The 121,896-nt window shown below is 40.6% G+C and overlaps 15 protein-coding genes and 1 long non-coding RNA gene across 25 annotated transcripts; 8 read left to right on the forward strand and 8 right to left on the reverse strand.

Moving 5' to 3' along the window:
• The first annotated feature begins 16,349 nt into the window (after positions 1-16,349).
• Positions 16,350-24,943, forward strand: LOC6033976 (lethal(2) giant larvae protein). The gene is given in 7 exon segments (XM_038258346.1): positions 16,350-18,641; positions 18,712-18,857; positions 18,927-19,214; positions 19,271-19,755; positions 19,826-19,934; positions 24,221-24,308; positions 24,311-24,943. Coding segments are annotated over 7 exon segments (3,459 nt in total). The 5' UTR covers positions 16,350-16,412; the 3' UTR covers positions 24,425-24,943.
• A 12,031-nt stretch (positions 24,944-36,974) lies between these two features.
• On the reverse strand, positions 36,975-50,961 carry LOC6033975 (leucine-rich repeat protein soc-2 homolog). 3 transcript variants are annotated; one of them, XM_038256491.1, is made up of 4 exons: positions 50,779-50,961; positions 47,490-48,603; positions 45,551-47,042; positions 36,975-39,160 (listed from the first exon to the last, which is right to left on the reverse strand). In XM_038256491.1, the coding sequence occupies exons 2-3, from the start codon at positions 48,320-48,322 to the stop codon at positions 46,172-46,174; spliced, it is 1,704 nt and encodes a 567-aa protein (XP_038112419.1). In that variant the 5' UTR covers positions 48,323-48,603; positions 50,779-50,961; the 3' UTR covers positions 36,975-39,160; positions 45,551-46,171. The 3 variants fall into 3 exon arrangements, with proteins under 3 accessions (XP_038112419.1, XP_038112422.1, XP_038112416.1); XM_038256494.1 differs by lacking the exon at positions 50,779-50,961 and adding an exon at positions 49,441-49,521; XM_038256488.1 differs by lacking the exon at positions 50,779-50,961 and adding an exon at positions 49,303-49,481.
• A 6,558-nt stretch (positions 50,962-57,519) lies between these two features.
• Positions 57,520-66,157, reverse strand: LOC6033974 (adiponectin receptor protein). Of its 2 annotated transcripts, none has more exons than XM_001844310.2 (5): positions 65,949-66,157; positions 59,209-59,983; positions 58,949-59,136; positions 58,693-58,886; positions 57,520-58,631 (listed from the first exon to the last, which is right to left on the reverse strand). In XM_001844310.2, the coding sequence occupies exons 2-5, from the start codon at positions 59,979-59,981 to the stop codon at positions 58,494-58,496; spliced, it is 1,293 nt and encodes a 430-aa protein (XP_001844362.1). In that variant the 5' UTR covers positions 59,982-59,983; positions 65,949-66,157; the 3' UTR covers positions 57,520-58,493. The 2 variants fall into 2 exon arrangements, with proteins under 2 accessions (XP_001844362.1, XP_038114471.1); XM_038258543.1 differs by lacking the exon at positions 65,949-66,157 and adding an exon at positions 65,435-65,912.
• Positions 66,158-66,981: 824 nt separating this feature from the next.
• LOC119765125 lies at positions 66,982-69,032 on the reverse strand. Its single transcript, XR_005276513.1, has 3 exons — positions 68,854-69,032; positions 68,485-68,773; positions 66,982-67,022 (listed from the first exon to the last, which is right to left on the reverse strand). It is a non-coding gene; the product is annotated as an uncharacterized LOC119765125 (long non-coding RNA).
• Positions 69,033-74,106: 5,074 nt separating this feature from the next.
• Positions 74,107-76,303, forward strand: LOC6033972 (transmembrane protein 192). 4 transcript variants are annotated; one of them, XM_038248754.1, is made up of 6 exons: positions 74,108-74,324; positions 74,529-74,626; positions 74,777-74,916; positions 75,226-75,358; positions 75,419-75,952; positions 76,020-76,303. In XM_038248754.1, exons 2-5 carry the CDS (start codon positions 74,591-74,593, stop codon positions 75,923-75,925), a joined length of 816 nt encoding a protein of 271 aa, XP_038104682.1. In that variant the 5' UTR covers positions 74,108-74,324; positions 74,529-74,590; the 3' UTR covers positions 75,926-75,952; positions 76,020-76,303. The 4 variants fall into 4 exon arrangements, with proteins under 4 accessions (XP_038104683.1, XP_038104682.1, XP_038104680.1 ...); XM_038248752.1 differs by having other exon boundaries at positions 75,419-76,303; XM_038248755.1 differs by lacking the exon at positions 74,529-74,626 and having other exon boundaries at positions 74,107-74,324; positions 75,419-76,303.
• A 4,236-nt stretch (positions 76,304-80,539) lies between these two features.
• On the forward strand, positions 80,540-81,761 carry LOC6033971. The gene is made up of 2 exons (XM_001844307.2): positions 80,540-81,398; positions 81,466-81,761. The coding sequence occupies exons 1-2, from the start codon at positions 80,540-80,542 to the stop codon at positions 81,648-81,650; spliced, it is 1,044 nt and encodes a 347-aa protein (XP_001844359.2). The 3' UTR covers positions 81,651-81,761.
• An 802-nt stretch (positions 81,762-82,563) lies between these two features.
• Positions 82,564-83,823, forward strand: LOC6033969. The gene is made up of 4 exons (XM_001844305.2): positions 82,564-82,859; positions 82,933-83,068; positions 83,128-83,404; positions 83,470-83,823. The coding sequence occupies exons 1-4, from the start codon at positions 82,579-82,581 to the stop codon at positions 83,709-83,711; spliced, it is 936 nt and encodes a 311-aa protein (XP_001844357.2). The 5' UTR covers positions 82,564-82,578; the 3' UTR covers positions 83,712-83,823.
• On the reverse strand, positions 83,808-86,852 carry LOC6033968 (protein FAM161A). The gene is made up of 4 exons (XM_038248392.1): positions 86,620-86,852; positions 84,798-86,544; positions 84,498-84,739; positions 83,808-84,438 (listed from the first exon to the last, which is right to left on the reverse strand). The coding sequence occupies exons 2-4, from the start codon at positions 86,328-86,330 to the stop codon at positions 84,015-84,017; spliced, it is 2,199 nt and encodes a 732-aa protein (XP_038104320.1). The 5' UTR covers positions 86,331-86,544; positions 86,620-86,852; the 3' UTR covers positions 83,808-84,014.
• A 44-nt stretch (positions 86,853-86,896) lies between these two features.
• Positions 86,897-87,919, forward strand: LOC119765147. The gene is made up of 2 exons (XM_038248393.1): positions 86,897-87,616; positions 87,677-87,919. Exons 1-2 carry the CDS (start codon positions 87,120-87,122, stop codon positions 87,864-87,866), a joined length of 687 nt encoding a protein of 228 aa, XP_038104321.1. The 5' UTR covers positions 86,897-87,119; the 3' UTR covers positions 87,867-87,919.
• A 111-nt stretch (positions 87,920-88,030) lies between these two features.
• LOC6033967 lies at positions 88,031-96,979 on the forward strand. 2 transcript variants are annotated; one of them, XM_038248390.1, is made up of 6 exons: positions 88,031-88,480; positions 91,341-91,394; positions 92,135-93,772; positions 93,839-95,872; positions 95,933-96,105; positions 96,165-96,979. In XM_038248390.1, exons 1-6 carry the CDS (start codon positions 88,325-88,327, stop codon positions 96,610-96,612), a joined length of 4,503 nt encoding a protein of 1,500 aa, XP_038104318.1. In that variant the 5' UTR covers positions 88,031-88,324; the 3' UTR covers positions 96,613-96,979. The 2 variants fall into 2 exon arrangements, with proteins under 2 accessions (XP_038104318.1, XP_038104319.1); XM_038248391.1 differs by lacking the exon at positions 91,341-91,394.
• A 3,275-nt stretch (positions 96,980-100,254) lies between these two features.
• Positions 100,255-101,110, forward strand: LOC6033966 (cystatin-like protein). 3 transcript variants are annotated; one of them, XM_001844302.2, is made up of 3 exons: positions 100,255-100,353; positions 100,570-100,671; positions 100,741-101,110. In XM_001844302.2, exon 3 carries the CDS (start codon positions 100,757-100,759, stop codon positions 101,045-101,047), a length of 291 nt encoding a protein of 96 aa, XP_001844354.1. In that variant the 5' UTR covers positions 100,255-100,353; positions 100,570-100,671; positions 100,741-100,756; the 3' UTR covers positions 101,048-101,110. The 3 variants fall into 3 exon arrangements, with proteins under 3 accessions (XP_001844354.1, XP_038104323.1, XP_038104322.1); XM_038248395.1 differs by having other exon boundaries at positions 100,273-100,353; positions 100,541-100,671; XM_038248394.1 differs by having other exon boundaries at positions 100,342-100,468; positions 100,541-100,671.
• Positions 101,111-101,691: 581 nt separating this feature from the next.
• Positions 101,692-104,010, forward strand: LOC6033964 (tetratricopeptide repeat protein 30 homolog). The gene is made up of 2 exons (XM_001844300.2): positions 101,692-101,865; positions 101,922-104,010. Exons 1-2 carry the CDS (start codon positions 101,806-101,808, stop codon positions 103,818-103,820), a joined length of 1,959 nt encoding a protein of 652 aa, XP_001844352.1. The 5' UTR covers positions 101,692-101,805; the 3' UTR covers positions 103,821-104,010.
• Positions 104,011-104,064: 54 nt separating this feature from the next.
• On the reverse strand, positions 104,065-104,642 carry LOC6033963 (tRNA-specific adenosine deaminase 2). Its single transcript, XM_001844299.2, has one exon. The coding sequence runs from the start codon at positions 104,605-104,607 to the stop codon at positions 104,110-104,112; it is 498 nt and encodes a 165-aa protein (XP_001844351.1). The 5' UTR covers positions 104,608-104,642; the 3' UTR covers positions 104,065-104,109.
• Positions 104,643-104,660: 18 nt separating this feature from the next.
• On the reverse strand, positions 104,661-105,871 carry LOC6033962 (single-strand selective monofunctional uracil DNA glycosylase). Its single transcript, XM_001844298.2, has 3 exons — positions 105,346-105,871; positions 105,028-105,291; positions 104,661-104,958 (listed from the first exon to the last, which is right to left on the reverse strand). The coding sequence occupies exons 1-3, from the start codon at positions 105,787-105,789 to the stop codon at positions 104,689-104,691; spliced, it is 978 nt and encodes a 325-aa protein (XP_001844350.2). The 5' UTR covers positions 105,790-105,871; the 3' UTR covers positions 104,661-104,688.
• A 1,497-nt stretch (positions 105,872-107,368) lies between these two features.
• Positions 107,369-114,436, reverse strand: LOC6033961 (protein HEXIM2). Its single transcript, XM_001844297.2, has 3 exons — positions 113,317-114,436; positions 112,963-113,253; positions 107,369-109,233 (listed from the first exon to the last, which is right to left on the reverse strand). The coding sequence occupies exons 1-3, from the start codon at positions 113,807-113,809 to the stop codon at positions 108,788-108,790; spliced, it is 1,230 nt and encodes a 409-aa protein (XP_001844349.2). The 5' UTR covers positions 113,810-114,436; the 3' UTR covers positions 107,369-108,787.
• Positions 114,335-119,155, reverse strand: LOC119765296. The gene is made up of 3 exons (XM_038248883.1): positions 119,105-119,155; positions 115,441-115,467; positions 114,335-114,605 (listed from the first exon to the last, which is right to left on the reverse strand). The coding sequence occupies exons 1-3, from the start codon at positions 119,138-119,140 to the stop codon at positions 114,351-114,353; spliced, it is 318 nt and encodes a 105-aa protein (XP_038104811.1). The 5' UTR covers positions 119,141-119,155; the 3' UTR covers positions 114,335-114,350.
• Positions 119,156-121,896: the final 2,741 nt, after the last annotated feature.

The following is a 121,896-nucleotide window of genomic DNA, read 5'->3' on the forward strand; positions in this document are numbered from 1 at the left end:
AAAAATTACAGATTAATTAAGTGACACTTTGAAAAACTCTTTTTCAGAAAAAAAAAATAGTTTCGGATGAGCTATTCTTTCAAGAAGTATTTTTAAAATGTTAAAACAAAAATAAATCAACCCAAAAGTAACATTACATTTGATCAAATTTTAAAAATTCAATGCGTTTAAAACAAAATATTTGTTTGTCCGTTTATTCACAATTCCCAAAAAATGGTTTTTTATTCATTTCTCCGGAATCAGATTTTGCGCCATCTTGCAGTTATATGGACCTGTGATTCTTCACATATTTTTTGTTGACACTCATTTCTTGAAAATTATCGATGAAATCTAGATTGCAAATAGGACATTTAAAAAATAATAATCTAGAAATTATCCCAACATTTCACTCCTCGCTATAGAGCTGTTCAAACCGTTTCAATAAGATGTGAAACATTATGTAGCAAATTTCGGCCAAACTCTAAAAAAAAAATATCAATGACTAAATCATAATTTCAAGAATATCTCTGTTATTTACTCAAGAATGACCAAATTTGATTTGTTTCCCCATTATTTTAAGCTATTGCTCTTCTGCTGAAAATGCCAACAAAAACGTTGATTGAAGTCGCTCGCCAAGACTTAGGTATCTCATTTCTAGACTCAATTCTTGAGGGTACTCATTAGTGGCATCCCAACAGAGAGCTGACAAGTTGTGGGCCAGAGTCGGTGAGCGACTTAAATTAATGTCTGTCACGTGGTTTCAGGATCTCTAGGCTCTCTGATTGATGATCCTCACTGAGCCAGTGAGTAACTTCTCGCTGTTATCACCACCACCTGTTTGTCATTTGCGAGTGAGGATTTCATCAGTAGTTGCGAGATCTCATTTCCGCAGTGAGTATCTCAATGAGTTCCAGAACTCTTCGGCTGCACTAGTGATGGGAACCACAAAGCTGCATACTGCACGCAAAAACCAAAAACAAATATCAATCATTATTCATCCTAATGAATCATCGAGCCGGATTCGAGCAGCGATTCATTAGCGTCGCGTCGATATTTTTGATATATTGAACAGTCTGCCTCTCGAGCTGATAACACACGGGTGGGGCTCGCTGTGTGCAACATAGAAAAACTGAAAGTGACACGGTTTGAGTACAGTACCAGTGAGAGCTTCCCGCTTTATCTAAAGCTTTTTATCGATAACTCTGTTTGCTTACACGGACGGACCGTTATCAACTCATTACAATCACTTTTTTTTTCTCGAACTCGGGCTTTCTTGAAGAGGAGCGAGACCCATTTCCGATAACAGAAATGAAACAGTATTTTTTTTTCACCTGTGCTGTTGTTATCGGATCGAGAGTCGGTATGTCATAAAAAATTGTTGTAGTCAAACAAAGGATGGGTTAGGAGACTCTTTGTTCCCGCTGCCAGCGACATCTTTTGGAGAATAGCAAAAAAAAAACTTAAGCTTAACAGAACAAAGAATTTTAGTTCTGATCATTAACGGCGCCGGCCTTGTCAGTATGCAGACTTGGCAGAGTTCAAGTTGTAATGTCTCGTTTTTTTTTACTTATTTTCCTTCAAACGACTCAATACCCGTTCAAACATTGACCCGGTTTGTCTTGTCGCAGTTGTTGCCGGCTTAGTTGCTATCTTACATACACACAAGAACACAGACCGCTCCAAACGGGGAAAGGCAAGTATAATCATAATAATAGTATCAATTTCCTATTTATTTGTTCCTGGGACTCACCTTTCTCACCTTTCTTTGCTTTTGCTGGGGCTGCTATCTTGCCGAGGTGTGGCCCCCTCTGCTAATGCCATGCCATCCAAGACTACGGAGTCGCGTCGCGTCGGCGGCCTTTCGAAGTTTATCATTTTCTTTCGAACAATAAAAACAATATTATAGACTTGATGGCTTGAAGTAGAGTTTCGAGGTGTGGTGACCCGTTTTCATCAGCGAGTCCGAGCCATTCGTCGTGGACACACCCGCATAAACGTTTACACTTGATGCACTTTTGTCAACCGGGTTGAGATATTCATCAAACCCTTTCCAAAGTAGCAGCAGCAGGTTCGAGAGAGAGAGAGAGAGTGAGAGATGTACATCTTCTTGTTGAAAAGAGCGCGCGTTTATAACGGAAAAATTGAGGGTTTGCCTCACCTCACACGCCTTCCTGCCGGTGTGTTTTGGATTTGGCCACGATTTGCTTGTTTATTTCTTCGTGTCTTCATTACAACCTTCTGCATCGAGGAAAGGTAGCTTTTCCAGGCGCAGCAATAACTGAAGCACCTACACGTATGTACTCTTTGTTTCTTGGTGCCTTCTGAAGTTAAAGAATTATGTAGGAGGGAGAAGACAACAAAAAACGTACAAATCTACCAATTTTCATGAGTTAGTTTCGAGAATCGAAAAATACACTCAAAACAGCTGTTCAAAAAAAAATCCCAGGCATTTTTTATTTGAAATTTGTTAAAGACAAAAAAGTTTGAAAAGTACAAAAAGATTACACAGTGACAAAAAAAACCTAAATTTTAAGCAATTTGTAAAACTTGAAAATCTGGTAACCATGTCAAGCAACATGAATACTTATGCCATTGGTCGCAACGCTTGGTTAGAGCGTATCCTAGACCTAATACCGTCATGCTCCAAGTGAATCTTATTTGGGGACACCGTGGAGATTTTCCCTCACGCTCTTAAAAAAGTGAAGCTTCAACACTTCCCGCCTTTTAAATCCCTTTCCTTGTCCCTGGTGCACGGTGGAGACGGGAGCGACCGGCAATGGACGGTTGTCATGGTGGTCAGGATCCGATGCAGGTGGAGGCAACCTGTTTTGGAAAATCATCATATACAGTCGTGTCTCGGTTTAGCACCGCATATGGGGGTTGCAAAACCGAGGTGTGCATAACCGAAGCACAGAGCTTATGGGATTTTGGCTATATGGGAGACATTGGCTTTAATCGTACGAAAAATCATGCAAACATCAGAAAATTATAGTGTTTTGGAATCGGGATGATGTCAGCTATCCATTAAAATTAATATTTCATGAAAGTTTTCACAAAAATACGTATTTTTCCTGTATTTCGAAAATGCATATTTTTTCTCTAAAGAAACCAAAAAATTATTGTTATTTAATATGGTATCAACGATCGGGATTTTTTCACACATTCGAATGTAATAACAACATTTTAGTGAATTTTCACAAACCACACATTTTCGAAAATACATAAATTTAAATTTTACAACATGAGTATCAAACGATCGGAATTTTTTCATACATTTCAAATTTAATAACAACATTTTTAGAAAATACTCAAAATTTTCACAAAACTACATTGTAAAAACGGAAATTTTGAGTATTTTTTTCGAAAATGTGTAGTTTTGTGAAAATTTTGAGTATTTTCTAAAAATGTTGTTATTGCATTCGAAATGAATGAAAAAATCCCGATCGTTTGATACCCATATTTAAAAAAATGAAATTTTGAGTATTTTTTTCGAAATTATACGTAGTTTTGTGAAAATTTGTAGAATTTTCAAAAAATGTTGTTATTTCATTCGAAATGTATGAAAAAATCCCGATCGTTTGTTACCCACATTGTAAAAACGGAAATTTTTAGTGTTTTTTTTTCGAAAATACGTAGTTTTGTGAAAATTATGAGTATTTTCAAAAAAAATGTGTTATTACACTCGAAATGTATGCAAAAATCCCGATCATTTGATACCCACATTGTAAAAACGGAAATTTTGAGTACTTTTTTTCAAAAAATCGTAGTTTTGTGAAAATTTTGAGTATTTTCTAAAAAAAATTGTTATTGCATTCAAAATGTATGAAAAAATCCCGATCGTTTGATACCCATATTGTGAAAAAATAAATTTTGAGTATTTTTCGAAAATACGTAGTTTTGTGAAAATTTTGAGTATTTTCTAAAAATGTTGTTATTACATTTGAAATGTATGAAAAAATCCCGATCGTTTGATACCCATATTGTAAAAATTGAAATTTTGTGTATTTTTTTCGAAAATACGTAGTTTTGTGAAAATTTTGAGTAGAAATTCGAAATTTTTTTAATCTGAATTTTAAAAATTTTGATTAGGAATTTTAAAATAAAACTAAAAAATCAAAAATTCAAAATTTCAAGAAAAGATCAAATTTAAAAAATAAATTAATATAAAAAAAATTTTGAATTTAGAAATTCGCATTTTGAATGATGGAGTATTAATATTTGAATGTTCAGAGTTTTTTATTATTCGCCAAGAATGTTTAAATTTAGAACAATTTTTGCTACGGGTAAATCCCATCTTAAATTCATAGGCAAATTGAATATATCCACTATAAAATTTAAAATAAATAAGGTTGAAAAAATATTACTCAAACTCAAAAGAAATTACATATTCAGAGCCGGATATGTTAAGAAATGAGTTAAGTGTAGTAATAATTTTATTTAAGAAATTCTCAACCATACATTTAAAAAATAATCTCTACATAATCTTCATCTTAATTTTTCGACGGTTCGTATTAAGAACATTTTCAGAAAAAAAATCTATTAATAAGAAATTAAAATTGCACTCAATGAAAAAATAAAACAAATTCTCGTAATTCTTGATAATATTTTTCTTAATAACTTGAAAGTCATTCTATCTATTTATCTATTTATTTTTCAAAATTGCCATCCGCACGAAATCCACGCCTGAGCAAAATTAGTCAGCAAATCCGCGCCAAATCCGCGCTATCCGCGCCGTCCGCCGTCCCTGTATATACATGACGAAATCCAGTCTGCGATTCGCTAAAATAATCGTGTCCAAACGAAGTAAAGGATCGTTTTTTTTAAACGGAGTTATAGTTTTGTTTTTTTTGTTTTCTGAAAAGAACTTTCTGAAAATAAACTTTGAAAAATAAAAATGAATCTTAAAAATTTATTCTGAGACGTTTAAAAGGACTATTTTTCAAGATCCTCTATTTAAAAAAAAAATACCTAGTTTATTTCAAATTGAAACAGGTTTGAGTGTCCAAGTAGGGTGAATCTGCAATCCTGCAAAACGCGCAAGAAAATAGGCAAAGTAGATCGAAAGTCACGGTGCGAGAACGGCATCGTCGTGACAGTCAAAGACTTAATGCTGCTTCAGTTGGCTTTTAAGCTGTAATTGAACTAATGAATCTTTTCTTTTTTTTCTGCTGCGTCAGTTTCAACGGAATAATATTTTTTGAAGCAAATTTACAAACCAGTTCAAGTAAATGGTAAAATCTGTGCAAAATCCAGAAAAAAAATATCAAGGCTGACTTAGACTTAGACACCTTAGACACCTTAGAAAAAAAAAACATTTCATATAGACGCCCTTGTTTAGATCACTTTATAGTACATACAACCCCATTCTGTTCGCTAAAATAGAGAAGAAAAAGGTTTTTTAAGGTTATCTAAATAAAGGCGTACAAAACAGTAGAAGAAAATAAACTTACTCAGAATTTGATCGGTTTTAGCTGGAAATCGTTAAACCTTACTACGTTTCCCTCTTTTATTTCATGTGTTCTATCATCAAATCACCATCACACTCCCATCCCATAGTTTCCGTTTAATGGCTAGTTGACCTGTGCTCAGTTTACCAGTTCTTTTTTTTACTGCATTGTTAACGACGACGTCGTCAGGAAAAAAAGGCAAAGAATTTCTGGGGTTTGTTTTGTGATGACCACCGCTATGGGTGACGTAATCCTGCAAGATTTTGTTTTTTTCTTCCAATCGAAATTGGAACTGTTCTTCTTTTCCAGTTTGAGGCCAGCGAAAGACGCTCATAATAAAGTTGTTTGCACTTTTTCGAAATAAAGTGAGTAAACTTGTGTGAAAATTAGCACTTCTTCAAGTAATAAGGTGCTATGACACTGAAGGAACTTTGTTTGCAAACTTGTCAAGTTTGACAGTTTACAGCTCTTTCAAGTCACCACCCTTGAACAGTAATTACTTCGCCGTTTAGGTCTAAAAACAGTATATAGAAACATATAATAAAGACAATACTTTATTATGAATCAATTCCCATGAACTATTGTTTGCTGTCCACGTATGACTTGGTCGCATTAAACAAAAAAAAAGGTTGCGGCGATATGTGAGAATATTTCACACGTTGAAACGTTTTGATAGTGGAAACAATAAGCAGCAGATACAATCGCCGCCAACCCTCCTCGACCCCCCAAGGTATAGGTTTAGTGCGTGAAAAATTGCATTTTAATTTACAGCGCGTAGTAATTAACTTATTTATATTTGCACCAATTTCGATACAGTTCGCACGACAGCGGATATTCGAGTCGCTTCTGAAAAAGATGTATGATCACATCCAAAAACATTTCTGATCTTAGTCTAAATCCTTTTAGAACTTCAAAGACAGTATGAATTTCTTAACAAATTTTGTTTTAAGTCAAAAAGTATCATTATAAACAACTTTTTTTTTGTTAAAAAATCTCTCTTGTTTATGTTTTTATTAAGAAAGTGATCTAAACAAGGGCGTCTACTTGAAATGTAGACCGTCACTTCAACACCTGATTAGGACTTTGTCTCAGAATTTTTTGCTTTTTCTGACTCTTGTACTTACTCAAGTTTTGACTTTAGGAAAGACTTTTACTCTGAATTTACTTGAAATTTCTTTCTTTTTGACTTTAAGTAGTGCTTTGACTTAGAATTGTTGTCAAATTCAGCTTAGAAATAATTGCTTATTTGTTTTGATTTGAGTGTGAATTAAGTTAGGACTCGGGATTTTAATTTTAGTTTGAATAAAGCTCTGACTTGAACCAATACTTAGACTGGCTTCAATTAGGACTTTGACTGTTGTGAAATTTTGTACAGATTTGCAATTTTGCAGACTTGTAGCTAAGACTTTGAGTTAAACTTCAAGAAATTTAATTTGGATATTAACTCAAAATTTAATTGAATTTGGCTTCGATTTGAACTCTCTCCTAGGCTAACTGTAATTCAGGACTTAGACTCTGAACTAACTGTGTGTTTGACTTCAATTAGGACTTTGACTCTGAATTTTACCACTTTTCTGGTTGTCACTTTTTCAGTCTAAATTAAGTAAAATAACAATCCGGCTTAAAGATGGACTTTTATTTAAACTGATTTTGATAAGGATATTCTTCTCAAAATCGCACAATCAGTTCAAAGAAAGTTCAATTCTAAGCTAAATTCAATAATAACTCAGAGTGAAATTCCTAATTAGAGTCAAGTAGAGCAGTTCTCTACGAAATCGGTCTTTTTTTTTTGAATTTTAATTTTTGTATTTTTTAATCCGACTGAAACCTTTTTGGTGCCTTCGGTATGCCCAAAGAAGCCATTTTGCATCATTAGTTTGTCCATATAATTTTCCATACAAACTTGGCAGCTGTCGATACAAAAACAATGTATGAAAATTCAAATATCTGTATCTTTTGATGGATTTTTTTGATCAATTTGGTGTCTTCGGCAAAGTTGTAGGTATGGATACGGACTACCCCGAAAAAAAATGATACACGGTAAAAAAAATCATATTTCAAATCGGACCATTAGTTGCTTTGAGTGAGACTTAGAAAACAGAATTTTCTCAGCTTTTCAAAAATATTTGTTTCAAAAGTGGGCAAACGTGCACTAATTTTCAAAAATGAAAAAGTGCGACTATTTTCAAAAAAGTTACCAAAAACTGGCCTTAACTTGAAAACGGTGCACTTTATCAAAATTTTACTACAGTACTTTTTAATTGCATATTTGATTTTACATCGAAAAATGAAGTTGAAAATTTTTAGTTTTTTTTTTTGAAAAAATCAGTATTGATTCAAACATTCATAACTCGGTCAAAGATTTTTTGCACAACCTAGAAATTTCTGAAAAGTTGGCATTTAATGTCCTCTAAAACATATCAAAAAATGAAAAAAATTAAAAATAGTGTTTTTTTTTTTTGCAAATCAAGTTTTATTGACAAAAAATTAAATAAATAATCACCAATTTTTTTTACCGTGTATCATTTTTTTTTTCAGTGTAGTCTATATCCATATCTACAACTTGGCCTACAAAAAAATCTTTCAAGAGATACAGATTTTTGAATTTTCATACATCATTTTTGTATGGACAGCTGCCAACAACTAGCAAACTAATGATGCAAAATGGCTTCTTTGGGCATACCGAAGGCACCAAAACAGATTCAGTCGGATTAAAAAATACAAAAAAAAATCGAATGACCGAAATCTGAGTAAATTTCCAAGTCTGAATAACAATTTGACAAAAAGTCCGAGCCTAATTCCCAACGCAAAATTACAATCAGTTCCAGTAAATGATCAAATTTGCGCAAAATCTGGTAAAAATAACATTATTTCTGGAGTTTTTTGGGAAAAGTTCCAAAAAACCAAATTTTCAGTTTTTGCTTTTTGGGTGTTTTATTTTTTATACCCCTGACTCAAGGCGGTTTCAAAAACACCCTAAATGCAAAAACTGAAAATTTGGTTTATTGGACCTTTTCAAAAAAATTCCAGATTTGTGATTCAGACTCGACACCGAAAGCACAGAAATCTGGAGTTTTTTTTTTTTTTTTTGAAAATTCCGTTAAACCAAATTTAAAGTTTTTGCATTTAGGGTGTTATTGAAACCGCCTTGAGTCATGGGTATTAAAAACACTCAAAAAACTGAAAATTTGGTTTATTGGACCTTTTAAAAAAAAAACTCCAGAAATAACATTTCATGTAGACGCCCTTGTTTAGATCCCTTTCAATGAAGCTCCTTTCGATCGCCAAATAAAGAAGTAAAAGTTTTGTTTTAGCAAGCAAAACAAGGGCGTCTACGTAATAGATTTTTTATGCAGTACGTTTTTTGTTTGAGAGTTTTAAAAAAATAAGTTGTTTTTTAGTGACAGATTTGTAATGATTGTTTTTTTTTGTTATGATAAGAAATTCCTGCTGTCTTTCACGTTCTAAAGGGGTTCAGATTAATAACAGAAAAGAATTTTGATGAGATCATACGCCCTTTTCAAAAGCAACTCCGATATTTGCGACTTGAGTTGGTATCGTTTTGAAACAAGATGAAACTAACGAAACTATTGGCACTACGCCCCCCGGGGCATGGCCTTCCTCTTACGTGGGATTTCTGCTCCAGCGCCTCTGACGAGACAGGAGAAACCGGGACCGACGTTTTACTTCACCATCCGATAGAAGCTCAGTGGATAAGGCGGGAATCGAACCCGCGTCTCATAGCATCATCGGGATCGGCAGCCGAAGCCGCTACCCCTGCGCCACGAGACCCACAAACAAGAACAAGATGAAACAAGATAATCATCCCCAATTTGAATATCATTACGATGCGGTTTCGTATGACGCGCTAACAACAATGACTAAGAACATTATCTATTTTTAGTGGCCAGCAATCGCACACTTATTAACTCTTCAATACGTTACGCAAGATTCATCCTCCTGCCAGCCTCCCGCATCGACATGCCAAGAGAAGTGAATCGATTCAGCTGTTTGAATCTGAAACCGGCTGCTAAAGAGCACCGCGCACATAAAATGAAACTGGTTTCCAATCTTCCAGAACGAACGAACCCACTCACCAACATAAACACTAACTCGAGTGCATTAATCCGGCAACATTTTACTTCTCTCCTGTTTCCTAGACCAAAAAAAGAAAAAAAAAGAGACACGGGGAAGCCAAGTTCGACCAAACTTTCAATATCCACGACGGCTCTAGAGTCAGTCTAATGACGAGAAGTGGTTTGAACTTTCCAGCTCCAGCTCTCTAAGCTCGCCGCGATTCAATCCGTCATCCGGGCAGAAGGGGGGAAGGGGGAAAGCCGCGCCAAGTAACGGTACCCTTGCGAATCACGTCACGCGCCGGCCTAAGCTGTGTATTGGAGAACTCTGTATACACAGGTCAGGTCTCAGTTCTCATGATCTTTGGCGAGTGATCACTTTGGCAAGAGGGGATTGGTTGATCAGTAGGGCTTTACGGTTTATTTTTGCGCTGATTTTTTGTAAACTATGTACTGAAATGTCATCAATCATCAAGAACACACTTCACATAGACGCCATTGTTTAGTTATTTTTTTAACAGTCGCTTCCCGATTTCAGCAAAATAGACTACAAAGTTGTTTTAACTATTTTAATGTTTTTAACAGCATTGAAATCCAGGTTGACAAAACCAGAAAGAGGCTTTAACCTAAAAGTGATCTTAACAAGGGCGTCTATGTGAAATGTTTTTGATTTTTCTCTGGCATCCCTAAATTGCCCGCAAAAATGTCGAGCAAACGAAGGACCAATAATCTTCGGTTGATCAGCCTCCAGTGCCAGCCAAAGGTCTCGTCGCTGTGGCCCTGCGGTTCTAAAAATAGACCATCGGTGAAATAATAATTAATCACAAAACCAGAGACTCGTGGGTGATGTGGGTTCAGAACCATATGTGGTCAATAACTGTGGTAACTTTTTTACGATATCCGAGCTGTGCTAATGAGGTGCGTAAATGAGATGAGTGAAGGGGGATCCTGTTAGAATTGGGGTTTGGGGGATTTAATTAGTTTCTCTCGCCGCCGCAGTGATAATTAACGCATCCATTTAACGCTTTTTGCCTGATGTGGATGTGTGGACGCCGCGATCTGTGTTGGATCTGGACCGGTATTTGGGATGGGATCTTCAAAAGCAACGCAACAGGTGGTGCTGATGGCGGCTCGGGTTTTGTTGCTTTTGATAATTTGTTTGCTTTGTTTGTTATGGCCAAACAAATTCCACTTTGGTTGCCTCGTTGAATTTTATCCAGGCATGAACAGGAAAATTTGCGTTACACAGAAAAAAAAAATGGTAATATTACATTACTTTGTATGTCATAAAAAAGTTGTAATTTTATCTCTAAAATTGTGTAATTTCACCACTTTTCTGGTGTAATGTCACTATTTCAGTCTGGATGAGGAAAAATTACATCATAAAAGAGGTAATATTCAACCTTCCGAAATTACAGCATCAAAATTTACACAATTTTTTACTGTGTATATTGATCAAAAATTGATCCATTTAAACTTTTTGAACAATTTTATGCTATATAAATTTGTTTTGGCGGATGGCTTGAATTAAAAACTATTTAATTTGCCAACACAGTTACAAGTCAGTATAATTCAGGTTATATCAGGAGTCCAACTCACACAGTAAAAATTATGCAAATGGTAAAGGTCGAATTTTATGGTTTAAATTAACGTCTGAAAGAGTATACCACTCTAAATACCACACATAAAATAAGAAATAAATTTACAAAACAATTGAACCAGCCGCCAAGTGAAAAATTCTATAATGAAGAACAAAAACAAAGTAAATTAACACCAATTTTAGGTAAAACTAAAATTTTTCCAACACAAATGAAAAACTCATTGTGTTTTTTTTTTAATCTTTCTATAGGTTTTTTTTCTATTTTTTTTTTATTTTCTCAAAAACTGAGTAAAATTGTATCAGTGAACTGAAATTGGCATCTTTTTAGCTTAACTCCTATGTTGACGCATATAATAATGAAAAATTACATCCGTTAAATTTGAGAATATCCAGATTTTTTAATGATTTCAATAAAATAAAAAATCAATAAAAAAAATTTAAGAAATTCACACAAAAACTCTTACAAATATATTTGCATGTGAAACGTTTGGCAATAATAAAATGGCAAAATCGTTCATTGATTAATTTAAAAATATTGAGAATGAATCATTAAAGAGCAAGGTCTTCGATTTTCTTTAAATTTAGAACTTTTCATACAAATTTGAGAGGCAATCCATCAAAAAACAACAAAAAAAAAACGTCAAAGAATTTTCTAAAATAAAAAAAAACGCTTTTAAACCAGCAAAAGTGGAATTTTCTAGCACCGTATTTTTCATATTAGGTTCTAAACAAGTCATTGAAAGGCAACCTTTGAGGTAAGGAAAAGTATGGACGCAACTATCCCGAGATTGAACAACATTTTTTTTTGCGTAATTTGCGTATTTGACTGACTTTGTCCGTACTTTCTCTTGGACCGAACAGGGCCGTTTTGCATCATTAGTTTTTCAGCCGTACCAATCTACATAAAATGTTGGAAGCGCCCATTCCTTGTCGAATTGTAGGACTTGAAAGAAGGAAAAAATAAAAGAAATACATTTTTGGTTAAAAGTTGTCATAAAAAATTTCAATAATTTTGAAAAATGACATTCATAGATTTTTTTCAGATGAAAAATAAATGCTAACACAAAATACGTTAAATACGACAAGTACTGAAAAAACCCGATTTAATCCCACCAGGGGTGAGATAGAGCCTTTCTTACTAAAGAATATAACTTCTTTCAATTCATAACATCAACTTGATACAAAAAATCTTATGATGAAAGCAAGGTATTATTAATGATGTGTTTTCCAAAAGAAACTGAAAACGCAATTTTCACCAAAAGAATATTTTTAATCGTACAAATTCTTAATCAAACAAGCGTTACAGCTTTCAAAAGATCGCAAGAAAAGCTTTCAAATAAAGGTAAAAACGAATCATTTAGTTCAATTATCGATTTGCTATGATTTTTTGAACATTGGCCAATCTGGAAACCGTTCCGAATATGTGGGATGACTGTAGCTATTTTTACAACCGCACCACTACACACTCAATCGCGATACCTTAGGTAGAAAGTCATTGGCATCGCGAGCATTGAAAACTTTGAAAACGATATAAAGCATAGAAGCTTAGAAAGCTCCTATTGGAATCCAATGAACTCTGTTAAATAATATTACGAAATCACGACAAAATGAAGCCTCCTTAAAGGCGATTTTAGGAGCACACGGGAAACACATTGTTTGTTGCCGTATGAATGTCCTATGTCACAAAAGTTTTTGCATAAACATTGGACAGTTATGCAAAAACGGACAGGGCAAAAGAAACCGAAAAGCTACGATATCTCACATATTGTTGGAAACATCGGTAGACAAGCTACTACAAAATAAGAATAAGTCGAGCCACAAAATATATGCGCCAGCATTCTTGCGCCAGTATTCGAAGCTCAACTTGACAACTTGTCGACTTGGCGACGAAGCGTCGAAAATCGATGCAGTGTGATTTTTCCGATTAAAATTCATGCTGAATCGACATATTTACGAAGAGGGTTTGTTCATTTGATTTCGGACCCCCCCCCCCCCCTGTCACGCACTTTGCCTATACCTTTAACATGGGCGGTCACAAACCCCAGACCCCCACCCCCCTCTCCCCCTATTCATGGACGTAATTTTTGAACAAACCCAGATGAAAATGACGTCCTGCCATAAAGTAAAACCTATACCTTTCTTTAGTAAGAAAGGCTAAAAACATCCTTTGAATGGAATTTTGAGTCAAATTTTCATGTATTTAGTCAATTCACCGTCACCGATCCGATACACCGAAAAAAATGTAATTGTAAGAGACGAGATTTAAAATAGTAGTTTATGCAACAAGTTGCAAAAAAAGGATTTTTTCAGCACGAGTCGTACATTTATCCAACGAGGTTCACCGAGTTGGATAAAAACGAAGAGTGCTGAAAAAATCAAGTTTTGCAACGAGTTCCATACAACATTTTTTGCAATTCCAAAAAACACACACTGAGTGAAATTTTATGTCAAATTTTCATGTATTTTGTCAATAAATCGTTTAAATAAAAAAAAATGTTGAAAAGTGTGACGAAATAGCCTACTTTTCTGTACCAAAAATAACAGAATCGAATAGCAACACTTTTCAAAATAAATGCTGAAAAGTTCTACTTTTCAGCACTCAAATGGGTGCTGAAAAGTTGAACTTTTCAGTACTTGTTTCGAAAAGTACTGAAAAGTTCAACTTTTCAGCACCCATTTGAGTGCTGAAAAGTAGAACTTTTCAGCATTTATTTTGAAAAGTGTTGCTATTCGATTCTGTTATTTTTGGTACAGAAAAGTAGGCTATTTCGTCGTTCAAGAATGACAGGAAAAGTAAGTAGTTTCACGACGGAATTGCAAAAATATTATAAGTTTGAAAATCTTGAAAAAATCATAAATCTAGGGATTTGAAATTTTAAATGCAGTTCGTACTTGATGATTTTTGCCACTCAGAAAAATCGAAACACGAAATTTGTATTATGTTCTTCTCAAAATTTCTCGAACCGAAAATATGTCTCCGAAAATACGAATTTTAAAATTTAAGAATTTAAGAATTTCCTTGGGCATGAGTAAGGACCTCGACGCCGTTAGCAATGTTGGCTTTAAAATAAAATTTCGTGATAATATCACTTCCCCCCAGCCAACATTTTTGCCATGCGAAGCGGGCCTCGACGCTGTGTCTAGGTTTAATTCTAGCTAGGAGCCATCAGTGTCTTAAGAGGTGGTCCCAAGGCCGAGTAGGAGTTCATGAAGCAAATTAGTCGTCTCCCACCCCTTTTAAATTGAAAAATGAACTCTGAAACCAGCGCTTACTCACAACAGAAACAGAGGCCTCTTCTAGGCATTGTAGGATAGAATAGATTTTGAAATTTATTTTAAAAAAAATATTACGTAGCATTTTGATATGTCAAACTTTCCATAGAGTCTCGGTCAATCAATAGTGCGATGATATCGGACAAAATTCGTTAATCTGTTGAACTAACGGTTTTCGGATTATGGTTGTATCGACCATTGTTGCGAATCGAGGGTCTACTGGAGCCTAACATTTCAAAAGGGCGCATGGGTTTTGTGAACAGGAGTGTGTCTCCTTCACTCAAATGACAGTTTACATAAGGTATAATAGAGATGCACTCTTGTTTGCAAAGCTCTATGAATGAAATGAATGGCATGAAATAGTCGTCTTAATTACTAGTGTTCAACTTATGAACTGTTCATTTATGTTTATTGGTTTTTGGAAGCGGCAAGACTGGTTTAAAAACAAGATCCTTTACCTTATTTGGCGTTATAATAAAACATTCGGGGATTTGAGATTAAATTTACTTTCAGACAGTTTAGTTTAGGTTGTTGATTAAAGTTAGATAGTTTTCCGTAGATGAATAATTGGACTTAAATGATTAGGTGATTTGAACGAAGTGTAACATTTCATTGGCAGATCTGTTTCTAGTTGTAATGTACGACAAGACTATTGACGGACGTGACAGGTCGGCAGTTAGTTTTCATCTTTTTTTCTCTAGTATTTTTTATTTCCTTTAAATTTGGAATACATCATAGGTTTCTTTTGTATAGATCTCCGATTAGTTACATTTTCTTATTTAATTAACTAATAATTTAATTTATTCCGGGCCTTCTTACTTTGAATCACAATTTCAGATTTTCTTTATTCAGTGTTAAACTTAGATTACCGTAACTGCTCAAATCATCCAAGTTCTTACTACTCACATCAACACTAATTTTCTTTCACCTCCCCCCTCCCGATCCCCTATATCTTCCGGTGGTGTTCATTTGGTATGCAATACTAGTTCGGCCACTACCCTTTTTTTCCACAAGAAACCGGACTTGGACTGACTTGAGGCCGCGTCCCCCACCTTGCTCCGTAAAACGAAAACGAAAAAAAAGATGAATTTTTCCTCAGAAAATTTTCAAAAGTTTTACATGAGTGTTCATCAGGTTCACATTTTTACACATTTTTATGTAATATTACTCAAAAAAAGAGGTAATATTCAACCTACCAAATTTTCAACATTCCAAAATTTAACTTTTTTTTCTGTGTTGTTATTGCATCAATTTGTTTTCGATTCTTTTTTTTCAAATTCGGTTGTGTTACAATTTTTTTTTTTGCAGCGGCCTTATTAAGATAAAAAATTGATGTTAATCAAACTAACACTCCTTAACGGTAATAATTCTCACGCCGTCAAAGTGAGAGATTCTAGAGATTGGTGGGCACTTTTTTCTGTTCACGATACGATGCTGCTCAGCAATTTCTTGCCAAACAACAATCGGAATGACTCACGTGAATTTGTAATGAGTATTTTTTTATTGGAGATGCTTACACCTAAAACTGACCTGTGAATTTCTATATTCCGCCAATTTCCCCCCCTGACGACCACCATCGACAACAATGAGTCAACAACATTGCGGGAACAATTAGGAATGGTTGTTTTTTAAATCAGAATTACTTGATTTTTTTTATGTAATTCTTAGTTTGTTTAGTGAGTAATCATTATGTGTACGGTTTTAGCGACAATTTATCGATATTACGACAAATCTGTTACGTCACCATCACACCCAGAAGTGTACACATAAAAATCACTTGACTTAATTGCTTGCTCGCACTAATTGTCTAATTGTCACACCTTGCGCAAACTTCCCCCCGCCGCGGGACAACTTAATCCGACCAACCAACTCGACAACCTATTTGGAAAGTTGTTGCTCCCCAAATAGGGCGATTGCCTGCCGGCCGGCTTGACTAATGAAGTTTTTTTTTCTCTCTCTCTCTCCCATCAACAGACGGCCCAGCATGGCTTCCCGCACAAACCGTCGGCGCTGGCGTACGACCCGACGAGCCGGCTGATGGCCATCGGAACCAACAGTGGCATCATCAAGGTGTTTGGCCGGCCGGGGGTGGAGTTTTACGGCCAGCATCCGGCCAGTACGAACGCGGCGGATTTGATCGTCCAGCTGCTGGAGTGGATTCCCGGCAGCGGTCGGCTGCTGTCGTTGACGGCGTCGAACCAGCTGATTCTGTGGGAACCGGCGGGGACGATGCTGGTTCCGATCAAGACGCTTCCGTTCGACGGCAAGTTGAAGAAGATTTCGTCGCTGTGCTGTTCGTACATGAAGGACACGGTGTGGATCGGGACGGAGGGCGGCAACGTGTACCAGTTCGACATCCGGAGCTTTTCGGTGCGGGAACCGGTGATTTACCACGACGTCGTGCTCGAGCAGCTGCCCCAGTCGTACAAGCTGAACCCGGGGGCGATCGAGTCGGTGAAGCAGCTGCCGCACAACCACAACCAGCTGTTGATCGCGTACAACCGGGGGTTGGCGGTGCTGTGGGACTTGGAGGCATCGAACGTGAAGCGATCGTTCATTTCGCCGGGCCACGGACAGAGCGTTGGGCTGTTTATTTCACCCTGTGGGACGCAGTTTACGTGGTACCACGCGGACGGTTCGTTTGCCACGTGGGACCTGGACAGTACGATCCCGCCGGAGAACCAGAAGTACGTGCCGTACGGGCCCGATCCGTGCAAGGCGATCGATCGGTTGATCCGCGGCAAGCGTGGCCTGTGCGAGTTGGTGGTCTTTGCCGGAGGAATGCCACGGTCGGCGTACGGTGAACGTCAGTGCGTTTCGGTGCACTGCCGGGACGGGACCAAGGTCGCGTTCGATTTCACCTCTAAGGTGATTGACTTTTTTGTGACGTTCAACGAGGAACGCGAGGATCAGGCAGAGGTGCTGGTCGTGCTGCTCGAGGAGGAGCTGGTCGCGTACGACTTGACGGACGAAACGTTGCCCCAGATCAACGCTCCGTATCTGCACTCGTTGCACGCCTCGGCCGTGACCTGCAACCATCTGGTGTCGCAGGTTTCGGCGGAAGTTTACGCCAAGATCGCCCGCGCAGGTGAAGCGCAACTCGCCGAGTACAGCTCGAAGGCGTGGCCCATTAACGGGGGGTCGGTTAAGGAGGAATCGGCCGATGAGCATGGTGAAGAGGAGTACGATCTGATGATCACCGGGCATGAAGACGGGTCGGTCAAGTTTTGGAACTGCTCGGAGGTGTGTCTGACTCCGCTGCTGCACGTCAAGACTTCGCCGCTGTTTTTGAACGCCGACGCCGATTTTGAGGATCATGCGTTGAATACTTCGACGGAACAGCTGGAGGATGGGGAGCCACCGTTCCGTAAGGCAGGTCAGTTTGACCCGTACTCGGACGATCCGCGTCTCGCGGTGAAAAAGGTACAACTCTGTCCTAAGACTGGCACGCTGATAATCGCTGGAACCGCCGGTAATGTAGTGGTGGCCAACTTTGAGCCCGCTCCGGAGGAAGCAGGCCCGCTGAAGCTGACCACCATGAATCTGGTGAGCGATCGCGACGGCTTTGTCTGGAAGGGACACGATCAGCTGAAGGTCAAACGACAGCTGCTGGAGGAGAACACCCCGTTTTTGGAAGGCGTCAACTTCTTCAGTGTGCTGCAGGTGCTGCCACCGGCAGCCGTGACCTGCATCGCCGTCCAGAGCCAGTGGAGCTTGGTGGCCGCGGGAACCGCCCACGGTCTCGTCCTGTTCGATTACCACACCCAGAGTCCGGTGCTGAACAAGTGCACCCTCAATCCGAACGATTTGACCGGAGCCGGAGAGACGCTGTCGCGGCGCAAGTCGTTCAAGAAGACGCTCCGCGAATCGTTCCGACGGCTGCGTAAGGGAAGATCTACGCGGAACGCCGGCGGTCAAGCGGCGACCACTCCGGCCGAGACGCGCCCCGTCGAGCGGCAGATCGAGGCACGCGCCGTGGACGACGGCATGGGTTCGATGGTGCGCTGTTTGACCTTCGCCCAGACGTACCTCACCAGCCAGCAGCACACCATTCCGACGCTGTGGTCCGGCACGAACTCGAGCTGCGTTTCGGTGTTTGTGCTGCACGTTCCACCGAGGCAGCAGCAAGCTCCGGCGGTGCAGCCCGGCGAGGCCAACGTTGACGCAGGGGACGTCCCGCCGCCGAAGCCCGTCACCGGACAGCTGGCGAAGGAGATTCAGCTGAAGCACCGCGCGCCGGTCATCGCGATCGCCATTTATGATCAGGTATGCGACACACACTCCCTCTTGGCATTTTTTGAAGACTTGAGCTAATTTCATAACGATTATTTTTAAGCATGGCGTCCCGCTGGAGTTCCAACCCACGCCCGGTCCGGGCCCGCACAAGGTCCTCATCGCGAGCGAGGAGCAGTTCAAGGTGTTTTCGCTGCCCCAGCTGAAGCCCGTCAACAAGTACAAGCTGACGGCGCACGAAGGCGCCAGGTGAGACTCAATTTGAATTCCCCCCCTAAAAAAAGAATCCAATTTTGCTAACCAACTTTCTCCGATTAGAGTCCGTCGCATCGCGTTCGCCACCTTTTCGTGCACCGTTCCGGCGCACGCCCTGCAGCAGCACAGTCCTTCGAAGGCCACCGCTTCGGCGTCGCCCTCGGCGGAAGCGCTCAACACGAGTACGGCCGAATCTGGCGTTGGCACTGGCGCAACGTCGGACGCAACCACCCTAACGCACTCCGAAATAAGCCTGCTCTGTCTGACGAACCTCGGCGATTGTCTGGTGCTGTCGATTCCGGAGCTGAAGCGCCAGCTAAATGCGGCCGCCGTGCGGCGCGAGGATATCAAGTGAGTGGGCCGGACTTAAGCCGAAGGTTTTAGCTCTAACCAACGATTCTTTTCAGTGGAATTTCCTCGCTCTGCTTCACGAACCACGGCGAGGCGCTGTACATGATGTCCTCGTCGGAGGTGCAACGAGTGACGCTGTCCACCACCAAGATCGTCTCGCCGACCGGGTTCATCGAGGTCGAGGATTGGTCCCACGTTGAGGAGGCGGACGATGACGAGGGGGGAGCGCCTGCTGCAGCAGCAGCAGCTGTCGTCGAGGCGGCTGAAGAAGCGGTTGAGACCGGTGCCACCGAGAAGGCCATCGACGTGCGGACGCCGCTCGCGATCGCCGTCACGGCCATCAACGGAACGACCAACGGCGACGGACACTTGACCAACGGGGTGAACGGAACCGGCGGAAGTGGGGACGAGGGCGCGTCACCGAACAAGGCCAACGAAACGATCACCAGCTCGATCGGGGACATTACGATCGACTCGGTGCGGGACCACCTGAACTCGACCACGACGACGCTCTGCTCGACGACCACGGAGGAGATTGTGGGTGAGTTGGGTTGAAGGTTCCCCCCCAAGTAAAGGGTTGAAATTTAAATGTGTAACTATGTTTTTTGCAGGTCGCCTCTCGGTGCTGAGCACCCACTCCAACAACGTGTCCTCGTCGGCCAAGACGTCCGAAATTACCGCCCTCAACTCGTCCAACATCAAGGACCTGAAGCTGGTCGGGTAAGTGTGACTCTACGCTTCCTCCCTTCATGGTGTCGATCCAAATCCCAAAATAAAATTCCCTGACTTTTCCTGACCTCTCCAGACCACCATTTTTTTTCTATTTTTAATTAACATATTGTTTAGAGCGTTTTTATGGTTTCATGCATTTTCCTTTTTGAATATTGGAAATTTAAGATATTGAAAAACTTCAATGACTTTTTTATTTTATTTTTAACGATGGATTCTGCAAAAACTAAATCCTTTTTTTTTATTTTGTCAATCATTTTTTCTTATCGAACATCCAAAATGAGCAACCATACAAGTGTCATCTGTTTTTAAATCTTTTGATGTCATTTTAAATGTTGCCCTTTACCAAAAAATATAGAGTTTTTTTTATTTAAAAGGGCCTATAAACATATGAAACAAAACAGTTTATAGGATCTTTTCAAAAAAATAAACTCTAGAAATAATTAATAATTAAAATTGTTGCAAATTTCAAATTCCCAAATTTCAAATTGCAATTAGAGACCATCCATAAACCACGTGAACACTTTTTGGAAATCTCACCCCCTCCCCTTCGTGGACAATTGTCCATACAAAAAAATATTTTTTGCAATTACGTCGTGAAACTACTTACTTTTCCTGTCATTCTTAAACGACGAAATAGCCTACTTTTCTGTACCAAAAATAACAGAATCGAATAGCAACACTTTTCAAAATAAATGCTGAAAAGTTCTACTTTTCAGCACTGAAGTGGGTGCTGAAAAGTTGAACTTTTCAGCACTTGTTTCGAAAAGTAACACTTTTCAACATTTTTTTGATTTAAACGATTTATTGACAAAATACATGAAAATTCGACTTAAAATTTCACTCAATGGGTGTTTTTCGAAATTGCAAAAAATGTTGTATGGAACTCGTTGCAAAACTTGATTTTTTCAGCACTCGTCGTATTTATCCAACTTGGTGAACCTCGTTGGATAAATGTTCGACTATTTTGTACGGAGCGTGGACAATCGCTTATTCCCCCTCCCTTAAAGTGTTCACGTGGTTTATGGATGGTCCCTTAGTAAATTTCACTTCATTTCCTAAAAAAAATTTAAGGTTAAAAGTTTTCCAAAAAAAATCAATTGAAAATTTGATTTTATTTTAAAAAGTCAAGTTTAATTTTAAAATTGATGCCTTTTGCCGGATTTTTTGAACGAATTAGGCCGATGCAATTTTTAATTGTGTTTTTATAAAAAAATAAAGGTTTTGGAGACAAAAAACTAAGTAATTTTGGAGAACCTTAAAAAAGATTAAAAAAAAAACTGGAAACTAGGAAAAATATACAATTAAATGTGAATTTTTCAAGTACATGTTTACGGTTTTAAAATAGATCTACAAAAAAATATTTTTGCTATTCCTTGACCAGAGCCTACAGACGATCATTCACAAGATCAATACATTTTATAAAAATAAAAAAAAATACAGCCTGTTCGAGCTTTTCAAAAAGTCATTATTTCTCAAACTTAGATATTTGGGTGTTTTGGAATAGATTCCAAATTTAAGCTCGATCTGGCCACGGGAACTCCTCCTTGTAAGCCCTTGAATGTTGTTTGGGAAAAATATGTAAAATGTAGTTGTACAATCCCTATGAAATCTCGGATGCTAGATCTTAATAAAAGTTGAAACAAATTTTCCGAAGAGACCATATTTTATAAATTCTTGAATTCTCAAATTTCTTTATTCAGGGTTGTTACGGAGAAATAAAAAAAATCCGCGCCATCCCAAAACCCAATCAGCGCAAAATCCGCGTCATTTTAAGAAAAATAATTATGCGGAAAACATACAAAAGAGTATCATAATAAATTCAATTTTGTAATCTCAGAACGCAGAATCTTGCAACGCTGAAATAGTAGTTTATGCAACAAGTTGCAAAAAGAGGATTTTTTCAGCACGAGTCGTACATTTATCCAACGAGGTTCACCGAGTTGGATAAATACGACGAGTGTTGAAAAAATCAAGTTTTGCAACGAGTTCCATACAATTTTTTTGCAATTCCGAAAAACACCCATTGAGTGAAATTTTATGTAAAATTTTCATGTATTTTTTCCAATAAATCGTTTAAATAAAAAAATGTTGAAAAGTTTTACTTTTCGAAACGAGTGCTGAAAAGTTCAACTTTTCAGCACTCATTTCAGTGCTGAAAAGTAGAACTTTTCAGCATTTATTTTGAAAAGTGTTGCTATTCGATTCTGTTATTTTTGGTAGGAAAAAGTAGGCCGTTTCATTTCTTCAGAAGGACAGGAAAAGTTGACAGTTTCACAGCGGAATTGCAAAATATATTTTTGCTAGAATTAGGTAAACTAGAGATAAACTAGAGATAAAAGCAAAAACAAACATTTTGGCAAAAAAAAAAAATCAAAAATTTCAACATTTAGAAATTTAGATCTAAAAACTAAATCAAATCTAAATAAAGAAAAATAATAAAATTTAAAAATTGTAATAAATTCTCGATTTGAGATTTTAAATTTAAGATACAGTTCATACTCGATGATCTTACGAAAGCGTCACTTAGAAAAATCGAAGCAAATTTTCCTACATCTTCTTCTCAAAATTTCTCTAACCGAAAAAAAATTACTCCAAAAATACTTCAAATTTGATCAGGTTTTCTGTAATCTACGATGGTTACAAAAATGGCAGCATTCAAGAACCTAGGAATTTAGGAATTGAAGAATTTAAGAATTTAAGAATTTAAGAATTTAAGAATTTAAGAATTTAAGAATTTAAGAATTTAAGAATTTAAGAATTTAAGAATTTAAGAATTTAAGAATTTAAGAATTTAAGAATTTAAGAATTTAAGAATTTAAGAATTTAAGAATTTAAGAATTTAAGAATTTAAGAATTTAAGAATTTAAGAATTTGAGAATTTGAGAATTTGAGAATTTGAGAATTTGAGAATTTCAAATTTCAGAATTTCAGAATTTTAGAATTTTAGAATTTCAGAATTTCAGAATTTAAAAATTTCAGAATCTCAGAATTTAAAAATTTAAGAATTTAAGAATTTAAGAATTTAGGAATTTAGGAATTTATGAATTTAAGAATATATCTGTTTTTTTCTTTAGATTGTTTTTTTTTTATTTTTCTTTTCCCTTTTAATTTTTCTAATATGATTTTTTTTAAGTTTTTAAAAACTATTTTTCCTAATTTTATTTCTCAATTTCTGAATAATTCAATTTTGAAGCTGTATTTTTTTAATATTTTGAATTTTTATTTTTCTTCAAGAATGTTTAAATTTAAAAAAATATTTCTACTGGTTGAATCCCATCTAAAATTCAATGGCGGAGGTCAGCTTCTGTTACGTCCAATCAAGCTCATATTTGGGATATAAGCACAGGACATCCACTGAAACATGTCCCAATAATAATTTTTGTTACATCCTAACGTCTGTATCTTCAGGAAGAGTTTAAAATATGATTAAGATTCACAAGATTTAAATTGAATGTATCAGTATAAAAGAATAAGGGTAAAAAAACATTACTCAAAACTTAAAAGAAATTAAATATTCAGAGTCAGTGTGTTTAAAAATGAGTTGAGTGTAGTAATACATTTAATTAGGAACTCCTACATTATAATTTTTCTTGTATGTATGTATGTATGTGTTGGGACGCATTTGGCAACCCTGCAGCGATTGACAGCTAGAAGGAGAAATTTTGGTTCAGTGCATTTCCGCTTTCACACAACACACTCACACTAACACACAGCACGAACAACCAGGACAGTTTTAGAGACAGCGAGAGAATAAACCAGTCGCAAATTACAGTCCACGCGTTTTTAATTCGTCTCTACAGTATGTATGTATGTATGTATCTATTAGTATCTCCGTCTTGGCAGGACTTGGCCATGACCATAGTATATTTCAACTGAGACGGTTTGGTTAGTAACCGACTTATATCCTTCATTATCATTTTTCTTATTGAGAAAATACAAACAAAAATTTTCGGAAGAAAATTCAATCAATAAAAAATCGAAGTTTTTGCACTAAACGAAAAATAAAATTGTCCTGATTTTTGATAATATTTTTCTTTATAAGTTGAAAGTAATTTTATCTCTCTCAATATTTAATCAAGGGTAAATTTTCAAAAAGAAATTAAATTTTGTAGTGATATTTTTAGGATCATCGAAATTCCCTGATCCAGCCTAAAATTCCCTGACTTTTCCAGGTCAAATAAAATTCCCTGACAAGTCCAGGTTTTCCCTGACTTTTCCAGAAATCGACACCATGCTTTTGCGATCAAATCCTTAACAAATCCGTCCTTTTGCAGCGACTCGACGGAGACGGCCGCCAACTCGGTCATCATCAAGTCGGTCATCACGACGGTCAAGCACGGCATCGGGCACGTCAACGGGAGTCCGCGGCGACGACGACGACGACGACGACAACGGAAAGCAGCAAGACCATTACAGGTGGGGCGTCGTCACCGCCGCCGGTGGCGGTTCCGCTGCTCCGGAAGGAGAGCCAGTTTTAAGGAAGGTTTGACGGACGACGGTCGAGAGCAGAGTTAAGTTTGAGCTAGTTTATTAACGATAACGACGTATTTTTTTTTACTGCGATGGACGCTTTTCTAGTGTGGAAAAGAGTCGAGTATTTTTTTCTTTTCTATTTTAAATTAGTGTTTTAGTTAAGTTAGTGGGAGGGATGTGTTTATTGGACGAGAATTAAAAATTCAAATGTGCGAAATTCGTTGTTGAGTCTTTTTACTACGGACAGATGGACGCATTTATCGACGAACGTTGTGATAATCTTATGCCGCAGACAGAGAAATGCGGAATCACACACTTAATATATTACTTGTAACACAAACCAGCAAATGCCTTTCAAACCTTGATGTAATTAACAAATAAGCAGGTTAATATAAAAGTGACAATTCCCCATTTAAAGTTAAACGACATCGAAGAATTAGAAGAGAAAAATATAACGAAAAACTTTTACAACAACAAAAAACACGAAAGTATTGAAACTGCTGCTAGTTTATTCTTCTGCTAAAGAAAAAAACACAAACGACAAGCTTGTCCGATCAATCGTAAAATAAAGTTAAAGTAAATTAAACATAAAACATTTATTTATTAGTTTGTTAAGTGCCGCTTCGCCAGCAAGCAAAAGATTTCGAAATATTTTTTATCACCGTCACACGCCCATTTTTATTTTTTTGATCCCCGGTTTTTATTTGACCGCAAGTGCGCTCCCAAACTTGCTAGAATTTGAAACCCCTCTTCATCACCATCGAGCCGAGCGCGCGACGAAGGAAGATAAAATCAATTCGTTAGTTGATAGTGTAAAGAGTTGGTATTTATACAAACACTTAATTATATATTTGATTAAAAGAAAAGAAAAACAGAAATGAAAAAAAAACTATAATAAATATATAATATATTGACGTAATTATTGAACGCTGTTTAGTACTTTTTGGATGCAATTTTACATTTGTAACAGAGAAGAGAGCGCAAACAGCGGCAGCAGCAGTACTATTAAGATTAAAACAAAAGCAAACTTATTGAGAGAACGAACAGGTCGGTGCAACACAAAACTCCGCCTTCGCCAACAATGGAAACAATAGATGTTCAATAAAAAAAAACATTTTAGTTACGTAATTTAAAGGGTTGTCTTTAATTTTATTCTTCTGGAACTATTCGAAAAACGGCAAAAACGAGTTTTGATGAAAACAATCAATTCAAAGTTATTCTTTATACTGGCCAAAATTGAAGATTCGGCTGTTATGCCAAATTAAATATTCCGAGTAAAACGCGTTTTTGTACTCGTGATGATTATTACACTTGATCTTAATATTTCTATCGTAATTTGTCAATGATAAGTCGTAATTTATGTCGATAATAGATTGAGATTATTCGATCGTAATTTCTTGATCTAGGGGAAATCTACCCTTTCCAATCAAACACCTATCTTCGTCATATGGAGAGTTTGATGCTCGATTAAAGCTCCAAAAATACTATTTGGGCTAATAACTTACCAGCAACAGCACCGCCTCGTGTAAGCACTCAAATGTATGCCACTTACTGGCCAAAAAGATCACATTTAATGCACTTTTGATCATAATTTGTATTTTGCGAGACCACTTCTCATCATTTTGTTGGCACACACACGAGAATCCCTCAAACGCTTAATGAATATCGCCAAAATTAACTTTTCACTTTCGCTTACTTTTTCACGGCGCTTAAGATATGAAATTGCTTCCAACTACCGGCAGCATGTTCTTTTGATCATTAGTAAGGCACTCACTTGAAGAATAATCCCGAAAAATGTAATAAATTAGCAAGCGCCATCAAAAAAACAAACGCGCCAAGTCGTTTGACGTTTCAATTTTCACTTTGCATTCCAATCGAAGGCTGAAGAAAACCGAGCGAGAGACGAAGGCAAAAAAGAACAAAGGCTGGCCGTCCACACCACCAGCAGCACAGCCAGCGATGCCAGGAAACTTTCCCTATAAATGCCACTTTTCGTGAGTGTTCGTTTGAACTGTCAGCACAAATGGCAACACTCGACAGAGTGTTGGAAGAAAAAAGAACTAAGCTGATATTAGAAAAATGGGCGTGGCCCAATGCATTCGCCTCGATTAGAATACCCTTGGGAATCTTTTTTTGTTAAATGCTTGGTAAAGAAATAGAATAACTTTTAGTGAAAGTGAAAATAAACAGAAATGTTCACAAAAACTTCTACTCGTTGGTGTACTTGGTTTTAGTAAAATTCAAGGGAGACTCTAGATTATCCAGCATCATTCAAACACGACCGCTTATTAGGATTAAAATGGGTAGATTTCCCCTATATTGGACCTTTTTTTTTAAAAAAAAGAAGCATTGAAATGTTTCTTCTCGAGCTTGCTTCAAAAATTTAAAAACATGAAATATTTTTTAAATATCCAAAATTAAAAAAAAAAATAAAACATAAATTTTATACATATCTCGGTTTCAAAAACTTTAAAAAAATTAAAAACGCAAAAAAAAATAAAAATTACCGAAATTTTTAAATATTTTAATAAAACAAAAATTACAAATAAAAAGAAACTAATTTATTGATTTTTTAAAAGAATTTTTAAATAAAAATATAAAATAAAATATTTTTTTATTAAAAAGTTTAAAAATTGAAAAAAAATTTTAAATTTTTGCTAAGGCCGTTGCAAATATTTGTTGAAGTCCATGAGCCATGTTTTCAACATTCTAAGGAAAAGTGGTGTAAAATGCATTATACACCTGTCCAGTCGTTTTGCCATCATTAATTTCCAAAATATCTAAGTATTGACAAAATTTTTATTTTTTTCGAAAAATAAATTTTTTTAAACATGTTTAACATGTTTAACATGTTTAAACAAGCCCAAGCATGCTAAATATGACTATCAATACAGAAAAATGCATTTTACATTGTTTTCAGTTGGGGATCATCCATAAACCACGTGGACACTTGAGGGGGTCTGGCGATTGTCCACGATCCATACAAAAAGTTTTTTTTGTATGGACAATTGTCCACGAGGGGGGGGGGGGGGTTGAGATTCCTTAAAAAAGTGTCCACGTGGTTTATGGATGGCCCCTTGATTATACTACTGTTTTCATGGAAATTTTGAAGTTTTTTTGGAAAAAAAATTTTGCCTCCTGATTTTCAGACCAATTTTGAAGGGGGGCAAACATAAACCTTGAAAAATATTTGCAACGGCCTTACTTGAAAATTGCTTGATTTATTTTTGAAATTTTTGATTATTTTTTCATAATTTTGATTTATTTTAAACTTTTAAGGTTTTCGACATTTTAATATTTTTTCGTTAAATTTTTGGGTTTTTGGTTACCTCTGTATAATTTTTGTATTTTTAATCTTAAATTTTTATAATTTGAAATTTCTTGAAAGTTTTTTTGTAATATTTAGATGCCTTTGAAATTTTTATGTTCATAAATTTAAAGTTATATTTTTTAGTTTATAAAAAACTTTCAAACATTTCAAAACAAAATTAAAAAAATCAACATTTAAAGTTGTCTAAGATTTAAAAAGATTTTGAGAAAACTAAACCATTAAAATTAAAAACAGGCGAAATTTTTTTTAAATATAATATTAAAAACAATATTTTTCTGAATCAAAAATTTTAAAAGCTGAAAATAAAGGAAATATAAAAAATGCTTGATTGTTTTTGAAACCGTTTGAAATTTTTGGATTTTTTTTTATTTTGAAGATTTTGACATTTTTATTTTTTAATTTTCAATTTAAAAAAAAGTTTCATCAGTTTTTGTTTTTAATTTTTATTTAAAAAGGTAATTTTGAATTTTTGCATTTTTATATTTTTTGTTGTTATTTTTCAAAAGTGTTATTTTTTCTAATCTTTAGAAGTTTTGAAATTGTAATGTTTTTAAAATGTTTGATGTTTGTGAAATTTTGATATTTTTTTTTATTTTCAATTTTTTGTAGTTTTGTAAATTTTAACCCCATTTTAAAAAAAACGTTCATTTTTTTTTAATTATTTATATTGAAAAAACTTTATTGTTTTCAAATTTTAGATGTTTTTAAATGTTTTATTTTTTATATTTTGTTTGGTGGGCGCCAAATATGAGCTTGATTGCACGTAACAGAAGCTGGCCTCCACTTTCGAATTTTGAAATGGAATTTAATCGGTAGTTTTTTTTTTCTAAATTTAAACATTCTTGGCGAAAATAAAAAGATCAGAACATTCCAAATTCAAAGCTTCAGAAATTCAAAGAATCGGAAAAAAATTTGTTTTAATAGTTTTTATTATAACAAAAAAAAATCAAAATACACATTATTTTTTTCGAAATGTCTAAAATCGTAATTTAAAAAAATCTGAAATATCGAAACTCTAAATTTTAGCAATCTGAAATTCAAAATACCAAAAAAAAAACAAAATTTCAAGATTTTGATTTAATTTTGGTGTTATATTTTTGAAATTAAATTTTTAGGTTTTTAAATATTGTATTTTCTATTTTTGAGATTCCTTTTTTCATGACCCTTGCCTTGACCGTCTCTTGAGGAATTTTTAAATGGATTTATTGCTTTCAATCTTTTGGAGCCTTTAAACATAAAACGAGTTTTTTTTAATCAAATACTTTCTGAATTAGTTTTTCTTCATTAAAAAATAAAATTTGCAGGCCAAGGGTGCATGATACTGATGATACTCGTCGGTTGACACACCTAGGCGAGGAACATCCCGGAAGAGCCCAACTACATCCGTAGTGCTGTTTGGACAAAACAGCATGGCTCTGGTTCCTTGCAAGTGTCCTATTTTCTTACCTCCACGTTGGCTTGGTTTAGTCATCATGATGACAAGGTGTAACCTAGCTGGTGGCCTGTGGAAACGACTCGTAAACCTTTGACCAGCGAGGGTCAGAGTAGAGACGGCTAGAAGAAAGGGGCGCGACAATGTGGGAAAGGAAAGTAATTTGTGATTGTAGACGGTATTGTTTTGATTCGCAGTATGTTGAGTCAACTGCTGTGGATGTATCTGAAACATCGCACAACGGGGTTTCACTTCTCTTCATTCTCAGCTACCACCTATCTTCTGTTTATTTTGTTTCACTGATTTTCTAAAGCGGCTTCTGTTTACTATCCTCCATTTGATTTCGATTTTACTCATTTGATTCTCTTATTTCTCAACGCTTTTCCACTCTATTTTACAAATTGATGCTGCTGCAACAAACTGTCTGCTTTCCCTTAATTTGGCAGCGATGTCAATTTTGTTTATCATGTGTCTTTTCTTTATTTATGTATTTGAATAATTGTGGTTTGGTTGAGCGTTTTAGCAGATGCATTACTGTATACAAAGAGACGAGTTGTTCCTTTTAATTCCGCTATATATTTTAATATCTTGACAGATACGTATTTCGTCTACTACTTGCAGACTTCATCAGTGTTCTGTTCTCGACTGAAGGTTCATCGCTGGTGTATCCATATTTGTAGGTATTACCTCGTTCTTCTTTGTGCCTGTATAGTGTAACAGCAAATACTGCCAGCACAGCCGAACTGAAGCTTTCACCAGACAGTTGCTGATGGTTGCGATGCAGATCGTCAGCTGTGATGTTATAGCCGATGATGTGTTCGCCAATGGGGACACCGCTCCGGTGACTTTGATATTCACACGAAGCTTCATATCGCGTTGCCGGTCGTTATATGTTCGTTGGCAAGATGGAACTGTTCTTGCTGAACACTAAACGATGCCGTTTGCCAGTTTGGTGTTATCTCTGAAACTGATTTTCAGCGATGGCGCTGTGCAGTTTTCTTCCTTTTATCGATGATCGTTGTTCTGTTGTAATTGATTTCGCTGTTTCAATATGACTCCAACTTTTCTGCGCTGCTGAAGAACATCCATGCATAAAACACGATAGTGGTTGGGATTTGAGGCGCATTGTTTTCAGATCTCGAAGAACGATAATTTCTGATTCAGGATGTCTAAGAAAGGGTCTTCGACTTCATTTCGCAGTGAACTTGATGCTTGCGCAGCACCGTTAAAGAAAATTTTGACGAAGATGTCATCTACGGCCTTCACCACGTTCCAGGTTTGGTTTCAGTTCGTTCCTGCTGCCATATAAACATCGCTCATGAACCCAGACATACTCCACTCCCATCTCTTCAGGTCTCGAATCCGGTTGATTTCTGACGATGTTATATTGGACGTTTTTGTTCTCCAGCGAGCCTTCCTCGTAGCAACATGTCGGCGAAACCGTTCGACTTTAAGATTTCAGAACATCATGCGCTGATGAATTTGCTGGGAGACAGCCACTTCCTCGACAGTTACTTTGCGATCCGCCTGGCATCCATGAAATGATATTCCAGCTGCCTGGTTTATGCATTCAGGTAGTAAAGCACTTGGAGTTGTCAACATGCATTTTCAACCGATTTAGGTGCCTGCACATTTTGATGGTGCCTTTGCTTTTTTGACCATATCGATTAGCGTGTATCCTCGTTGTAGTGAATATTTTTCCCTGTTTCCGAGTTTCTCAAGAAGTTCCTTGTCGTATTCGTCCCGGTCCATGAGAAACTTGAGAAACTCGGAAACAGGGAAAAATATTCACTACAACGAGGATACACGCTAATCGATATGGTCAAAAAAGTAGAGAACACCATCAAAGAATGTGCAGGCCTTTTGAAATCGGTTGGGAAAACTGCAAAATCGTTGAGAGTACCGAACCCAACTCTACCAAGGATTAAAGCACTACCTAAAGTGCATAAACCAGGCAACGAGATGCGAGAAATCATTTCAGCAGTGGATGCCCCAACCAGTCGGATCGCAAAGTGGCTTGTCGAGGAATTCAAGAGTATGCCGAAACCCTTCCTGAGCCGTTCGATCATCAGTTCGCAGATGTTCACAAAGGAGCTCTTAGAGTCGGGACCGATAGCTGAGGATGAAATAATGGTTTCCTTCGACGTAACAGCACTGTTCCCAAGCATACCAGTAAAAACGCAATAGGAACTCTACGGGATTGGCTGCAATCACAATACGAGGGAGAACCATGGAGACAAAAACGATCCAGTATATAACATTCGTCAAATTATGCATGGAACAGAGCTACTTCCAGTTCAGGGATTGCATCTACCAACAGAGGATGGGAGCATCGATGGGTAACCCACTGTCACCGTTCATGAGCGATGTTTATATGGCAGCTTTGGAACACGAACTACAAACCAAAACCTACTACCAGAACGTTGGTGGAGATACGTAGATGACATCTTCTGCATCATCAAAAGGACTCACTAACAACGGTACTGGACACCATAAACAGTGCACGCAGGAGCATCAAGTTCACTTACGAAATGGAAGTCGAAGGAAAGTTACCTTTCTTAGACATCCTGATCCTAAGAGAACCAGGTTGCCCATCTTCGTTTTCTTTCGAGATCTACAGGAAGCCAACAAACACCAGAAGAACAATCCCAGCCACTTCAAACCATTCATTCCAACATAAGATGGCAGCATATCATTATTTTATACATAGGATGACAACTTTACCCCTCAGCGAAGCAGGAAAACAGAAAGAATTGGAGTACATATTTGAAACAGCGGAAATCAACGGTTACAGCAGAACAACTATCCAAGCAATCATCGATAAGAAGGAAAGAAAACTGCACAGAACTTCACTCACAACCCTTACGCCATCAGCAGAGCCACTGCGAAGAGCAGCAGTAAATTCGACTACAGGATAACACGCCCATTACGACAAAAACTGGCTAAATTTGGCATCGATTTAGTGTTCAGCAGTAGAAACAGCCAGTTGGAATCCATCTTAGGTTCAACGAAAGACCCCATACCGACTTTAGGCAAACCCGGCATCTACGAGGTATCCTGCGGCCACTGTGATATGAGCTACATTGGACAAACTAAGAGATTGCTGCAAACCAGGTTGGATGAGCATATACACACATATGTCAAAATTGCCATGGAGGAAAACGGAAAGGATTTGTCCCCATTTCAAGTCAGCAGTAACCGAACACATCATCGAGGAAAAACATAACATCACAGCTAGCGACGCGGTCATCTTAAGACACATCACTAACCCATCGAAGCTGGCTGTCGCTGAAAGTTTGAAATCTTCAAGGCAGGCAACAAACGTTTACTCAACAAGGATTCAGGTAACGGCTCAACGTGGCTGTTTAAGCTGTTACCTATACAGGCACAAAGAAGAACGAGGAGGTAGTACCTACAGTAACTACAAATATGGATACACCAGCGATGAACCTTCAGTCGAGAACAGAACACTGATGAAGTCTGCAAGTAGTAGACGAAATACGTATCTGTCAAGATATTAAAATATATAGCGGAATTAAAAGGAACAACTCGTCTCTTTGTATTCACAGTATTTGAATAATTTCTCATTTTCCCTGTAAATTGTCCTTAATACAATCTAAGCTTGTTTGTTCCCTCTATTTATTAACTGTTGTTCATTTCTTTATCTACTTCATAAATTACTATCTTTCTTTTACTATTGATTCTTTACATAGTATACTTCCTTCACTGCCCATTGTTTTGAAACTTCACCTTTTTCTTAAGCAAGTGAGGTTCGAGCCCTTACTCAATTTATGGAATGATTAAAGGATTAACACAAATATTACTATTGTACTTTTGAAAAACTTTTCTAAAATGCTTAGGACCAAAATATTGTAACACAGCACCGCGACAAAAGAAATAGCAACAGATAAACACGACTCAACAATAGGGAAGATTTCAGCAGAAAACAATACACAGTAAATAACAACTAGTTTTTGAATTCAAACTAAAAATATAACAGTTTTTGCTTCAATGAAAGTTGATAGGCACACTATAAATGGTTAGGCGCTTATACTTACATCAAACCCTACGTAATGTACCACCCCCGGCCGAGTTAAAATGCGTAACCGGAAAAGAAGGTGTGCATGCCTGGCACGAACACTCAAAGCGTGTTCTAGCGTGCTGCTCGTACTGACTCAGAGCAAGGGTGAGATGTAGGTGTAAGGGCAGTGCGTGTTCGTCGGGAACCAAGTGCATAAGATCGGTCAAGGCCCGTTCTTACACTGAAAATTGCGAATTGCGAATTGCGAATTAAAAAATAAAATTTCTTAAATGTTGGTCGCGATATTTTTTTATATGGCGTGGATTTCGCGCGGTTTCGGATTTTAGGTCGGCGCGGATTTTTTTTTCCGACTCTCCCGTAACAACCCTGAAAGTTCGATCGTAATTTCTCGATGGTAAATCGAAATCTTACCAATAAAGAATTCTTGATCGTGAGTCGAGAAATTACGATCGAGCGCAATAATAACCACGTTAAGTTTTGCCAAAGAAAGACCAAGAGGAACGTCGGCAGCCAAAACTAAACACTTTTTTTTGGAAGATGTGTTGGAATATGTTTTTCCACCTGGAGCAAAAATTTCGAATTCGTCAAAAGTGAATAATAGCGAACTAGACGCTGAATCAATCTAATCAGGAATTCAATTTAATTTAATTTGTTATCAAATTTGAGTTGGTACAATTTGATTGAAGGTAACTCATAACTGATTTGAATGGAGAATTACAAAACTAGAAAAAATAGAAAGCTCAATTTCAGTCAACTAAACGTGAAAATTTGGGAGGGAAGAAAATTTGAGCGAATTAAGTTTCAATCATGCTACCAGTTTCAGGATACCATTGAACGTTCCCGGTTTAAAAATAATAAAAAAAGCTTTTTAAAAAAGCTTTCTCTTGAAGTAAAAAGGGAGAATACAAACAATCATTCTTGCTTTCTTTTTGAGTCAAAATTGATAAAACCAATCGATGTTTTACATATACAAACATTTATTTATGAAAATTATCATTCTTATAGAGTTAAGCTTTACTCTAACTCTATTTCTATTGTTTTTTTTTTTTAATCTCATATATATACTCTTCAGTTTTTTTTTTTTGTCTGTATTTCATATTACTTTGTATTTTTGTTTTTCTGTATTATATATCTCTGACCAGTTTTTTAAACTTTTCTCAGCACGTATAATTTATTCTTTTCGTTTTTCTTTTTTTTATAATTTACTTCTGTTTCACCAAGATAACAACAACGTCCATTTACTAACTTGTTTTCTCCTTCTTCTTCTTCTTCTTCTTGTTTGCATTAGAGTGAACAAATATCAACCATCGACAATTAAGTTACGTTTTCTGTATTTTTTGTTTCTCTCTTTCTCTTTCTTTCCCTTGAGCATGCTGCACAAACAATCTCATTCGTTTCACGGGTTTTGCAAGATGAATCACAAAAAAAAACAAAAATCCGAATTTTTCATGTTCGATTTGACGCTAAGCTCTTTTCCAACTTCTTCTCATTCATTCAACGCACGCTTGCTATTGTTCTATCTCTCTCTCTCACAACACTTGCGTTCAGCTTTCAGAGGAACAGAAATAACGAAAACTCTCATTCACGCTTGTGTTGATTTTGTTTTCTCTACTTTCCTATAGTCTAGTTTGTGCATTTCGTTTGCTTTCTCTTTCTTCACTGTTTTGCGTCTCTTTCGCTTTGTTTTTTTTTTTGGCAATTTTAAACCCTATCAGTAGTGGTAGTTGGTAATAGTTTTTTTTTTAATGTGAGTAACATCCGTATTTTTTTTTTCTTCAACCCCACTGTGTTATGTGTGATTGTTTGTTTGGCTACATTCGCTGCTGATTGTGGATTGAAAACATAAAAAAAATATATTGAAAACAACCATTGTGATATTGAAGCACAGACATTCAGACGTGAATCATTCACAAATTAGACAATAAGGCTTTCCAGTCACAAATTTACCAACACATTCAAAGTATGTTTATATGGCAGCTGGAGGTTTGTTTGCATCAGATTTCCTATCTCTTTCTAGCAAAAGTTTTTTGTCAAGCGACTTCTAGCTGTTTTTTTTTTCACCAATCATTAGGACACTGTGACGTAATTTTTGAGTAATTTTTTTTCACTTGTTTTTAGAAGGCCTAAGAAATATTTAAATTTGAAAAATTGTGTTTTCAAACATGTCAAAACTTGTGTCAAAACACAATTTATAAATTAAAAAAGCATCCGAGAAATCTTATTGATAAACAAGGCTGCTTTCAAAAAGGTCAAAACGTGTTGCGCAATTCCCGCTCGCTGGGAAATTTTCTAAAAAATGATCAAAGTAAGCCGAGCTTGCTTGTTTTTAGCTGTCAATCGCAATTTTAAAGTGCGAATTTCCAGTTAGGTGTCAACTGCGACTAGAAATGTAAATAAACAACAACTACAGTCGACTCTCTGGTTGTCAATATCCAAGGGACCGTCGAGGAAGAGAATCATCAGTTTACAGAACGATGCAAATTGAAGACTCGATTGAAAATATGTTTTTCTTGATACCCAGCTATGGGAGAGAATCATGGCAACATCCAAACACCCTTCAAAGCTTCGTTTCGCAAAGAAAAATGTCTATGCAAGCCATGAGATAGTGACAATATTGACAACCGGCAAGAATTGATCAATATTGATATCGAGAAGATCGACAGCCAGAGAGTCGACTGTAGTTGCATAGTTTTTTTTCAGATTCTTACTGTCAAAAATCTCAAAAGTGCGGTCCAAAAAAAACTATTCAACACCCGGTGGTTTGACACTTCCTCAGTTGACACTTTTTAGTTTGCACCCTGTTGGTCTGACAAAGTCAAACTGAAATGTGACGGACAGTCTCTTTTATCCACCAGCAAACGTCAAACCAAACCAAATTCTTCCGGAGAAGATCCGGCCGGCTGTTTGTACTGATTTTTCGTTTGTTGGGGAGCGTTTTTTCGTAACGTGAAAAATCGGATTTTTAGACCCCCTCCCAAAAATTCCTCCCTTAACTGCGTTTCGTAATAAAAAAAAAACGCTCCCTTGGAGACACGCAGAAAATAAGGCATATTTGAATCAACAAAACGTTTTGTTGATTTGAAAATCATATTTTTTGTTGAATCAACGCTAAACGTCAAAGCAGCTTTTTCAAAACAACAAAAGACTTTTGTGGAATCGAGAAAATCAAGGTTTGTTTCAACGCAAAATCGGCGTTGATTATATTCAACAAAACATTTGTTGATTCAAACCTCGTACAGGCTGATTCTACAAAACTTTTTTCAAGTCGACTTGAAAAGTTTATTTATGTTTGTGGCACTGCCCGCAAAATATGACATTAAACCAAGGCGTATAGATTAGATAAGGTAAAGTGCTTTTTCCAGCTGTACAAAAAAAAAATGACAAGAAAATAAGATTTTATATGCAGTTTTGCAGAGAAGTGCAAATCTGGCCGTATTTTTTGTTGTATAGTTGTTCAGCATTCCATATGAAATTCGGATATCGCGCTTTCATTTTTTCAACAGCTTAAAAACCCCGCCTTACCTTATCTAATCTACATACCTTGGGCATCAAACGAAAGTGGCGCCATCAACGTCAGTTGCGGCACATTGCGGTACCCAGGCGTGCTTGAATTTAAAGTGACCGTTATTTTTTAAGCGATGCAGTTTGAAAAAAGTTTCACGTCTGTTTGTCCGCTATTAAAGATTTGCGTTTACCTAAAAAGGAGAGAAAATAAAGACTTTCGAAAAAGAAAAGAAAAAAAAAACAAAATTAAGAGCTTTCGACATGCATCCGCATTCTGATTGTTTTACGTGATTATTTATTTCAGTGTACACCGTTCGCAGTTCGTTCGTGTTCTTTTCTATTGTTTTTTTTTCTTCGGTTTTGTGAGTGTCTTGTTTTTCTTCCTTCGATTATGCTTAAGTTTTTGTTTTGTTTGTGTTCTGTAGTATCGCTAGGTTTGATTATTTTAAATGTTACATTTTTTGTTTTGTTTTGTTTCTAACTCTGCCCCGATTTCTCCCTAGTTTTGAATACTTTATTTGTGTGCGCATTGTGTATATCTTTTCCGTTTTTTGTCTCTTTGTTGTAATCTCACTTTTCAAACAAGTCCGGCAGTTTAACTAAAATCTTTGATTTTAGGATTGTAACAAAACATGGCACTGATTTTTTTTATATATTCTTTCCATTCTTTTTAGTTGCTCTATGAGTAATATATAGTACGGTGTGAAATTTTGAGTTTGTTGAGTTGATTTTTTTTTTGTTCTTTTGCACAGAAAAATCAAAGGAACTTGTGTCAAGAACGATTTCCGATGTCTTTGCTGCAGCGTTTTTGGCGCTCGTAAAAAGATTACTTTAATGCTTTCGCTTTTTCACTTTTGACTCTGGTTTTGCCTTAAATGTAGTACAACTCATGTGTGTGTGTGTGTTCTTCACTTTCACTTATTCATTGTTTGTTTGCTTGTTTACACTGTTTGTTTTTTGTTGATAATTTTCCCTAATTTTCAGCATGTTCTTTTTACTTTGCACAATAGTGTTTTGTTTGTATCTTTTCACTACAACTTTATTAGGCCATTTTGTTTTTCCTCTCTTATTTACGTGATTCTTTTTTTCAAGTTGCTAACTCTAATCAACCATAATGGACAATAATGTTTGTTTTCCCCTTCAAACTTCAACCATTTTTTGTTTTTGTCAAAAGTTTCGTTTGCTGACTAGAAAAAGTTGTTTTGCTTTTTTTCTCTCTCTAAGGAATGCAAAGTTTTGTTGTCAAACAAATGCAAGTGCTTGTAGAACAAGGCGTGTAAAAAAAAATAAAGTCAAATTTGTGTCGAAGGGTGACGATCGCTGTGTCCCGTTACAGAATCGACCCCGCACAGTCCAACTAATCCTACCAAACTTAAGCTTACGGTGGAAACCACAGACAAAATGTGCATTTTCACCCGAATTTGGGTGGCGACGCCACCATGTTTTACCTGCGATTCACTAGGTGATGGCAAAACATTCAAATAAGATTAAACAAAAGCTTTTAATTCGTTGCCATTTTTATTTGCGTCCCAATTCGCCTTAAAATGAAGGAGGTATTCCACTGCGGGAAACTTTGTTTGCACATTTCAACGTTTCCACTACGGAAATCTGAAAATCTTTTTTGACAGACACAAAAGCATCCGCAGTGTAATGCCACCTTGAGTGATATTTTGTTGCTACCGTTCCCAGTTCGGGTTCAAAAGAAAACTAAATGCTACAAATTGCCTTTTTGTATCGACTTGCTGGTGTCAAACGTCAAATAGTTTTAAAAAAAAGTTTGAGCACCCTTGGAACAAATGTTAAACTTAAATACTTTCAACCTAATAACTATAATCTATCAACATGCTTTTTTTATTTTGTGTTTGTGTCAAATATTTGTGTTTCGCTTTATTGTAGAACAATTGAAAAACTGATTGCCTTTGAAATCGATTATTCGTAGATTTTTGCTTAATCTTCAGCGTTAAAAAAACATAAAAATAAATTTTACTTTCGTCACTATTATTCGTTATGTATACTTACACAGAGACAGTTACAATAGATTTGCGCACAAGAAGTTACAATTGTTTGTGATGTCAGCATTCAGGATTTTCAACGCAACTATTTTTAAAACCATCAATGTTAATTAAACAAACAAAGTATAGAGAGAGGTTTGATTTGCATGCGCCGTTTTGTTTTGTTTTTTTTATGTGTTTTTCTGCTACACTGAGATCAATGTTTGTATGGTTGTTTTGAAATTTGGCTCAACCTAACACAAATGTGGCGAAAAATTAACCAAAAACTAAAGAGAAAATCACAAACAGGAAAAGGGATGAAGCTGCTGGAAATGTGATACTTTGCCGTCGTTGCTGGTTCCCAGCTGGTTTTTGGGTGGTCAGGCGATCAGGTTTTTTTTAGGTTTGCGGATTTCGTCTACTGCTGCCGGTGTTTGGTTTCTAAAGGAGGGAAAACAGACAAAGAGAGTGAAAAACAATGTTAAAAACGGTTCTGTCATCAGTTTAGAAGGAATTTTGCTAAATAGAACGCCAAGGTAATGCTGTAGAGCGTACAATTTGAAAGAGTCAAAACAATAAATATAAAAAGTATCAAAAGGGCCATCCATAAAATACTTGGACTTTAGGGTGACAAGTGAAAAATAATTTAATTTTTCCAATTCCTTATGCAAAATAAATTACAGTAAACTAGCGTGACATATAATTGTGATTTTTTTTTTTTATAAAAAAAAACGAATAACATACAAGCGGAATTGTAAAAAGGGTTCAGCGTACTTCGAGAAGTACACAGTAAAAAATAATGTTAACTTGGATGATGTAATTTTGAAAGGTTGCATATTACCTCTTTTATGATGTAATTTTACCGCAATTTAAACTGAAAAAGTGTCATAACACCAGAAAAGTAGTAAAATTTTACATTTTTAGAGGTAAAATTACACATTTTTTCTAACATAAAAGATGTACAACCCCGATGGTTTGACACCAACTGGAGAACGGGGTCACTTTTTAGTTTGACACCCCTTTTACACAGAGTTCACATACACTACCAAACGTTTGTTTTGATAGTGTGTGACAGTTCGCCACTTTTTAGTTTGACATTGTCAAACCAACGGGGTACAAACAAAAAAGTGTCAAACGAAAAACGGACCAACCACCGGGGGTTGAGTGCACTCCTTCCCAGATGTAAAATTACCATGATTTTTTTTACTGTGTAGTTTCAACAAATTTTGAAAAGTTTTAAAACTTAGTTTACAGTAATTATGAAAACATTTTTAGAAACGATTGCTTAAATACGAGGTCGGTTGTGTAGTTGTAAGCGTGGTTACCTCTCACTCCGGAAAAGAGTTACTTTTCAGCACTGTGATTTATATGTTTTCCTGGTACTTTCTTGTAGGCAGCTTCATACAGCGCCTTCGATTTTTCCGAGAAATGTCCATAGGACAGTCAAGGAGCTATTAGACTATAGCAAACAAACAAACTCGCACTTTGTTGTATTTGACAGTTTGCCAGGCTTGCAAACTCGCAAAATAAAGCCAAATGTATGCAGGTTGAAGTTTCTGCAAACAAATGCAGCCAAACAAACAGAGCGGGAAAACAGTCAAAAAGCTTGTTTGTTGTAGTCTAATATTTCCTTGAGAGTCTCAGGGAAAATCTCAGCAAAAATAAACTTGGCTTGAGGGGGATTAGAAAAAAATATGACAGAACAAACTATTTGAGAAATCACAGGCTACTGAGTCGAAAAAATTTTAACGCCAGAAAATCTTTTTTTTTTCTCTTTGAAAAGTCTTCCAACGTCTATTTTTTCTAAATTGTAAAAAAAACGTTGTATGAAACTCGGTGCAAAACGCTAATGATATCTTGGAAACCATTGATGTAATTTTCAATGTTAAAATGTGAAACTTGTTTGTTTCTCAACTCTTTGAAAAAATATGCTCAGATTTTTTTTTAAATCTCGGACCATATTCAGGGTTGTTACGGGAGAGTCGAAAAAAAAAATCCGCGCCAAATCCGCGCCGACATAAAATCCGAAACCGCGCGAAATCCACGCCATATACAAAAATATCGCGACTAGTCGAGATGGATCACAAACGGTCTTAGACGTCAACTGACACCGCAAAGGAAAAAAAAATATCGCGACTAACATTTAAGAAATTTTATTTTTTAATGAAGAAAAACTAATTCAGAAATTATTTGATTAAAAAAACTCGTTTTATGTTTAAAGGCTCCAAAAGAATGAAAGCAAAAAATCCATTTACAAAAAAAAAAATCCTCAAGAGACGGTCAAGGCAAGGGTCGTGAAAAGAAAACTTCAAAATAGAAAATACAATATTTAAAAACCTAAAAATTTAACTTCAAAAATATAACCTCAAGTTCTTCCAGGATGCTTTTTTCGGACTGGCTGCGCTTGTGTTCGATTAGATTAGATTAGAAAAATATAACCTCGTAATAAAATCAAAATCTAAAATTATAATATGATAAAATTTTAAATTTCGAAAGTCTAAATAGTCAAAATCTTAGAATTTTTATACAGTTTGTAATCCAAAATCCTCTAGAATTTTAGGATTTTAGAATTTAAGAATTTAAGAATTTAAGAATTTTATAATTTTAAAATTTTGGAATTTTAGAATTTTAGGATTTTAGAATTTTAGAATTTTAGAATTTTAGAATTTTAGAATTTTAGAATTTTAGAATTTTAGAATTTTAGAATTTTAGAGTTTTAGAATTTATAAGCTTAAGAATACTAAAAATAGATTGGATTTGAGAATTTTTTCTATATTGTTTTGAATTTGATATTTTTCGGTTTTTAAATTTTGACTTTTTAATTTTGTTTTTTTTTAATCTTAAAATTTTCGATTACCCAAATTTTTGGTGTTTTGAATTTCAGATTGCTTAATTTTTGAATTTCGAAATTTCAGATTTTTTAAAATACGATTATAGAAATCTCGAAAAAAAATAATCTGTATTTTGTTTTTTTTTTGTTATAATAAAAACTATTAAATTATTGAATGTTCTGATCTTTTGATTTTCGCCAATGTTTCAATTTAGAAAAACAAAATTCTACCGATTAAATTCCATTCCAAAATTCAAATGTGGTGGCCAGCTTCTGGCACCCACCAGAACAAGCCCCAATAATAGTTTTTCTTACACATTCTAATGTCTATATCTTCGTGAAAAGTTTGTAATATTTGATTTACAAAATTAAAAATTGAATAAATCCAATATAAAATTAAAAATAAATGAGGTTAAAAATCATTACTCTAAACTCAAAAGAAATTAAATATTCAGAGCCGGAGATGTTAAGAAATGACAAGAAACATATAAAAAATAATTTCTACATAATCTTCATCTTCATTTTTTGACGTTTCGTACTAAGAAAATACAAACAAACATTTCAGAAGAAAATTCAATTAATAAAAATTATGAAATTCTTGCACTCAAAGGAAAAAACAAATTATCGTAATTCCTGATAATATTTTTCTTAATAACTTGAAAGGTATTCTATCTCTCTCAAATTATTTATTTATCAAAATTGCCATCCGCGCCTGAGCAAAATTAGCCAGCAAATCCGCGCCAGATCCGCGCGAAACGCGCCATCCGGGCGATCCGCGCCGTCCGTAACAACCCTGCATATTATTTTGCCTTATTTAAATGTATGACGTGAGTTAAAAACCCCAAATAAAAATAAAATGAAAAGAAATAGAAAATTTCACAACAAGGTCAAAACATATCAAACAGTAAATGGGATAATAATGCGTAGAACGGCAGTATACTACACTCAAACAAATATTTACGCTGAAGTTATGTGAAGTTACGCGGTATTTTTCCACTAGAGTTTTTCACATAACTTCTACGTGGTGGCCCTAGCAGAAACAAAACTTTCTAGGTCAAATGTTTTCACTAGAGCGTCCAATTTCCCGTCCCGGGAATTCCCGGAAAAAAATATTTCCCGTTTCCCGGGAAATTTGTAAATTTCCCGGGAATTCCCAAAATTCAAGCGGAAGCATATAATTTCTTAACTTTCAAAATCAAATTATTCGCTCTACAGCATTGCCTTGGCATTCTCGATTGCGAGATTCCTACTCGAAACTAAGTGTCCGAAGGCTTGATTGTTGAGGCAATTGCAAACCTCTTTTTACACCTTGGCTTCCATCCACTCCGGGATTTGAACTGACGACCTTTGGATTGTTAGTCCAACTGCCTACCAGCGACTCTACCGAGACAGGACCCAGGGAGACGACTCCTACACCTGGACTGAGCTAACAGAAGGCGTGATCAGACAAATCTCGTCTCGAAAAATGCCACCGGAACCTTCTGGGATCGAACCCAAGCCGACTGGGTGAGAGGCACGCTTACCCCTACACCACGGTCCCGGACATTTTTGAACGAATATTTTGAAAATGCCATGAAAAAAAATTAATGAAAAAACTTATCATTATTTTGTTCAATTATATTCATTGGTGAGTTCATATATGTATCAGATTATCAGAAATTTTGATATCGACATTTCTGATGATATTAATTTCTGAAGCAACTGGAAAAAGATCTTGCATAATGAAAATGATTTACTACAATGTATTCGCAATTCGCAATTTTCAGTGTAAGAACGGGCCTTGACCGATCTTATGCACTAGGTTCCCGACGAACACGCACTGCCCTTACACCTACATCTCACCCTTGCTCTGAGTCAGTACGAGCAACACGCTAGAACACGCTTTGAGTGTTCGTGCCAGGCATGCACACCTTCTTTTCCGGTTACGCATTTTAACTCGGCCGGGGGTGGTACATTACGGTAGGGTTTGATGTAAGTATAAGCGCCTAACCATTTATAGTGTGCCTATCAACATTCATAAAGCAAAAACTGTTATATTTTTAGTTTGAATTCAAAAACTAATTGTTATTTACTGTGTATTGTTTTCTCCTGAAATCTTCCCTATTGTTGAGTCGTGTTTATCTGTTGCTATTTCTTTTGTCGCGGTGTTTTGTTACAATATTTTGGTCCTAAGCATTTTATAAAAGTTTTTCAAAAGTACAAAAGTAATATTTGCGTTAATCCTTTAATCATTTCATAAATTGAGTCAGGGCTCGAACCTCACTTGCTTAAGAAAAAGGTGAAGTTTCAAAACAATGGACAGTGAAAGAAATATACTATGTAAAGAATCAATAGTAAAAGAAAGATAGTAATTTATGAAGAAGATAAAGAAATTAACAATAGTTAATAAATAGAGGTAACAAACATGCTTAGATTGTATTGAGGGCAATTTACAGGAAGATGAGAAATTATTGAAATAGATAAATAAAGAAAAGGCACATGATAAACAAAATTGACATCGCTGCCAAATTAAGGGAAAGCAGACAGTTTGTTGCAGCAGCATCAATTAGTAAAATAGAGTGGAAAAGCGTTGAGAAATAAGAGAATCAAATAAGTAAAATCGAAATCAAATGGAGGATAGTAAACAAAAGCCGTTTAAGAAAATCAGTGAAACAAAATAAACAGATGATAGATGGTAGCTGGAAATGGAAAGGAGAGAGAAAACCCCGTTCTGCAACGTTCAGGTACATCCACAGCAGTTGACTCAACATACTGCGAATCAAAACAATACCGTCTACAATCACAAATTACTTCCCTTTCCCACATTGACGCGCCCCTTTCTTCTAGCCGTCTCGACTCTGACCCTCGCTGGTCAAAGGTTTACGATCCGTTTCCACAGGCCACCAGCTAGGTCATCATGAAAACCAAGCCAACGTGGAGGTAAGAAAATAGGACACTCGCAAGGAACCAGAGCTATACTGTCTTGATCAAGAATGACCTAACAGGACTACGGACGTAGTCAGTGACGCTCCTTCCAGGATGTTCCTCGCCTGAGCGTCAACTGAAGAGATATCATCAGAATCATTCGCACTTGGCCTGCAAAATGATTTACTACAATGTAGATACGATTTTTTTTACAGAATTACTGGTGTTATTTTGTTTAAAAAAATATATAAACCCTTTGCTGTCAAAGTAAGATAAAGAGTTTGTTAAACATTTTTTGTTTACCATGATCATATGAGATGTTCGTACAATTTGAACTACGTGTTTGTGCCATGAAAAAACTTTCAAACGAAGTCAGTTATAAACCTCAAAATCATGTGACATAATAAAAACCTTTAAAAAATCATTTAAAAACTACTTTGTATTTTTTGAGAGGTGTTTAAAAAATGGAAAAAATATTAATTCAAAACATAAAGTAAAACAAACACGAGGAAAATATAAGGACATAATAAAAAGCTGTACCATTTTGTTTAAGGGCTGAAACCAGTATGACTTGTTTTAGAAAAGATATTTGCCATGAAAAACATAATTTCTGCATGTTTTTTTTCACTTCAGATATGGGTATAGGTCAAACCACATTCTCTCAAACAAGTTTAATAGAATTATGATTTTTGAGTATGGATTCATTTTACTCACTTGATAAAAAATACTTCTCATTAAAAAAATATCTGAGATTTATTGCAATTTAAAAAAAACATATAAATTTTCATGTAGCTGTATGATTTTTTACATGCAGTGAAGCAGTTAATTGACACTCATTTTAACTTTTAAAGTCGCTGTCCTTTACAATTTGTTGTATAATATATATCAGAAACAAGTTCAGGAACAATTTTCAATATATTTAAAAGTTCCCGGGAATTTAGTTGAAAATTTCCCGTTTCCCGGGAAATTTGTAGCCCCGGGAAATTGGACGCTCTAGTTTTCAAGTTGATTTTACGTGTTTTACACGTAAAAGCTATTGGAATAAATTGATGATTTCTACTTTTTATTTTAGTAAACATATGGCTTGTTCGACTTACCACAAAACTAAAACAAACAGATGCTTCGGAAGAGTTCCACAAGCAAGCATCCTTCTCTTCCGAACACCGGCGATGCTTTTCCGTCTCCATTCTCTTCAACGACCCACCGAAAAAAACAAACAACTTTTGTACACACACTCTCACTTTAAGTCAAATTGTAATGGCTTGTTGCTGCTGCTGCTGCTTCTTGAACTATATTATATATTTTAACCATTCACTTTTTACTGTTACTGTTTGTTTTTATGCATTTAAATACGTTGATTTCAATTTTGTTTTGTTTGTTTTGCAAATAACTCTAACTCTGTGTTTACATGCACGACTCACTGCTTCGCACTTGATTATTTTAAATGTTATGGTTTCTTCCTTTTTTGTTTTGTTTAATAGCAATATTATTAAAGCTTTTTTTAAATCACATTGATTTTTCTGTTTTTTTCCTTACTAAGAAGTTACTTTTTTTTCGTTCGAACAAAAATAAAAAACACAACTCTCGTTTCCCTCGTGTCCCCTTCGTTCGATCGGTGCCGGAGCCTAGACGAGGGCCGCCCGGACGAACGCGACCAGGGCGGCGGCCTGCATGCCGGCGTTGGCGACAATGTCCAGCGTTAAATTGTCTGTACCAAATCACATCTGTCGGTAGGGCGAGTGGAGCTTCAGATATTGTATGACCAGGCTGGGCCCGCCGCCCACCACTTCCGGCGGAAGCGCCGACAGGGGACAGTTTTCGATGCTCATGATGGCCAGGTTCTGGCACAGGGCCAGCTCGTACGGGAGTTTCACCAGCGAGGCGTTATCGTTGATGTAGAGCGACTCGAGGTTCTCGAGGGTGCCGATTTCCTCCGGCAGATATTGGAGATTGTTTTCGCCGACGGACAGATACGTCAGGTTGGTGAGGTGTCCGATGGTGCGGGGAAGCGACTGGAGGGCGTTCGACTGCAGGATCAGCTTCTGCAGGTCGTGCAGCAGGCCGATCTCCGACGGAAGCGACTCCAGCCGGTTCTCCTCGAGGTCGAGCACGCGCAACTTTTTCAGGTTGCCGATCGTGTTCGGGATTCGCTTCAGCATGTTGTTGGACAGGATCAAAATCTCCAGGTTCTGCAGGCAGTGGATGTCATCCGGGAGCTTGGCGAGCGAGTTCGTGCCAAAGTTAAGCTCCACCATCTGGGACCAGGTGCCAATGTCGAGCGGAAGCGACGTCAGCGCGTTCTCCTTCATGTTCAGCTTGGTGAGTCCTTTGGCGCGCGAAAAGATGCCGTACTGAATCTTGTCGATCTGGTTGTGCTCCATGTTAATACTGGTCACATTGGTGAACTGGGCCGGCCCACCGGACGGGTAGCTGTGGAACGCGTTCCGCGACAGGGTGATGGTGGTCAGGTTGCTCAAGCTGGCCAGCAGCCCGTCCGGCAGCTGGCTGATGCTGTTGCCCTCCACGTTGAACTCGTCCATGTGGATGCAGTTGCGCAGCGAGACCGGGATCGCCGTCAGCTGGTTGTACCTGAAAAAGGAACGCGAGATTGCAGATTTTCGCGATGCCGAAAGCTTCTTGAACTCGATCAGTATCGTCTCAAGGCTTTGTACGGGGTAGCAATCCAAAATTTCGCGAACCCTCTCCCATGTCGGGACGTGCCATTCAAGTATCTAAAGTTCTTCGTCATGATGGTTATCCTTGTAGCATTAACACTGCACTTTTTCTCTTCCAACTGCCACTGCATTCTAATCACTGGGAAGAGTTTTGCAGCTGCTGGAGACCAATTTGATGCAGTACTCCAGAGTTGAGTCACGACTTCTTTCTGTTAGGTCCCGTCGCTTCTGGTTGAAATACTGCTTGAAAAGTAGATCGCTTAACCATTCGGCATAGTACCCCCACACCGAGTCACGATATTGGTCGAGTTCAAGTTGATCTGTAACAAAAAAAAAAAAAGAAGACGTGAGCCACCCTCACCTCAACCCGAGCCGCTGCAGGTTGGCCAGATTTCCTATCGTCTCGGGAATGTCGAGCAGGTCGTTGTGCTGCAGGTCCAGCGCCGTCAGGTTGACGCAGTTGCCGATCGCCTCGGGCAGATGCTTCAGGTGGTTGTGGGACAGGTCGAGCGTGGTGAGGTTCCGCAGGTGCCCGATCGCGGCCGGCAGTTCGTGGATTTTGTTCTCGCGCAGGCTGAGCATCGTCAGGCTGCTGAGGTTCTTCAGATTGTCGCCGACCACCTTGATCCGGTTGAAGCGCAGGTAGAGCGTGGTCAGCGTGTGCAGCTTGTAGATGACGTCGGGGATTTCGGACAGCTTGTTGTGCCGCAGGTCGAGCACTTTGAGCGCTTTCAGGTTCTGCAGCGAGTCCGGCAGGGAGGTGAGCGAGTTTTCGTTGAGGGCCAAGGTTTTCAGGTTGGAGAGGCAGCCGATTTCTACGGGGAGGGAGCTGATTTTGTTGCCGTACAGGTAGAACTCAATCAGGCTGGTGCAATCCTTGACGGACGGTGGAATGACGGTAATGGAGGATTTGCTGAGGTCCAGCCGTAGGATGTTTTCCTCCTTGCAGCGCTGAAACTCCTTGATGACATCCACATCGGCCTGGATCGCTTTGCCCTTTTTGGTGGTCGGCTTGGGCTTGTTCGACTCGGGGTGCTTCACTGTGACCACCTTGGGACGGATTTCGGCGGGCATTTCGCTGCTGGTTGCTCCTCCTCCGGTGGACGACGAGGACGTTCCGGGTGCGTTACCGGACGAGTAACCGCTGCTTGTGTGTCCGGAAGTGCTCGTTCCACCGGAGCTTCCCAGATTCATGCCTCGTTCGTTCGTTTTTGGGGAGGTCGTTCGTGTTCTGCCCAAGGTCTTCGCTGACTTTGTCTGTGGTGCAATCACGCAACGTGTTATCTACAGTGACTGTTGGACGTTGATTTTTTTTCGCGGAGACCTCCTAGCAGCGATCCATGCTTGTCTCTCTCTCTCTCTCTCTGTCTCGTCACGGGACGGCCACTCGCACGTTGCTTGCTGATAGGAGCGTCGTTATCTCTTGACGTGCAGTTCAGACGTGTACGATGCAAATTGTCACACACCAGCGAGATCTGCAATTGAAATTATTATTATTATTAGCTAGAGCACAGTAGATTTGTAAACAGGTTCGACTTGGAAGAACAACTGGGCAAAAACAACAACAACTCGTAAAACGGAAGACGATGGTTACGAGAGATTGACCTTCGGGACATTAGGGTAGATAGTTGGCACATATTTTGCAAAAAAAAAAAAAAAAAACAATTCTCCAATGAAATAATAATTCGGACGGTGAGCCAGCCCCGTCCCACACATAATCAGAGCTCTTCTTTAGTCATCGGTCTTACACAAACTTGAACTTCAGTGCCTCAAGTGCACACAGTAAGCACTGACTGGCTGGCAGTAGGCAATGCACCACCTTAAAGTCAAGGTGAACCGACCTCCGAGGTTCACCACACACAACAGAGAAGGCCATGGTCACTACGCCACACTACTCACTGTGTGGTCCAGGGAGAACCCGTTCGTAGTAGGCCAAACGCCTCCCTCCGTAGGTCTCGAGACCTGTCAAAAAATTTTGGGAGAGAGGAAAATTTCTGTTCCCCATCCCACCAAACAGTGGCCAGCCAGCCAGCCAGCAGCAGGAGGATGAAAAAAAACGTCATTTTGCACACACCACCGAAAAAGGTGCCACTTTTCAAGGGTACCGCGCTGCCGTTCGGAGCACGGCTCCCGGAAGTTGGTCACCTCTTTTGCGAGCCCCCGCGGATGCTTACCACAACAAACTTGCCAATTTAACAGACAAAGCAAAATCTCCTGAAGAAATCCCGTTTTTTTTTCTTTCCTTTCCAACTTTTCTTGCCTTCTTCTGGCTGTGTTGGCTGGCTGGGGAGGAGACAATCCACGAGACTCACTTTTATCCTGTGGCACTTCTGCTCAACGAATGGACAATTGCTATGGCAAAGGCCCATCATCATCAACCAGAAATTCCCTCCCTCTCTTTCTCTTCAAACATTATTCTCTCACTCTCCGGCTCTCACTGCTCACTCCTTCTTCTAGTACGGACTTCAATCGCCTTGTGCTGCTGTGTTGCCCATCCGAGTGAGAGTTTTTCAATCAAATTTGGCGAGAATTTCTACTTTCTACACACAATCTCAAATATGGGAGCACTATTGGGACAGGGTTCACAACAAAAAAATTTACCGATAATTTTTTAATTAAAATCAACATGTTAAGAATACTTGTTTTGAACTATTTTTTTTTTTCTTGAACCATTGTGGACATTTCTGGAGTTTTTTTTTTTAAAGGTCCTATAAACCAAATTTTTATTTTTTGCTTTTTGTGTGTTTTTGAATACCCCTGACTCAAGGCGGTTCTAAAAACACCCAAAAAGCAAAAAATTAAAATTTGGTTTATTGGACCTTTTAAAAAAAACTCCAGATTTGAACTTGGAACACTCTTTTTTCACTGGGACACTTTTTTTCAATTTCAGACTGTTTGCTGTTTTTGCATATCGGACACATGCAGGGTAGGTCGACTAACAAGTTCTTTAGCAAAAATGTCGCCCTCCTTAAACAATTTGGCGCCCTCAGCAGGACCCAAGAGAAACTTTGCATTTTGCAAATTTGCCAAGCTGCCGATTTGTGCTGCGCCTTCATGAAAAAGATATAGCAAAAAAGTGACTTATGCTGACTGCGGAATTCTGCAGAAGCTGCAGAAATCCTGCAATTCTGCAAGTACGGGAATAGACCTACTAACTGTAACGTTTCACAATGATAAAATAGTTGTTTAACCACTTTTTTCTTTTAAAACCCGAAAAATGAACCCTCCATACAAAATTTTTAAATTTTGTATGAAGATTTTGTTACGAGGGGGGGAGGGGGTCAAACGCACGGTTTGTACAATCGCACTTTGCTGAGTTCGTTTTCGCACCTCCCCATACGATTTTTTCAGTTCAACTACAATTAAACTTTTTTGTGTAATCGCAGTCGAACTGAAAAAATCGTATGAAAAGTGCGAAAATGATCTCAGCAAAGTGCGATTTTCAGTTACAGTGCACTAAACGCACCTCTTGTTTTGAAAACATTCCCTGACAGGTGCAACTCTTTCGCTCTCCACGCACGCTCTCTTCGCAGACGCTCTCCCTTGCTCTCTTTTTCTTTAGATACACACATACAAACACATACTTGCACACAATGTGGCGGAGGCCTCCTTCGATCCGATTTTGGGAAAAGATGGAAAATTTCGCTTACCCAGAGAAATTAATCTCAAATTCCAGCTTCTTTTCCTCTAACACGTACTCCTTGGTAGTATAGAATGTGCCCACAATCCGATCGTAACTGCTTTTGCCTGGTTTATTTTATTTGCACAAAAAACTGCACGGAACAACCCGGACGGGTTCACTTGCAAAACGAGTCTGCTGCTGGCTTTGAAAATGTTTTTCAACCTTTTCTCCGCTCTCTTCTCTTTTTCTCTCTCGCGCTAGCCAGGGTCGGACTCATTCATCCGCGAAACATGACAGCCGAGCACGTTTCGAAAATGTTGACTTAATTTTAGGTTGGTTTTACACAATTCTTTCAACCTCAACTACATGTGCACTCAAATTTAAAGCCCGACCCGCCCGACCATGATTATTTTCAAAAACATTTTTGCTGAAAAAGTAAAACGCATACAAATTGTAATGAAAGCACAGACAAACAGACGTGACTCTCCATACAAATTATTTTTGAAATCCATCGTCCTAATCTCTAATCTAATCTAACCCTAGCGCAGCCAGTCTTTCGAGGGCATCCTGGAAAATGCCTTAGGTTGATTAACGCCTAGCATCCTCTTGTCATTATTAACAATTGCAGTGCCCCATTGCATTAAATTGCATTGAAACATCACAAACGTTAAAGCGGCCAGGCCAACTGCGTAAAGTTCACCGCAAAGATGATTCGTTGAATTGGATTGAGTTTGAACACGAATGTTCAAACAGCAATACAGTTCTGAATCTACAGGGGAGGAAGAAACGTGGGGATCCCCCCGCTCACGTTCCTGTTTTTAGAGCAATGAATCGTTGGGAGCACCATGCTAAGAAATTTTGGTGCTCCGGGACCCTCGAGGATGGGACATTGTATTTCCACAAATGCCCTGGACACTATTTGCCATGGTTATAGCGCCACAACTCGCTCTCTGTTGATGAGATAATGTTAAAATAATTATTATGAAAATACAAATTTTTGATTTACACAACACATTAAAATTTCGTTCAGATTAAGCTGATACATGAAAAAATGATTTCTAGTATAACAAACAAATAGCGGAAAACGTACACAGAAATATGATTGGAAAATAAAAAAATGTGGACTGACCTTGATTAATAAACAGAACGCCAACACACTCTGAAACAGGAAAAATCTTACCTCACATAACAGCTTCTTTAGTCCCTACCGTTCTGAATTATGTTTTCCCTCGCTCACCAACTTTGGCTCGGCAAGCCAGTCAGAGAACGCTTTTTCACCAGTCGTCAGGTAATGCACCAGCCGCATCGCACAGCCGCTTTCGCATTTAAGCCGAGTAAACGCTGCAGCTCAGCATAGCAAATTCAGGTTGCCTCCAACGCCCCCTTTCGATGCCGTCAGAGTTTCCTACTGCATACCAGCCTGAATATCCCAATCCACTAACACTAACGCAATCCAGTTTTGCGCACACCTTTTACTGCTAACAATTTGTAGCTCATTTTGTTTTGTTTTTCGCGAATTATCCCCGATACTCATTGATAAGCTCTGTCAAAAGTCTTTCACCAATACAAAGGCACTTATTTTCCAGCATAAGAGTATCTGTTGTCTCACTCTTTCCTCCGCGGTGTCGGTAATCCTTTCTGCACAGTTGACTTCATCCTTTGCACAAACCCCAACTCATCTCCCCGCCAACCCCTCCACCATGAAAAAAGAGCAGCGTCTCTCTCCACAAAAGCTCCTCTCAGCACTCACACCCAAACACGTTCGTTAGTTGATGCGCTTGCTCGTCACCACACCAACACACAGCCAACGTTTATGTGTGGCACGATAAACTTCAACATCAACCCATCACCGCAGCAGCCAATCTTAGAGCCATACACTAGCTCGCAGACAGTTAACACTAGGTAATTCCCATCACAAAATCTTATAGCGAAATTTCACACACGTTTCAACCCATATTTCTTTGTTTTCGCCTAAATAGTCTTTAACTATTTTTCGGCCAATTCTTGCAAATTCAATTTTAGTATCACCTTAACCGTTTTCTTTGAGCTGTCTGCACGCACACAACCATAGTGGGATCACAACGTTCTCAAGCTCTTCCCTGCTCTGGCGTACACCAATACATGCGAAATGCATGTCAAAATTGCCTTGGATACCAGCGAAGCCGTAGCAGGAACCAAATCTTAATCACTCCAAAATGAACTAAAATGGCAGAATTTCACTTAAACTCCATCTTTTTCGAATGGACAGGACACTTCTCCGGCGATCGATACACTTTTTGACCCGAAACCCGGATTATAACAACGAAAAAAATCGAAAACCATCTAGCCCGATTTCCAGCAAGACCACGTCCGGTCAGTGTTGCCAGACTTCTCTCAATTTTTGAAATCCATCGTCCTTCATCAAATCACCAAATCACGGCGACGCCAGCGCTGTCTGGTGAGCTGATGCCGAAGCGCAGCCCAAACATTCCAATACAAACCCATTACTGCAATGTGCCACGTCAGTGTATGCGTGAGACAATCAAGCCTAAACGATTGTAAACATCAACAGCTGATCGAAATAATGTTGTTGTTGCTACTCGATGAAAAGAATAAAAATCAACAGCAAAGGCCGAAGATGACGGTGGGTCGGTTCCGTTTCCAATAGTAGAACCTCATGAGCCAAATCATGCGGCTGCACCAGCAACGACGCACCACAACCGCAACGACAGAGACCAAATCACTGGTCATCCCAGTTGCTATCAAGTTCTGTCGAAGATATCGCCTCCACTGAAATCTCGACTCATTACACCTGACACCATCATCAACAAGATACGAAAACACCAGTAGTGGCCGCCGAAATAGATAAATCCAATTCAAACCTACCGGAATTGATCCCCACGATGGGCGTTTTGGAAATTTCCACGGGGAACGTGTCCAAGGCGCAGTTAATTTGCGTCAAACAACAAAAGCAAACAGGGCAAAGATTCCATAAAATGCTGCCGCAAAATTTACATCGAAACAGAACCACAGAAACTGAACTGGAAAAAGATTGAGTGGCGCAACATCGCCAAAAGGCCATAAGGACGACCAGCAGCAGCAATCTGAGCAGCAGTCCACGAAAAGTAAGCAGGTTGCTCCGAAGGAGATGCCTCCGGCTTCCTCCTTAGTAACCGGCGTCGCAGCAGCAACCTCGACATCGACAGGCAGTTGAGCAGGCCTACCGGGTTAATAGTGGGGAAAGAGGCTATGGCCAAGACTGCCCCAATTTTGTCCTAGAAAGCCTGGATTGTGATTCACGGTTAGAATTCCAGAATTCCATAAATATTTGTGCTCTCATTTGCTGCTTCGCACGTGCTCCGGCTCAATAGAGTTATCTAAGCCCGAGCTCACGAACACTAGCACCCCATTTGTTTTGCTGGCGGGTACAAAATTTAACCTCAATCTTTTTCGTGTACGTACACGCAATACATGCGCACGTAGATAACTCTATTTGAAAACAAAAACACGCTTCACACACACTGAGAATAGACGGGCGAGCTGTCACGACAGTAGCGCCATCAGCGCCGGGTGAGTGGATGCCGAAACAAAATTGTATTTGAAATAACCGTTTTTGGAGGACGATGGTTCGGCACTCGAGTGTCCCGTCTGTTTGTCTGTGATGAAAGGTTGTACCCAGTCAGTTTAATTCGAATTCTGAACGGAAACTAATTAGATCCCGAAACGCAACAACCGGTTCCGCGTTGATTATATTCAACAAAAAAATTTTTGAATCAAACCTCGTACAGGCTGATTTTACAAAATATTTTTCTGCGTGTGAGTAGGATAACTATTGTTGACAAAACTACCTGGCGCTCGAGGATAAGTAACATAGTTCAAACTATAAAAATGCTTATCTGTTCCTTTTCCATGTTGTTCCCGCAGATATGTTTAAGTGAACAAAGGTATTTTCTTGTCCGTTTCTCTCAAAGGTAAACGCCGGGCGGCATTTCAGAATGAGCCGCAGACACTGTTGCCAGCGATTTTCTGCACTTTTGGTGCAATAAAAAACATACCCGGCAACAATGCCATGCAATTCGAAGAAGAACACCAACAAAAACAAAACGCTCAGTATGGGATTTGACAGCGCGCATTTGCCGAAAGTGCGGCGCGTCGTTTCGAGGCTGGTATGCCGCGTGTCTTTTTCGGGAATACGCGCAATCGAGAAATTAAAAAGAGAGATGTGAGCCAGTAACATGGAGTGAAACTTTCGCAGCTGTCATGGTAAACTTCACAGCAGCTTGACAGAAAGTTTAACTCCATGTTGCACTTTTAATTTCTCGATAGCATTTATTGTGAAAGCTGACAAAAATCAAAATACGAGCGCAATCTGTCAAAGCTGTTGCGCCACAGGCTGATGTACACGCTAACGACAAACCACTAAATTTTTTTTCGGCGCAATAGATTTTTTCGCGCAACAGAAGTGTTGCGCACTTTGGTTTGGTGGTGCGCGGATAATAATCGAAAAACGAATTCGAACACGGAATCGGTTGTAGCGCTTGAAACGGGATACGTAAACGATTTGAATTGACTTCCGTTTCAGAATTCCGATTGAGTTGACTGGGTGATCGGGTTCGAGCTGTCAGAGTCCCTGCGAAATACCCCGTAAAAAATTTGACAGTTCTCGACCTAACGAAACACCCTTCGAAATCGGGTAATCAAAAACAACCAACCAGTTAGCCGATTTAGTCGGGATTCGTCAGGAGTCAGGTTGAGTCAGATTTTATTATATTCACAGACTAAATCGGTAAAAAATCTGTTGTTTTTGTAACCGATTTCGTCGGCCGATTTCGACAACCGATTTAACACCAGACGCTTATGTAAAGATTACACAGAAGTCTGTTGCCCGGTCGGCCGATTCCAACAAATCGGCCGAAACCACCCGACTAGACCCGACTTAGTTATGCGAATAGTCGGATTTTTTTACGGGGTATGTTGGCTGAAATATCGGGCGGTCAGTTAAAAAAAACACAGAAGTTGCATGATGCAAACAAACCTGCAGCTGCCATGTAAACATACTTTGAATGTGTTGGCAAATTTCTGACTAGAAGGCCTTATCCCCAGTGAGAAAAAAGAGCCAAATCGAACAAACCCTCACTCAAAAAACCTTTCACCACATAGTTGCATGAAAATTCCTGTGGCTGCCAATTTATGTCCCGAAACAATGTTTTACATGAGTCATGCGACAGTCACCATGAATTCATGTCAACTCTTCTAGATTTTCACGCAGCATACACTCACACAACTAAATGTCACGTGAAATTCATGCCTGAAAATTTGGAGGCGTGGCTTGCAGTCAGCTGCTTTTTGGTTTGCATGATAATCATGCAACACCCGCATGAAAACTGGTATGGAAAAAATCCATACACCTATTCATGCAACATTGTGGTGAAATTGTTAGTGTAAGTTGGTATTATATGGTTGGGATGGTGCATGAAATTCCTGTCTGAAAATTTCTAGCTGGGCGTGCAAGTCTCAAGCCGGTCAGTTTGCTGCAGATTCTCATCAAGTGAACATGATTTCGGTTTTTTTTCTCGGAATATTTGTAACTCTAGTCGTTTTCCGAATCTGCATGCGGTATTTTTTTCGGAGTAAAATATCTGCGTAAAATAGTAAGTATTTGTTTCATAATTTTGTCAAAATTTTTGATTAATCTTATGTGCCTTTTTTCTAGGCCACTGAACCAGCCGTTCCAGCGCGCAACCGTCGGTGCCTCATCATGGCCAACCGTAACCTGGAGCAGGATGCGGGCAAAGCCAAAAAGGTCCAAGTCACCAAGGTTACCAGGGAGCCAACGATGCAAAGAGGTGACGAAGGCGTCGGTCACGTACGACAGCAGGTTAGGACACCCCGCGAGCAGCAAGCGATACGCCGGAACCATGAACAAGTGTATTGTGTAGATTGCTGTTGTGTTATTGAGATTGTGTGCTAGTGTGATTGTGTATAAGTGAATGAAAACAGCGATTGCGAAAATAAAAATTTAAAAGAACAACTATTTTTTTTCATTTAAATTAAATCATTAATAACAAAAAAAGAAGAAGAATATACCCCACCCCCCAACCTCCCACACTGTAAAAGTCATTAGAAAATCATATGATATTTGCATTCCAATCAGGCATAAGTTGCGTGAATTGGCTGCAACTGTAACGTGAAATTCTTGTGATGAGGGGTATGACTGTATTGGTACATTTGCAAATGCATACAGCCTAGCCACCAGAGGTTCACGTAGATTTTGCATGAACATCCATATGGAAAATAACCACATATATGTTCATGCAACATTGTGGTGAACATTATTTTGAGTGCTCTTCCAAGTTGGAACGCACCCAGTAAGAATTGTGGCAGCGAGCCTCAAGTCGATTTGGCTCGATCTCGAGCCTACATCGACTAACACTTTGTTTAATGTTCATAACATTTCTGAGTTAAGGCGGTTTTGACGAGTTGTCGGGTGATTTTCACTCACTTTCAAAAAAAAAAACAAATAAAACTCTAGAAATTATCTTATATTAATCAGGATTTGATAAAATGTCAGCAAATTTAATTTTGAAGCAGCTTTAAACATATATTTGAAATAATTTAAGAAAATATAGAAAATTTTAAGATTTACTACGAGTAACCCTTAAACTGAACTTCTTGTGCATAAATGTGCAGAATAAAAGGGCTTGACTTGAAGCATTGCAAAAGGACAAATTCAAAATTAATAAGGAGTTTCTTTTCATATTTTTCATTACAAGGAAACCAAAAAGTAATATATATTTCATAGCTCATACGTTTTTTTATTGTTTTGTAATATTTCTGCCGGGTATGTATTGTGAATAAATTATAGTTTTTTTTACACTTGTCATCCCATGCAATTGCAATGTGTTTTCCACCACATTTATGAACTATATTTATTTCATTAGTTTATAATAATTATAGTTTTTTTTCTTCTTTTTGTTATTTTGTAACGTGTCTGTGTGTGTGTTTTGTTTTTATTTAAACCTTATACTTTGCGGCTTGCTTCATACACTATAAAGAACAAACAAAAAATAATAACAAAGTGAAATAGAGGAATCTAAAAAATGGGGATGTATTAAAGCATTTGGGTGTGATGAAGGATTCATTCTGCTGCTTACGGGGTAAGGTTTGGTAAGATTCTTCCGGATTTTGTAAGGGTTAACTTTTAGGTTTTTTTTCTGTTTAGTGTCTCTACACATTCACACGCGGACATTGATGAATCAATTTTATTTCATGCTATAGATTTATGAGACGAATTAAAATATGAATTTTTCTTTTTTTCTTTTTTGCTTTGATTCACTACACTCTACCAGTTGTAATAAAAAATCTGCAAAAAACACTCGCGCTCCCTTTAATGGTTTTCGCCTTCGCACCCGGTTCCAAAAAGCTCGTCACAATAGGGCTTTTGATGCTTTGATCCCCCAAACAAAAAGAAACCGAAAACAAATCTCTCTTTCCTGATCGACAAACGGGTCACGCGGAAGAAATCATTCGGATGAACCTAAACTAATACAATTGATAGAATCAATCTACAAATCCTCCATATTTCTGTTCTCTAACTAATGGTTGCGCTGAATTAGAAGGGAAAAGGGAGGAGGCCAACGCAAAAAGAAACGGGGGAGGGGAATTTTCATCGCTCAACAATTTGTTCCGTTCCTCGTGCAGGACGTGTCGTCGTCGTCGTCGACACCCTTTCACCTAGTGGTACTCGTTGTGGGACGAAGGGCCTCAAAAACTGATGGCCGGATGCTGCGGAATGTCACACTCGCCCACCGTTACCCGGTACATCGCCATCTCACTGATTCCGTGGTAGTGCACGAAGGCGGCCACCAGCACCAGCACGTGGAAAATTTGATGCGATTGGAACTGAAAAAGAGTTTTATTTTACTGTTTGAGAAACGACAGACAAGAAAGAAACTATACTTACCCAGATATCACACTTGCCGGGGAACCATCTCTCCGGTACTCGCAGCGCGTAGAACAGCGCACCCAGGATGTACAGCAGGCCCATCAGAATCAGCCAACCCAAGCTGGCCTGGGAAACTTTGCTGATCCATCCCTCCATCAGGACGTAGTGAATGGCCGGAATGATGCCGGACAGGCCGAAGCTCATGAAGACACCTGCAGGTGATGGACAAGTATCAAGATACGAGAAATTACCCAGCGCGAAATTTGGAACCAACCCGCTCGCAATGGTCTCAGGTTCGGCTGGGAGAACTTGTCCCACAGGGAGGTGATGATCGACGTGATGCCCAGGACGATGACCACCGTAAGGTAGATCATTTTGTGCTTGTAGTGACAGTAGAAACCGTAGTACAGCCAAGGAACGAACGAACCCATGATGAGCAGCGCGATTCCGCAGTAGTCCAATCTGGGAGAGAACAAAACAGGAATGAAAGGGCTCGATGGCAGGCCGATTGAAGAGCTGTGAACGAATACTCACTTTGAAAACAGCTTGCCGACCATCTCCGAGTGGCAGCAGAGCGTGTGGAACGCAAACGAGAAGCCCAAACACACGATGGCCCCGATGAAGAAGGACAGGAAGATGAGCTTCTCTTGGAACTGGATTTCGAACGAGGGTCGCGTCAGGAAGTAAATGGCCACTCCGATGAACATTACGCAGCCGAGCAGGTGCGTCCAGATGTTGCCGGTTTCGGTGTGGATGCGAAAGATGGACTTGAAGCAGGCGCTAAAAGACGGCAGCGGAGGCCGGTGGCCCTTGTGGAGGAAGTCGTTGTCCTGGAGCCAGGCCGGAAGGTTCTTGAAGTGACACACCTTCCACGACGCTTCCCACACCTTCCGGACGAACTCTTCGGCCTGTTCGGCGGCATTGTGCGCCAACGCCCCGAGGTCGATCTCGTCCGACAGGACGCCGGCCTTGAGCACTTCTGTCATTTCGGCCTCGAGCAGCTGGGTGTCTTCGGGGGTCGACGGCAGCGGACAACCGACTCCGTCGTCTTCCTCCTCCTCCAGCTCGTCATCGTCGTCGAGCAGGTCAATGTCCTCTGACGCTAGCGAGTCTTCCTCCTCCGGTGACCACACGCGCCGCTTCCGGAGCTGGTAGTCCGGCTCGACGACGTTCAAAATGTCGTCGTCATCATCCGGCGTCGTTGCCGACGATGATCCGTTGTCCTTTAACCGTAGACTCGCCGGAACAATAATGCCGGCGTTCGATGGGCCCTGCAGCGGGGCGTTCAGCTCGTAACGTGACGTCATTTCTGAGGAAAGAAGGTGTCATTCAGTTATTCGATCGCGTCACGCGATTTGGTCATGGAAAAGTTGCAATTACATAATGGCAATCTTCAAATTGAATGATGCGCTCCAAGCGATAACAGGATGCGACTCGACCTTTTCTTTGTTCCTTTGCCTGTTTTACAATCTGGGAACTTCTACATTTGGTCGACCAAAAATGCGTTCGAAATTTTCTTACTGGGAATGTTAAAATGTCAAAACGATTACACGTTGCAATGATACTACCCAAAACAAAGGTTGTGTTAACACAAAAGTGAGTAATTTTGATTCTACACGAAATTTAAGCGAAATTTCTAATTCGCACTTCTACGTTCGTAAAGTGAGCTCACTTTTTCACGCCATTTATTTGTCGCAGCTTGTTCGTCCATCATCGTCAACGGCGCTAATCAATTTGTTTTGCCTCTGCATAAAGAAAAAAAAGTGTCGCACGTAACTCGACAAAGCTTCGCGGCAACCAAAGCCGCGAGCTATGCCTCGGTAATCGTTTTGACGTGAAGGTTGTTGCGATTATGGCAACTCAACTGTCAGATCGTGCCATAATAACGGGTCTTTCGACTACACGTTAATGCAAAATCACTTTTTAGCAGTGAACTTGAGAGTTTCTCCTTTTGGAAAATTTATGGCACTTACCAGCGAGCTCGCTTGTTTGTATTGGAATTGCATGAATAATTTAGTGGCTCCCCGGCTCTCCACCTGTTGGGGTGCTTGCCATTGATTTCGTATGAACGAGCTTGGAGCTTGGGCTGTGACGGGATCGATAAAATTACTGCTATCTATCGCACATGTTCATCGAGTGAGCCTCCGAGGTCGTCATATTTAATTCATGGCACATGGGGATTATTGCGGACAATTACTTCCGATTTAATGGCAAAGGTTGCTGACACACGCTATAAAAATGGACTCTAGGGCAACTAAACTAACGCGAAAAACTGTGCCAGTGAAATCGCAATGTTCAACCCGACGACCTTCGATTGCTAGCAGCAAAGCTCGTCGTGCATCCGACTGAAAATCGACTTTAACAGTTGCCGCCATTATGGCAAACTGACATTTCGTCAAAAACATATTGAAAGTGTTGCCAAGCCATTTGAAAATCTCTGATTGAACCCTGATCTAATCATAGTCCTAGACCTTGAGCTTTATTGCACCCAATCGAAGCAAGCTTTAATCCAGAACAGTATAATCATCGATAAATTACCGAGCTTGTCACCTGTGCGTGCGTGCCGTGTCACAATCACCGACGTGTTCAGTGCTGAAAAATTAATGGGTCCGTTCTTCGCTGCTTGCCTCTTCCAATCATAATTATTCAAACGGTCGTATGTAATTTTTCTATTTAAAAACAAACTTCACCCATCATCCCACCCGACAACACTGTCACTTGCAAAAGGGACACGAGACCTCATGGCCTACTGATTATTGCCCAACCGGTTGGTTTGGCCTCTGCACGCGGCCTGCTTCGATGCATCGCTTCGAAAATGTGCATTATTATTATGTGAATGTGTGCACATGTTGGCGACTGTGGTCGCTTTTTAGGCAAACGACGACGACGGTGTACTGCGGCAATTTTGTCCCACAACCACAAAGCGAACCAGGTTTTCCAGACGTACCTAACCTATATCGGAAGGGCTAAGCGCTGCTGTAAGAACGGCTTAGAGAGAGAGAGAGAGTCACGTGGCCCAGCCGGGCTTCTGATTGACGACCTTCTAGCGCTGCACAGTGTGCTAGAAATAATCACTCTTTGCTGCTATAATATACGGTCTAAGAGTGTTAGATTAAAGCGGGTATGAGATTACAAGTTCCGATTCGAGCGAACGGGTTTGTCAAAACAGACATTGTACTCATTGCAATCAGCCGGGAGTAAAAATAAAGTGATAAAGGGGGATCAAGTAACATTAGAGCGTTGACACACTGAAATTCCCCTATGGAAAAGGCAGACGGTCAGTGGTTAGAGGATTTAGCGGCTCAAAACCTTTAAAAATATAGAGATAATGCAGTTTGCAAACCTTTCACTGGATAATCTCAGTGCAACGTGCAAATAACAAAGGAACCTGTCAAATTTACCATAATGGCGTCCATCAAGTAGCGTCATTATGGCTTCCACTCACTGACAGTTATTTATTACCCATTTTTGGGTAATCGGGGTTTTCAAACGGATTGCGTACGCTCTAATTAAGTCAGACTCACTCGAAACGTCCAAGCTTCCAAAAATAGTCGTTTGCATCTCTTTGAGCGACAGCTAATGACGCCGGAGGGAAAGCACCAAACGCCCTTGGTCTAAAAATAACCTTTTCCATTACGTTAGCTGTGCGGTGGCGTTACATTGATTGCCTTTTTTGCATAATTGCTACTCAATCATTGAGCGCCCAACGGACCCGATACAAATCGAACCATAAAGCTCGGTGTAAAAATACCCTTCCGCTTAGCAAAGCAGAGCTTTGTTTTTGTTGACATCTAACCGATGGAATCGGGAAATAAAATAAAAACAAACTGTTTTCTTTCCCTTCCGCACAGAAATAGAACGCGCGCGCGATAAAATGGTGCGCCGTCAGTCAGAGTGCATGACTTCAAAAACCGAAAAAATGCGGTTGACGTGCTAAATTGAGGCCTTTGCACGAACCTCAAGCGCACCACCGACAAGTCGGTCGTAATAACAAATGATGATGGAGGAGCTAAAGGTCAACTGCCCCGTTTGATTGTCATTGCTTTTTGACGCGGCTTGTCAGGTCACGAAAGCGAAAAACTTCTACGGTCGTTACGGGACGCCCACCTGTCCAAACTGACACATGTAACGAGGTACCAGCTGTCAAACTTTGAATTTCGCTTCAATTTGCGTAACTAACTGGACAAAGAAGGGGGACTACTACGATGACAAACAAAGTTTGTTTTTTTCTAATGTACGATATCGACGAAACAACACCAACGCTACGCGTTGCTGATCGCAGTATGCGAGTGGAAATTCCTACTTCATTACCATACAGCCGTTGTTTTGTCTTTCCTAGTCGGTAGAGTAATTTGAAAATGTGTTCGTTTCTTTAAAAAAAACTTAAATAAGAATAACTTCCATTCAACAGAAAGAAAAAATGTTTTTAATTATTTTTCCAACAATTGTACAATAATTTGCAAATTACTCCATTTACATACAGAGTTGAAACGGTAAACAAATCACCCCAGCGAGAGTGTGACAACTCTTGCGACGCGCACGTTTTCTTGGTTTTATTTTGTATGTGTCTTGATTGGCGCGTGATGAGCTTTAACTGTTCTTTTATTTATTTATAAAAAAAACGTGTCCAAACATGCTACGAGTATGATCTCGTTTGTATGTAACGTTACACAAGAGGTCAAACATAACTGGTTCAAGGACAAATGTTTGAAAATATGTTTTTCTTGTTTTGTTAATAATAATGCTAATTTCTGAGTTATTTTAAATTCGATATCGTCTAAACTTCTTAATCAAGTTACTCATTCTGAGTTTTTTTTATGCAAATAAGGCTTTCTAGCCGAAACGAGTAACTTTGTGGAACCGTGCTATACGGAAAACAAACAGCTGTCACTTCAAACTCCCATTTTTTTTTTCAACCTTTTGTTGACTCAATGTCAGGCTATGTTTTAGCAAATGTCGATCTGACCATAATGAAACTGTGAAAATTAGGTTTAAATCATTAATACAAACAAAACTGTGTGGAAAACAAACCGATGCCCGCTTAGACTGTGTTCGCAGTAATTTTTATCGTTAGAAAGCCTTATAATTTATATGAGTAAGTTCGGTTTTACCGAAATCTGAGTAAAAATTACTCAATTACGTCTCAAATTTCCTGTTCACTCGTATGGCTTTCTGGGCGCAGTGAAAAAATATATAAATTCGATAAAATTTGGTCAAACGGTCATTTTGATCGAGTTCCACAATAGGGTTGGGAAAAAAAAGCCTGCGGTTTCGCTACCTTTTTCCAAGTAAGTAAGCATCAACATTTCCCGTGCTCCAAATCCTTATTCCTACCCCGGTGAATGGTGGAGATGGGAGCGGCCGGCAATGGATGGCTTTCGTGGTGTCCTGTGCTGGTAGAATTGGTTTTAATTCCCTTTAATCAATATCTAAGCAACCTGTGCTGGACAATCATCATTTATATATGACGAAATCCAGTCTGCAACCCACTAAGATCACCATCTCCATGCGAATGCGAATGCAGTGAAAACATATATAATAGAATAAAGTTTAATAAAGTTAATAAAGCATCTGGCAACACTGTCAAAAGTTAAGAACACTTAAATTCGTGAAATCCGAGCCAAACATTTCATTAGGGCACAAAACCAAAAACCACGATTCGAGAAAATCGCTTGCAAAAAGTGGACAACTTGTTTCAATTCCTATTTAAAAAAGAAGCGTGACTGATGGCATTTTTTACTGATGATACGGGTCCGGTGGTGTAGTGGAAGCCTCTCACCCCAGCAGGCCTGGGTTCAATCCCAGACGGACCCGGTGGCATTTTTCGAGACGAGATCACGCCTTCTATCGGATGGGGAAGTAAAACGTCGGTCCATTTGCGTAAAAGAGGTTTTGGGTGACTCACCACACTTAACCTTCGGACGCCTAGAAATGAACAGAAACTTGCAACAGAGACCACAAAACACCCGGGGGCCATAATGGGCCCTTTCTAAATGCAATTTCGAAGAGAACTGAAAGGGCACTAAAGCGCTGTCACCCGATTGTTGATTTTAATGATGTTTATCGCCCTATTGAAATGTTACTACGGATTTATCGGAAAATGTTGAAATCTGGAAACAGTTTTATATTTTATTTTTTTCCGTTAAAGCGGTGTATGCACTTCGGAAGGAATCGGTCAAGAAAAAAATCAAATTGGCAGCACCAGCAGCGCAAGCGAGTCAGAGAGGATGAAGAAAAGCCCCAAGAAATCGCTCCCTCTCCCTTGTTCTGCTGTTCGTAAAGCTATTTATTGACCCCTTTCCTTCCGATCTGCATACTAGCCTTAAACATCTAAAACCACTGATTAAATTAAAATTTTGTTCATCACTGGGTAGGTATTTAAAATATCTTTCCATTTGACCAAAGTTTGATAATTTGGCAACAATGTTACGAAATCGAAGTTTTGAGTGCAGTTTAAATAGCTTCGAACTGAGAAATCATTGAATGTAACTTAAGGTTCTTTTTGATTTCTTTGATAAGATTGAAAACCTGTGTTTCGAAGGATTTGTTTTAATAAATAATGTAAATAATTTGGCCGCAAACAAATAATTTAAAAATTCTGAAGGAGACTGACAATCGAATAAAAGGCATAACTCATTTTATCTGCTTTGTCCCGAATCGGCCGATTGCGTGTATGCATTATTCTCTTCTAATCTTCATTTTCCCCCCATTCACCTCATATTAAATCGCCTGGATTCGACTGTAATCAATTATCATTTACCTTCCGACTTGTTCTTTTTTATTGCGTTGCGTTGTGCCGATCTGCTGTTGCCGTGGAGAACCTCAATCCAGGTGTTCCACGTTCCAGCGATTGCACAAGAGTCTTCTCTTTTCTTGTTTTCTCTTCTTCAAGCGAATAAACTTACAAAAACATCAAAATTTCTTATGCTAATTCCAGGCTCTTCGAAATGACCTGCTTTCTTCGCGATCTTCGGTCGCCAACTTCTTGGAAACTGTTAAGATTTTTCTCTCTTTGTGTGTGCGTTGTGCCGAGGGGAGCTTCTGCCCTCGTCAACCGACGTGGAGCAGGGTCCAAAGGTCGATTTCGCCCCAAGCTTTTTTTCCTTCTACGATTTTGCCTTATTATTTTCTACGCAATCGAACAAACTCAACCCCGGAAGCCATTCCAAAAGGGTGGAAAATTTTCCCTTTTCGCAATCTCCGTGTGCGTGTGTGTTACGTGACGACGTTCCGGGGAACCACTTTTTTCCGAACACTCTTGAAAATGCACTTACTTCCTGGTGGTTTTACTTCTTCAGCCAACGAAAATAATATTCCTTTTCCTGGCGCGTTGGAGGGGCCCTTCAAACTGTCAGGCCCAAATATCCAGCACCGTGGGGGGAATGATGAAACTGGCTGCTTCACTGAGTTGCTGCTGCTGGTCACCACACACCGAGACGGAGAAAAATCGATCGAAGACTGAAAAGCCCGTTCCGCGATGACGACGACGACTGCTGGGCGCAGAAAAAAAACACAAAAGAGTTTGACATCCGTCAAAACTGACAGTGCGCAGGGTTGAGCATGGATGGGATGATGGCAAAGATCTGGGGCAAAATGGTCAGGCTGAATCGAGAAATTGGGTACTAAAGCTTAATTTTTATGTACAATCCCTGACTGAAAAGTCCGTCGGACGTCCGTCGTTTGTCGTCCGTGCAATAGTACGACGTCGCACGACAATGTCGCGCGACTTTCGCACGAATGTCAGACGTTTTTGCACCAAAATGTCGTATTTGTCGTACGATCGATAATCGAAATTGTTCGACATTGTCGTACGACATTCGACCGACGTCGCACGGTTTTGTTATTTAGGATGTCGTGCCTTTGTCGTGTGCTGTCATTTTGGTATTTTGAGGTTATTTTCAAAATAAAATTCACGTTGTTTATGTTTTTCATTATTTTTATTCATTTGTATTAGTTTGCACTGGCCTGGCACTTTGTTTTTAAAAAATTCACTATCACTGCAGCCATACTTCTCTTAATTTCGCTTAGTGACGGGATTGGCCGTTGCACAAGAAGGAAATACAAACCGACTCCTTTTGGTCCGACGATGGCCAACCACTTTTGGAAAGGATCTGCTTGTCTACCCTTCCAATGTTCGAGTGCTGCCCCTTGGGAAGTTTGTCCACCTCGATCGCCTTCACCCGGTGGATGTTCTCGGCCGAAAGTATCTCCAGGAAGAAGACTGAGTTTTGATAATTGCACTTTTGAGATTCCGCTAGAAGTCCAACACCACCAACGCATTTTCATTGTCCTTTTCCTCTTGCTGGTCCACGTCCAGCAAAAGCACTCTGGAAACTGTTTGTACAGAGCTGGAACGAATAAAATAATTTAAAAAAATTGCAGGATTCAAGAATTTAAAAATATTAAGACATGACGTGTTTTATAAATATTTTGCATTTCAAAATTTTGAGAAAGAAAGATTCATGTTTTGAAATTTTAAAGCTGACTTTCATTAGAATTGTTGGGTTTAAAAAAATTAAACATGATATGTTTGATTTTATTGTGGGTAGCAGTGAGGTTCTGATCTATCCAATGACAAAAATAAATATTTTCAAAATGCCGTTGCAAATATTTTTCAAAGTTAAGTTAAATAATATTTATAAAAAAAACCCCAAATAGTTGAAATCACAAAATTGTAAAAAATAAAAATAGATAATTTTAAAAACTTATTATCTAGTTTATTATTGTATTTTTTAGAATTACAAACCTCAAGATATTAGGAATCAGAAATTTTAAAAATGTTATAATATTAAAATATTAAAACGAAGAATTTTGAAAGTATTAAGACTATCAGGAATTTTAAAACTTCTAAATTATTTGGAATATTAAAACTTGAAGAATTAAAATACAATTTTCCAGAATATCCGAATGTAAGCACTTGTTTTTAGGATTTTCAAATACTAGATTTTAAGAGTTCTGTAAAGCCGAAAATTTCACAATTTTAGAATCTATGAATGTAGGAATTTAAGAATTTTATTATGTTTGTAGTTTATGTTTATGTTAGTAGTCTGGAGTTTTAGCATTTTTTTAATGCCACAATATATGTTATCTTGAGAATTTTATTAAAACTAGGAACATTAATTTTTTTCAAATTCTCAAGATTATAAATAACCTTGAATTTTCTCATTTCAAGATTCAATGGTTTTTTAAATTATGCAATTTGAAGAATTTTAAAAGAAGCAAGGAATGGAGCATTTCCATTCGAGCAGTTTTTGCTTTTTTCTACAATGTATTTCTTATTGAGCGAACTGTCAAAAACTGCTCGACTGCGGGTGCTCCATTGTGTAAATTTAAAAATTTAAGAATGTTGGAATTTTTTAACTTCAAATATTTATATATTTTTTGAATTAAAAATAAAAATTTATGGAATTTTAGATTGATAGTTTTAGGAATTTTAGAACCTTCGATTTTTTTAATTTAGGATTTCAGAAGTTAAGAATTTTGGAATTTTAAGAATTTTTAGTTTTTTTATTTCAGAACGAAAGAGTTATATATTTATTTATGTTTGGATTTTAAAATTTTAAATACATCATTTACCCTCCAAACTTTAAAAAAAACTTAATCTTTTTAGAATTTTTGAAATTAGGATTTCAGAAGTTAAGTTAAGAATTTTGAAATTTTAAGAATTATAAAATGAAAAAATCTTAAATTCAAAATTGTGCAATTTCAAATTGAATATTTTTCTTCGTCGAATTATAAGTTTTATGTTTATGTTTTGTTTTGCGTCATACAAACGCACTCCCAATACACCTCATCCAAAACACTACTCACCGGTTCCATTAACAAATTCTGGCTGTTTAGAAACGTCGCGGGAGTTTATTATTTCGTCCTCCTCCACCTTTTTATTCAAGCGGAACAGTGATTGACTCCCGAGCTTGAATGTTCCGTCTCCCTCCTTCTATTTCCGACACATTCAACACTCGGAAACTCCTTCTCCTTTGGGAATGCAACTTCCGCGGAAAGCAAAACACCAATCCGCTTTCTCAATCGCAGACCGATTCCTTCCGATACCGGAACATGGCCCACCGTCTTCGTCCTTCACAGCCACGACAACCGAAATCTGGAAATCCAGAACATAAGACTATGATTTGGCCGTTCGCCACTCCAGCCGAAACTTTCCGGAAAAGTAACACAATTTACCTGTCAATCGGTCAAAATCCTCCAGTAGCCCAACAGCAACGACAACTGGTTCAATTCGGTTGAAATCAAGTCCAAACAAGATCAGCTGAAGAGAACTGTCAAACTGTTTGCGTCGACGAAAATCGTGACGTCGAAATTAAGGAAAATCGATGGAAAAAACAATGTCGCGCATGTCGAGTGTTTGTCGTGCGTTTGTTGTCCTTTCGACCAATCATATCGAAACGGTAAAATCAAAACCGTGCGACAACTCGTACGACGTGCGACATTTTTCAAACAGGGCACTTACGTGAAATTGTCCGAGGATTCCGAATATGACAAAATTGAGACCAAAAAGTGCCGTTATGGCGGCCTACAGGGCAAAAACTAACGTTGTAAAATGTTTGTTCTAGAAAAATCGAAAAGCTATGAGAAAAACTGCGATTGGCCAAAAAGTTAACACCGTAGGCTTATAGTCCATGTAATTACCTATCTTTTGACCTATGGGAGTATGGGTGTTGGAGGCTGCTGCAAAAAGATATTAAGGTTTTAAAAAAATCCATTTTTGACAGTAATTTGCAAAAGCTAAGAGAAAAAGTCGAACCAATCCTGGATGTCTATGGCACATTTTAAAGGGCTTCAAAAGACCTTTCGAATTCATCTAAGAGAGTTGGAATTGATGAAGTTTTACGGAAATGCGAGCAATTTTAAGATTTTTCTGGTTTTTTGGACCTCAAACTTCAAAGCCCGTTTTACCCCACTTCCCTTTGTCGTAGAGGGCTCATATTTGGCATGAGTTCATCTCATGTATAGACAAACAAACGCTGAAAGTTTCATCCAAATCGGAGCACCTCGATACGACCTGTTACACATTGGTGAAAAACTCGCTCTTAAACTGTTTGCGGTCGTACAAAGGGTCATTGTACTCAGAAAAATAAGCTTTGTCGCTGTAAACAATCAGCAATCTAAGCTTCATTTTAGAATCCAACCTCGGACCCAATTAAAAGTGCAACACGGAGTTAAACTTTCTGTCAAGCTTCTGTGAAGTTTACCATGACAGTTGCGAACGTTGCGAAAGTTTAACTCCACGTTACCGGCTCACATCTCTCTTTTTAATTTCTCGATAAAATCGAAATTACCGAGATTAAAATCAGGATTACCCCTCAAAAAGGGTTCTATCTACCCAAGGCTGTATATCAAAGGTACTCGTCATCTTGCTTTGCATTAGTGTGAGTTCATGACTCCGTGCCACTAAAACCAAAACAATAACAAAAGAACAATGGGCCGTGCCAGGAAAACCAAAACATAAACAATGTCAATGTCAGTGGAGTGAGAGAGTCAGAGATAGCGATTTTGACAACCGCACTACTACACATTCAATCGCGAGTACCTTAGGTAGAAAGCCATGCTATCTACCCTTTATCTGTCAATACAAGGTAAACAAACCCTTTTTCAGGGTTACTTCCTCCCTTTTTAGGGGTACTTCTGATTTTGAGTGAATTTAATGAATTATCGAGAAATTAAAAGTGCAACATGGAGTTAAACTTTTTGTCCAGCTGTTATGAAGTTTGCTATGAGAGCTGTGAAAGTTTCACTCTATGTTACCGCACGCGTGCGTATGATTCTTCAAGCAATTTCAATATGGCGACTTGTATCAGAAGAAAGTGAGGCATTTTCGCTAGTTCTCACTGTTCTGTGTTCTGCGTGCACGTCCGCAAACATCGACCACACACATACCAACAGAAAGCGCCACCAAGAGGCAAATGGTGATTACGAATATTTTTGGCACTTTCGTTAAAAATATGTGGTTTTGCAAAAACAAATAACAGAACAAACTATTAAGTGTCGTTCGACTGTCAAACTTGTAATTCGTTGCTGATTTGTTCGAAAATTTGTTAAAAATAATAAGTTTTTTTGAAGCACCCCTTTTGGACGGACATTTCTGTTGTCACCTTCTGGTTCCTTGGATTGGCCATGCATAATTTCACAGTGTAATAAACAGGGCAGCTACCACCACGTAGCGCCACTGTTTCAAATGAGAAAATGATACAGGTTTTTCAGACGAGTTTCAATCCCGTGGTTACCGGCTCAAAACTCTCTTATTAATTTCTCGATGCAAATATTTATGTACAACGGTAAAAAACAGGATTAAAAACCAGTTTTTATCATATTTGTACATTTTAAAAAGGGCCACGAAGTTATTTTTTAAATTTATTTAAAATTTCATTTTAAATCTGTTGCTGTCGTACAAAGGGTAATTGTAATCAGAAAAATAAACTTAGTTGTTGTGAACACAATTTTTGGCTTGATTTTTTGTCCAATTAAAAAAAAGCAAAGCACTCCACTTTAACGACCCCCGATCTTTTGTGGCCTCTGCTCATTTCTAGGCGTCCAAAGGTTATGTGTGGTGAGTCACCCAAAACCCCTTTTACGCAAATGGACCGATGTTTTACTTCCCCATGCGCTAGAAGGCCAGGAAGATAAGACGGGAATCGAACCCACGCCCCCAAGCAACTTAGGGATCGGCAGCCGAAGCCAATTTCTTAAAAGTTCAAAACTCTTAACTCACCAAGCCACGATGGCGAGCACGATGGCCTGGTAGTTAGCATTACAATCCAAAGGACGGGGTATCGAACTCCGACGCAAGCGACTTTGATTTTGCGTTTATATTCCAAGGCTTTAGGACCATATCTAGAAATTAAAATAGGAGATGTGAGCCGGTAACATGGAGTGAAACTTTCCCAGCTGTAATGGAATACTTCACAGCAGCTTGACAGAAAGTTTAACCCTCTAACGCCCAGAGCTGTTTGCTTATCGTAAAAATAGTAAATCGCTTAATTTTGGTACAATAATGCTGGAAATACTTTACTTTGACCCACAAACATCGAATTGGGACAAAAAAGTAGAATTTGAAGTGGTTCACCAGAGCACCATCAGGAAGATGAGCATCTTTTTTTTTAAAATACAAAATCTCGTTTTCTTCAAATGTATTGGTTCATTTGTTTGAAAACGCTTTGAAATGTGTTAAAAACTACTTATTCTTTGCTGTAAGACCATATTTCTGAAGTATAAACTACAAATTCTAAAATCTCTGCATTTTCAGGTTTCTTTGATTGGCTCATTCAAAACCCACAAACAACCATTTTCATGAAAAATGAGGAAAATAATAAAACTATCGGTCTAATAACAATGTTTTGTCTTGTTTATGGTTAGTCAAAACATTTATAAACTTTTGTTTTGATAAAAATAAGCTTTTTCTGTAATTTAGAAAAAAAGTGCTCCTGAATATTTAGTTGCTCATATGCCTAGGTGGTGCTCTGGTGCACCAAATGAAAAAGGTTGAAAAACACTTAAAACCGGTCCAAAGTCACAATGTTATTCACAGGGGTTCTTGTCCAAGGTTCAAATGATAGCAAAACATTTTTTGTTTCATAAAATTTTGTGTTTGGTAATTTTTACGGGCTTTCGGAAACAGGTCTTATTTATTTACCTAAAATTGACCCATTTTTGTTTACATTTCACACTGTAACTTTGCTTGTGCTTAACCAAATTTGATGAAATTTGGGGAGATGTTAGTATACATTCTACATGAACACCTGCAACTTAAGAGGCAGTATTTGTAGATTCTGCTCGGTTTGTTCTAGAGGTCGTATCGAGGTGCTCCGAATTGGATGAAACTTTCAGGGTTTGTTTGTCTATACATGAGATGAACTCATGCCAAATATGAGCCCTCTACGACAAAGGGAAGTGGGGTAAAACGGACTTTGAAGTTTGAGGTCCAAAAAACATGAAAAATCTTAAAATTGCTCGCATTTCCGTAAAACTTCATCAATTCCAACTCTCTTAGATGCATTCGAATGGTCTTTTGAAGCCCTTCAAAATGTGCTATAGACGTCCAGGATTGGTTTGACTTTTTCTCATAGCTTTTGCAAATTACTGTTAAAAATGGATTTATTTAAAACCTTAATAACTTTTCCCAACAGCCACCAACACCCATACTCTCATAGGTCAAAAGTTAGGGAATTTCATGGACTATAAGCCTACAGTATTAACTTTTTGGCCAATTGCAGTTTTTCTCATAGTTTTACGGTTTTTCTAGAACAAACATTTTACAACGTTAGTTTTTGCCCTGTAGGCCTCCATAGCGGCACTTTTTGGTCTCAATTTTGTCATATTCGGAATCCTCGGACAATTTCACGTAAGTTAGAAGTATTGGAGTTGTAATATTGCTTTAAAAAATAATTAAATAAAACATTTTTGAAAAAAGAAATAGATCTTATTTACCCTATGCTCAATACGTCCAATGCTGTATCAAGTAGGCGAAAACTTGTTTTACCCTTAATCCGACAAAATGCTCAATAATATTTTAATTAATTCTAAATGGCATTTTTTACAATCAAATTCAAAATTACAACACCTCAACCTAATGTAAAATTTTCTGAGGATTCCGAATATGTCAAAATTGAGACCAAAAAGTGCCGCTATGGAGGCCTACAGGGCAAAAACTAACGTTGTAAAATGTTTGATCTAGAAAAACCGTAAAACTATGAGAAAAACTGCGATTGGCCAAAAAGTTAATACCGTAGGCTTATAGTCCATGAAATTCCCTAACTTTTGACCTATGGGAGTATGGGTGTTGGAGGCTGTTGGGAAAATTATTAAGGTTTTAAAAATCCATTTTTAACAGTAATTAGCAAAAGCTATGAGAAAAGTCAAACCAATCCTGGATGTCTATAGCACATTTTGAAGGGCTTCAAAAGACCATTCGAATGCATCTAAGAGAGTTGGAATTGATGAAGTTTTACGGAAATGCGAGCAATTTTAAGATTTTTATGTTTTTGACCTCAAACTTCAAAGTCCGTTTTACCCCACTTCCCTTTATCGTAGAGGGCTCATATTTGGCATGAGTTCATCTCATGTATAGACAAACAAACCCTGAAAGTTTCATCCAAATCGGAGCACCTCGATACGACCTGTTTCACATCGGTGAAAAACTCGCTCTTAAAGCACCATGAAAAGTTGTGTCAGTTCCGAGATATTTGAGTTCAAAGTTTTGGTGCTCTGGAGTAACCATGGGCGGGAGAGGGTTAACTCCATGTTGTACTTTTAATTTCTCGATAATTTTTTTTACCTTTTTGTTTTATTGTTGTTACTGGAATCGCATACGAACTGGTAAAAATCGATCTTAAATTTTGGATAAATAAAATCCTTTATCCAGAATCCCACCCCTGCACGTCAATTTGACAGTTCTCGAAAAAGCTTTGTTGTTGTGGGCTGCTGATGCACTTTTCAATGCATTTGTGTTTGTTTTCTTCGTTGGATGCACTTTTTCTGTCCATCGTCGTCGTTCTTTCGCAGTCTTCGCAGGTCATCAAAAAATTAGCTCAGCTCAGCTGCTTTTGTGCGGTGTGACCTCTCCTGTTCGTTGTCTGCTCGGTGACTGTCCGTTTTGTTGTTGAAATTTTGTTTCAAATCGAGCGGCTGGCTTATCACAAGTGAGTGTTTTTTTTCGTCTCTTTTTTGTTACTTTTTGTGCCCCTAGGTTTGGTTGGTTTTAGTAGCTTAAGTTAGTAGACTAGTATTTGTGTGTGCATCATCATCGTCATTAGAACGCAACACAAAAGCTGAAAGGAAAGACGAAAAAATCCTTGAGTTGAGAGAATCTTTCTTGCTTGCATTTCTCCTGCCTTTCAAAACAGCTCATCGTCGTTGGAAGCCACAGAAAAGTCTCTCCCTCTGGTACTGCTGCCCCCGGCAGACTATGGTCAGTCTGATTAGGAACTTTGGTTCAAACACGGTGAGTCAGTGTTGCTCTTGCTTTTGCCGTTCGATTAAGTTTACTAGAATCACGTAATTGCGTTCCGGACGGAATTTGTTCGGCGATCCGCCAGGGAATGAGTCACTACAAGCTAAAAGTCGTGTAACATCTTGTTCGATTCTTTTGCAGGGAGGTCGCTTTTTCGAGGATTCGTCTGTTGCTGTATCCGGAATCGCCAGCGGTAGGATGGAGGACGGCCAGCTGGACCCGATACTGGCCACCGAGGATGACGACGGCTTCCGGCCGCTCAAAACGGTGCCGGCTTTTAGGTGAGTCAATCTCGGCGCTGTGGTTTACCCAGAATGCAATGGCGATGTAGCGAATTGTCGGTGCATTTACATGTTATATTTATTGTTTTTTTTTTGCGTTTGAGACTTGGTGAAGATTTTCTTATCTTTGACCGAGGTGGATCGTCTCGTCTCAATGGCTTTTCTGGATTTTTTTTCGGACAAACGTGATTGAAAAAAAATCCCACCTGCAAATCAATTCCATTTAAATAGCTTTATTTATGGAAAATGTCCCGTTTATTTAAGTAACGAAGACTAACCAAAAAAATCCAAACTTGTCCACCCTCACAGCTTCCACCTGCTGATTTCGACCTGCATCTCGCTGACCGGGGTCATCCTGGCGGCCACCTGGCAGGACAGTTGCCGCTGCGAAGCGTACTTCATAATGCTGTACATGCGGGCCGCCTTTTGGTTGATTACTTTCGTAAGTTTGCATCAATCTATCTCGCAAACCCAGCTGATCAGTTTCCTTTTCTCCCCCCAGCTCATCGACCACTACGTCAAGCGCCACCACGAGAAGCTCCGGCTGGACGGGTACCACGACTTCCACCGGGCCACCACCGGCCACCGGGCCGTCCCGCTGCAGATCGTTTCCCTGTGGAACACGTTCCTGCTAGCGGTGCAAGCCCTCATCCAGCACTACTACGGCGATTCGTTCGCGGAAAAGTGCGTCGTCGTGGGTTTCCTCTCGCCGATCGTGTACATCACGATGTTCTGCTCGCTGGAAACGTTCGTGCTGGCCCTGGTCAACGGGTCGTACATCGGCAAGGTGGTGCGCTTCAACCGGACGGCGGCCCCGCCGGACGCCCTGCAGGGCAGCCGTGGCCACAGCAGCGGATCGTTGGGACTAACGCAGCGTGGACTGAGCACGACCGAACTGCTCGAGAAGCAGGCCGATCTGATCAACTATCTGAAGGACCACAACCTGAAGCTGAACCAGAAGATTATGCAGATGAATGCCGCCGTCCGGACGGTCACGTACCCGGGTTAAGCTGGGGGTGTGTGGTGGTTCCGTAAGGTAGGTCCGGTTGGTTCCCTTTTTTTCATGTCAGTGACGATTGAACAATGCCTTTCATTTTGATTAGATGAGTAAAATCATTGGACTGATCGTTTCATAAGTTGTAATTTGGCCATTTGAGAGTTGTTTAAAGGGGTCGATCGGCAATTATTGAAAAGAATTTACCCAACATGTTGGCTTAGTAGATTAGTAGTTAGAACTCCATGATTAACAAGATGGAGATGCCCTCTCGGATGTGACGTGAAGGCCCAGAGTAACGGAATGAACAAAAGAAAAAAAGCAAATATTTTTTGTTTACGAACAATAAAAGCAGTTGGTTTCAGTGTCTGTACATAAAAATTACAAAGCATACAAATTGTGTTACTATACTGGTTAAAACGTATCCTAAAATCCCAGAAGGAAAAAAACATCTGGAGTTTTTTTTTTTTTTTTTGAAAAGGTCCAATAAACCAAACTCCAGACATAATTTGATTGAAAAAAATGTTCTTGTTTGAAGGCTGGTACGGAGCTCGGAAGAAACGTAAGAAACGTAGTTCTTTTTTTCTTCCAGCGCTCTTTTGGGTCTGCTTAGTGCTGCCAAAATTGATGAAATTTCAAGCATACACTCACGAAAAGTAGCATTTATAGCGAAAGTTTCCTGGCAGCACTTGCTCACTCCAACAGGCGCTGCACCAGCATGTTATTTGCCTTCGTTCCTCGCTCGGTTTTCTTCAGCCTTCGATTGCAATGGGTATTCAAAATTCAAACGTCAAACGACTTGGCGCGTTTGTTTTTTTTATGGTGCTTGCTAATTATTTACATTTTTCGGGATTATTTTTCAAGTGAGTGACTAAGTAATGGTCAAAAGAACATGTTGCCGGTAGTTGGAAGCAATTTTATATCTTAAGAGCTTTGAAATCGTTAGCGCAAGTGTAAAGATATTGATGGCGACTTTCGTTAAGCAGTTAACCTCTGATCTTGCGTGTGGATGTGTGTGCCACCAAAATGATGAGAAATGGTCTCGCAAAATAGAAATAATGATCAAAATTGCATTAAATTTGATCTTTCTGGCCAGTAAATGGCATACTCGAGGCGGTGCTGTTGCTGGTAAGTTTATAGCCTAAATAGTATTTTTGGAGCATAAATCGAGCATCAAACTCTCCATATGACGAAGATAGGTGTTTGATTAGAAAGGGTATATTTCCCCTATTTTGCATTTTGATGAAAAAATCAAACAATTCAAGCAAAACATTGTAAAACGGCCATTGTCATTTTTCAAAACATTGAGAAAAACAAGAATGAAATTTGCAATTAGTTTTTCAATTCCTATTTCAAACCAATTAAGCAAACTGCGAAAATGATTTACACAACATGTGTAAAAATGGTATAGTTATGCATCCTTAAACTTAAATTGATGAAAAAATTGAATTATTACGATAAAATTGATGAAAAAGTAACATAAGCCCCGATCGATTGTTTTACTCGTGTGAGATCGTATTCAGCCCTTTGCGTTTTAGCGCCTTTGTAAAAATTGACAGTTTCGCTTTCCACATGGGCCCTGGGTCAAACAGGATGGCGGTTTGTTTTTGTTGTTCTTTTGTTTTTGGCCAAGCAGGCCAAATCCAAACAGATTCAGCTTTGCTGTTTGGTCTTTTGCAAGCAAAGTAATTTTATTTGGTTTTAAAAGCTTTTTTTCACTATTCGCGACCAGTTTTAAGTATTTTTGTGTGTAATAGAAGTCTGATCGCGATATTGAAGTGTTCGTAATCGATTTTCCAGTCAGAGTTACACCGGAGACGTCCCACGGTAAGATTTTCTAAAATTTGATTTTTGTCGATGTTATTTGATTAATCTCCACTTCATTTCAGATGTGCCAATGGCAATAATTTTTACAGCTAGCTGCTCCAAATTGTTTAAATCCTAACTCGTGCAATGTTTCGTCGGATCTGGGCCCAAATTGAACGTCCTGCCTTATTGGAAGGTGTCCATCGCATCGACGGCAGAATCGATCAAAAAGGCGTCGAGCATTTCCGGCTTCCCTTGGTATCGAGACTTAAGGCCCAAGCCACCATCCTCGAAGCCGGAAAATCACTTGGCCGTCTTGGTCGAATTGCTGAATGGTTCCTACGGGCTGGAGGCTTCGATGGTATGAGCGGCTCACCCGGAGAAAAAAGTGTACCTGCAGCGCGAAGTACTTTAGGCAGTATCATCGAAACGAAATGACCTGAAACGACCAAACATTGCGACACGGGATAGCGAACCGAAGAAATTTACCCGGTAATCAAAGACTTTTGCGCTAGTGAATGTGTTTTCCTAATGAAATTTAATAAAAGTATGTTTTACAAATGCTTTCAAGTGTTAAACATTTTTTAATGTGTAGCTATCTAGAAGAATCACAACGACGCACGTCTTGACGGGGTAGGAATTGACCAGAAATATACGAGAAATCTTATTTTGAGTAAAAATCGTTTGTTTTACCAATTTAAAACAAAGGGCCAAGCTTTGTTTTGATCTTTGTTTTGAACAACATCTTGTTTGTCCCTGAGACGATCACGGGTGCGAAAACAAAACAACTCAGTTTCCATATCGGACCTTTGAATCAAAGGGTCTATGTGGAAGTTGAAAATAAACAAAACGTAATAAACATTGGCCTTTTGTAAAATGTTATTTTTTTCACATAAAAATCAATTTTTAATGGTTTTCTCGATATGTAGTGGTAGTTTAAGACTAAAGGCATCGTTTGGAATAAAAATCCCGTCTGTTTACATTTTTGACTTAGGTCCTTTTACAATGTTTTGCTTGAATTTGGACTTGTCTAATTTGATGCGACTGAAAATTACAAACGTTAAAATAATTGGGTATTCTATATAATAAAACCATAATATAATCCTGAGGCCGAACCTCAAAACGCAGAATCTTAAAACGCCGAAAATGATTTAAAAGGACAGATTTAGTTTTTGACTCAGGATGAAATAAACATAAGGAAAAGTTATAAAAATAATCAATAATTTTCTGGCAAAAGAAAAAAATAAATAAATATATGCTTCATTTCAAAAAATTAACTTTTAATTTCGAAGATAGATAAAAAATCAGGAACCTGACAAAATATGTATTCAGAAATATTAAACAAAAATATAAAAATCAAGCTTTTCAAATTCAGAAAGTTTCAAAGTTCTACAATATGCATTCAAGTTTAGAAATTTTTAAAATTTTGATTTGATTTGAATTCAGAAATTTGGGTGTTCAAAAATACATGTACAGTCCAGACACAATTATCCGAAGGTTTCTTTGGGACTCCTGATAATCGAATCACGGACAAAAAATATTGTTTGCATAATTTTTTTTTTCATAATTTGAATATCCGAGTGAAATTTTTCCGAGACTTTCGGATAAAAGAGTCTGGACTGTATTCACAAACTAATATATTTATTTTTCTGATCCAGAATTTGAAAATTCAAACTTTCAAGAACCTAAAAATTCTGAAATTAAAAAAATCATAAACTTACCATTTGTAAATACAAAAATTTATAAAGTTAGAAAAATTTAGTAAAAACAACAATTAAGACATTTTAAATTTTGGGGATTTGAACAATTTTAAGAATTTAAGAATTGAAGAATTTAGTAATTTAAGAATTTAAGAATTTAAAAATTTAAGAATTTAAGAATTTAAGAATTTAAGAATTTAAGAATTTAAGAATTTAAGAATTTAAGAATTTAAGAATTTAAGAATTTAAGAATTTAAGAATTTAAGAATTTAAGGATTTAAGAATTTAAGAATTTAAGAATTTAAGAACTTAAGAATTTAAGAATTTAAGAATTCAAGAATTTAAGAATTTAAGAATTTAAGAATTTTAAGAATTTAAGAATTTAAGAATTTAAGAATTTAAGAATTTAAGAATTTAAGAATTTAAGAATTTAAGAATTTAAGAATTTAAGAATTTAAGAATTTAAGAATTTAAGAATTTAAGAATTTAAGAATTTGAGAATTTAAGAATTTAAGAATTTAAGAATTTAAGAATTTAAGAATTTAAGAATTTAAGAATTTAAGAATTTAAGAATTTAAGAATTTAAGAATTTAAGAATTTAAGAATTTAAGAATTTAAGAATTTAAGAATTTAAGAATTTAAGAATTTAAGAATTTAAGAATCTAAGAATCTAAGAATTTAAGAATTTAAGAATTTAAGAATTTAAGAATTTAAGAATTTAAGAATTTAAGAATTTAAGAATCTAAGAATCTAAGAATCTAAGAATTTAAGAATTTAAGAATTTAAGTTTACGAATTCTATTTATTTAGATAAGATCGTCGATTTAATTATTTAGGACAGTGTTCTGCAACGTACGTAGTATTGGAATAGTTGGTCTACTGAAAACGATCGCACAGCTTGGAATAATCATCGAGTTAAATCTAGAAGGCCTTTATATGAAGTGACCTCAGGTCTCTAAAGGGTTACAACACATACCACAAACTCCCTTAAAATCCCGATTTATACCACATGTCCATGACTTGAAAGAGCGATGGACTCGTGACAGCTACGGAAAGATCACCGTAACCGGTCAGTCCTTCTCGACGCGTCCACGACTCTGAAAGCACCTCACAGTAGCGCGACAATGGACAATGGACCGCCCGCGTCACAGCCCGAATCGGCGGAATCTGCCCCGGAGCATACCGACTCGGAGCAGCAGCAGCAGCCAGAAGAACATGGTGCCGATCCGAAGTCTGCCCCGAAGCCCAAACCCAAGCCGGTCAAGCGAACCAAGCACGAGAAAAAGCGGCCCAAACCAGCCCCCGAACCTCCGGTGCCACAGCCGGAACCTACGCCGCAACCGGATCCCGTCCCCGTTCCGGAGGTGCAGGTTGAACCGGCGCCGAAGCCCCCGACAAAACCCAGCGTTAGTGTGCAGATTCCGCGGGGCATCTCGCCGATCCCGGAAGTGGCCAACAAGCTGACTGAGTCGATCCTGCCGCGGCAGTCCAGTGTGGTGTCCGAGCCGGAGATCATCGGCGGCAGCAGCTTCAAGCCGTGGGCGTTGATCACCGCGTTCAGCGTGCACTGGATCGCGTCGTTCGCCATCTTGATCATCGGGCTAGCGATGACCTTGGTTCCGCCCAACGAGGCGTACTCGTGTCACGTGTACTTTGTTGTGGTTTATCTCCGGATGGTGTACTGGATCGGTACGTTCATCCAGCACGAGCTGATCAAGGCTCCGTGCCGGCGGTTGATCAACCAGAACTACAACCTGTACCGGGACATGATCTGCTACCGCAAGGCGCCGCTCAAGGTCGTCTCGCTCTGGAATGCGGTGCTGATCGCGGCCCAGGGTTACGCGGCTAAGCAGTTTCACGTGAGGGAGTACGGCGCGAACATTTGCAGCGCGATCGGTCCGGACATGACGCCGCAGCTGTTTATCGTGATCTTCTGCGGGCTGGAGACGATCATGCTGGGAATCTTCTACGTGCCGGCCATTAGTGAGTACGCCACATGAACCATATGATCCCATTGAAATGACCTTTGTTTCTTTTTTATTTTCGGTAGAACGTTTGCTCAAGTCGTTGACGTCTCAGGAGCAGGAGGAAGACATGTCCAACGGGACGCTCTCGAACCAGGACGAGATCCCGGTCAACTGGCGGCTGATGCGCCAGGCGGAGCAGATCAAGATTTTGACTGTGGCCAATCAGCAACTGAGGAGGGAGGCTTTGGACATTGGCGCGTTGGAGTAGGAGTGACATTTTGTTCTTTTTTTTTGTATCGCTGTTTACAGAAATTGTATACGTTTATTATCGTATTTTTGTATGGAAATATACAAACAATGTTGTTATTTGTTTATTAAACATTCGAACATTCTTAACTTTTTGTTTACTCGTTGAATCTCCTTGACCTGCTCGGCACACTGCATTAAGCGATCCTCGATCGTCAATTGCGGACGAATCTCCAAGGTTTTTAACCTAGCCGATCTCGTTTCGAACTCGTGCCTAGGTTCCGCTTGACAGGCAATCCCAATCAATTTCACTGTAAGATTTACCAAGCCTATTATTATTATGATTCGTGACCTTGGACTCTCTAAACACTTACCGAAGGCAGGCACGTAGAAAGTGGTAAGCGCCAGCAACTGCAGACCGCTGAATGCCACGATAAAAGTCTTTGCATTCTTCGCCGTTGGTCAAGCCGGACTCATGCTGAGGGTAGTGGTTGGAAACGTACTCCTGGGTCACGATCAGCACCGTATTCCACACGGACACGATCTGCAGCGGTCGCTTGCGGTAGATCGATAGCCGGCGGTACAGTCGATAGTCTTGACGCAGTATCTACCTACAAGAAGGCTTGATCAGATCGTTGACGGCATAGGTGCAGAAGCAGAGATACACGTCCGAGGGTGAACAGTCCAATGGCTACCAACCAGTGGAAGCTGCGAAAAGTGATCGATGCTCTTACCTGAAGATTTTCAAGATAAAAGAGGGCCGGAAGGTTTCTTCACACTGCGAAGACTCGTTGGAGATGCTTCGTCTATCAGAAGCATGTTGCGGCGACGGTACATCATCCACCGATATCGACCTGTCATTCATTTGCACATTTGGAATTGATCTCAACATTCTACCACCGCTATACTAATGGTACGACGTCATTGTCCAAGGTCGCCTTTTATACCACATGGCTCGCGTCTCGCGAGTAGCCGCCATTGCTGACCTTCATCATTTCTGTCAGCAGTGTCCGTTTGTGTCGAGTGCCAGCAAGATGTCCTTCCTAAGCCGCAGCTTCATGCCACCGTTCTTTCTGTTTCGAGGCGAGTCCTCGTACAGCGCCATGGGCAGCCGACAACAGCAGCAGAGTGCCGGCGGCGATCAACTGTCCCTGCGCTCGTCCAGCTTGATCGGCGAGGAGGACATCCCGCGGATTCGCTTCGAACCGCTCAACACTTCGCTGGTGGTTTGGTGAGCTGCTTTTCGTTGTTGTTTGACATAGTGAGGTTATGTTTCCATTGGGGTTCTTGATTGGTTTCCACAGGATTCAGATGGTCTGTTCGCTGGTGTTGACCGGAACGGGTCTGGTGTACGGATACTACGGATGCTTTATCAATGACGGATGCAACGGGTACTACATTATGTTGCTGGGAAGGGCAGGCTTGTGGATGGCGACCTACGTAAGATGATCTGTCGTTGTTGATGACCATGGGTTGTTAACCCCCTCTTCTACTTCTAGTGTGTTCATCTGTATGTGAAAAAGTCCCACAACCGGTTGAAGATACTGGGCTACCATCGGTTCCTGCGCTGGACGCATCGCAACAAAAAGCTGCCCCTTCAGTTGGTTTCGTTCAGCAACCTGATCATTCTGACGATGCACACGATCTTCCTGGAGTATTTCGGTGCCCATTTCTTTATTGACTGCCACATCAAGCGCTTCCCGATGATCTTGGCGCTGAGTATCATCTGTGTACTCGAGTGCATCTTCCTCATCCTGACCCATTTTGCGTACCTTGGTAAGCGATCACGATCGCGAGATCATCAGACCTTCGCTAACCCTCACCCCCTTATAATCCCACAGTCAAAGTCAATGTCTTCAACTCGCAACGCTACCCGCCGGATGCTATGCTTACGGGTGAAAATCGACGGAACTCAATGGCTCCGGAGGAGTTTCTGAGCCAGCAATTTTTGCTCGTGGTCAAGCTAATGGACGAGAACCGTCACATTTTGGACAAGATCCGAGAAGCTCGATCGACGGCCGAGGTGATCAACAGCGAGTCGACCCATCTGTCCCAGGTCGAGCAGTCCATGATTGGGGCTTGACAGCTTTGTTTGTTTTGTTTACGTTTAACACAGAAGCTTGTGTTTACCAATAAAGTTCGTATTTTCTTTTTTGTTTACTTCCAATAAAGACCAATGTTTTGTTTTGACGGCACACTTGATATATTTGAATACAGAACCACAGATAAATATTGCACGGAAGCTGAACGGAACCTTACGCTAGCTACATCTCCAAACTCAACAACACAAAGAATGCTAGGTCGGTGTAAACAAAGTGTGAGCTCTTTGTTTACATCCGCGTTTATTTTGATTGTTCACACTCAAAGGGAAAACAAAATGGTGTCTTCAAACATCATCGGTGAAATGGCTATCCAGCTCATCGTCGCACAGCTTGGACGACGAGTCCGTGTAGTTGCTGAGCTTGCTACCGCTGTAGCTGCGCTTGTCCTCACGATGGTTCTTGTCACGACTGGCCCGACCCGACTTACCTTTGTCTACGCCGCCACTGCCACTCTTCTTGAAGCCTTTACCCTTCTCGGACTTGGTAAACAACGGATCTCCCTTTCCATCACCGCCCCCGCTGGTCATGCAGCGATGGGCTACGTGACCCAACCGAGGGCCCCATTGCGGAGGACCTTCCAGCAGCAGCGGAGCCGCCTTCACCCGCTGTCTCATCAACTCCATATTAATCGCATGCTCTTCCTGCCTTAGCTTCTGTTCCGCTCGGCGAGTCGCCAATCGCAAATTCAGCTCCTCCTGGTGACTGTGACTGAAATCAACACATCTTCAGGTTCGAATCCGAAACTACCCTCCCCACACATGACTTACTCAATGTTCAAGTTCTGAAAGGCCTGCGACTTTTTGACGCCCCACTGAAATTTGGGCGCCTTCTTGACCGAGTCGGTACCACTGTCCTCCAGGTCCAGCTCGCGCAGCTTCTTGCGGCACCACTCGGTACGCAGCGTAGCGGCCAGATTCGGACGGTTCACCGGGTAGATCGGCGTTGCGCTGGTTCCGGGGTTCGCGTCCACGCTACCCGTGCAGCTCGAGTTGCTCGACGGGTAGAGCAGCTGGAAAATACACGGATTCACTCAAACTGATCACGCTTGATCAACTTAGTCAACTCACCTTTCCGACGCACTTGGACTGCGACGGCGTCGACGAGCCGGCTTCGAACGCTCCGGAAAAGAACTCCACGCATCGCTCTTCGATGCCCTTTTTCCGCTTGGAACTGCGCTTCGATTTGCGCTTTCGTTTGCCCTTCTTCGACGGAGAGTCGGCGGAATCGACGCGCGACGGTCCCTTTCGCATCAGCTGTTGTTGGTTTTGGGAGTTTCGCTCCCGACGGGCCATGGCCGGAGGCAGGGAGGACTGCCGCATGAGTTCCTCGGCGCGGAGTCGCTTGTTCATGTTCCGGAAATAGTCCTCCTCCCACATCTTGAAGTAGAAATAGTTGCTGAACAGGTTCTTAGGGCAGGGTTTGGCTTTGAAGGAAGAAGTGGATGGTTTGGGGAGGGTTTCGAAGCCGGTGGTCAGGAGGGCCGGTGAGGACAGGCTACGGCTGAGGCATCGGCTGTGGGGACGGTTGAGGCGCTCGCTGAAATGGAATGGCTTCATCTGGGACTGCAGCTCGATTTCGGAGTTGAGCTTTGCTAGCCGGTTCCGGTACTCCTGGTCGGCCATAATGGTGTTGAACAGAGGAATTCGAGAAGTGATGGGAACCGGGTTCGCCTTGATCGTGGAAGGTAGCTTGTTGAGAGTCTCCTTGGATGATGAGAAGGCGTTTTGGCTGGTGACCAGCAGATCTTGTAGCGCTCGTTCGTCCTCCTCCCGTTGAGTCATTTTGTACGGTTGTGGAATGGTGATCTTAGAATAGTCCCGTATGGGAGAGGCTGACTTGCAGCGTAGATTCCGCTTACAATAGCGATCATACCGTTCAACAAAGTCCGAGTTGATCGGAGTGGTGCACGTCGAAGCGTTCTTTGTACTATCTTCGTGGTCTGAAATAAAAGGCGTTCCAGCGCGGAACCTCCTGCGGGAAGGTCTTCCCTCGGAACTGTCCTCTTTGGTGTCATCCTTCCCCGCCATCGCAGTGGCTTCAATTCGAACCGATTTCGCTGAACCCTTTCGGGTCGTCCCATTGAGAATCCCACTCTGCTGCACCGCTGGAGGTGACTTGCTCCACGAGCTGAGCGACTCATTATCGTTGTCATCGCGCTTGGAACGTCTGCTGCTGCTACATCCGGGTTCAATAGACGCGTTAAAGCAAGAAAATCTCAACTCCCGCTGCTTCTTCCGAAGTGTATTCAGCTTGTGGTAAAACTCCTCATTCGGTAGATGGTTCAGATCGTCATAGTCGGGAATGCTGTCGTAAAACTTGACCAGCGATTGGAAGTTGTCCGACTCCTTCCGCAGCTGGTGCGTAATCGAGCAGCACTTGGTCCGTGTTCTCGAGGGGTGACCGTTCCGAACCAACGGACACTTGCTGGTGGCCTTCTTACGCGTAATCATGTCCAAGTTGTGCAGACGCTGCTGGTCTTCGGGACCTCGGTCCAAACTGCACTGCGGTACCAGGTATGACGGAACTGGATGCTTGCTGGCCGGATTCAGCGGCTTTTTGATGCAAGAATTCAAGAACACTGACCGCCCGTGGCCGGACATTGTCGACGGGTTCAAGCGGAACGCTCGAGTGCTGGCATTTTTTTAGATTCTGGAGTTTTTTTTTTTTTTGTAAAACGATTTACACTGCACGCAAATTTTCACCACCAGCAAGAAAAAAAGTTCTTGTTTGTGTTTATCGGTGTCCCGTGGTTACCGGAAACGGTGCCTCGTGAGTGTGAAAATGTGGACATGCCCGCCAGGCGGGATTGGGCACCTATTTGTTTGTGATTTCATTAGATGTAGCGTAATTATAACCAAACCTCTTAACGAACATGTATTGTTTACTTACAGATATCTTGGACTTCGTTTTGGACACAGACAGCAGCGAGCTACCGGAACTCAAGAATTTGGAAACGCAGTATTTGGAGCTTTAAAATTGAGTTTGCAAAAGTGTCAACGACGGCTGACTGGCGCTCCCAAGAAAAGAAAATGCGGATTTCTTTAACAAAAGTGTTTGGGGCTTGAAAGTTGGGTTTTCAAAAGTGTCAACAACAGATGATTTTATAAAAAGCCGCGAAGAAGGTCATCTATAAGGTAAGCAAGCATGATTTCAAAATTGACGGCACGACAAAAAGCTGTGTTAGGGAAATCTTAATGTTTCTTAAATCTAGTAGACAATATTATCATCCCAACAAATCCAGTACGTTCAATATCCGCTTCTTAGCAGTAAATAAAAATCAGGAACAGCGATTGTATTTAGACAGGTGTTCAAACAGGGTTTTGTTCAAAGTGTTCACAAAACCTTCATTAGAGTCGAAATCTTCATAGGAAACATACGCGCTTTCAACCATGTTCCACGTTGTAATGTCATTTGTGGTGATTTCATCGGTTCTTGTCGCCGGTGGACCACCTAAGAAAATTCCCCCCGCCACTACCGTAACCCTTTCCACCAGTCAATTCAACAAAACCGAACACCAGGATCGCGTCAGAAACATCCTGCTGTACAGTCCGGTGCAGGTTTTTGCCCCCAAATTCCGGATCGTCTCGGCAACGCAGGAACAGGTCGTTGGCACCGTTCACTACCGCTACCGGGTCGTGTTCGCGGACGATCCCCGCCAGAGACCGTGCGAGCTGGCGTCGTCCGAACCTCCGCGGAAGATGCGCAAGTTGATGCTCGAACCGCCAGTGGTTTCGTACACGTGTTCGTACAACCCTGGGAAGAATGTTCTCCCGGGGGTACACTGTCTCGGCTGTCCGGAGGTGCTGTCTCGCGAGGAACTTGCAAAGGACGTTCACGAGGACAGAGTTGAGCGGATCTTGCAGTCGGAGGGCATCGAGGATTATAGGTAGGTCGTAGGAGTTAGTCCAAAGGATTGGTCTCGCTGATTAGGGGTTGTTTATTGTAGCGACTTGACAATCATCGGCGGAGTCAGTGAGGCAGGTGCTGGAACCAAGTACAAGTACAACGTGGAGTTCGTCGCGGGTGGTAGTCCGATAGCGTGCGCATTGACAGCTCAAGAAAATTCTCGTCTGACAGATCCGGCCGAGCGTCGCCAGTATTCGTCTCTTTGCAGCAAGATACCCATGTCGTACTAGTTGCTTGTGCACATGTTACGTTCAGAATAAACGGTAATCATGCCCGCCCTTGATTCTCGCTTGATTGCGCCTGCAAGGTATGCAACCGTTTGCTCTTTCTCACAGTCTCTCTCAGTAGGCTCGTCTTTCTCTCTACCTCCGTATTTCCATTCAACTACGCTGAGAGCTCAATCGTAGCAACCAGTTGAGTGGAGGCAGCCGTCGTGAACGGACGTGTTTTTTGTGCAGTTCTCGTGGATTATTTGTAAACAAAAGGACTTTCTTTCGCCGTGAATCACTGTATTGGTGTTGTTTACATACATTGCCATTGCGTTTGTGTAGGGGTGTTCGGTCAAGTGCAGTAGCCTACTACTGCGAGGACGTGGGGAAAGATAGTCAGATCAGCAGTACGAAATTTTCGCGGATGACGTCTCAGCAGTAACAACAACCTTTCGTGAAACATCATCGAACGCTCCATCATGAACGGCTGGAGCGGCAAGCTGGTGGTAAATATTTTGATACTACTGGCGATAACCCTATCTGCGGCGAGATGCCAGGAGGAATCTGCGGTAGCGACGGAGCAGACCGAGACTAGTGGTGGTGATGCTGCTGCTGCAGGCGCTGACAATGTGAAGGTAACACAGACAAAAATTTAAAGCAAACTAATACCTACGAGAGAGAAAGATGCAAAGTAGAACCAAATCTGTTCGTAATGTTACTAAACAGCTGAGGTCGAGAAAGTAGTCGCAGTGCTTACATTTCTTGGCTTTTGTTTCTTCTAGAATATAACACTTCTTTGCGTAGATTTGTAAGGTTTCTTTTCGTTCGCTTCGCGTTTGGCGGTCGGACTTTTGTTGTTGAAGGGTTTGCAGAGTTGTCCAAGCGGATCCAAGCAGTCCGCGGTCTTCTTTGATGACTCATCGGTAGGGTAGGGGATTCTCGTAGCCTGCTGCGTAGGTTGTGATTTGCGTAACGATTCCTGCGACAAAGGACTGCATTTTTTGAAAAGTTGAATATTCGTTGTTTTACTTTCTTTTGAGATAAAGATAAATACCCTATTTTCACGTTTTCACTTCATTGTTTGTTCTGCCAGCGCAGACAGTATTGATAGGCATTGATGAATGTCGTCACTTGCTTGTACAAAGTGGCGCTTGCTGTCCGCCTTGGGGATTTTATCTTCGAAGACTTCTTCTGTCCAGTGTCTTGTTCGAGATCGATGACCGGATACTCGATAATTGATGATGTAGGTTTATTTTCGACTTGGAACCCAAGAAAGCTGAAATGCTTTGTTCAGCGACTCTTTACAGTGACAAATTGCTGATTTAACACATTTGAAGGTTTATGTCGCAAGTCAAGTCTGTTCTTGAGCCATTGTGTAAAATAATGCTTAATATTATAATTGTGACTGATTTAGTCTCTACGCGATATGGTGCCCCAATTCCATCTACGTTGCATACTAGTTGATATTTTGCCACTTGCAAAGATTAGAATGTGATTTCATTCATTACTTCGCGAGCGGCGCAATCGGCAGGCCAAGGATTGATACCTAAGAGCATGCAATGGCACTGACCTTGTTGCGTGCTCTTCGGTTGACGTCCACGTAAGGAACATCCTGGAAGGAGCGTAACTAACTACATCCGTAGTTCTGTTAGATCATCCGAATTATCTTGATCAGAACAGTATAGCTCTGGTTCCTTGCGAGTGTCCTATTTTCTTACCTCCACGTTGGCTTGGTTTTCATGATGACCTAGCTGGTGGCCTGTGGAAACGGATCGTAAACCTTTGACCACCGCGGGTCAGAGTCGAGACGGCTAAAAGAAAGGGGCGCAACAATGTGGGAAAGGGAAGTAATTTGTGATTGTTGACGGTATTGTTTTGATTCGCAGTATGTTGAGTCAACTGCTGTGGATGTACCTGAAACATCGCACAATGGGGTTTCTCTTCTCTTCATTCTCAGTTACCACCTATCTCCTACTTTTATTTTGCTCTTCTGATTCCCAATTCTTCACTGATTCTTCTATTTAATATCCAACATTTGATTTTAATTTTACTAACTTTTGATTCTCTTATCTCTCAAAGCTTTTCCACTCTTTTCTATCAATTGATGCTGCTGTAACAAACTTAGTTTTGTTTTTTATATACTTTTTTCCTTAATGTACTATTAATATCAAGTCTATTTATCATTCGCCTAATCTTTTTTGATTTTATTGCGAATTTATTTATTTGAATGATTCTTTATCTAACCTATAAATTATCATTACTATAATCTAAGCTTGTTATGTATCTCTATTTATTAACTATTGTCTAATTTTACATCTAATACATCTAGCTTCTCATTTTTATTCTTCAAAATACGCTCATCATTCTCTTACTATTGATACTTGATTTTTATAAAATAAATTCTCTTCTACTGTCAATAGTTTTCAATCTTCACCCTTTTTTCAAACAAGTGAGGTTTGAGCCCTTACTCAATTTATGGAATGGTTAAAGGATTAACACAAATATTACTATTGTATTTTTGGTAAACTTTTATAACATGCTTAGGACCAAAAATTGTAACAAAACACCGCGACAAAAGAAATAGCAACAGATAAACAGACTCAACAATAGGGAAGATTTCAGGAGAAAACAATACACAGTAAATAACAATAAGTTTTGAATTCAAACTAAAAATAAAACAGTTTTTGCTTTAATGAAAGTTGATAGGCACACTATAAATGGTTAGGCGCTTATACTTACATCAAACCCTACTTAATGTACCACCCCGGCCGAGTTAAAATGCGTAACCGGAAAGAAGGTGTGCATGCCTGGCACGAACACTCAAAGCGTGTTCTAGCGTGCTGCTCGTACTGACTCAGAGCAAGGGTGAGATGTAGGTGTAAGGGCAGTGCGTGTTCGTCGGGAACCTGGTGCATAAGATCGGTCAAGGCCCGTTCTTACACTGAAAATTGCGAATTGCGAATTGCGAATACTTCGCGAGCGGCGCAATCTACAGCTAGTACTACTTAGCTATAGCTTTTATACCGATGCTTTGAACAGAGACTCCGATCGAATCCGGCAAGTACTCTTCAAGTATTCTACGCCGTCTAGAACGTCCACGAAACCGGTTCTTTGCTGCTGCTTTCTACGAAGTGAAGTCATGAGCAGGCTTGATCGTTTGCTGGTCACGTACATCTCGCGACACCACAAATTGATTCTAATTAGTTGGCCATGCCATCCGAGTGCAAATCAAATCCACCGACTTCGGCCATCTTTGCACAAATAAAAACAGCATGACCAAATTACATCCAATTGAACTCGCGGGACTCTGTTTTTGTCGGTTTAATTGGCGAAAGGGTTACTGGGTTGCGGAATCATTTGCAATTCGAACAACAGTTGCGGCGTAAGCCAGGTGCTCCAGCACTCAGCAGTATGTCATGATCAGTCGTAATGTCCGCGACTGGAAAGGTCAGTTGGATTAAAATAAGCATTTTACTTTCTTCCGCATTCACGCAGGACTATTTGGCTACCGGGTTGCGTTTAGAACATGAACTTGTCAAGGAGCAGGCAGTGAGTTTTGTTATCTTTTGTTGATTCCCAGCATGCCAGGTTTCGTTTGTACGTCCCCGCAGCCTACTTAGGGGTTTCGCTTCGCCGAAGTAATGATCATTAGTTTGTATTGTCCGTACTATAGAATTACAGTAATAAAATGGGTGCTAAAAATCCGCCTACCTAACCAAGCATGACTAATGGCTTCCGGAGGGTCATCAATGGCGACACCAAGACTCTTATCACAACCCGCAAGCTGTTCCAACTCGCGTGGTCCCGCGAGCTGATAACCTAGTAAATACACCGCAAGCCGACGCAAATATAAACAATCCCATGTGGTTCCCTTGCAAACTTGTTTATCAGTTGGTTATTATATCATCTCGAAGAAGAGGGTCAAGAAACACTTATTCTGTTCTGGCGAGTATCTTAACAATTATTTATGTTATTTGTTCATCAAAATTTTCTCAAAAGTAAACAAACATTTGGAAATGATCATCCGTGCGAAATAACTACTCTGTTGGTAAACAAGCATGCTTCACGCCACACATCCCGGTCCTCTTCGGTACGTGATAAAATTCTAAAAGTGGCCATGACACGTCGAAACCTAACCTCACTCGAAACCTCCGACCTTCAACCAAAACAACACACATCAACCATAAAAACTTGCTAATCCATCGTTGGGTGATCGTTGGACCTGTATGCGCACTAACCTCAACTGGAGAGAAACCTCCGGATAGCTACACACATCCCTCCATCCACAGGACGAACCGTCAACGAAAACGGGCAGTGGCGAAAGCTTTGTCGCGATTCACGTAGACGCCCTTGGCACAAAGGAACAGCTACGACCCTCTCTGCGCGGTTTGTCCTACATTGCGATAAGCTTCCTACCCCAGGGATTTTCCTTGGTCGAGGTCCAGCAGGCGACCCGTGAAGTCGTTGCCGGTGTACGGTACGAACTGCTCGCGAAAGCGCTCGACCAAGATCAGTTGGAAGTGCTGTGCGCCCTCACAGTCCTCGAAAAACCATGGATCACGACCGAAAGTGGTGACAAGTACCGGATACTTGAGCACTCGAACTGTACCTCACCGTCGGACGAAACGACCACCGTTGAGGTGGTCACCAAACTGAACCCGATTTACGACCCTAACGTGCGAGCCCAACAAGAGATGACGCCGTCACGCTTCAAGGATTTGGTCAACCAAATCATCATTGAGAAGCACGAAGTGAGAGAGCTCACTACGACAACCGAACCAGCAACTACTCCAGGCCTCAGCGAATCTTCCAAAGATGCGCTGGATCAGCTGTTCCTCTTCGGAAGCGAGGCGCAACAGCAACGACGAGTCGAGACAAGCGCCGACGAACGTCGGCAGGAAGTGATCGAGGAGGTGATCGTTCCGAAGCGAGTTGAGCAGCAAAACACCGAAGCGACGACAACCGAAGCAGCGACAGCGACAAACCTTACGCTCGATCAACAGGTTCAGTCAACGTTCGAGGAGGTGTTCAAGACTCACCAAGAAATACAGAAAGCATTGGATGAAGTGATACAAAGGGGCGGCAATCGGGATGCCCAGCTCAAGTACGAACCCGTCTTTGCGGAACTGTTGCAGAAGGTCAAAACCAGCATCGACAACTACTACCGCACGACGAACCCGGGTGGAGGAGAAGCGAACGTAGACACGACGGCGTTTGTCGTTAGCGACAACGTTGCGACGGTCACCCATCGCGTGGAAGAGGATCAGCACAACTCGTCGGAAAGCGACGAAGATCAGCAGGTAATCCAGCCGGTGCGCGATCTTGCTCCACCCAAGATCGATTCGGTGGTGATGCACTTTAGCGACGACAGTGACGAGCAGCAGCAGCAGGAAGTTCAACGACCCCAGACGCGGGAAGAATTGCTGCGAGCGTTCAACGTTGATGATTCACAACAGAGGAACAAGCGAGCTCCGCGATCGAGCTCGCACGAGCACGACGGTCACTATTCACCGTTCTTCGGAAGCTCTTCCGCGGAGTCCCACGAACACTACGGTCGACCGTACACCGGTTTCAATCCGTTCCTGAACCCGTACAATCCGTACAACTACCAGTACAGACGGAAGCGATCGGTTGAGGATTTGGACCTGAACGGGGAAGACCGAAACGAGATGGACCATATGGAGAAGATCATTGCGGAGGCGATCGAGATGCTGGACACGATGGATGCGGATCAGTTCAAGCGCGTTCTGCTGGACGTTGTCAACGTCAAGCGGATCAACCAGTTTGGTAGCGCGGTCGAGCAGAAGGGGGAACTGTTTGTGGCCCGTGTCGTGACTGCCAACTCACACTGTATCGAAGAGGCCGAGGATGTGGTCAAGTGCAAGCGGCTTCTGATCGATGGAAGCAGCAAGTTTTGCACGCTTGAGGTTCTTACTCAGGAATGGGGAGGGGAAAAATGGTCGGTGTTATTACATGTTTTGTCTTGCTTTCAGATTCGCGTCAAGGATCAGGAGGTCCGGTTGGTCAAGTCGGAATGTGCTGCGAACAACGCCCCGGGTGGTCATCGAGCGGTGGACGTTTCCGAACCGGAGCATAACGAGCGTATCCGCAACGGACTGCAGGGATACAACGATGGCAGCCTGAAGTCGTCCAAGTTTGTGATCCGTTGCGGCACGGTCCAGGTGGTGGCTGGTACCATCTACCGCTACACGGTTGACTTGGCAGACGAAGACGATCAGGTGACGGCAAGCTGCAAAGTGAAGATCTTCTCGCCGCTGCAAGGTGACGACGAGTACAAGTTCGACTGTCATGAGGCAGGCAAGACGCGATCGCGTCGTGACGTGGAAAAAAAGAAGCTGAGCAAGGCACCAAAGACGGGTGGGGCTTTGGAGTTGACACCGGAGGAGTTCAACAAACCGGAACATCAGGAGCGTATCAGTGGAGTCTTGGTGTCTTCGTTGGGTAGCGCGGAGAAAAAGTACCGCATTGTGGGAGCGACCCAGCAGTTGGTGTCGGGAACTCTGTACACGTACAAGGTCACGTTCAACGACGATCCGGACAAGCTAGTGTGCAAGCTGACTTCGTATGAACGGATTTGGCTGAAGGAGAAGTCACCCGCAGAATGGCGCAAGGTGTCGTACTCGTGTCCCGATGCTCCGCAGAAGCGCACGAAACGATTTGCCTGTGCCGGATGTCCATCGGCGCTGTCCGCTGAAGAACTGAAAAACGATGAACACCTGGGCAGGATCAACAAGATTCTCGTTGGAACAGGGGGTGACGCAAGCAACAAACCAGAGGTCATTAATGGCACCAGTCAGGTTGTTGCCGGCTCTAAGTACACGTACTTCGTGGCATTCAAGCAGGACGGTGGTGATCGTCGAGTGTGCAAGTTCGTTTCCTGGGAGAGACCGTGGCTAGATGGAGCTGAAGCGTACCAGTACTCGTCGTCGTGTGACGGTCAAGACGAGTCCAATTCTGTCGCTTTGAAGCGATCAAAGCGCGCTTACGGCGGAGAACGTCTGCTGACCGAGGAGGAACTTGGCCAGGACGAACACGTCAAACGAATTAACAAGATCCTGGTGGCCAACAGTGCGACGGAACAGCAGACTCCGAAGGTCATCAATGGAACGGTTCAAGTGGTTGCTGGACGGTCGTTCACGTACTACATCTCGTACCCGGTCAACGGCGCCGATCGAGTGTGCAAGCTGAACGCCTGGGAACGTCCCTGGCTGGAGAAGAAGGATCCTACACAAGCGTACCAGTACACGTTCAACTGTGACGGAAGCGACGAAAAGACCCGCAAACGTCGTCACGCCAAGAAGGTCGGTACGTCTAACGATCTCACGCTGGATGATTTGCGGGACGAAAGCCACGTGGAGCGCATCAGGGCCGGGTTGGTCGCTTACAATACCGAAAAGTCCAAGTCGTACCAGGATTTTGAGATTCTCAAGGGCTCCGTACAGCTTGTGGCTGGTTCTCTGTACAAATACACGTTCAAGATCAAGGGTGATCCCAGCGTTGTTTGCAAGATCTCCGTGTGGGAGCGCGTTTGGATGGAGGAAAAAGATCAACGCAAGTACAACGTAAAGTGCGACGGTGACGAAGAACCGGAACAGGAGAACCAACAGCAGCATACCGTGGCCAAGCGTTCGCTTCGACCGCACCCGAACCTGGAGGCGCATCACTACTCCAAGAGCGAAGACCACGCGCGTCACCTGTTTGACAAGTTCAAGACTCGGCACAACCGCACCTACCAGAGCTCGCTGGAGCACGAGATGCGGTTCCGCATTTTCAAGAACAATCTGTTCAAGATCGAGCAGCTGAACAAGTACGAACAGGGTACGGCCAAGTATGGAATTACGCACTTTGCTGACATGACCAGTGCGGAGTACCGGGCGCGTACGGGACTGGTGGTACCGCGGGAAGGGGACGAGGTGAACCACATCCGCAATCCGATGGCAGAGATCGACGAGCACATGGAACTGCCGGATGCGTTCGACTGGAGGGAGCTGGGTGCAGTTTCTGAGGTGAGTTTGTCGAAACGTCAAATGGACCATGGTTATTCTGACCTAAAAGCTCGATTCTAGGTGAAAAATCAAGGCAACTGTGGATCTTGCTGGGCATTCAGCGTGGTAGGCAACATCGAGGGTCTGCATCAGGTCAAGACGAAAAAGTTGGAGGAATACTCCGAGCAGGAACTGCTCGACTGCGACACCGTTGACAGTGCTTGCAACGGAGGATTCATGGATGATGCTTACAAGTGAGTTTTGAGAAGAAGTAGACCGTGTATTCAAGTACTAACTGATGAACTTATTCTAGGGCGATCGAGAAGATCGGTGGCCTGGAGCTGGAGTCCGAGTACCCGTACCTGGCCAAAAAGCAAAAGACCTGCCACTTCAACAAAACCATGGCCCACGTACGCGTCAAGGGTGCCGTCGATCTGCCCAAGAACGAAACGGCCATTGCGCAGTTCCTGGTGGCCAACGGGCCCGTTTCGATCGGACTCAACGCCAACGCGATGCAGTTCTACCGCGGAGGAATCTCCCACCCGTGGAAGCCTCTGTGCAGCAAGAAGAACCTGGACCATGGCGTGCTGATCGTCGGCTACGGCGTTAAGGAGTACCCGATGTTCAACAAGACGCTGCCCTACTGGATCGTCAAGAACTCGTGGGGACCAAAGTGGGGCGAGCAGGGCTACTACCGGGTGTTCCGCGGGGACAACACGTGTGGCGTCAGCGAAATGGCCACGTCGGCGGTGCTCGAGTAGAAGCGGGCAGGTTTGAACGTTATTCCCACATATCTATATCTGTACGTTTTTATGTGTATGTGTTTCTGCCCTTGGGAGGTAAGCGAAGGGTAGAGTATTTTTTTGTGTGTTACGAACGAACAATAACCTCTAACAAAAGCAAAACGCTGGCTGAGAGATTGTGCCGAAGAGAACAAATTCTTTAGTTATTTATCCATGATTATTAAAAACTATACCTCTTTAATAAAACCATACGCAGTTGATGCAAGGTTTGTTTGGAAAGTTTGTTCTAATCTTCAAGTTATGCTCGAGATTGAAACCTTTCGATTGCAAACAAACATTTGCATACGCGTTACTAGCAGTTTAAAATGCTTCCTAACAACTGTAAGATCGTGGGATTTTTCTGCCGTACAAAGTTATCACATCCCATTTTTTTTTATTCTGTAGAAAAATAATACTAGTCTGTTCATTTAGCGTTTTTTGTAATTTTAAATTATTGTTTTCATTTTTTGAATCACTGATGTTTTTTTCAAGATCTATTTTTTTTATTTTACCTAATCTACGATTCATCCGAGTAACCCCAAAAATGTGGAGAAAAATTTAGAGCCACCTCCGTGTACGCACAAGAGCAAGCAGCAGTGAAGTGTTCTGTGCTCTACCGTTTTCTTCGAAATTTTTCGCCGTAGTTGATTGTGATTACCCGCGAGATTGCTTTTCCAGCATGCCGAAGGCTGGCCGTGGCCGTGGCAGTCCGAGTGCGGCCTCGAAAAACCCGCGAAGTTCGTCTACCGGGCGTGTGCAAAAAGGTAAACAAACCAACGACGACGACGACGGGCGTGCACGGAAAAAAGTGTCGACACCAAAAAAGAACAATTCTCCAAAGGAACGTAGATCACCTCCAATTTTTGTTTTGTTCTCGGATATTGTCTTAAAATCGGTAAGTCGTCAGTGCAAGTCTACACTGACTGGGTAAACTGACGGTTCTATTCAAAGAAGCTCGCGGAACTGCAACCTCCCGCCCCGCTGTGTGAAGTGCGGTGAATCACACCTCTCTCAGGCGTGTGCACTGCCGTGCAAAGCGGACTTGGGGGACAAGGCAGAGCAAACGGAGGCGAACATCAAGTGCGCCAAATGTGGAGGTAACCATACCAGCAACTACCGTGGATACAGCGCACGGAAAAACTACCTCGAGGAGCAGGAAAACAGGAAGAAGAAAGCAACAGCGTCCCACCCTCCTCAGCGAAGTACGAGCGTAACCGTGCCGGCAGCTGGTCATCGTACGGTTCCAGCGGACAGCTCAGCGTTCCCTCCTGGATGGGGGCGATCGTTCGCCAACGTGGTCGCTGCCGGTAGCGGCAATGCGGCCCAGCAAGAAGTTACCGGGGAAGATCTCTTTACCCTGCCAGAGTTCTTTGCTCTCGCAGGGGAGATGATGACGCGGTTTCGAACCTGCCGTAACAAAGCGGAGCAATTCCTGGCCCTTGGGGAGCTGATGATCAAGCACATCTATAAAGGATAAAAATCTGTGATCTAGTTCTAAGCTTTCTCTATTTCTATCCCCTTTCCCTTGCAATCTTAGTAAGTTTTTTTTTATTTTTCTTGCTCTTGGTGATACCTTTATTTACAAGCAATAATTGTTCCAAAATAGATTATGATGTAACACACAGCTGAAAGGATCTCCAAAACTCTGTTATGTACCTAAAAAGCACTTATTGTATCTTGATTATTCACCAATAAAACCAAATTGAAATTGAAAATTTAGAGCCTGTTGCACTGCATTAATTGTAGCAACAGATTCTGTGCACAGCATCAACATGGAAGGAGAGATACGTGGACATGCCGTACGAAACGCTCAGAATCAGTTATGATGAATGGACCGCCTAAGGAAAATGCACTAAAAACCAAACATACAAATTTATGAATTCAGTGTAGTAGGCTTATGCTTTGGGATGTTCCCTTCAATGATGTATACTTGGTTGATGAAATTGTTTAGCTTAAAACTGTTTTTTATGCAATTTAAAAAATGTGTTTTTCGACTACTTTTCCAGGGTGCGGGGCAGGATGGACCCGATGGACCACCCTGCGGGGCAGAATGGGCCACCTTAGAAAACAAGCCAATTCGTCTAATACAATGTTGAAAGGAGATAATAAATGACTTAAGGGACATAGTTTTCATTAAGTTAGACCACTTTTATAAAAAGTAGTCACTCACCAAAACAATCATTTTTGAAATAGTGTTAATATGTTGTAATAAGACACTATTTTTACAAATAAGCATCAAAACAAGTAAAAAAAAATTCAACTAATGTTGCATTAAACGTGATTTGTGAAGCTACCAGGAGTGAAATAATCAATTAAGCACAAATTTCGCATTTCGCAAAGGGTGGTCCATTCTGCCCCTTCTGCCCTCACGTGGATTTTAATTTAACACTTCCACCACCAAGCCTCTAAATGATTTGAAGGTTCTGTTGTTGTTTGTTTACCTTGGTAGTAACATTATAATCATTGAACAAACTTTTTCAAACAATCCAACTTTTCAGAAAGCTTATTTAAAAACCTCGCGTGGTTGTGTCAATAAATTTACATTTTTGCTCATAATTGGAAAAATACAATGAATTTAAACGTCGTTTTCGGTATGGTGATGTTACTTGACGTCCTTCATAAGACCCTTGCATTACAGTTGGTCTAAATCCATTCTAAAGCCCAAAACCAAGGGTGGCCCATTCTGCCCCCCATGGTCATTCTGCCCCCCTCTGCCCCTACTGCAAATAAATGTCATCACCATGGTTTGGGTGGTCAAATTAAATCAAGTTGCTTCAAGTAGCTCAACTATCTCTCCACAAGTTGAAAAGAACGTCGCATTATCTTTGCACTCTCTCTCTCTCTCTTCTTTCACAAACACATGTAGAACCTCGCGTAGAACGGCTCGTCCAGCTGACTAATGCGTACCTTGTACACAGCAAAAAAATAATGTAAATTTGGAAGCTGCAATTTTGGAAGGTTGAATATTACCTCTTTTATGATGTAATTTTACCTTAATTTAGACTGAAAAAGTGACATTACAGTGTAATGATTACACTAGAAAAGTGGTAAAATTACACAATTCCAGAGGTAACATTACACCTTTTTTTCTGACATAAAAAATGTACCCCTTCCCAGATGTAATAGAGATATCCACCCGCGAGAGTGTGTTAGTTTGGAGTTTTATTACACGCAGACATAGACAAATCGAGTAGAATGATTCGTCTGTCAAAATCAGCTGTGTCCTTTGTTATACCACGAGCACGTGGAAAACAGCTGGTTTTTACAGGCGATTTGTCTACTCGATTTGCCTATGTCTGCGTGAAAATAGTGTAAACAAAATCAGCTGCTTGGAATTCAGCCAATCACAATCGATCTAAACCAAAACAAAACTTTAAATACAAATACTAACACAGAAACATGGTGTGCGTGAGAGAATCCGTGGATATCTCTATATTACCATGATTTTTTTTTCTGTGTATTTCATTTGAGGGGAGATTCCTCAACTAACTGTAATGTTATCAGTATGTAGTTATATTAGGAAATTTACTTATTACAGTACAAAAAACTGATTTATAAAATTTATGATGAATAAATAAAAATTATATGAATAAAAAACTTTATGACGGAATCTGTGAATGGACCATTCAACACAAAGCATTAGCCAATGTTTGTAAACAGCGTTGCATTTCACTGGATTTTACATTTTGCCTACATTGTGCCTTTTTAAAGCTTTTTAAGGTGAGAGATTCCATAATTTTGTGATTTCCTCTTAGAATATAATTCATTAGCAAACGTCTGTCAATTATTGAGTCGAGAATCACGTAGATACGACGTCATTGTGTGAAACTACTAGGTTGAACTCCACCAATGATCACTGAATATATTCAGTCGATAACGTTGCCCATATTTGCACTCAACATTGCAGCGATAACGTGCCTTTCTGTTCTATCTTAGACGCCCTCCGTATAAAGATCCTCAGCTCAGCGATCGCTCTGTCCAGTCCCGTATTGTCTGCTGAAGTTGCCGCGTTCCTTCGTCGATCTTTGTTCTTTTCGTGTAAGTACCTGCTGCGTTTGAGTAATTCTTCCCTATCTGATCTCTGTAATGACTCATTGCTTGTTGTAGCTTAAATTAAAAAAAAATGGCATCTCCTCGCGCCGGAGGACATCGCGAGGTCGAGAACCTGGACGATCCGGTGCACCACGAGCACATCCGGGCGGCGCTGGCCACGGACCATGCCGGGCGTGAGTACAAGCTTGTGCGGGCTACCACGCAGGTCGTGGCCGGATCGCTGCACACGTACTACATTCACTTTGACGGGGATGACGAGGGAGAGCTGTACAAGATTACCGCCTGGAGTCGTCCCTGGCTGAAGGAACCGACCGAGGCGCTGCAGGTGACCTTCGTCGGGAAGCATGTGGAGAAGGAGTGAGGTTGTGGGTGTGATGTTTTTTTATCTGCTTGTTAATAAAGATTTTTGCATGTGTTCAAAACAGTTTTCAAGATTGTTGTAGCCGTTGCTAGGCTAATGCATCCGACGTGTTGGGTAGTCGGGAACGAACTGTACTGAAGGTGCTGGTCGTTTGCATGGCCTACTACAATGTTTTATGAATTCAGAAAAAAACACCGGCTCCTATTTTCGGCTCAAAATTTGAAGGTGTGAAAATAAAACCCGTTTACAAGTCTCACAAAACAAAGACGACTCCAAATTCACACAGGTTTATAACGTAGTTCGGCCGTTTAGTGAACAAAAAATGAACGAAATTGACGGTGGCATTTGGAAAATCCCTCTCACCACAAGCACATCCAGACTGCGTTGGCAACCGGAGTAGGCGCTGCCATCGCAGCCGGCCGAGGCTACAAGCTGGTACGATCCACCTCGCAGGTCGTGACCGGATCACTGCATAGCTACTACATCCGATTTGACGGGGATGGCGACAAGGACCAGTACAAGATTACTGCCTGGAGTCGGCCGTGTTGAAGGAACCGACCGAGGCACTGCAGATTACTTTTGTTGGAAAGGAATAAATGTTTGTTGAACGAGACGGATTCGTTTTGCTCAATGTTCCGAACGACCTGTTGCAATCGTAAACATGTAACCATGGTTGGTGAGGTGACCACAACAAACCGTTCCGTTCCAAAGTTGGATCGATAGTTGCGGCCACTTGCAATCGTTCAGTCTGGTGCAAAATGTTTTCCCAAAATATGATGATCCGCGACGGAGAATACACCAAAACCATCTACACCATGGTAATTGGAGACCTTTGAACCGTTTCCGGTTGGTATACTAAGATTCTCGCTTCCAGATCAAGGAGGAACGCTTCCTCGAAGCCATCAACGTACTGAATGGAATCCCGGAGGTGTCGACTACCCGTGCCGGACTGTCTCTCCTCGGTCATTGCTACTACCAAACCCAGGACTTTATCGAGGCGTCCAACTGCTACGAAACGCTGGTCAACCTAGTTCCGGACGTCCCAGAGTACAAGCTGTACTACGCCCAATCGCTGTTTCAAGCCGGTCTCTTCGAGGAGTCCCACCGTATTATAACCGCGGTGGACGCTCCCCACTTGAAGGATAAGGTCATGCAGCTGTTGTCGGCCATTGCCTATGGCAACGAGGACTACTCGACGGCTCAGTCGCTGCTTCTGCAGCGTCAAGGAAGCGGCCAGGAAGCAACGGTCAAGAACGACGAAGGTTGCCTGCTGTACCAGGCCAACATGCACGAGGACGCACTGGCGCGGTATGTCTCGGCACTGCAAGCTGGTGGGTTCAACCCGCACATCGCCTACAATGCCGCGCTGTGCCACTTCCGGCGGAAAGAGAACTCGCAAGCGTTGAACTACATCGCGGAAATTGTCGAGCGTGGCATCCGGAATCACCCGGAGCTGGGAGTCGGCGCTCAGGCGGAAACGGAAGGAGGAGCTCGCAGTGTGGGAAATCCTCCGGCACTGGCCGCTTCCGGGTTGGCACAAGCGTTCAATCTGAAGGCAGCTATTGAGTACCAGGAGGGTAATGTGGAAGGTTCTCGCGAAGCGCTGACGGATTTACCTCCACGTTCCGAACCTGAACTGGATCCGGTTACCTTGCACAACATGGCGCTCACCGACCCCGTTGGAGGAGGAGCCGGACTACGTCGTTTGGCTTTCCTTCTAGAGCTAGGCCCACCAACGTGTCCACCGGAAACGTTCGCGAACCTGCTCCTTCTCTGCTGCAAGCACGAGATGTACGACACGGCCGCGGATATCCTCGCCGAGCATACGCACTTGACCTACAAGTACCTCTCGCCCTATCTGTACGACCTGTTGGACGCCTTAATAACCGCTCAATCTACTCCGGAGGAAGCAGAGCAGAAGTTGGGCGTGCTGGCCAACAGCATCGGAGGCCGGTTACGCTCGCTTGCGGCCAAGGTTCAGGAGTGTCGCTCGGCTCCGGATCAGAACGCTTTGCGCATGGCCCTCCGCGAGTACGAATCCGCCCTGGAGAGCTACCTACCCGTGGCTATGGCTCGCGCTTGGATCCCCTGGCGGGTAGATGACTTCCAGGGTGCGGAACGGGAGTTCCGGGCAAGTGCCGAGTTCTGTTCGGAGACGCCAACCTGGCGCCTCCACGCCGCCCACGTGCTGTTCATGCGAGGTGACCGCTACAAGGAAGCGGCCGCCTTCTACGAACCCATCGTCCGGCAGAACTACGACGACATCCTGGCCGTTCCGGCTTCGGTCCTAGCGAACCTCTGCGTTGCGTACATCATGACCTCGCAGAACGAAGAAGCGGAGGAGTTGATGCGCAAGGTGGAGCGTGCCGAGGAACGCAAGGGGAACGCCAACGGGCAGTGTCTGCATCTGTGCATCGTGAATCTGGTCATCGGGACGCTCTACTGCGCTAAAGGGAACTACGAGTTCGGGTTGTCGCGTATCGCGCACGCCCTGGACGGCGGATCCGGAGCCAGACTGTGTGCCGACACGTGGCTCCACGTGAAGCGCTGCGTGCTCGGCCTGTTGACCGGACTGGCCAAGCAAACGATCGTGCTGCCCTCGATCGCCATCCAGGAGACGTTGGCGTTTTTGCGGACTTGCGAAGCGTACGGGTTGACAATTCCGTCGGTGCTGACCGGTCCACTCGAGGACAGCGGCGAGCAACCGCCGACGATCGGACTCGAGGCCCGGAAGTTGAGGGCACTGCTGTCACGGCTGATGGAGTACAAGTAGGCTGTTTGGTGAATTGACAGTCCACGAAATTGTTTACATTTTTGTCACGTGTGCCACTTTGAATAATGTTTGTGCACAACATATCTTACCACAGCAAAGAAAATAAACGTCTATTTTGATTGTTCATAAACGTCAGTTGATAACGGAAATACACGTTAAATTTCAAACATTGTGTTTGAGTTGAGTTTTACCCTGTGATATTTGTAATTTCAAGTCAAGGACTTCGGATCAAACCAAGAACATCTTTTACTCTTTCTAATCTAATTATTTATATGGAAAAAAGCGCCACCTACCTCCGCTCCTTCGTCTTCGGCACCGGCGCCGACGGATTCTCGCCCTTGTAAAATTCTCGCAGCAGCTGCATCGCCTCTTCCGCCCGAACTCCACCTCGGATGGGTAGGCTTCCCTTCTCCAACAATAAACCCGGAACGTCCAGCACCGTCCCGCAGCCCCCAAACCGATCGTTCCCACACCCGTAAATGATCTCCCGCACTCCCAGCTGCAGCAACGCTCCGGCACACATAATACACGGTTCCACGGTCACTACGACGGTCACCTCGCGGAACAGGTCCTCCCACGGAATGTCTCGCTGCCGCGCGTACTCCAACGACTGATCGATGCACAGAAACTCCACGTGGCGCGTTGCATTCTTCGTCTCGTTCACCCGGTTGCACCCATTGGCGATGATCTCGTCCTGTCCGCGCACAAACACACACCCCACCGGAACTTCCTTTAGCTGCTCGGCGAGGCGGGCCTGCTCCAGAGCTTGCTCCATGAAGCGGTCCATCGATTTCTCTCTAAAAAGTTTGTTTTTCTCTTCTTGAAATGTTTGATTGTAAAAGGAATGTGTTTCGGATATTGCGATGTCCTAAGACTGCAGGTACGGCATAACCCCGTGGTCAACGAGCCACTGGCGAGCCTTCTCCAACCAGTTTGTGTTGTTGAGGCTTCGCGGACTCGGATGGGGCATGCAGCTAAGCTGCACCCGGTTCGGATCGAGCAGGCTCTGCTTGACCAGGGCTTTCACGCGATCCTCGGTGTACCGACCGACGGACACGACGATCACCGGGTTAAACAGATCCAGCGCCGTCTTCAGGAACTCGTTGCAGACCTGCTGAATGCGAGTTTTTGCCGGGCCCTGGAAAATTTGTACAGAAATACTGAGCTTTTAGTAGCTTACTCTAAGATGAAACGACATTTAACCCACCTTCAGCTCCGCCGGCGTAATGTTTCGTCCGCTCGAGTGGAAGAACGCCAACGGACAAATGTTCCACACGAAGCAGTTCCGGAAGAAGTTTTCCGGTGTACCGCACAGCTGCTCATACAATCCCCACCAGCGTTGGCCACTCTGCTCGCCCCGGGTGCACGCCAATCCCTGCACCGGACGCGCCTCCAACTCCCCAATCGGCTTGTACACCTGGCCACGCAGTTGCATCCAATCCCGAACGGACGGAACGTGTCCGAAGGGAACCTAAGAAAGAAAATCAATTTAGTGCTCGACCTTCCCAAGATTCCACTTTCGCACCCCGGTCTGGCACATGCCCCACGGGCCCGGGTTCATGCCGAGGAACAGCACCGCCTTCGGACGGTCTAGAAAGCGCTGCATGTACGCCAGGTGCAGCTCGGCGGCGTACTGAATGGGATCGTACGTGGCGGCCACCTCCGCCGGCAGTGGAATCTGCTTCAGCGCTTCGCACAGCTGCAGTTCGAGCTGGTAGATGCGATGCCACAGCGGAAGGGCCGGAACGACCGGAGGTAGGTAGTACAGCGGTACAGCCGACGGAATGGCCGGAAGTTCCGGTTGGTATTGTGGTTGTGGTGCGAATTGTGGCTTGGGCTCGAAATGAGGTGAAGTTATGGGCAGTAATGACTGGGGACGGAGGGCAAACTCCATCGGAGCGTAATCGAAGCCGGCGGTGGTAGGTTCCGGTTCCGGCTGGTCGGACAGTTTCAACTTTTTGCGCAACATACTGGGGAGGATTTACCTGCGGGGGGAAAAACACGGTCCACAATCGAAAACGACGCACTTGTTTATAAACAACTTTTGACGTTTTGTACTGTTTTTGGCTGTGTTGGTGAAGTCGAATCGGTTCACGGACCCGCACAGAAATTTGTCTGGCTGGCATTCAGTTCAATTGGAAATCTGATTGAACCGGTTCGATCTCGAGTTCCAATTCAAAAATCAAGTCAAAATCTGGGTGCAGAATAGTTGTCCGCAAAGCGGCCTCAATTTAGAACTGTCAAAGCGGAACCAATTTACTGTTTGAAAAATGATACCAAGAAGTGGCAAGTATTGTAATCGATCTATGATTTATGTTGACAGAAATTAAAAAGTCGTGTTTGTCGAGCTTTTGAGGTATTCGAAGTCAACATTTTTTTAGAAGAGGGTTGGAATCGAGATTGCATAATTTGTCGCTAACATTTAATTAAGCGCTTTGTCTCACGCAAAACCTATTTTTATGAGGTTTTTTGAAATGTTAGCGACGAATTATCAAAAGCTATGAATGGCACCAGCTAAATAATGTTGAATAGGCTTACTCCGATATTATCACTGCGCTTCAATGATACAAAATCACGGAACTTCCATTCGGTTGCTCTTCATATTCATAAAATTCCACCCACTTAGACGCAATTCTGGAGTTTTTTTTTTTTGAAAAGGACCAATAAACCAAATTTCCAGTTTTTGCTTTTTGGGTGTTTTTAGAACCGCCTTGAGTCAGGGGTATTGAAAAACACCCAGAAAGCAAAAACTGAAAATTTGGTTTATTGGTCCTTAAAAAAAAAAAACTCCAGAATTGTTCGTCACGTTGAAAACAAAGATTGACTCTTTTGACCGCCCATCATTTAGTCTACGAACAAAAAAAGCGCAAAGCACTTAATTTTTCAGCAAAACTATAAAATCAACAGATCCAAAATGTTTCAAAACAAATCACTTCAGCAGCAAAAAATATGTCACGCTTGAGCTTGAACATAGTCTTCTACTTTGTTTATGTTTACAGCTGTAGTGCAGTTGTATTAGTGAAGAGCAGTAGGGATCATTCGGAAATCACGTTACGCATTCTGTCTTTTCAGCACCCATGTCAAAATCATCGAACGATTTTAATAGAAATTTTCGTTATTATATTTATAATATTCAATGAAATTTCGATGGAAAACAATTCATTAAATAATTTTGATATTCAATATGGTATTTTGTTTAAGGGCCAATACGCACCCCGCAAGAAAAGGGGTCAAGAAATGGCTTTACGACCAGCAGACCAAAGAAGAGGGAACGATTCTTTGGGGCTTTTCTTCACCCTCTCTGGCTTGCTTTCTTGTTCCTTCCGGAGGGCACAAAAACATAAAATAAAAGTGATCAGAAAATTGTCTCTGGCGTGAATTGCTGTATGCTAAAATTTATTCAGGGCTTTATTAGAACCTAATTATCAAATAACTATTCATCAGGGCGTAACTTTGTCAAAACAATCATGGTTACGCCTTATTGAAAAGTTTTTATTGCAGCAGAATTTATTGTGATAATCACTGAACCGAATTAAAACAACACCCTGTTTCATTATTCAGTAATATACTTCTATATTTTCATTTTTCATCAAACAACACTTAGACTTAGCATACAGTTGTATTTTGTGTGGCATTCCACCGAAGTTCGTGTTTGTAGCTTTCTGTTTCTGTTGTCCTTGTATGATTTTCATTTTATTTTCTCCTGGTTTGCAGCCAATTTTGTATTTGTCAATAATATATATGTATAATGCATGCCTGATAGTGTATAACGGAAATAAGCGCTTTATTTTTATTTACGGTATATATATAAGAATAGTCCAATTTATATCTTTCCGCCCAACACGTCGTGATTTTATTGTTTAATTTGCGTGTTTCACATTTCGCAAGTGCAAATTCACACCAAATTGTGTAAAATTTCGTCGTTTTTCGTCCTACCTTAGATTTCAAATATAATTTCAAAAATAATATAAAATCATGCTCACTCACTTCTACACCGACACGAAACTTTACAGTCACTCGTTCTTATTTAGCGTGTTGGCGTTTGGTATGTGGGAGGAGGTTTCAATTTCGTTCGTCCAAAATTTTGGCGTCTCTGAAAATTAACTTTAATTTTGTGTTCTCCAAAATCGGCTCTCAAAGGGGTTTTATTTCTTGTTTTTTTTTTTTTGGTTTTCGCGAGATATAAAACGTTTTCAAAATATAAATATCTGGATTCTTAATTTTGTTTACGCGACGCTTGGGTGTTTAATTATTGTTAAATCACATTACGATTTCCAGTTGATCGTTTTCTTACTCACGTTCTCTAGATCTATAAAATGTGTCCCTCATTCTAGATCACTAGCATTGTGTGTAAATGTGTTGTTTGTTTCGACTTTAATATTACTTGTATGTGTCCTTTTTGTCCATTTAACCTTAATAGCGTTTTGTTTTACTAAAGAAATCACATGTCAATTTCATCTTTGTCGCAACGACCTGCGTCTTTGTATATTTTGTTTGTTTTTGTGTGAATTTGTCTCTGGTAGATGACGCCTTTTAGCAACAAGTAATGGTTTTCTCAGTTTTTCTTCCGCTTCGAAGGTTTTAATCTAAAGAAAAGCTTACTATCGCATAACTTAGATAACAAGTCAAATGTATTTGTTTGAAACAGGGTAAACTTTTTGTTTGGAATATATTTTATTTTACGATTTTTTTGTTTTATTTTTTTTCATCAAATAATTTGGAAAAGTATTACAATCACTAACATTATGCAGACAAAAATGTAGGGAAATGTTGTTCTCAAATATTGAGAAAAATGTTGAAGTTACAAGCTTAACTAATTGTGACTCTGTTTGTGTTTGTTTATGTAGATTTTAATCCAACCACTAAACTTAACTAAAACGTAATGAAAAGATAAGAAAGTAAACTAATCAAACCTGCAAGAAATCAAAACAGCCAACATGAAGAGTAGTATCGGTTCCGGTAGCAGTTCAGTTCATCACCAGCGGAGGAGGAGGAGAATTGATGCTGTGCGCACTCAGCGGAGACACGGCACCGTTAAAGTCGCCTCCGTTTCCGTTCTCCAACGGAATGACGTCCTCCTCCAGGATCCCATTCAGCTGATGATACCCATTCGGTTCCCCCTCCCCACCGTCCATCATGGCCACCAGCGGTTGACGATCCTCAACGAGCTCACCCCGACGACGGCCATCTTGGTCGCCGTCGTCTTCATCCTCGCTCATACTGCTCGAGCTGCTTCCGCCACTGCTCGAACTGGACGAGGACGACGAGTCCGACTCGCTGTCTTCGCTGCTCGAGCAGGACGAACTGTCCATCCGTTCGACTCCGGCTCCCCCGGCGGCATGTGGCCGCGGGGACGATTTCGCCGACAGGACCATTCCGATGCGGGACGCGTGCTCCAGCTGTCGGCGAAGTTCTAAAGGAATGAAAAAAAAAATAATTTAAAAAAAATGCGATAGACATATGACATAAAAATTGGAAAACAAAATATGAACCGGTTGGTATTCAACTGACAGCACGACATCGAACTGACTGGGATTGGGCAATTCTGATGAGTGTAAGTCAGACATCCGATTAATGTCGGGTTGATTTTTTATTGTTTCTCCATAAGAAAGCGAACCGGTTAAAAAAGGTTGTACAACTCATCAACCAGTTTCAAATCAAGTTAAGTTCAAAAACAAATTTCAAAACGTTAAAAGCTGGATAAGTACAAACCCACTAAATTTGATAACTTAAAAAGTTATAAACTTTAATCATTCATGAACTACTACACCTTTTTCAGGAGACCAACGGTTTCGTTGGCTCCTCTATGTTTTCTCTACACTCTGTGTTAATGTAAATATTTTCCCGATGTGTGGGGTAGAGATTTTTCGGTTTCTCACTCCATCATCCGGAGAGTGCGGTTTCGCACTGCTCTCACTGCAGTGCGGTGACGATGTTGTGCACCGGTGTATAAGTGAGTGCTCATTAGTGGTGGTATATCGTAGGGTAGAGTAGTCATCAATGAGACACGGGGAACAATGATAAAATGGCTCTCACAAGACGCACTTTCAACCAATCTGGCTCATATTTCGGGGAAAGGCGTGTCTACTAAATACACGTCTGCCATAAAAGTGACTTTGGTTATGGATGCTCCCTTGCGAAGTTATTCATACATGTTTGATTCTGGGGTGTAAAAGTAAATTTTGACTAAAAATTAAATTTTCGCTCATAGGCTACCATTAACTTAAAAACTAATATTTCTCCAAATTTCTTTCGTCATTTTAAAGGCATGAGTTGGGCTACAATGTCCTTTTATTAGGTTTGACCAAAAATTAGAATATACCCAGAATCCAGGGCTGTCTCATTGTTCCCCACTCTTTTCGGCCCATGGGTAACAATGAGACACTTTGATTTTTCTTCAATAAACTTTTCAAAATCTATGGAAATCTTTCAAAACATGAATTGGGAAGTGATTTTTGGCATATTTATTGAGTTTGAACTTCATTTAACCAAAAATATAAAGTTATTTCGTAAAATATATGGATTTTGCAAAATTTAAATACTTTTTTAGTATAACTTCTGTTAATTAAAGTTTCATGTTGACAAAATTGTTTGAAAATGTTCAAAGCAAGTCTCCTGCAATGAAACAATATAAAAACATGATGTTTTACTAAAAAAGTATTGATTTTTGAAGAGTGTCTCATTGTTCCCCAGCTGTCTCATTGTTCCTGCCAAATGCGTCTACAATGAGACAGTTGAATAACTCTGGCTGTAGACGTCAGATCGATCTCATATTTTGGTCAATGTTAGAACACATTAAAAGAAAGAAAATGCAACAACAAGCTCATTTAAACATGCTGATGAAAAAAATACAAAAATCGTTGAAAGTTGAAACCCAAAAGTGTCTCATTGATGACTACCCTACCCTACGTAAATATAACAAGGAAAAGATTAATATATTTTTTATTTCACAAACTTATCAAATTTTAAGAGTGCAAAGTTGACAACTTTAAGTTGTCAAACGATCTGTCAACTTGAATATTTAAACGCTAATAAAATATTAGATATATTAACACTGATTTTTTGCCAATTCTCCTTCTCCCATTCAAAGTGAAGTGTCCAGCTCAATAAATCAAACAAATGGTGAGGAAATGTGCTTTTTTGCCATCCTCCATTATTGGTTTCGCAATGTTGTTGCCTTCTGGTGATTTGATTCTATTAACCGCTCTCGATGCAGAGTGGTCAACGCGCGCGCTGGCACGGCGATGGAAGGGTCGTTCACCGGAATATAGCAACAACAATTTAGGAACCGCAGATTGATTTTGAAATAAAAAATCAATCGTGATCATCTCACACAGACAAATAGATGAGAATGTTCTTGTTTGATGCTCAATTTTTTTTTGAAAACTGAAAAAGTTACAGTTTATCTGGTAGCGTGTTTAGTTGAGTGAACTGATGGCTTAATGATTAGATCACTGCAAAACAATGAAACAGTAACCCAGTCAAATCAATCCGAATTCTGAAACGGAATCTAATTAGAATCGTACACAAATTCCGTTTCAAACGCAACAACCGGTTCGAACACGGAACCGGTTGTTGCGTTTGAAACGGAATTTGTATACGATTCTAATTAGATTCAGTTTCAGAATTCGGATTCAGTTAACTGGGAAACCGCGGAGATGCTTGATGTATGACTGTAAAGACTGTTTGTATAAGATGAGTCAGCTTTTTGAGTGACAGTATTACATTTGTATTTAAATTGTTTATTTACTTCTCAGAATTCTAACGGACAAACAATAAATAAGATGCATACCCTATGAGAAATTTCCGAAAATTGTAACTTAGAGGGCAGATATAAACTTAAGATAACTCGACGTACAGCATACTCTTTTCAACAGGGTGTTCAACAAAAGTGACAGCTGTTTGTTTTACACACGATAAACATGCGTGCACAATTAGAAAGACACGTTTATGGATTAAAAATGTGGAAAGCTTACAGACAGCTTTATCGACAGCACTTAACAGAAATCATGCAACAAGTCAATCACAAGTTAAATTGAGCATGGAAATTTTACCGCCAGATGCAGTCATCGTCAATTAGAAGAGGGACTGCCAAAAACATCCCACACGAGGACGACACGCATCGCGGATGTCAATCACGTTCCGAATTGAAACGTACCAAATTGAATTCTCATCTTGTTGAGTTGGTAGCTTTTCAACGGGGCTATTTTTTTTTTTTTTTTTTGTAAAAATGCAGAAGCTAACCACAAAATCTAATCATCTCTCTTTGGACGGGGTTTTTTCCTGCGTCAATCCTTTGGGAAGCCTTTATCTCGCGTGCCCGGCGATAGACATGTGACATGTGGTACAAAAATAGACATGCTCGCTCGATTGATAAGCGTCAATCGACGTAATTAACGTGTGCATTGATTAAACTGCTGTTTCCGTCGCGGCTTTCGTGGGGGTGTTGCTGCATTTGTTTTTTGAATGTTCATTTATTAAAATTCTCAAATTTTTTTTAACACTGCATTTTTTTTAGTTTTTGACAATTTATTTTTGAAAATTGAGTGAACTTGAATGTGCGATGGTTTAACGAAAAACTATCACCACAGATAAAAAAGTCGTAATCATTTAACATTTTTATCAAAAATCCTAAGGTCAATCTTTGCTAGAGCCATCTATTTTCGAAGGTGCACACCGCAGCTGTCAAACAAGCTGTGGTGAATCGCAGTTTTTGATTTTTCAAACTTTCAAATTAGAGAACTTTACTGTCAAAAAAAGTTTTTTTTTTTCATTTCTTTTAAAAACTATGATAATGAAAAAAATTAAGTATCTACGATCAGTTTGGAAAATATAGCTCCAGAAATCAAAGATTTGAACACTGATTCCTGTAGAAACAATGAACACCTAATGTGATATTAATCAAATCTCTCCTTTCAACTCGTCATAAAAAGATTGCACCCTACATTGCTCTCCCTTTCTCGTGCACTGAACCGCGTGAAAACAAAAAAAAATCAACCCACATCAGAGAACGCACAAGTGGAGTAAGAGAAAATAAGTAATTGCTCACATTCTGACCAACCGTATACAGTAGGCGAGAGAACACTTAACATACACAGACAAACAGATATGCAACACCACAAAAAAAAAAGAGAAAACTTACCGAGATTCTCCGCCGTGAGCTCCCGAATTCGGTCCTCTAGCCGGCGACCCCCGCCGCCGCCGCCGCCTACTTCGATTGCATTCACAGAACTTTCGTTTTCTTCCCGCGCGCTGGCAGCACCACCACCAGCAGCTGGTTTCGCGGCGAAGCGTCGCGTGACTTGCTCAAAGTTGGCTTCCAGCTGCAGGTATTCCTGGATCAACTGGGTTTTGCTGAGGCCCTCGAGCCGCTCGGAGCGGGCGTCCTCGTACACGCTGGAGAATTCCTTGGTCAGGAACTCCTCTTCATCCTCTGGGAGTGAGTAGAAATAATTTTCTTCTGAATCTATAGAAAAACTTGAATCACGGGTTCTACCTGAGGGCGTCAGAACCTGGGGCATGTGGTCCTCCATCAGGAAGCGGTTCGTGTTGTATGGCACTAGCGGTGGATGGTCAGACAGCGACTCGGCCCGCCGCTTGTTGGCCACAGCAGCGCCGATCCGGACATGGTTCTGGAACTTCCACTGGGACTTGGTGTAGGGCCGCGAGCTGGACGACCGTTTGCCGCGTTTGGCCTTGCCCCGGCGAGTCTTCCGCTTGGCCCCGTCATTACTCCGGCGCTTCTCGTTTGGCCCTCCACCGCCACTGCTGGACGAACGAGCAATACCGGCGGCTTCGTCCATCTTCGTCGTCGTAGCAGGCGGTGCCGAAGCCGAAGTGTTTGTAGTTCGCTCGGGATCCGCTTGGAGCGCCCCAGTCGTTTCGGCAGCAGTCACCGCTGCGGTCGCACTCTGAGCAGGTTCGACGTCATTTTGGCTCGCGAGAAAATTTCGATTTTCGCTCGTGTTTTCAATGTTCTTCGCCGACATTTTGCCTCACGTAGTCACCACACCCTTCGCGTGTGTTCTCCGATGCACAATTAATTGTTTCTACAGCACAACCGTAGGCTGGAGGCCACTATACACTTGACGATTCAATACCACCGATTCTGGATATGAATTTGCAGTTGTCGCCATTTTTCACTGGCAACTTGCCGCAGTTCCAACGTTGGCCACCGTGTGGCGCTGCACTTGAACCAACTCAACTGCTCGCAGAAAAAAAAACTTCCACCAGGGTTGTATCCAAAAGGGGACCACCAAAAAATCACCACAATCCTCTATTGTTCCGACTTGACTTTTACATAAAATTTTATCTACCGAAGATAAAATTTCACACACCCGTGGACCCGGTGTAAACTACACCCCTGGACCTGACACCGTCGTCCAAGCAGGCTTCGTATAAATCACCACACTTTGCACACACTCTCTCTCTCTCCGCTTGCTGCGCTCCTGTGCCTCCTTCGATGTTCCTCTTCCTTTTTACTTCTTCTCACTCACTCTCTCTAATAACTGGCTGGCGCGTAGCCTACTGCTACATCAAACTACACAGAGATGGAGACTCTTCCTGTCGGACCGACTGTGGCATGTGCTCTCGCGTACGCTTGTGGAAACGAAATGTGTTGATCGAGCAGGCGGCGAATCGGTCGAACCCCTCGTCGGCTTCGAACCAGCCCGCGCTGGTACAGTGTGTAGAGGACAAACGGCCGCCTGCTTGGGTGTTCGGGCCCGACTTCGTCAATGTTCGGCTGCTGCCGTGAGGCTGCGTTGGGCGAAGCGAGGGTGTGGTCTCGAATGACGATCCCTTTTTGTTAGTTGAACTGATCAAACTCTTATTTTATTTTAATTTAGTGTGCTTATTCTAAATTAAAATGTTACAGTAGCGATGCATAAGCAAAAACGCCAAACTTCGTTAAGCTTTCCGTTAACTTTGAAAGCAAGTTGTTAAAAGCTCTACACAAAAGATTGAAAAGCTTCAATCTGTGTACAAAATCATAAAATCAACAACTCCTGAGTTTTTTTTTTTAAAAAAAAAAAGGTCCTAGTCTCAAACCCCGATGGTTCGACACCAACTGTTGTCACACAAACGGGGTCACTTTTTAGTTTGATACCCCTTTTACACGGAGTTCACACACACTACCAAACGTTTGTTTTGATAGTGTTCGTGAGGGCCGTGTAAAAAGTGACTGTTCGTCACTTTTTAGTTTGACTTTGTCAAACCAACGGGGTACAAACTAAAAAGTGTCAAACGAAAAAGTGACCAACCACCGGGGGTTGAGTGTATAAGCTATTGTCATTCATATGTTTAAAGGACCTATTCAACAAAACTCTAGAACTTAGCGGCTAAGGCTGTTGATACGTAAGTTGCTACGAGATTCGGATCCCGCCTCATTCCATGGTGGCTTTCGTTCAACGTTTGTCCCGTTTGATAATAGTATTCAAAGAGCTACTACACTACGGCAAACAAACTCGCAATTTTTGACAGTTTGTCAGTTTGACGCAAACAAGTTTGCGAGTTTGGCAAACTGTCAAACACGAAAAAGTGCGAGTATGGTTGTTTGTTAGGGGTAGTTTAATAGCTCCTTCAGTCTGCAGAGTTTATGTTTCTGTATTTTTTGACTTACGGTTCTGTGAAGTCCGATGCTGAATTCCTGAAATCAAAGAAATCAAAAATATACTATTTAATTAGCCATTAAGCTACTCAAATCTTAATCCAATCAAAACTCCTCACAAAACAACCGGGGCATCATCCCAGGACGCTCCCTCCAAGCAGGCGTTTGCTGTGTAGTTTTGTTGGATTTTTTTTTTGTTTCTTTAAACACTCTGCCTCTGCTCTGGTGTCTTTCTTTTTGGCCCTGCGTTTGTGTGTGGATCCGCCGTCGTCGTCGTCGGATTTCTGTACTCGGACTGCGGCGGCAGAGAAGGTACCTCATCAAGGGGATGCCGTTTGGAAAACGTTTGGTTTTTTTTGTCGTTATCAAATTTGACTTGTTTATGAAAAGTTGGCGGTATGATTTATAAACATGGGCTGTTTTATAAATAGCATTGAATTTGTGGTAATTTGTTGAAAATTGAGGCAAGCTTTCAAATATTAAAATAATATCTTGAGTTTTTGTGGTTCATATATTTATAAAACTCTGGATATATTTATTTTTATTTTTTTGAAATACAAAGAAATTATCCATCTTCATTTCCGGAGTTTTTTTTTTTTTTTTGAAAAGGTCCTATAAATTAAATTTAATTTTTTTTTGTTTTTTGGATGTATTTGAAACCGCCTTGAGTCAGGGGTATTAAAAACACCCAAAAAGCGAAAACTGAAAATTTGGTTTATTGGATCTTTAAAAAAAAAAAAACTCCTGAATTTTTGCCTTTTTCTGTATTGTTGAATTTGAATTAAATGTTTTATTTTTGTAATTTAGATTTTTTGTTTTTTAAATTAATATTTGTTTTTTTATTCAGTATTTTTAGTATTTTAGTATTTTAATATTTTAATATTTTAATATTTTAATATTTTAATATTTTAGTATTTTAGTATTTTAGTATTTTAGTATTTTATTATTTTAGTATTTTAGTATTTTAGTATTTTAGTATTTTAGTATTTTAGTATTTTAGTATTTTAGTATTTTAGTATTTTAGTATTTTAGTATTTTAGTATTTTAGTATTTTAGTATTTTAGTATTTTAGTATTTTAGTATTTTAGTATTTTAGTATTTTAGTATTTTAGTATTTTAGTATTTTAGTATTTTAGTATTTTAGTATTTTAGTATTTTAGTATTTTAGTATTTTAGTATTTTAGTATTTTAGTATTTTAGTGTTTTAGTATTTTAGTATTTTAGTATTTTAGTATTTTAGTATTTTAGTATTTTAGTATTTTAGTATTTTAGTATTTTAGTATTTCAGTATTTTAGTATTTTAGTGTTTTAGTTTTTTTATTATTTTAGTATTTTAGTATTTCAGTTTTTTAGTTTTTTAGTATTTTAGTATTTTAGTATTTTAGTATTTTAGTATTTTAGTATTTGAGTGTTTTAGTACTTTACTATTTTAGAATTTTATTTTATTTGAGGTTGTTTTGCAAAAGTAACTTTTTAAAAAAAATGTTAAAATTTGATTTGTTAAAAAAATATTTTCAAAAATTAATACCTGGTTGAATAAAAGCAAAAAAAAATGCAGTAATGCAATGTAAAATAAAAAAACACGTGTTCTTTTTAATTACATGCAGGAAAAGAATCTTCAAGTATAATTTTAAATTTGCAAATTTATATTCTTAAAATCGTCAGATACAAAATTAATAAAAAATCATTGAAAACAAAGCAATGAATTTTACTTCTGATTGTTAGTTGTTTATTTGTATTCTTTGATTTTAGGGTTGATTTTTCTTTTCTTTTTGTACTTAATTTTATTTGCATCGCTGATTTTTTTGAATTTTTAAAATCAGGCTTTTTTATACTTAACATTTTTTTTATTCAAGTGTTTTAGTATTGAGGTTTTTCGATATTTGAGTTTAAATGTTTTTCAAGTATTTTATTATAGAGCTATCTAAGCCTGCTATCACGCACACTAGCACATCATTTGTTTTGCTGCGGGTACAAAATTTAACCTCAATCTTTTTCGTGTACGTACAAGCAATACATGCGCACGTAGATAACTCTATGGTATTGTTGTAATTTAAGTATTTTTGCATTGAGCAATTTTTAAGGTTTCCTGCTCCTGTTTCCTGTCCTAACGTATATGTTAGAAGTGTTCTTTTTATTTTTCATTTTTAATTCCAAAACATGCCAATAGAGAACGCTACTACTTATCGTAACTATAAATTTCCATTCTTTTTGTCTGTGACAACACTGTTTGGGGATCGGCCTTTAAACGCGAATGGTTGGTCCGCGTTTTTTCACGTTGGAAATCGCAATAATTTGTTTTGCTTGTCTAGCTCTTTCGCATGCTGTGCTGCTGCCGCTGCTGCACAATCCAATGCATTTGATGCGCCAGCAGCCGAAATTGTGGTTTTAGGTGAAAAAGGTAAATGTTGCCAGTGTGTGGTTTGTGTTGACGGGGATGATTTTGGAGCCTCTTCTACTCGCCCCCCCCCCCCTCACCCCCCATTAACTGTGTTACGTCATTAAAGAACGCTCTTTAAGGTTATGAGTTTGATATATTTTTTTCAGTCACAGAAAAATAGATCTCAAAATTTGAGAAAAAAATTTATCATGATTTCAAAAGCGATCTTCGATTCATGAAGTCACAGACAAGCCGAAGTACAATTTCCTTTTTTGCTAAAACTATTAGGAGTAAAAATTAAAAATAAGATCCGCTGAGGTTCATGTCTATTTCTCTGTAGAGTAACTGTCAATCTACTATATTTTTGAAACATGGCAACTTTTGAAAGTTTCATATCTTTTTGTCTGTGATTTAACGATGTAAGGTCATTCAATAGCCCTTCGGCATTAACCGGTCAGTGTCCAAAAGATCGTCCAACTGACAAATTTTCCTATATCGAACGACCCCAGTTTGGCACCTAACCCTATTTGCAATCTTCAAAGGCAGGTATGTCACGTTTGTTGTTTTATTGCTCGTTCCGTGGCTCAATTAAGTCAGCCAAAGTTCGTGACAAACTACGGGGCAGAGCTCCGCTTCATGTTTCGAAGTTGGTTCTTCTGTGAGCTACGGTAACTGCTGTATATGGAAAAATGTAAACCGCAGAGAGAAAAATATCAAATAAATTCAGATAAGAAGTGGAAACAGAAACTCACACAGAAATAGCAATATGACAACATAGCAGGCTGGTGCCTTTCAAGATAAATTAATCGCAGCAGCCCCAGAGAAGTAGGGCCGTTTGCGGATGACGTAGTTAAATCGAAAAATCGAAATGTTTTGTACACGAGAGTTTGTTTGATATCAAACCAGACGATTTTACGTCACCTTCGAACGACTCCTTCCTCGGTTGAATAAATAACGTAATAAGCAATCGTCTACAAATCGTTTGTCGCGTGACAGCTCTCCAGCTGCCAGCGCTCCCAGAACGACGCAGTAGGCGTAGCGTAGCGATCCCGCAGGTATCGCTGCACTAGTCGGAACAGATTAGATTTAATTAGGGTAAAGTGTTAAACACGACCACTTATGCCATTGAGTGTGTGTGTTTGAGATGAGTTCCCGCTCCACCTCCGCCTACTTGATTGTGCGCTTCGACTTTCGACCGCCAGAGGTCACTGCTAAACTGCAACTCACAAACACACTTTCAACGGTACCATGGTTTCGCGTGCGTTTGTTTTTTTTCCTTCTTGCTGTGTAATTTACCCTATAAGCCGCGGCGCGTCCGCTATGGAGAACCATTGTGCAAAGTAGCAATCCGCGAGAAACAAAACAACTAAACGGAGCAGCAAAATAAACGATTACCTTTAACGCTAGTGGAAGGGGTCATCCATAATCGAAAGCGGCTAATTTGACAGTTGTTCAAAAACATTGATTTTGAAGCTTTTTCTGTTTTGATTTTTTTTTAATTTGCAAAAAAACATAGCTTATGAATAACCCATTGGCAGTCACCCAATGCATGTTGTTTTTTTTGTGCCCGCTGCATATCAAATTAATGTTTTCAAATTCGGCCTACTACTAGTTGGCCCTGAGGACCTCCAGTTGGCGATAACATGGCCTACTGCGTGGCGCTCATCGCCGTTTAACGACGACGTGATACACCTCACGGCAGAGAGGGCGCGTCCAAAAGTCGTTAATTACGACTCGATGGATCCGAAATGTATGCAATTTCAAGCAACAGCAAAAAAAGTGCCACGTTGTTATTTTTGCAACCTCCGGTAACGTCATTCGTGATGTCATTGATATCTTCGGATGTTCATCGACATTTTCGTTTGGATGTCGCGCAAAAAAAAGAAGAAACGACTAGGAAAGCAGTACCGAAAGAAAAATGCTTGGCAAATTTTCGTTCGACGTGTGCTTCGTCGTCGTCGTCGTCGTTTCCAAGCGCGATTTTAACCTCCAAGTCGGTGTTGGAATAATAGGGTCGACCACCCCAAACAGTCTAGCAAGCTGACAACTGTCAGTGGGCAGCGTTTTATTATGGCGCGATGGCAGTTTTGCCAAACAAACCGCGGTAGCCAACCCTATTATTGTCACTTTGCTTTGCCCGCGCGCTCGCTCGAATTGTCCGTGACTGGATCTCGTGTATTCGGTGTATCGTGTGCTTAGTGCGCACTTTTCCCTCGTCCTGTCCCACCCCCCGTCCGCAAACGTCAATCCGTTTCCCCACTCCCAAATCGAACCCCCTCTGGCAACGGGCCTGCTGTTCGGCCTGCTTTGTTGCGTTTGGAGTTCGGATGGGGAAAAAGCAAAGTTTCTGGCTTACTAGACTAAACTCCACCTCGCACTGGGATCTCCATGGATATTCTTGAAGAAGTGCTTTGGCGTGTTTTTTTGCACCACCCTTTCCGCGATTCTACGTCTCTCCGTCATTGTAGTAGGCTTGTAGGTTGAATTGGGCCGAGGGGTTGGACACTCTCTTAAAAAATATTATGAATTGACACTTCCCACCTTAAACAACCTTGACAGTTTTGGAGTTTGAACATTGATGAAGTGTTATTACAAGAGTGTCCGACCCCCGGTTACAACCTGTTCCGGATCCCGGGGTTGTTCAACACAGTGGGGGTAAGACTGTACTACCTCGTGAAGCGCTGCATAGAAGGTGTATAAATAAAACATACAAGCGAAGGGGGGCCGCAGACGTGGAGGAGCGAGGGGCGTCGGCGACTATACATGAGAGTGAAAAACAAAAGCTGATCTCTCTCTCTCTCTCTCTCTTCTTGCGGAGGTTTCGTTTTTCTCCAATCGAGTCTGCCCTGATTTTACGTGGTTATTCGGCGCGTTGATGACGAACTCAGCGCCCACTTTGACGAGCCATGACGACGATGACGTGCGTTTGGTGACAGACGGCTTCGTGCCAAAATTATAGGGAATAGGAAATTGCTGCGTTTCTTGACACGAATTGACTCGATAATTAGCGGTAGTAATCAAAGCAAAGTGTACAACCCCTGGATCGAGTTATCAACTCAAGAAAAACAATGTAAAAGGGCCGAAGCCGAAGTGTAAACAAAGAATCTATCCTGCTCACGTCAGTTGGTGTTTACATTATGAATGAGCAGGATAGACTCTTTGTTTACACTTCGGCTTCGGTCCTTTTACAATGTTTTGCTAGAACTGTCGTAAATAAAGAAAATAATTAAGTCGATACTCGATCAATAAGTACGTCCTGCCCCTTGGTGAAAAAAGAGATCTGTCAAAAGTGTCAAATTCAAAAAAGTACGAGGGGCTAGACAGTATCATTTGTTTTTTTTTAATCATGCTTAAATATCAAATGGTTCTAAATCTTAAATATCAAACTTTTCGTGCACTGGCAACCTTTAAATTCCATGTTATGAGGTTGAGAACGTGCGCGACACATGTTTGGATCATCAACGAAAATTGCTGGAGCCCCCAACCGGTTCCGTCTCCGGTTCCCCGGTCCGCCCTCTCCAACCCGCACAACAATCCTGTGGGCTGTATGTGTTTTGCATACAATACACCTAGCTCACCTTTACCCCGATGTTCGTCCACCGTCGTCTTGTGTCGTTATTTAGGCTGTGTGCCCCTATTGTTGTCCTAATACGTTCCCAATAACAACTTAGCGAATGAAATAGGCACCAAATAGGTGCACCTCCCCTGAAATGATGGTTTCCTTTTTCAGCATCAACATTTTCCACCAGACCAAGCGGAATAATGGTAACATTTGCGCGTACGAATATTTGCAAAGAAAATACACACACAAACATGCAATCAGCAAAGCGCCTCTATTATAGGTGGATAGATTTGGGGCCAAGGATGCGAAGACGGATGATGGCGGTTGAGGGCGGAACCCTTGGGGATGCTAAATTGGGCAGCGGCTTCGTTGAGAGCGTTGTTGCGTGGCCTCTTTCGGAAACGGAGAAATTCTGGCAATCAGCAAAATGCTTTAAATCGTTTTTTTTTTCATTATATTTTTTATATTTTTTATTCACAATAAAACTCTTCCATGATGTGTTCCAACATGACAGTGAGCAAGATAG

This window comes from Culex quinquefasciatus, chromosome 1, assembly GCF_015732765.1.
Source record: "Culex quinquefasciatus strain JHB chromosome 1, VPISU_Cqui_1.0_pri_paternal, whole genome shotgun sequence".
Taxonomy (NCBI): Eukaryota; Metazoa; Arthropoda; class Insecta; order Diptera; family Culicidae; genus Culex; species Culex quinquefasciatus.

Excerpts from the sequence above, each read along its gene's own strand:
- LOC6033975 (XM_038256491.1), bottom strand. The coding sequence starts at position 48,322 with ATGAATCTGGGAAGCTCCGGTGGAACGAGCACTTCCGGACACACAAGC. Across the intron at positions 47,043-47,489 it reads CTGCAGCGGCTCGGGTTGAG|GTACAACCAGCTGACGGCGA; the intron begins GTGAGGGTGGCT and ends TTCCTTTTTCAG.
- LOC6033974 (XM_001844310.2), bottom strand. The coding sequence starts at position 59,981 with ATGACGTCACGTTACGAGCTGAACGCCCCGCTGCAGGGCCCATCGAAC. Across the intron at positions 59,137-59,208 it reads GTCGGCAAGCTGTTTTCAAA|ATTGGACTACTGCGGAATCG; the intron begins GTGAGTATTCGT and ends GTTCTCTCCCAG. Across the intron at positions 58,887-58,948 it reads CCTGAGACCATTGCGAGCGG|GTGTCTTCATGAGCTTCGGC; the intron begins GTTGGTTCCAAA and ends CATCACCTGCAG.
- LOC6033972 (XM_038248752.1), top strand. The coding sequence starts at position 74,591 with ATGGTCAGTCTGATTAGGAACTTTGGTTCAAACACG. Across the intron at positions 74,627-74,776 it reads GGAACTTTGGTTCAAACACG|GGAGGTCGCTTTTTCGAGGA; the intron begins GTGAGTCAGTGT and ends ATTCTTTTGCAG. Across the intron at positions 75,359-75,418 it reads CCTTTTGGTTGATTACTTTC|CTCATCGACCACTACGTCAA; the intron begins GTAAGTTTGCAT and ends TTCTCCCCCCAG.
- LOC6033971 (XM_001844307.2), top strand. The coding sequence starts at position 80,540 with ATGGACAATGGACCGCCCGCGTCACAGCCCGAATCGGCGGAATCTGCC. Across the intron at positions 81,399-81,465 it reads CTTCTACGTGCCGGCCATTA|AACGTTTGCTCAAGTCGTTG; the intron begins GTGAGTACGCCA and ends TATTTTCGGTAG.
- LOC6033969 (XM_001844305.2), top strand. The coding sequence starts at position 82,579 with ATGGCTCGCGTCTCGCGAGTAGCCGCCATTGCTGACCTTCATCATTTC. Across the intron at positions 82,860-82,932 it reads AACACTTCGCTGGTGGTTTG|GATTCAGATGGTCTGTTCGC; the intron begins GTGAGCTGCTTT and ends TGGTTTCCACAG. Across the intron at positions 83,405-83,469 it reads GACCCATTTTGCGTACCTTG|TCAAAGTCAATGTCTTCAAC; the intron begins GTAAGCGATCAC and ends ATAATCCCACAG.
- LOC6033968 (XM_038248392.1), bottom strand. The coding sequence starts at position 86,330 with ATGTCCGGCCACGGGCGGTCAGTGTTCTTGAATTCTTGCATCAAAAAG. Across the intron at positions 84,740-84,797 it reads AGTCCAAGTGCGTCGGAAAG|CTGCTCTACCCGTCGAGCAA; the intron begins GTGAGTTGACTA and ends TGTATTTTCCAG. Across the intron at positions 84,439-84,497 it reads TTTCAGAACTTGAACATTGA|TCACAGTCACCAGGAGGAGC; the intron begins GTAAGTCATGTG and ends TGTTGATTTCAG.
- LOC119765147 (XM_038248393.1), top strand. The coding sequence starts at position 87,120 with ATGTTCCACGTTGTAATGTCATTTGTGGTGATTTCATCGGTTCTTGTC. Across the intron at positions 87,617-87,676 it reads GAGGGCATCGAGGATTATAG|CGACTTGACAATCATCGGCG; the intron begins GTAGGTCGTAGG and ends TGTTTATTGTAG.
- LOC6033967 (XM_038248390.1), top strand. The coding sequence starts at position 88,325 with ATGAACGGCTGGAGCGGCAAGCTGGTGGTAAATATTTTGATACTACTG. Across the intron at positions 88,481-91,340 it reads CAGGCGCTGACAATGTGAAG|GACTATTTGGCTACCGGGTT; the intron begins GTAACACAGACA and ends GCATTCACGCAG. Across the intron at positions 95,873-95,932 it reads AGCTGGGTGCAGTTTCTGAG|GTGAAAAATCAAGGCAACTG; the intron begins GTGAGTTTGTCG and ends GCTCGATTCTAG.
- LOC6033966 (XM_001844302.2), top strand. The coding sequence starts at position 100,757 with ATGGCATCTCCTCGCGCCGGAGGACATCGCGAGGTCGAGAACCTGGAC.
- LOC6033964 (XM_001844300.2), top strand. The coding sequence starts at position 101,806 with ATGTTTTCCCAAAATATGATGATCCGCGACGGAGAATACACCAAAACC. Across the intron at positions 101,866-101,921 it reads CCAAAACCATCTACACCATG|ATCAAGGAGGAACGCTTCCT; the intron begins GTAATTGGAGAC and ends TCTCGCTTCCAG.
- LOC6033963 (XM_001844299.2), bottom strand. The coding sequence starts at position 104,607 with ATGGACCGCTTCATGGAGCAAGCTCTGGAGCAGGCCCGCCTCGCCGAG.
- LOC6033962 (XM_001844298.2), bottom strand. The coding sequence starts at position 105,789 with ATGTTGCGCAAAAAGTTGAAACTGTCCGACCAGCCGGAACCGGAACCT. Across the intron at positions 105,292-105,345 it reads GGGGCATGTGCCAGACCGGG|GTTCCCTTCGGACACGTTCC; the intron begins GTGCGAAAGTGG and ends TTTCTTTCTTAG. Across the intron at positions 104,959-105,027 it reads TTACGCCGGCGGAGCTGAAG|GGCCCGGCAAAAACTCGCAT; the intron begins GTGGGTTAAATG and ends CAAATTTTCCAG.
- LOC6033961 (XM_001844297.2), bottom strand. The coding sequence starts at position 113,809 with ATGTCGGCGAAGAACATTGAAAACACGAGCGAAAATCGAAATTTTCTC. Across the intron at positions 113,254-113,316 it reads CCAGGTTCTGACGCCCTCAG|AGGATGAAGAGGAGTTCCTG; the intron begins GTAGAACCCGTG and ends ACTCACTCCCAG. Across the intron at positions 109,234-112,962 it reads GCTCACGGCGGAGAATCTCG|AACTTCGCCGACAGCTGGAG; the intron begins GTAAGTTTTCTC and ends TCATTCCTTTAG.
- LOC119765296 (XM_038248883.1), bottom strand. The coding sequence starts at position 119,140 with ATGGTTCTCCATAGCGGACGCGCCGCGGCTTATAGG. Across the intron at positions 115,468-119,104 it reads GACGCGCCGCGGCTTATAGG|GAATTCAGCATCGGACTTCA; the intron begins GTAAATTACACA and ends CTTTGATTTCAG. Across the intron at positions 114,606-115,440 it reads GCATCGGACTTCACAGAACC|ACCACACCCTCGCTTCGCCC; the intron begins GTAAGTCAAAAA and ends TCGTCATTCGAG.